This window comes from Scardinius erythrophthalmus, assembly GCF_964197995.2.
Source record: "Scardinius erythrophthalmus genome assembly, chromosome: 16".
Classification (NCBI taxonomy): Eukaryota; Metazoa; Chordata; class Actinopteri; order Cypriniformes; family Leuciscidae; genus Scardinius; species Scardinius erythrophthalmus.
In genome coordinates, this window is record NC_138236.1 from 16,857,235 (window position 1) to 17,000,511 (window position 143,277).

The 143,277-nt window shown below is 38.4% G+C and overlaps 8 protein-coding genes across 22 annotated transcripts in view; 4 read left to right on the forward strand and 4 right to left on the reverse strand.

The window, feature by feature from the left end:
• epb41l4b (erythrocyte membrane protein band 4.1 like 4B) overlaps positions 1-6,152 on the reverse strand; it is a 23,140-nt gene extending 16,988 nt beyond the window's left edge. Inside the window, exons 1-3 of the mRNA XM_081388224.1 lie at positions 5,503-6,152; positions 957-1,061; positions 635-677 (exon numbers count right to left, since the gene is read on the reverse strand). Of these exons, the coding sequence (XP_081244350.1) occupies positions 635-677; positions 957-1,061; positions 5,503-5,751 (397 nt within the window). The 5' untranslated portion in view covers positions 5,752-6,152. The remainder of the gene's footprint in view (positions 1-634; positions 678-956; positions 1,062-5,502) is intronic.
• Positions 6,153-6,443: 291 nt separating this feature from the next.
• On the reverse strand, positions 6,444-27,820 carry ptpn3 (protein tyrosine phosphatase non-receptor type 3). 2 transcript variants are annotated; one of them, XM_081388287.1, is made up of 28 exons: positions 27,575-27,820; positions 27,289-27,448; positions 26,990-27,176; positions 22,788-22,957; positions 21,795-21,902; positions 21,624-21,666; positions 20,597-20,675; positions 19,354-19,398; positions 18,255-18,307; positions 17,922-18,039; positions 17,730-17,817; positions 17,531-17,619; positions 17,150-17,213; positions 16,844-16,974; positions 16,597-16,722; positions 16,069-16,182; positions 15,873-15,963; positions 14,552-14,629; positions 14,377-14,433; positions 14,137-14,293; positions 13,858-14,021; positions 13,666-13,756; positions 12,432-12,496; positions 12,141-12,281; positions 11,588-11,716; positions 8,356-8,501; positions 8,142-8,277; positions 6,444-7,363 (listed from the first exon to the last, which is right to left on the reverse strand). In XM_081388287.1, exons 4-28 carry the CDS (start codon positions 22,929-22,931, stop codon positions 7,283-7,285), a joined length of 2,538 nt encoding a protein of 845 aa, XP_081244413.1. In that variant the 5' UTR covers positions 22,932-22,957; positions 26,990-27,176; positions 27,289-27,448; positions 27,575-27,820; the 3' UTR covers positions 6,444-7,282. The 2 variants fall into 2 exon arrangements, with proteins under 2 accessions (XP_081244413.1, XP_081244414.1); XM_081388288.1 differs by lacking the exons at positions 26,990-27,176; positions 27,289-27,448; positions 27,575-27,820 and adding an exon at positions 26,216-26,698.
• A 3,662-nt stretch (positions 27,821-31,482) lies between these two features.
• Positions 31,483-36,398, forward strand: sgk2b (serum/glucocorticoid regulated kinase 2b). The gene is made up of 12 exons (XM_081387896.1): positions 31,483-31,662; positions 32,091-32,139; positions 32,486-32,540; positions 32,791-32,831; positions 32,914-32,971; positions 33,058-33,141; positions 33,221-33,352; positions 34,378-34,490; positions 34,614-34,833; positions 34,918-35,073; positions 35,190-35,279; positions 35,593-36,398. The coding sequence occupies exons 1-12, from the start codon at positions 31,596-31,598 to the stop codon at positions 35,740-35,742; spliced, it is 1,215 nt and encodes a 404-aa protein (XP_081244022.1). The 5' UTR covers positions 31,483-31,595; the 3' UTR covers positions 35,743-36,398.
• Positions 36,399-36,968: 570 nt separating this feature from the next.
• On the forward strand, positions 36,969-48,700 carry l3mbtl1b (L3MBTL histone methyl-lysine binding protein 1b). Of its 4 annotated transcripts, none has more exons than XM_081388838.1 (22): positions 37,120-37,169; positions 39,892-39,940; positions 40,065-40,178; positions 40,283-40,472; positions 40,578-40,788; positions 40,874-40,988; positions 41,086-41,137; positions 41,698-41,792; positions 41,987-42,091; positions 42,217-42,352; positions 42,760-42,851; positions 42,962-43,113; positions 43,193-43,269; positions 43,608-43,693; positions 44,077-44,187; positions 44,319-44,433; positions 44,524-44,605; positions 44,702-44,944; positions 45,026-45,087; positions 45,995-46,140; positions 46,244-46,306; positions 47,075-48,689. In XM_081388838.1, exons 2-22 carry the CDS (start codon positions 39,935-39,937, stop codon positions 47,201-47,203), a joined length of 2,382 nt encoding a protein of 793 aa, XP_081244964.1. In that variant the 5' UTR covers positions 37,120-37,169; positions 39,892-39,934; the 3' UTR covers positions 47,204-48,689. The 4 variants fall into 4 exon arrangements, with proteins under 4 accessions (XP_081244963.1, XP_081244965.1, XP_081244964.1 ...); XM_081388836.1 differs by having other exon boundaries at positions 37,122-37,169; positions 44,524-44,623; positions 47,075-48,700; XM_081388837.1 differs by lacking the exon at positions 39,892-39,940 and having other exon boundaries at positions 36,969-37,169; positions 44,524-44,623; positions 47,075-48,700.
• Positions 48,701-57,838: 9,138 nt separating this feature from the next.
• epb41b (erythrocyte membrane protein band 4.1b) lies at positions 57,839-72,163 on the reverse strand. 10 transcript variants are annotated; one of them, XM_081389644.1, is made up of 28 exons: positions 71,677-72,163; positions 70,702-70,833; positions 70,234-70,338; positions 70,080-70,122; positions 69,915-69,990; positions 69,568-69,786; positions 69,391-69,478; positions 68,836-68,988; positions 68,608-68,705; positions 68,223-68,374; positions 67,968-68,069; positions 67,568-67,651; positions 66,098-66,700; positions 65,836-65,961; positions 65,095-65,385; positions 64,807-65,007; positions 63,908-64,141; positions 63,549-63,809; positions 62,438-62,647; positions 62,096-62,359; positions 61,223-61,465; positions 60,895-61,131; positions 60,025-60,219; positions 59,749-59,921; positions 59,618-59,647; positions 59,449-59,526; positions 59,182-59,370; positions 57,839-58,719 (listed from the first exon to the last, which is right to left on the reverse strand). In XM_081389644.1, the coding sequence occupies exons 2-28, from the start codon at positions 70,756-70,758 to the stop codon at positions 58,663-58,665; spliced, it is 4,569 nt and encodes a 1,522-aa protein (XP_081245770.1). In that variant the 5' UTR covers positions 70,759-70,833; positions 71,677-72,163; the 3' UTR covers positions 57,839-58,662. The 10 variants fall into 10 exon arrangements, with proteins under 10 accessions (XP_081245770.1, XP_081245768.1, XP_081245771.1 ...); XM_081389642.1 differs by having other exon boundaries at positions 70,702-70,962; positions 71,677-72,144; XM_081389645.1 differs by having other exon boundaries at positions 68,608-68,702; positions 70,702-70,962; positions 71,677-72,073.
• Positions 72,164-72,545: 382 nt separating this feature from the next.
• On the reverse strand, positions 72,546-77,185 carry trim35-28 (tripartite motif containing 35-28). Its single transcript, XM_081389209.1, has 6 exons — positions 76,520-77,185; positions 76,266-76,361; positions 75,938-76,168; positions 75,166-75,188; positions 73,989-74,107; positions 72,546-73,901 (listed from the first exon to the last, which is right to left on the reverse strand). The coding sequence occupies exons 1-6, from the start codon at positions 76,943-76,945 to the stop codon at positions 73,366-73,368; spliced, it is 1,431 nt and encodes a 476-aa protein (XP_081245335.1). The 5' UTR covers positions 76,946-77,185; the 3' UTR covers positions 72,546-73,365.
• Positions 77,186-78,263: 1,078 nt separating this feature from the next.
• megf8 (multiple EGF-like-domains 8) lies at positions 78,264-107,774 on the forward strand. The gene is made up of 44 exons (XM_081389300.1): positions 78,264-78,400; positions 79,789-80,049; positions 80,716-80,879; positions 82,015-82,230; positions 82,412-82,592; positions 83,157-83,245; positions 83,345-83,558; positions 83,802-83,982; positions 86,016-86,161; positions 86,270-86,380; positions 87,392-87,543; positions 88,109-88,210; positions 88,350-88,497; positions 88,789-88,952; positions 89,178-89,381; positions 89,479-89,682; positions 90,901-91,143; positions 91,278-91,396; positions 91,553-91,684; positions 91,925-92,038; positions 92,143-92,226; positions 92,303-92,560; positions 93,371-93,555; positions 93,648-93,861; positions 95,184-95,424; positions 95,548-95,680; positions 96,193-96,437; positions 96,556-96,666; positions 96,758-96,876; positions 96,961-97,198; positions 97,287-97,458; positions 98,449-98,612; positions 98,749-98,884; positions 99,004-99,235; positions 99,334-99,460; positions 99,861-100,071; positions 100,773-100,987; positions 101,078-101,273; positions 101,805-101,973; positions 102,065-102,257; positions 102,757-102,927; positions 103,023-103,153; positions 104,060-104,192; positions 104,282-107,774. The coding sequence occupies exons 2-44, from the start codon at positions 79,878-79,880 to the stop codon at positions 105,764-105,766; spliced, it is 8,619 nt and encodes a 2,872-aa protein (XP_081245426.1). The 5' UTR covers positions 78,264-78,400; positions 79,789-79,877; the 3' UTR covers positions 105,767-107,774.
• Positions 107,775-108,115: 341 nt separating this feature from the next.
• On the forward strand, positions 108,116-112,987 carry LOC308704200 (uncharacterized protein). 2 transcript variants are annotated; one of them, XM_081388342.1, is made up of 3 exons: positions 108,116-108,444; positions 109,013-109,508; positions 110,237-112,987. In XM_081388342.1, the coding sequence occupies exons 2-3, from the start codon at positions 109,028-109,030 to the stop codon at positions 111,637-111,639; spliced, it is 1,884 nt and encodes a 627-aa protein (XP_081244468.1). In that variant the 5' UTR covers positions 108,116-108,444; positions 109,013-109,027; the 3' UTR covers positions 111,640-112,987. The 2 variants fall into 2 exon arrangements, with proteins under 2 accessions (XP_081244468.1, XP_081244467.1); XM_081388341.1 differs by lacking the exon at positions 108,116-108,444 and having other exon boundaries at positions 108,919-109,508; positions 110,237-112,973.
• The last annotated feature ends 30,290 nt before the right edge of the window (positions 112,988-143,277 follow it).

Consider the following 143,277-nt stretch of genomic DNA (forward strand, 5'->3'; position numbering starts at 1 on the left):
GATTTTATTAGTAAGAGTATGTGTACGCTGGAATGAAACAGACACAATGTCAATTTCAATAAAATTTGTACATAAACTTTAAAGGGAACAAAAAAAAGACAAGAAGCTCTCCCTGAAGGTTATGGAAGATTGTTGTCATAGAGACAGGCATAAGTCAGCTAATGTTGATTCAGTGTGACTCAACGGCTTTTAAAAGTGTTGTAAAGCATATACAATTCTGAAGGGTAGTACTATTGCGGTTATGCTATAATAAAGAGAAGACACTACAGGGACTCAATCAATGGCTTCTTTTCACCGTCAACATAGTCTTTTTTGAATTGCACACAGGTTGCATGGCCGGAAAGCTTTTAAATCTGTGTTGAAATCAGATTATACTGATACTGTTTCCATCTCCCACTTTCTCCATCCAACAACTTTCTCTTTGGTGATCTGCGTGGGGTGTGTCTTGCACAGCATACACTGGGATTGGCTCTAATCAGGCCCATTGTATACACTCATAGACATGTGTCACTACTAGTCACTACGGCAACAGTAGATTATGAACCCAAGGTCATCAGCCATCTGCGACCAGCCAACTAAACAACTCCACAAGAACTAATTGTGTGTGTGTGAGAGATGTCTTATGACTACTCACATCTAATCTGCTTCTTTATAGGTTTGGCTGCATCCAGCCAGTGCTGAAAACATAAGGAAATGTGAAAAACAGCATGGGAGGATTGGGGGTGACAGTGGGAGGGAGGGAGGGGGAGGGAGGAGGAGGGAGGGGGAACAAGACAAAGAGTTTGTTATTACTCTGAGTGCTGAGGAAAAGAAAATCCTGTTGTTCTGATTGATGTTGAATAGCTGTTTCACACTGACACACTCCATTTCTCATTTCTGGTCTAAGAGCTGCAGCTTATAGAAAAACAGGTCACTGCCACACGCACGCATGCGAACGCTTATTGAGTGCCACTCACCGCAACCTGCTCTGGGTCCATGAACTGCAGACCAAAGTAATCAGCCTCCACCAGATCCAAATGATACATAATCTGATCAAACAGATCCTGTCCCTTGGAATGTTTCTGAAACACACATTTAACACACAGATAAATCACTAAGTGCGGAAAGCTTGGGGCTTCACACTGATCTTGTGACAGTTTAAGGGGACACCTGTGGAGCATGTCGCCGGCAGGAAGTTGCTCCAGTGCGCCCGCAGGGCTCGATGGCCCTGAAATAGGCACAGCGACGTACATGCTGCATTGATTTTCATATACACTCATCACGGCTGAGCGATATAGCTTAAAATATCTTAGCATTCATCTCAATGTTAGTCTTGATTTTTGTTTTACCAGAAGAACCACAATTTTGTTTTTAATTAAACAAGTTACATACAATAAAAATCTAGTTAAGAATAAAAAGATAAAATAAATTCAATTTTCAATTTTTAATTTTAAATGAACACAAAGACGAATATATAGTAAATTTCATTTTAATTTTCCATAACAAAAACAGATATCTACACAACTGTTCAAAATCTTGGGGTCAGTAAGTGACCATAACCATCAATGTCTGTTTCTTTTTATTAAAGAATTCTGAATTTTTTTTAAATATAAAGCAGCAGTTTTCTACATTGATGATGGCAAGAAATGTTGTTCTTAAGCATCAAATCAGTATGTGTAGAATATTACTGTTTTTACTGTATTTTTTTATCAAATAAATGCAGCATTGGCGAGCATAAGACTTCTTAAAAAAAAAAAAAAAAAAAAAACATAAAAAAATCTTACCGACCCCACTTTTGAATGGAAGTGTCTTTACTATATCTTTACTAAAATGCTTTAATATATATAAAAAAATGTAACACGGGGACATCCATGAGAATTTCAGAGTGATGATGGAAAGTAAATAGATGAATAAAAGTCTGAATACTCATACTCACAAGACAAGAAAATATATATTTTTTAGCCAAATAAAAGTGCATCGAATTGTCGCAATATTCATATTTAAAGTCGCAGTGAACTGGAAGTTGCAACCGACTTTACTTCAGTGTTGTGACGTATTTCCAAGTGAAATTGAATATTGAATAGAGGCCGGGGTTTTACTTTAGCTCACCTCCTCTCCATCCCTCGCTCATAGCAGAAAGAACGCCATTCCAGAGCGGAAGAAAATTTTCAGATTTTGTTTACGTGGAGCTATTTTGATTCAATTAAGATTACCAAAACAGAATTTTTTTTTTCTTCTGTGTATTAACTTTCACAGATTAATTGTTCACCACAAGACTAGTAATAAGTAAATAAGTGAATAAGGTCAATTTTGATTTCATGCCGACTTTAATTTTAAATCGCCAGCAAAATCATGGCAAATATATTGTGAAAATTCCAAATCCAAACCTTTCTCCCAAACCTAGTCTCATTACAAAGTAATTTGACAGATGATGACAAACACTTTGAAAAGCCAAAGAGAGATAAAAAAAAAAATGGAAAAGGAAAACTCCACAAAGAAGAGATTATCTCCAAAATAGCTCATGATGGTCCGTTTATTTTCAAGGCCAGCATCCACTGAGATCAAAAACTTTCCAACGAATGCAGATAATTTGGAATTTAACTATTGATTTGTTCCATTTAACGGAGCATGATTGATTTCTTTTGTTGGTTCGGGGATGTTGTGAGGCGAAGGATTGAGCACATGATCAGAATAGGTCATGGAAATGGCAGGAGCTTCCCGTTAGCATGAGAATGAGAAGTATTCCCTGAGTGGAACTCATCTTGGAATCCTGAATCAGCATCTCTACAGGGTATAAGAAATTAGTCAATAATGACATTACTTGGAAATGGAACATTGTTTTGGATTTTGCCAAAGACAAATTTTAGAGAAGCTAATATAAGATGTGGCCCCCAATTTTCTAAGCCATTTTTGCAATTACCATTTAAATGTTTGTGGTCAGTCAGATAATTTTTTTTTAAAGAAATTAATACTTGTTCTGCAAAGATGCACTAAATTGATCAAAAGTGACAGTAAAACGTTTATAATAATGTGACAAAAGATTTATATTTTCAATAATAAATGCTGTTCTTCTGAACTTAATCAAACAATCCTGAAAAAAGTATCATGGTTTTCACAAAAATACTGAGCAACAGCACAACTCTTTTCACTCGTAATACATATTTCTGGAGCACCAAATCAGAATATTAGAACAATTTTTGAAGGATCATCTGACAAACTGGACTGTGTGGCATTGCCACTTCTTTTAGTTTGATATTTTCTTATGTAATGCAGTGACATTGCTAAAAGTGTGACTTGAGTGTCCAAATACGTTTTGGAGCCACTGTATAAGCTTGATATGCTGAATAAACTCACTGAATAGTATACCACAATGACCTGAAGGATTAGAGACATTGACATTATTGTTTTTCAATTGAAAGTGCTGGTCTATTGTGATAACATTTAGTCTTGATAAAGGCTCGAAACCTTGATATTTAGACAAGCTCCACAAGGCACACAGACAAAATCTAAGACAGAGGAAAATACACACACATACTGTATGTAAGGTGCACACAAACCAAGGCCAGAGCAAAAATAGCTAGAAGTGTCAGAGGAGAGTGGCTGGATTTGGGACACACCCTGAGGGGGGCAGGGGTGGCTATTATTCTCTTTGATACTTGCTGCTGTTCAAGTTGACCTACAACCCTTAACATACATAAATCGACATGCATTTTAGAGCTGTTCTCTGTTCTCAATACACACAAAGTAGTACAAACTAGTCCTGCATCAAATTAAAATTATTCACTTTTCAAACTAAACAGATTATCAGGTTTGATGTTTGGGTTTCAGATGACACTTCAGATGGTCAAATCAAAAGGAATTTATGATTTGTTAAAGCTAAAGCTGACACACAAAAGGTATTTTATAAATTCTTTGACATGTTCAGACTTGTATGGCTTAACATTGCCTGACTATGACAGCCATGTTCATAAACCAGCGATCAGCAACACTGTCATTGAAATATAAAACGATAATATGATGTGAACTGTGAACTTCAGTACTGAGAATTGAGAAGAAGGAAATATTTTCAATTAAATCCAATTATATAATAGTTCTAGTCCTCTAATTTGTTTGGCCCCGTGATGTTCCAAGAGTGCTGTTATTCTTTATGACACACTTATGTATCATTTTCATTTGTCTATGTTCACGTGTTCTAGACTAGAGCATTTGAGTGGAGTGGAAGCAGATTTTGCCTGAAGAACGGGTTTTTGACAGTAGACGTACGCTTGCAACGCACTGGTAAGGTGCTCTATTGTGTTAGTCTGGTGGTAATAAATCTCAAGGGGAATATGGGGAATATTTCTCTTTAAACCAGATGTGTTATGGTCACATGACAATGACAACATGATGGATGTTAGTAGGTTCTGATTACATTCAACACACATTTACCATTAATGTCCGGCTTAGTTAGCTTACATAATGGCATAGCATACAGATGCCCTACATAACAATCTTTAATGTAGTTCCATAAGTGTTAAAAGTCCATATATTTTAAAAGAACGATTTAATAGTGTTCAATTATTCTATACATATTTGTATTATTGTTTATAAACAGTTAATTAGTGAAAAAATTACATTATACACATTGTTTTATTATGCACTATATAGAAAGCAAGTATATTACAAATCGATGTCGTTTGTATTAGTATAACTAGCCTACTTGACGGAGATCCTCACGACACCGCTTCCTGTATTGCTTGGTGGCAGGTAAAGCCTAATGTTTTGGTTTCTTTTTGGAGTATTTTCACTGGCTGAGAAGAAATATACAAACAAACTGACACTTTCTCAGAGATACGCAAGTTAATGGATATTACTTGTTTTTTGAGCCGTACTGTAGTACTGTCGTGCTGATAACGATCGTTAAAAAAAACTACTGTACAAACTCAAATTCACAACAAAATTACACTCAAAGTAGGAGGTACAGTGTTAAAAAATGAATATTCAATGGTGAATTGACAAGACACAGTTACAAACAGATAAACTGTCAGTCAATAATAGACCCATTTCACGGCGCGACTTGCAAAAGAGGGACCAAAGGTTAAGCGCCTAGCACTAACTGGTTCGTCGACCTCAGTGAACAAATGGGGAAATAATTTCTGGAAAACACTTTGACAGAGGAGGAGAGAAAGAAAATCAGCTGGGGAATTCCGTGTGTGGTTTTTTTCTCTCTCTTGTTTCATTTTCAGTGAAAGCTCCCAGTGCTCGAGGGAATCTGCAGGTTTGTGTGTGACAGGTTGAGCGGTCGCTATAGGTGGGAAGTAAACAGGAGGACGGGATCACGAGCACCATCTGTTTGCCTTTCAACTACCGGGACAGGACCCAACACCGGGGAAATCCGTCCGTCCGGCCACACACACACACACACACACACACACACACACACACACACACAACAGAACTTTGCCATTAAATACTACATTCAAAACAATCAAGGTGACTTTTCTCTCACGAAAAGCTAACGAAGTCCTCCACTCACTCACTCACCGGTAACTCCACACTGACATCCGATCCGTCCAGCAGCAGGACTCTGCATGTGATGGCGTCTTTGCTGTTGCCCGCAGCGGGGATGTGGACTACGGCTCCCCCGGTCACTACGGTCGGCGCGTGAATCACCTGCTGCTGGTGAGCCTGCAGCACTGCGTTTCCGCCTCTGCCGGTCCCGTCCAGCTCATCTGATGTCCGAAAGCGTCGCTTTGACCGACGGCTAAACGTCCTGCGCAGAAAGCCCATCATCTTACCCCCGCGATACAGCGCTTTAATCAACCAGGAAAAACGGCACCGATACCGGACTTATCAAGAGGAAGGCATCCAGCTGTTTCACAGGCTTTCCGCGACGAAGAAAGGCGGCGTCTACCGGACTGAGGCGTGCAATACAGAAGGGACAAGTCGGGATACGGCGACCTGTCACGAGCTCCGTTCCTCGTGGCGTACGGGCGAGAAAACACGAGCGCACCTGCCAAAAGCCACGGGAAGATACTCCGGTCCTTTCGTTCGTTTGATCTTTCTTTCAATAAAAAGTAATTGCGCTTAAATTAAACTTATCCTCACCGGAATCCAGGTTCTGCTGAACGATTTCGCGTTAGTTCCTTTCTGTTATTGATCGAAACTGATGTACCTCTCAGGTAAGTCAACCAGAGGAACTGGCCAGGCAACCTGTTCTGCGCAAGCGTTAAATCTCAGGGCAACACTCAAACTTTTTTTCCTCTTCGGTTCGGTGTGCGCGAGGCAGCGCTACCTGCTGGTAAGCCAACCCAGTGATCAGGGTGAGGTTACCTTCACGCGAGCCACCGTCACTGAATTCCCCAGCAACTACAAATCAAGCAGCCTTCTGCTATCAGGAAACATTATGCGCCAATCGTCAGCATTTCACGCACGCTCATTCGAGCTCCCCACAAGCCATCATGAATAAGAGAAGAAGCACAACGTGATGAGAATGAGACATTTTATTTATTTATTAACAGAGGCGAATTTAATCATTCTAGTAGTGGATTTGTTGATGTACTAGTCGATCTCACAAAGTAGTGTCCAGGTTACATTTTACCACCAAAATCAACAGGAAAACAGAAATTAAATGGCCCTTCCAGCTTGAATTATTTTCATATTGTGGTATACACAATTTCTTATTTTCAGGGCAATTAAGCTCCCCCATTTCTCATAAAATACAAAGTCTCATTCGTATTACTGTAACATAAAAAAAAAATGTATATACATTTTAAAGTATTCATTCATCATGGTAGCATTTTTTTGTACAACGTCTAATTAAAATGGATTGATTTTAATTAAATACTCGCAAAAAACACTGTACTAGTTAGAAAAAATACAATATCAGATGAATTAATGTAGAAATTAGAAGAGGGTGGGGGGGACCTTGCTTAATTGCTCTACAAATAAAGAGAAAACGAAGAGTTCTTAAAGTAGATGTATTTATTTTACACAATTTCTGCAAAAAAAAAAATTCCTCTGGTTTGGGGTCAAATGTGACCTGAACATTTCTTGACAGATTTCGTGAGATTCACCCAAATAGAGCAATTGGTGTGTAGAGAAAGAGAGAGCATGTGTACTGCGGGGTCCTATAAGCTTATACATGTCAAAGTGCTTTATGTTCTTCCTTGATCCGCACAGCTGTCAGGAGAGCCACAGCAAGAGAAGAGATTGTCCATCCATCTTTATCCAGACACACCCTCTACTCCCTGCCCCGTTTTCATCCGTCTTTATTGACAGACTTCCTTCACTTCTGTTTTCCTCTACTGTCCCTCTCTTCTCATCAACTATTAGGTGTTGAGCTCTGTTTGAATCTCTCTCTGTACACCCTCAGAATGGCCTCACACACAAAGGTGAACTGGCACTGGAAAACAAACATGCACACACAGCATAAGTAATGACAGCACATCCAATAAAATCAGTTCAAGATATTCAAACTTCTGATCCAGTAGACGGATCCAAAAGTCCTTTTAGCCATTCAGGGTATGATGTTACCACTAAACCACCATGAGTGATCACTATTTCCCATAGTTTTCAATGACCTTTCTCTTTATATGTCATTGGCTGCATCCAAATATCATGTAGTCTCTAAGTAGGCACTTCTTAGTATAAGAATAAGAACTTTGCGACTGTTAAAGTATGTTGTACATAGTATGAACGTATTTTGAGTGAAAGTAATCCGAACGTACTACATCTGTCATCTTGTCATTGTCATGTGACTTAGTCTTAGAGTGTCAATTGTGTCGCTTCACTGGCATGCACAACTCATCTCCTTTCACATCTCCTCCACAAAAATTCACCTATCATATGGTAGGGAAGTATGGATATTCAGATACAGCCATTGCAATTCTTAATTATTGACAATATAAATTCATTTATAATATATATGACAATATATAATTCTTTGTGAATTAATAATTCATGCATTACATGGCATCAGAAAGAATTGTGATCTGTTTGTTTGAACGGACCAACTGGACTGGACAGACTGACATTGGCTTAACCAATTATATGAGTTTGAGGTGAAACTATCAGTTTGTTAACAGAGAGAACATTTGAAACTTTTGAAAAACTGTTTGTTGGTGTGAAATGAGTGACATTTCAACTTTAACTTTTTGGAATGTCTGCGTGTGCGTTTGTACCGATGTCTGAACCAGCATGGCCCTCTGTTCTCTCATGAATGTAATGATCTCTAGGGGATACACTGGCTTTTCCTTCTCCATCAGTGTCATGGCGGTCTCCATGGTGATCAAAACTCCCGTCCGCCCGATTCCAGCACTGCAGAAAAACATTCTCTTGGTAAGATGAGCACCTGATGATAACATCTGTGTGTCTGTGTGCTGGAAGTCCCCTCACCTGCAGTGGACCATAAGAGGCACCGACTCCCCTCTCATACTTCTCATTGACTGGACAAAATCCAGGAAGTCTGAGGAATCTTCTGGTACCCCATGATCTGGCCAGGCAACATACTGCAAATGAGTGATCGAGCGCTGCTGTCCCGACTGTTAAAAGAGAGAGATAGAGAGAGAGAGAGAGAGAGAGAGAGAGAGGGCGAGGCTGAGTGCAAGAGAATGCTTGAACGAGTTTGCAAAAAAGCAGACAAGTCTAAACATGCCTGTGTTTTGCCTTTTGCAGAAGGATATTTATATGAAATATTCCTAGAATGAGAGCATTAAGGCTTTTTGCAATAAATATAAATCAATCTAATTAAGAAAGTTTAGTGAATTACCATAAAATAATATTAATGCAAATGGTGATTGCCTATTTACTTTACATTTTCATAAGCGATTAAAATACGCTTATGAAAATAAATACTGTCATAAGTGCAAAAACTTCGTACACATGCTTTTCTGTTGGCATGTACGATGATTTTCACATCATTCTGCCTTTATAAATCCCATTTTGTTCCTCACTTTTGATGTAGGATGAAATCCATTGAATTTAGGGTCAAATCAGATTGATGATACATTTTATAAATGAGGCCCCAGTATCCTGTCAATCTTTAAAACACCATTTCTGCTCAGAGTTACCTAAATACACTGACATTTTAATTTCCCTTTCAGCTCTATCATGATCTTACAAGTGGGTGAAAGAGAATAAGTGATCTTTAAGTTCTTGAATATGAGTCACAGTCTGAAGGCCAAAGTGGAAAAAAATAATTCAGTTGTGGTGACAAATCGGGCAGAAAGGAATAATTGGTTTGCAATCCGTGTGGTACGAACAATCACTCACTGGCATTTTTCCTGTACCCCCCAATCATCTCTTTCCTCTCTCCTTTTCTTTATTTTTTTCATCTCAGAAACACACACATACCCTATATGGACGAAAAATGTGTGATGTAACCTCCGTCTGCTGTCCGTGCTGAGATTAACTCCCACCAACAGAGACAACAGATGGGTCTCCGTTCTCCAGCAATGATAGATTGTTTGTGAAAGTGTGAGCATGTATGTGAATGTACATGTACGCGCACGGTCCCATGCTCTGGAACAGAGCGGTACGTGACCTGCTTGCCATCGCAATTAAACGCTCTCACATGTTGACACTCTCTCTCACACATCAAGTTTTCACATAAAGAAGCTTAAAGTCAAATATCTGTTTTAAATGAAACATTAAACAAACTTTAGCGTGATAGGACTGACAGAATTTTGCCAAAAATAAGACTAGGATTAAAAACAGAATTTTGTCCTCTGCATTTAAAGGTATAGCGGAGGATCTTTCCGAATTTTAGATAAGAACCGCCCTCTCCACTTTTTGAAAAAATGCACATGCGCAACACTCTACTTGCTCCCGATAGGGAACGCCTATTAAACGTGTGCGAGGTTCTCCTCGTGCACGCTCTGTTTACAAGTTGCTGTCGGCATCGCTCATACAAGATTACTTTCCAAAAGAAGATTTGCACTTTTTCTCCAAATAGCATGCCAAACTTTACCTGTCAAGTAGAAACTTCGCGACTGAGGCATCAGTGGGAAGCCCAACCTGTGTTTTCAGCGCACGCCATCGTGTGAAACAATCTCCCAAAAACACTCTGATCTTGTTTCTCTCTTCTGAGGCCTTTCTCTTCTTCTCATACAGTTCGTACAAACTTTTTCTCTTGCGACCCTCAGACATTTTCAAAGGACCCGGTGAAACGGCGAGCTTCAATGAATGGCTGAGCTCTAGCTCACCACACATAAACACCTGAAAGTGCGCATGCGCAGAAAGCGAAAACTAAGGGACGAGCACGTACGACGGCCTTACGTAAACATATCACCAGAATGATTGACACTTAGGTGGACCAATAGTTTACACTACCCACCCGGAAAAAGAAAATCCTCCGCTATACCTTTAACACATCCAAGTTAGTGTGCACACATTAGGAGCATTTAGTCTTGAAAACACACACACACACACACACACACACACACACAGCAAACCATGGACAAACACAGCTGGAGCAGTGGGCAGACATGTTTTTGCTGTGGCGCCAGGGGAGCAAAAGGGGGGTTCAAAACCTCAGTTATTTTGCAGTATTGAGAATCGAACCTGAAGTCTGACTCTCAAACCATTAGGCTATGACTGCCCCATTGCACAAAACAACTGTGTAATATGTGTAATAACGGTGTAATACCATGAAATTCCTTGACAAGTGAGGTTTTCTCTGTTGAAGCAGGAATTTTGGAAGGGGCATATCACCACTTTGAACTGTGAATGAATGTCATACTACTTTTGCCATTTCTTTCTATAAAGATAAAGATACGGCAGAAACAGTAAGAGTATTATAGTATACTATTCCAAATTCAAACATCCCAAACATTCTAGCCTTACTATTTCTGACATATACAGGATAGAATGGTATATCCTTTCACTATTTACTCATATACATGTATAAATGTATATATTCTTACTCATATACTCCTACTTCTGTCATATATATAATAAGAATAGTATTGGTATGCTAATATGTTATTCTGAACTCATCCATGTTTTATGACTAACATACTAGTACACTATTATTTTTTCTCTTATAAAGATATAGTATAAGAAAAAGAGCATGCTAGTGTGTTATTTGGAATATTGTCATGGTTTTTGTCTATTGTTCAAGCATGCTACTCTTACTATTTCTGCCATATATTCTATAAGAATATTAAAAGCAGCAAGCTAGTAATATTCAGAATTTTGCCATGATTTGTGGCTAGCTCATACAATGTTTCCCTTATAAAGATATAGTATAAGAATAATAGTATGCGAGTATAAGTAGTTGTAGAAGTGTGTTACTTTGAATTCAGTCTATGATTTACTACCTGCTAGTTGTGGCAGGTGGTATTAGGGGGAGGGACATTCTCAATTTACAGAGCATTTGATTGGATAAATATAATTAGTGTAGGATGTTGTTTTCTGAAGGATAAAGATTAAGTTTAAAAGCGTACATATGCTAAAACTGCTTTTTCTCAACTTTTAAAAGGACACTGGCATATAGATGGCCTAAAATAAGCAACAAACTCTCATTTTGAATGCAAGTGGTCAGTGAGCATTGTATGCTATATGATTTTTCTTACTGCTCCTCACAGGGGTGGTGTCCGTTTAAAACTATGTACGATGTTATTGTTACCTGAGTATTTGTGAGTGTTATTTCTCGAGTAACGTATGCCAGGTTACACTCCTCTGAGTGACAGCACACCTGAAGATACTCATAATCCCTTGCTTCAGGGGGATGCGGCCAGTATTGGTGGCACTTGGTCTGTGGAAATGGAAGAGAGATTATTGAGCACAACACAGCATAAAATAAAAAAAAACAAAAAAAAACATACAATTGTGCTCCCTCTCTCCCTCCCTCACACACAGAGTTTATTAAATCATCCCTTTGGAAAAGAATGCAGAGTGCTTGGTTACCAAGCAACAGTCAAGCCGAGCCGAAGAATACGGAACTCACAATAAGCTGTCCTTGGGGAACTGGAGGTGTGTGATGGGTATCGTCTGATTAGGTGTTATGTGTGTGTGCGCCTGTTATGAAAGTGTCTTTTTGTCGTAAAAGTGAGTGTGTGTGTGTGAGAAATGTTAATGTTTATTAATATTGCACTACATTGTAACTCACATTGTGTGTAGTATTAACCATTTTCGTTTCATGTGTATGAGAACACGTGTGTGCAAATGCGTTGAAGTACCCGTCCTCTCTCAGTCAGTGTGGTTAGCATGATGATGACACTGACGTCCTGCTCCCACACACTCCTCCAGAAGTGTGTACAGGTGTGCGGCAGTGGACCCTGAGCTGCTATGTACCTCAAAATACAACCTGCTGGCTCAGTCTGATACACACACACACACACACACACAACCAAGTCTTCAATATGTCATCGAGAGCCAGAACTTTTCTATTCACAAGTAAATTAAAAAAAACATTGAAAAATTAAATATTAAATAGAAATAAAATGAGGTAGACCGATAGTGATCCATACTTTCACATGACTGGCATTGATGTAATCATCCCCCTCCTCCTGCAGCACCACCCTGGTGATGTCATCTGAAAGAAAAGAATGAATGAGCAGAGAATGAGGAAGAGGGCTTTGCGGATTATGTGAAAACACCTCCTCCGACTAGTTTTAAAGAGCATTATGCCTCATTCGAAAATCGAAAGCTTATACACAAATGAATAAAATGATATGTTTGACCTTAGCCCTAATCTAATCCAGTGTGGTAGCTTTGTTCAATCTCATCATGGTCATCCAGTAACCACTCTCTTGTTGTAAAATACAACTTTGCTGAAAATTCTTTGAATTTTCAAATGTTCTTTTGAAAGCTCTTTTTGAACTTTCAAATGTTAACTTTAGATTGTTCTTTTTAACGTTCAAACCCCCAAAAAACTTGTTAATTATCAATTATAAATGGAAAGTTACAGTCCTGGATGCTGTTCAATACCGTGTTCAAGCCATGCTAAAATACAACATAGTGTAACAGTTATGGCACAAAGCATATGTTCACCTAGCTTACACTACATTTATGCACTTGCTTTTATCTAAAGTGACTTACATTGCGTTTGTAAGTCAGGTTGCATGACTTACTTAGCTTGAAGTTTTAATGCATTTAAAATAACTAGGGATGGGTATTGAAACAGATTTCACAAATCAATTTTCGTTTCAATATAGATACATTTGGATAATTTTTTCTTAAGGAAAAACTCTCAACCAATGCTGTAAACCATACAGGTTTACATAAACAATTAATTCACTATTTATTTTTAGATGAAATAATAAAAAAAAAAATAGTTTTTTAAAATCGAGATTTTTTTCTAAAATTAGCACAAACATTTAAATTGCACATAAAACAGTTTTTAAATAAACTTTCTTTATATTTTAGTTTCTACTCCAGTTTTTTGTTGAAATATAAACAATGGCTAAAATTATGGCTGCTACAGAGATCTGCCATGCCAAATTAAAGAGCATCAAAATGACATTTAATTTTCAGCAAGATCGATCTTGTGATTTAAGAATCGATATTGGTTCATCAAAATGAAGATCGATTATAATCTAGAAATCAATATTGTTAACTCAGCCATAAAAGTACTCATTTTGTAGAAGAAATAACACTCATTACTTAGCTATATTGTGAACATAGTAGGAGTTACAGACCGCTATTATTAATTTTAGCATGTGGTAAATGTTCTTGTTTGGCAAAAAAAGCAATACAACTTACATGGTAATACATCTTTGTACCGATTCTTGTCCATATTCTCAGACTGCTTTGCACAAGACATTAACATTCCCTCTTTCTTCCTGTACAACTTCTGAGAGTAGCAAAACACACATACATGCACGGATGACAATTATCAGCAATGCACACACACGCCAACTTGAGACATGCTGTAAAATGTTTCCATGCCCCAACCTCAAAGTGCAGAAGCAGCGTGCCAGTGACCAACCCCTTCTCCAGACGAGTCATGGACTCCTCTAGTGTCTCTCCAGACGGCTTGGTGGACAGTGGGGATATTTCACCCGGAAGAGTGAGACCCTCACCTAACTGTAGGGTGGGTTCGGCTCGCAAAGAGATACCTGTAAACAAACGCTGTTTGCCGTTTCTGATTGGACGTCAAAGATAAAAGTTAAAACAATGAATCCCCCTCAAAACGCATTTGTTCTGCCCAGATATAAAGACACACGTGCACACCTTTGCGGCGCACCAGCAATGCAAGTTCCTTGCTGTGCGACTCTCGGCTCGCTTTGATGAACATGACCACCTGCTGATGTGTGTGTTCTGAAATGTCCCGCCCATTTATCAACAACACCTGATCTCCCTCCATCAGTGGAGGCACACAGCGACCAGCCTGCAACATAGCCAATATTTGTACAAATGTAAAAACCAATAACCCATTCATATTCACAAGCAGCCGGGATTTTTAAGGCTTACCGGAGATGCGGGGTTAACATGAGAGATGACCAGAGGCATCTTCTGATCCACGCCTCCCTAAATATTAGCCAAACAATATTCTGATGCATGATCTCCCAGACAAAACTCTATTGTAAAACAATTTGAGCAACGATGATAAATATGCAAACTATATCATGTACCACTACCAACTCACTTTGACATTGAAGCCAAACTTCCCATCTTGGTCTGGACCGATTCTCATTAGCAGCAGATCTCCATCAGCGGTCACACTCTGTACACATAAGACAGGAAAAGGTTCCGAAAATGCTAGCTACAAAATAATGAAATACTAGCATATATTCAGACATTGTTCACAACATTCTAACAGCAAATAATACAAACAACAATCAAGGGTTTTAAACGTGACCTCACAATACTCTTCTTCTTTTGTTGGTAGACCACCTCATTCTAAGCAGTTTTGCACACAAACTGATAGCCTGACAAAGTTGTCCAAAAGTCTGAGACAACTATTGAAAAAGCTTCTATTTAATACAAAATTATAATATCGGCATGTCATTTTGAGTGAAAAGAAATTAACAGAATGTCTTAGTATTTTGTCTGTCCTCAATTTTCTATAATGACAAGCAGCAGTAGTTGAGCTGCTTGATCTTACAAGTTGATGATCATATTCTCCAGCATGATTTGAGAATGATCCAAGAGCATTTTTTGCTTCAAAAGAAGAACAAACAGTGTGTCATAGAAACAGCACAGAATTGTAAACATTTCATTTTGTGTCATAACTGATTTTTTAAGTTTCTGAAATCCTACAACTTGTTTCCCTAGTCGGGAAAAAAAAAATTCATTGTCTTCTCAGACTTTCATTCACAAAAATTCATAAGACTTTCAGTGACTCATCAACATGACTGTAGTATCAGTGTAGTGTGGGTGCTGTGGTTTAGGTCCTGAGCCTTTTTTGTTGCATTCAGCAACGTTTTGATTGCTAGTCTGAAATCCAATCAAGCGGTGCTCCTGACCACATCACAGATTATTATAGATTTATATTAGATTTATTTAGATAAATCTGTTCCAGGTTGAATCTCATGACACCTGTCAAGAACATGTCTGATATTGTTCAGTTTACATGTAAAAAATTAAGCCAATTTTTAGGACCAAAAATTCTCTCTCAAAATTACAAATGCATTCATTTTTGCAATATACACATGCAAAATCCTCAATATGACTTAAAATGGTCACATTTTGCTGCCTTGTCCTGAAGAAATGTCTACTGGAATAAATTACAGCACTTTTCTGCATTTCTCATAATCTGCAGACCTTAAATAGTTTTTAACTGCCCTATCCATCAATCACAACAATCCACACTCCACAGTCATATGTGCCACAGGGACCTTCTTCATTTCAACCACTCATTTTAATGCAATGATCCTTTGGAAAGATATGCTTTGAAGTTAGACCCTGTTGTGAACCACATTTCCCTTGATCTTGCATCATTGGTTATTATGTACAATAACACTCACCTTATCCCAAACGTGCAACTCATCTTCTTCGGTGATGACGTCATCACTATGAGACCAACTCCCACTCGTCCTCCCCTCCTCCTGAGTTTTCCTTCAGTGTAATCGGTTTTATTAATTTACTATGAGCATAAGTACAATTGAATACATATGTATGGTTGCAAGACTGTGTGCATTTGCATATGTAGAGTAAATTTGCCTGTAAGTATAGAACACGTCTTCACTCTCAGTCACATAGGTAATTTCATTGGTCAGGTTGTCCACAGATGATGGACGTGGCTTACGGAAGTCATGGCGCAAACGAGGACTCCGCCTAGAATAAAATATATATTCAATAAAGACACTAAACCTCGTATTAACCTTATGAGACCTAGAACTTAATATTGCAAACTACAACATATGCAGCGTCTGATACAGATATATATACATATATATATATATATATATATATATATATATATATATATATATATATATATATATATATATATATAGAAATAGAAAGTTCATAGGCACAGTATTAATTTGAAATAGATCTTTTGGAACATTATAAATGTCTTTACTGTCTCTTCTGTTTAATGTAATGCATCTTGCTGAATAAAGGTATAAAAACATTTTTTTAAAGCATTAAAATTTTTTTTATCTTACTGACTAAAAAATACCTTAAATAGCTTTTATTAATTGCTATAAAGATAAAATATATTTTAGTGTATCTGAGCATTGTTACCAGTTAGGCGTGTTGGGTGGTGACCGTGAGGGTAGACTCTTGGTCTCTAGGTGTTCCATTGAGCTGGACCTCACTGCAGGGTTCAACATTTTCTCACCAATCAGTTTTCGGTACAGTGGGATAGAGCTTGAACAAAATAAATGCCATTAAACTCACACTCTCATTTGGTGGAGGCAGCAATGAACTCTAATTAACTCCAGCAATAAAGAACACTGTCATTATTTAGAATGGCTCCGTCGTGACTTACCTAAGTTTTGAAGTCGAGTGAGAGGGTTTCCTATTGTAGAACGTATGGTGGTCCACACAGGATTTCCACACGTTCTTACAGGCACGTGAAGTTGGCATTAAGAGAGAGACCACGTGGTTGCCTAGCTCACCCTGTATAAAATATAAACACATAAAATGAGGAAAAGCACAAAATAAAACACAACTAAGATGTTGGTTTTGAAGTATTAAACATCTTTGAGGCATTAAGTATCTGGCTTTAATATGGTAATTCCTGTATTTTGCTTTTGTTTCAAAGTATGAGAATGATTAAGCATGGATATCTTACATGTTTCCGGCGTAGGTGGACAAAGAACCTTTTTCTTTTGAATGAAATTTTGATGATGTTAATCCTGAAAAAAGGCAGTCGTTCAAAAAGCATGCTCCTCATTAAAAACAAAGTACACCAGAATCAAAATACGGGGTACAGTTTCCAAGACTCTTAATTACACAAATAACAGTAATTCTACTTTTTCTGCAGTGTTTGAGCCTCATCCATTGTAATGATAATCACAGTACAGATTCAAACAGAGCTGTAGCTCTGTCAAACAATTTATAATAGCTATAAACATCCATTTAAGATGCTTCAAAAGGGCTTCTATAAAGAACATAAATCAAGCATATAAGTAATTAAAACATTCGAGAAAGGATCTGATTGGTCAAGACTCACCATGGGAAAAAACTGGAGCAAATTAAGTGACAAAACAAGGCCACGCCCCCTGATGTAATCCCCACCCAAAGGGCAGGGTTGCTAACATCCTATAGACAGGGATTTAAGAAATTTTATTCAATAGCTTATCAACACTGCCCATTATTTCTTGCCATTTTGGAAGTATGAAAAACGCAGGATTTTTAACCCAAAATTGTACCTGAGTGTGATGTAGCTCCACTCCATACAGGTCTAATGTTCTCGCTGTATTCAAATAGCACAGCTCAGCTTCACTCTGAGACAGACCTCTGAAACACATTTAGACATTTATTAACTGTGTGTGTGTGTGTGTGTGTGTGTGTGTGTGTGTGTGTGTGTGTGTATGTGTGTGTGTGTGTGTGTGTTGACATACTTGTGCTGTGGATGCAGCGACTCCACTTTCAGAAGGAACTCCTGGTCTTGGTCAGGGAGAAAATGAGTCGGACTGAGGTATCCGGCAGGAGTTTCAGAAACATAGTCTCCAAGCTCAGCTGTCAATCAGACAGGAGTATTAAAATGCTATGTTTGAAACAGTTTATATGATATATTATATTATATATTATATGTGCTTTGCTCAGTAATCTTCATTTTTGACAGTGCCATTAAACCCAGCTTTTTCCTGTTGAAGACACTATACAATATCAATGATGTTTCTATGGCAGAGCTGCCAATCACAAAGTCAGGTGGTGTCATTTTCTCAACTTACACTGAACAGAGTAAGAAGCCAGTACCACAGCTGAGCTTAAAGGACACTTTAATCTGCAATAAAAAAAACACCATGATATTTTGGGATACAAAATATATTGTTGTGGCATTAGTGATTTTTTTATTAGTATTTGTCAACATTATATATTTATATTGTCAGTCAATATTTGGTATTTAAATGTCCATAGATGTGTATTATAATTCTTATTTATACACAATACTGTGTGAGTTTTACTCTGTAACCAGAATCACCTGTTTTTCAAGGATGATGCAACCAGCATCCTGCATCTATTATAATGATGTGGGTTGCTGGTATTTTTGATCATTCAATTCATTTGATCATTCAATTCATTAAAAAAATAAAAAAATAAATATTAGATATATAATTCCTCTGAAAAAAATATTTGGTATTCTTATAATTTAAACAAAATACTTTTTCCAAAGCAGATTTCGAAATAAATGAATAGTTATCCATCTTTTATAATGTAAACTGTTATGATACCTAAATTCAGTTGTAGCATATCATATACATTTATAACATCTGCCATTTATGCCATTTATCAGCCAGAACATGAAAACCTTTATAAACTCATCTGCAATTAGAATTTGATATTACTTTCTCATTTCAATAACTCATTCAGTAATAATGAATGGCACAAAGTGAGTAATTTACAGTAGTATGAAAGTACAAGAACTACAATACACTACAATTTTAAAAGAAATTAGTACTTTTTTAGCAAATAACAGTAAGCCATTTATAATATTACAAAATATTACCATTTAAAATAAATTATGTTTTCTATTCATCAAAGAATCCTGAAAAAAACTAAGGTATTTTTAACATTGTTAATAAGAAAAAATGTTTTTGAGCACCAAATCAGCATATTAGAATGATTTCTAAAAAATCATGTGACACTGAAGACTAAAGTAATGATGCTGAAAATTCAGCTTTGCCATCACAGGAATCGATTAAATTTTAAAATGTACTAAAATAGAAAGCAGTTATTTTAAGTTGTAATAACATCTAATGCTTTGATAAGCATTAGAGAATTTGAATCTAAAACTATACAGTATAGATGCAAAAGCAAATCAACATTTACCTGCCCTCACAAATGTCCTTCTTAATCTGCAAGAAATAAAAATGCCTGGAAAACAAAATAAGGGTCAGACAACCTCTCATTCTATACACATAAGTAATATACACTCACCTAAAGGATTATTAGGAACACCATACTAATACTGTGTTTGACCCCCTTTCACCTTCAGAACTGCCTTAATTCTACGTGGCATTGATTCAACAAGGTGCTGAAAGCATTCTTTAGAAATGTTGGCCCATATTGATAGGATAGCATCTTGCAGTTGATGGAGATTTGTGGGATGCACATCCAGGGCACGAAGCTCCCGTTCCACCACATCCCAAAGATGCTCTATTGGGTTGAGATCTGGTGACTGTGGGGGCCATTTTAGTACAGTGAACTCATTGTCATGTTCAAGAAACCAATTTGAAATGATTCGAGCTTTGTGACATGGTGCATTATCCTGCTGGAAGTAGCCATCAGAGGATGGGTACATGGTGGTCATAAAGGGATGGACATGGTCAGAAACAATGCTCAGGTAGGCCGTGGCATTTAAACGATGCCCAATTGGCACTAAGGGGGCTAAAGTGTGCCAAGAAAACATCCCCACACCATTACACCACCACCAGCAGCCTGCACAGTGGTAACAAGGCATGATGGATCCATGTTCTCATTCTGTTTACGCCAAATTCTGACTCTACCATCTGAATGTCTCAACAGAAATCGAGACTCATCAGACCAGGCAACATTTTTCCAGTCTTCAACTGTCCAATTTTGGTGAGTTCGTGCAAATTGTAGCCTCTTTTTCCTATTTGTAGTGGAGATGAGTGGTACCTGGTGGGGTCTTCTGCTGTTGTAGCCCATCCGCCTCAAGGTTGTGTGTGTTGTGGCTTCACAAATGCTTTGCTGCATACCTTGGTTGTAACGTTTTCACACCATTCTTTGTAAACCCTAGAAATGGTTGTGCGTGAAAATCCCAGTAACTGAGCAGATTGTGAAATACTCAGACCGGCCCGTCTGGCACCAACTACCATGCCATGCTCAAAATTGCTTAAATCACCTTTCTTTCCCATTCTGACATTCAGTTTGGAGTTCAGGAGATTGTCTTGACCAGGACCACACCCCTAAATGCATTGAAGCAACTGCCATTTGATTGGTTGATTAGATAATTGCATTAATGAGAAATTGAACAGGTGTTCCTAATAATCCTTTAGGTGAGTGTATATATACATTTCTGTCTCATTTGCACATAAGCAGGGAGATGTACCTGGTCTGCTCATGCTGGAGGGAGTTTGGATCAGAGATGAAGAACCTCACTCTAAATATTAAAAAGTATGGAGCAGAACCTGAGGGAATAACAGTGGAAGAGTAAAAGCAGAGGACATGGTAGGAGGAAAAGGACCCAAAAAAAAAAAAAAGTGCAGACAACAGATATTCACTGATCAAAGTTCAATGCAAGCTCAGTGTCATACTACTTCTAAAAATGTTTAGGCAATTCCCCAGAAATCTAAGCAAATCCATTAAATCATTTGGAGTGTAAAAAGCAGGTGGGCACTGAAGCGTGAGCAGCAAACACAGTCTCTGTCTTAATGCATGCACGTCACGTCTGATGACTCAAGCAAGTTGATTAATTAAATCAGCCACCTCCAATTCTCATGAGGAAAACAAACAGGTGTCTCCTGATGCTCTTTTAGAGGAAACAAAATTCTTTGTGCTCATATGATTTAACTCATGTTACACACTTATCAAACATGTGCACTTTTATTATGGTTATGTCTGTGACTGATATCTAAGCCTGCAAGAAATCTGCTCCCTCAGAACTTTCCACAGAATTCTACATATCCACCAACCCTTTGTCTGTATCATAACTGCATTTCTTTGCAAGAGTTTAAAAGAATGTGGATTAAATGGTAAAATCCACAAAATATAAAAATATGGTCGAGAGTGAAGCTGATAAAAACTTTTATATTATGGCTGATATCTTACCAATATTACATACTATATTATTTGGTCAAAATAAGTGAAAAAGAAAGCTAAATCATCTTAAATGCTACAAGTGAATTTAGGCGTCCCAGCATTATATTATATGAAAAACAGTCATTTTAAGAATGGCTAAATTTTTTTTTATTATTAACTTTAAATCAACATTAAATGATGGCAAAAAGGAATGTAAATCTAAAAATAGGGGAAATGTGCATGCAAAATTAAATATTCTGATTGTCCAACACAATTGTCACTTAAACAAATCCATTGACTCCAGGTTGCCAACTGTATCTGTGTCTAGTTTCTCTCACCTTTCAGCTGTTTCTTAAAGGGTTTGTTGGGGTCCAGCCACCTCTGAAATATAAACATATAATCAGCTATCACTAAAATGTTTCTTAAGACAGGGCATTACATTTCTCTATTTCTGGGTCACAGCAAGAAACACTTCTTGCTCACTTGCAAACAATCACACATTCACTTACCGGAGAGCTGGATGTGTCCTCACTGATCTGCAGGCTAAAGTATTGTTTCTCCACTATGTTTAGGTGTTCACAAACCAAGTTGAACAGCAGATGACCAGCATCATGTTTCTGTGAAGCAATAACACATGCTGTCCCATTACCAATTGTACCAGTTTACCAAACCAATATTTATAAAGTGATCATATTCTACATGGTTTAACATAGGCTACAATGACAAATATCAAATTACTGTATGTGTGTAGTGGTCAACCAATATAGTTTTTTTGCAATACCTAATGCTGATATTAATATCTAGAAAGCAGGGTGGCCCAAATAATTCTGATACATACACTACTGCAAAAGTTTGGGCCCAATAAGACTTTTTTTTTAAAAGACGATCCTTCAGAAATCATTCTAATATGCTGAGTTGCTGCTCACGAAACACTTATTATTATTATTATTATTATTATTATCGATGTTAAAAACATTTGTGCTGCTTCATATTTTTTAGATATAAATGTTTTATGATGCAAGTCACTTTATTATCAGACAATATCAAAAATATCTCAAAATGGCCAAATATCATTCAAATATAACTGCCCTAATCACAAACCAATTAACATGAATCAACATCTAAAAATCCTTTTTAATTTTAACTCATTACTCCACAGTTGTCAAGCAGAGTCCTCAGTCCCTCTGCCCTTATTTCTAACATCCAGTCTAAGATCCTATATCCTGTTGACTCCTATATGACTGACCTATATGACCTGAAAAACATGCATGTGTGCACATAAGTGTGGGTGGGTGTCCTTCAGAATATGAAGCCAAGGTTGCAGCAGTGCAATATGGAACATGAGAAGAGAAGCACCAGTGTAATATCCATCTCCACCCTCTAACTGCCAATAAAGGCAAGCTCATACACACATGCACATTACCCCTCTCTCTCTCGGGCTTTGACAGACATATTCGCCCATCCAATGATCCCAACACATCGGTATACACTCTTATACTCACACTGAGAGTAAAATTTTGCGTTGTGCCATCAGGGAAGAGCACTACACACAGTAGGCCAGAGCGTGGCATGTGTGTATGTTTGGACAGATCAGCACGTCCAAGAGCAGTGATCTTGTTTCCAAGCATGCACCATGGGGATGTCATCTCCTAACACTCTCACATATACACACCTGCCAAAACAAGGAGTCAGACAGGTTAAATGCAAGAACTTATTCCAAATGTGAAGGTGATGATGACTCCCTGTAATAAAATAATGTGACGCATGATAGAATTTCTGTACATACCGTTTCAGTGTTAAGAAACAGATATACAGTGCATATTATCATACCGTGTGCAACGGACATGTTTAAAAACATGTTGGTCCGATGACGAGACCTCAGCAAATCTCTAATAACTGTAATTATACATCCTGTCAGCAAATGACACACATGCTGCAATAAAATGTAAAAAAACAACAACAAAAAAACACACACTTTAGGAAAAGAAATATAACACAGATTTAGTGATTTTAGAAACAGTCGGTCTGTCATGCTAAAGTGTGAGAGGCACCTTAGCCATTGATAACATCAGAATGGAACTGCATGATTTGATGTCATCAACTTTCAGAATTAAAACTGACCCTTTTTAAGCATTTGGGTTTCATTAACTCTCACTTCACCCAAAAATGAAAATTCTGTCAATTATTACTCACCCTCATGTTGTCCAAAACAGTCTTTCGTTAATCTTTGGAACACAAATGAAGATCTTTCTGATGAAATCTGAGAGCTTTTGGTCCCTCCATTGACAGCTAAGCAACTACAACTTTGATGCTTCAACAAGTTCATAAAGAGATGGTAAAACTAATCCATATGAATTGAGTGGTTTGGTTAAAATTTTCTGAAGAGACGCGATCGCTTTATATGATGATCAGATTGAATTTAGGCTTTCGTTCACATATAAACATTCATCAGCTCACACATCAGTTGTGGTAGAAACAATGAGGTTCATTCTCGAGTGTTACGCAGCACGTTTGAGCTTCCACAAGAGGTTTGTTCAAGCAGGTTCGGTTGAGCTTGTGTCTATATGTGAAAAAAATCCTACATTCAGTCTGTTCAAACGACCGTGTCTATTCAGAAAATTTGGACTAAACCTCTCAATTCATATGGATTAGTTTTACGATCTCTTTATGAACTTTTTGAAACGTCAAAGTGGTAGTTGTGTAGCTGTCAATGAAGGGACAGAAATCGCTCAGATTTCATTAAAAAGATCTTCATTTGTGTTCTGAAGATGAACGAAAGTCTTACGGGTTTGGAATGACATGAGGGTGATTAATGAATGACAGAATTTTAATTTTTGGGTGAACTAACCCTTTAATCATCCTTTTCTCTTCCTCACACTCACACTCACACACACACACACACACACACACACACTGAGTCAGACTCTCTAGGTCTAAACATGTTCTTGCATTGTTTTTCACACTCTTGTTTTCTCCCAGCAATGTCCAGGAATGTGGACTATTTTACTGCCTGAAGAGGTGAGAAAGAAGAAGAAAGTTCCTCACTGCTGAGGGTGAGAGTGAGACAGAGAAATAATTTCTCTGTCCACAAATACAATAGTAAAAGAGTCAATTACATTGAAAATCTCATTCCCTATATTGTCCTACATTGTAAGAAAGTGATCAAATGCAGATGTTACGGGGAGGACAGTCATGCATCTGTCAAGGCCAAATTTATATTGAAAGCAGCTTTAATCTTCAAACACACCAGTTGATTTATTGTTAGTAGAAATTACTTAAAGGGTTAGTTCACCCAAAAAAGAAAATTCTGTCAGTAATTACTCACCCTCATGTTGTTCCAACCCCGTAAGACCTTCGTTCATCTTCGGAACACAAATTAAGTTTATAAAGCGACGAAAATACTTTTTGTGCGCAAAAACAAAAATAACGACTTTATTCCACTTTTCATTTCCTTCTCTCTGGGCCTCGAGTCTTTTCACGTAGTGTTTAAGCGTAGCGCGTCTGTGCACGTCACCACGTATCACACACGTGACCAGCATCGGCCAATAGTGAGCCTACTTGGTGACGTGCAACACAGACGCGCTACGCTTAAACACTACGTGAAAAGACTCTAGGCCCAGACAGAAGGAAATGAAAAGTGGAATAAAGTCGTTATTTTTGTTTGTTTTTGCACACAAAAAGTATTCTCGTCGCTTTATAAACTTAGGATTGAGCCACTGGAGTCACTTGGACTATATTAACAATGTCTTTAATACATTTTCTGGGCCAGCAAGTTATAGTGCCTTAGAAGCCTATGGAGGAGTGAGACAGCACACCGATTTAATCAAAAATATCTTAATGTGTGTTCCGAAGATGAACGAAGGTCTTACGGGGTTGGAACAACATGAGGGTGAGTAATTACTAATAATTACATTTTTGGGTGAACTAACCCTTTAACGCTCATTAATGTCTTGCTAAATGTGTATTGTATTGGATATATTGCAATTATTTTTTATGTTATTGTTTTGTATGTGTGTATACATATGCTACTTCATAATACTTTGATGATACATCAATGTCCTCATTTGTAAAAACAATACATAAAGTAAATAAAGTTTTGGGTTAGCTCAGTATTTTATGGAAGCTTGTTTCTGCCACTGAATAAAAAAGTAAAAAAGGTAATTGCGATTTTTTTTCCAACTCTGACTTTTTTCTCAGAATTGTGAGATATAAACTTACAATTGCGAGTTATACAATCAGAATTGCAAGATATAAACTTGCAATTGTGAGTTTTAAAGTCAGTTGTAATCTCGCAATAGTGAGAAAAAGTCTGAATTATGAGATAGAAAGATGCAATTACCTTTTACATTTTTTTTATTTTTATTCTGTGGTGGAAACAAGTTTCCATCGTATTTATAATTAGCTGCATGTAAAAACAATACAAGTTTGTCCCCATTTAAGGCATTTTACATAGCCAAGTTCAGGCTGCTCTGTGCCTGGCCAAATTTAAGTGTACAGACATAATGCTGCATAAAACCCAGACTATGCTCTGACCCACCTCAGCCCAGCATCAGTGTGTACCGTTGTAAATGTGTTTATGCTACCCCTGAGCATCAATGAAACAGTCTGTGTAAAGACAATTATATGCCACTTCAGAAGCGCTTCTTTGCCACCTTTAAAGTGTAAGTTTGGCATTAAACAAGTAAACATGAGTGTGTGTTGATGCTTTGGCAATACTGTATGCAAAACATTCACATCAATAAAGTACTTTGTAGCCTAATTTGAGAAGGAAATGGTGGGTGAGAGAGAAGCTAGAGAATTTGATACAAACATATTACAATGTCCTATGGAAATACTATGTTATTTGATACTATTATGACAATTCATGTTAACAGCCTGAAGTTACTTCAAATGAATGAACATAAAAATCACTTTTATATTCAGACCTTACCTTACAGATTCTGGTCCTGTACGCTCTACGGATCTCTTCAGCAATTGCAGAAGTTATATCTCTGAGACTAGGGAAATTACAGTGACCTAACACTAAACAGGCTTAGATAGACGTTCACCTGGTTTTGCCAACCTTTCTAACATATCAAACACACTTCAGAGGGCTAAAATATATGTTTTACTTTCACTCACACGTTTGGAAACGGTCTGGGCTGGCGATCATTAAAGGTTAATGTTTAGCAGTAGCTCAATTGCAAAGCGCTACACGCTCGAGCTCATTTGATAGACGATATTTACGAGGAACGAAGTGTATTTACTTAACACAATACTTAATAAAACAAAGGCCTTTCCGACCATAAATACCGTTATGATATGTATTTGAAACACGAAAGCAAGACTGGACATTTCAACACGAGAAAGTTTCTGTATGAGACACGGGCTTTTCTGGGTGTGACGTCTCGCATTTCTGACTCAAGTTCACACTGATCTGCGAGGGCTCGGGCATTTCTGAACCGAACTGTCACGAAACCGAAGGAGAGAACAGACAGTCCTGCACCAACATGTTGGCTCGAAAGAATAGCCTACATATATCAGATTAAACGAAACAACAATTATGGGGGCTTTATCGCGATGTTTTTAAAACCCATCCAAGAGTGAACAGATTTGTTGTTGTTTTTTTAAAGCCAAAAAAATCGTAATTTGGCATTTTCCTATTTCAGCCCACAAGAGTCCAAATAGAGCAGTGCTATAGCACAGAAAAGCGTCAGAAAGTTACCTGTTTGAGGTGTCTCCGATGTCTCAGCGATGCTAGTGGTGCTTAGTCCCCGTGAAGAGAGAAAAGTTTCCATGTTAAGGCGGTCATAGTTGCAGGTGTCGGTAAACTTCCGGAATATGTTATTTTTTCTCCGGGTTCCTTCGGGAGGGCAATCACGTCGTCACTGTGCTGACCACGAGCGCAATATCTATCTTAAACATGTAGCAAATGTATTGTTATTATGTTTCCCTTCTCATTGATAGTGTGATTAAAACACACCTTTCACAAATTTCCTAATGTACATGTGATTGTCAACCCACACATGGAGACTTCCGAGTTCACACGAGCCTTGCTTTCTAGGCGTGATTCGTGTTGTGCGTGAACTCTCAGGAATGTCACGGGTGCGCGCAATCTCAGGTGCGTGTGCACTAGCCTACGTTAGGGCGCTGCCTGCCTGCCTCCCGAGTCAATAAAGCACACCTGAGCCCAGAAAAAACAAAACAAAAAAAAAACTTCTCATGCTTTCTGATGATAAAAATAAGTCGACCGCCCAGCTAAACATTCACAAACAATTTATTAATTGCTCTTTTCTTCTTACTTTCTTACCTAAGAAAACAGTTACTTCTTACGGATGTTATCTTTTTTCTTAAGATTGTTCTTAAGACAAACCTTAGAAGAAATCAAATTCTGATTCTTCTTAAAATCATGGTAAATAACTTATTAAAGTTGGGATAATCTCCAGCTTGTCTTAAATCCCCAAAGATAAGCACTACAACCTTTTAGCAGGGTTCCTCAAATCTGGCCCTAGAGGGCCACTGCCCTGTTTAGCTCCGACCCAAATCACCTGAACAAGCTAATCAAGGTCTTCAGAGTTACAAGTATAGGCCTATGTGATTTTCATTAGGGTCTGAGCTAAACACTGCAGGACAGGGCCCATCCAGGGCCAGATTTGAGAAACCCTGATATAGACTATATTGCATCACTAGGGATGTGCTTGAGTACTCTGAAGTGACTATGTCATTATTATGCAAGGCATGACTTTTTGCTAAATTTGATATTCAGTAACAACTGTACAAAAACGGATAAAGAAATTAGCGCAAACATGCAACAGACCACTCTGTTTTGAGATGGACTTTACAAATATCTATTTTTTACAAAAAAGTCTTTACAAAAGTCTTATGAATGTCCTAACTTCTTTCAGAAGAAGAATTTGGTGAATCCGGACCCAGCTTGGTTATGCTGGGAGACCAGCTAGACCAGTTTAAGGTCAAACCTCAGGGTTATAATGGTGGTATCCAAATGACTTATGGGAATTCATGGAGCTTTTACTCATGATGAGTGAGTTATGTACAAGATAAACCATATACGGTAGAAACTTATGGCTACATATAGAAATTTTAAGGAAATTGAACCATCTTGTTTGCACTATAAAGCCATGTTTTTTGTTTTTTGTTTTGCAATTAGTTTCTCTTGTGCCCAAGAGATTTTAAGTAATTAAAGATTAACATTTAGCCACAATGTTTCTGGTCTTGCAACAACACAAGCAGCTTAGATAAAAAAAAAAAACTAAAAATCTATGATGCGATTGGGGGTCTTGTGCAAATGTATTAGACTAGCACAAGTTTTTGACATTTGACAACATATGTTTTAATTGGTTTCCATGTTTAAACCCACTTAAAATGAGGCACCTCATGTGATTTGTCTTGTTGTGATCAGGCAGCATTTAGTTAAATTGGGATGCACAACAGCTACAATGTGATATCTTATTGTTCTGAGAAATGTGGGTACATGGCCACCAGGGGCCTCATGTATCAATCTTGCGTACGCACAAAAACTTTGCGTACGCCAGCTTTCACGCTCACGGTCGTATGTACTAACAGTGAAATTAACGCGAGAATGTGCGTTCCTCCACGCCAATTTCATGTCTGGCGTACGTACATTTCTCATTGTTTTTGTCCGTTGGCGACTCTTACAGGCAATGAAGTGAAGTTGCAAACATTACACAACGAATTGTTCTACAAGTCTAAGCATTGCTATAAATTTGCAATTTATAAAATAATTGACATATATTGTCACATAAGCCTTATGGAAATATTTTCTATCAATTATGCAATTAAGTAAGAACATATAAAAGCATGCAAACTGATACAACCCTTAGTCTATGTCAATGACAGCTTTGGTTTAATGTCCACCTTTATATCAGACCATTTCTTTTTAAGGTCATTTAGGGTGGACGGTGTACAGTTGAGACATGTGTACAGTTGACAATAAGCACAAGTTATGATTTTTTGCTGTGCACGTGCATATTAGTGTCCTCTTTGATCGTGGGAAATTTGAACAACGGACGCATCTCCGATCCAAAGATATCGGGAAAAGTTTTTTTTTTTTCCTAAGATATGACGTTCACTTCACCATGCACTCTCCACAATGAATAGCTTATTATCCTTATGTGACTGTTAAACGTAACTGGTATCACCACAAACGTTATTCTGTGCCCTAAAAGCTGCCATATTTCATGGTATTGTATCATGCAAGGTAATTGCAAAATTTAGAGAAATGTGCGAGGTGGCCAGCGGGGGATAGTTGAGACCCATATCTAGTATAGAGTTCCGATAGAGTTCTATTAGGAAACACACTGTTTAGTTGTTCAGTGTTATGATAACAGGTTAAACGTCGTAATTAGCCAGCATAGGACGCAAATGAAAATAGAATTTGATATTTGTGATATTTAAACTGTGTATTATTAATAAATATTGTTACATATCTTGTTCCTGCTTTATACATTTTAACCAGTGCTAATTTAAAAAAAAATGAATGAATATAAATGGAGGAATAAACAAAAATGTTGCCCAATTGTTATTTTCTTTATTTGTCTTTATTTTTTATATTTACAATTAATGGTTAGTTACCTTTACATCATTAAAAATGGATGTCTCAACTGTACCACAGTTGAGACACCACAGTTCGTTTCTACCTCCGATAGCACCTCCAATTCACTTTCTGTAAAGTTTCGTTTCTTGCCGCCATTTTCTTACTGCTTTCTTTTGCCAAAGTGGACTCATTACCATATTTAAATTAATTTAATTAAGGGAGGAGACAGGGTGGGGCATTGTGCTCGTGCATGTGCGCTCAATTTTACGTTAACTGGGATGTACGAAGAGAATATGCGTGGGATCCTTCGTACGCAGAGATTCATACATCTGGGTTTTTTTGTGCGTACGCACATTTACAGCTTTGTCCGTACGCAATGTTTTAGTATGAATTCAACGCAAGTCTTTGTACATGAGGCCCCAGATCACTCACACTTTTTGTTTCTACAGTAGATTGTTAATTGTGTCACCCAATGAGAATCCTTGAGGTAATTTGACAAAGATGCGTGGATCTGTGCATGGGTGGAGAGTATTTGTGTGTCTTGGTGTCATCTCTCTGATTCAGAAACTAATCAGGGCTGACTGTCCCTTAACCTTCTGCTTGCCAAAAATAGATTGCTCTATACTCCACACCCCCACCCCTCTATGACATCAGAGAGATCAGTGGATTTCTTGGAAGGTATAGCCTTAATAAATAATTGGGAATTGTATGACAACAGTCTTGTCACTCATCTTTTCTCCGATTTTCACTCTTTCTTTGTCAAGCATTAATCTAATATATGAATCTATCACTTAATCTAGTATTGCATGTATAAACCGTTCTTCAACGTAGTACCTCTGCAAGTACAAACACATGTGTTTTTCTTCAACTGTTGTTGATCTGCACATACTGTATATTAAGAGACACTTTACCTGTTCAGAATGTTCCCTTGACTAATTTTTCCAGCATCAATGTCTAATGAATGTGCTTTTATGTCTCTCATGTGTGTTTGCGTATGTGTATTTGGCTGTGGTGACAAGCAGGCATCTCTTATGTAACCTGTAAAGTTGGCTGATTGAGAGTTTTAACATGCCAACATGCAATTAGAGAACTCTTAAATTATTAAGAGCCAGACAGGTTGATGAGGGTCGGGATCCCCCTTATTGGAGGGTAATAGTCAGTCAGAGCTATCCAAGAAGAGTTGAAACCCACTCCAACCACAAGCCCACTTATGAAATTCTCTATTAAATACACACATTTAAATACATAAACCAAAGTATGTTAGTAGAATGTGAAAGAGGAATTTGGAAGACTTTAAAAAAATATTCTGTCCAGCCAGTAGGCCTAAATTTCAGTGCAAATCGGTTCTTCTCTTCTCAAAGCTTTTGTATTTTACCTCCTCAGTCTAACGTTTCGTTCGCGTTTATTTAGCGCCCTCTAACAACCTTGTATCTTTTGTGGCAATTTTATATTTCTTTTGAGTTCAACTGAATTAAGGGGATCATCATCAGACGCAGTATGTTGAAAAGGGAAAACGAGAGCTCAGCTAAGCGCTATACTATCCAAGCAAGCGTGTCTGTCTTATCTGACAAAAACGGGCGCAGTGGCGTCACAGCTTTTGGAAGGAACCACGTGTCCTGCAAAAAATAGCCGGTCACGGACGGTTCCCCTTATGACATGAAGCAGCGCTCAACCAGAACTGACCGGTAAAACAGCAGACTACCTACGGACTCACAACTCACAGCTGCAAGCCAGGGCTTTCTTTCTCGTCGAAAACATGGTGAAAAAGGATAAAAGTCCCGTCACTTATGCAAAAATGAAGGGAATAGTTTCATATTTTACAGGTAAGCTCAAAAACTTTTTCCTCAAACTTTAATAAGAAGAGACATTTTTGGGATTAGATAGGCTACGTAAGATACAACGCAGAACTTATTTGTCACATCAAATTAAATATTTCAAAAGATTTCCTACTCTATCTATCTATCTATCTATCTATCTATCTATCTATCTATCTATCTATCTATCTATCTATCTATCTATCTATCTATCTATCTATCTATCTATCTATCTATCTATCTATCTATCTGTCTATCTGTCTGTCTGTCTGTCTGTCTGTCTATCTATCAAAATATAAATTCAATATTTGGAAGGTAATGGTAAATATGTTCAAATATACATATTTGCTTAGTCTTACAAAGGTTGTTCTATGTCCACCATATGCAGCAGATATTTCAGTACATAATAATAATCTTATAATATTTTATTTTCTCAGCTTTGATCAAGGACAAGAAGCTTGGATCCAGCCACCCAATCTATCGACAGTGAGTCTAGTCATCATTTTCCATTGCGTGAGCTAAAAGTGAAGCAGCACATGGCTCTGAGTGCATTCCAGTGCAGAGTTCAGAAGATTGTCTTATTATTTCTGCAAAGATCAGCTGAAAAATCAGGAATGACTGAAGTTGCACTGCATGTTTCAGACTGACCACCAGTGCAACGTTAAGACCATGACCTACTTATAGCAACATTCCAACGTGAAACCAGTAGACAAGTACTGTTGCATAGGTGTTGGCTGACTTTGGGGCAATTTTTTAAGAAAATAGCTAGAACTAAAGATTTTCATTTGTTAAAAACAGCTGCATTTCTCTGATATGGTTTCTCTCATTCCAGGATGGATTTCTTGCGACCTGAGGGTAGTCTTTCTGAGGATAACGGAGCAGCAGCTGTAAGTGAACTTTAACAAGCTCATGTCCACTTGTATGTCTTGGGCCTACATACAGATTAGCAATATCTTACTTAAAGTATTAATAAAGGTCCTTTCAGAAACATAACGTCAAGTCAGCTGCACTGATTTGAGTTGCTGTACTGGTTGACCTGTGTAATCTATAGATGTAACAGGAAGTGAAGTGATCTGTGGTATGGTTTCATATGTCACTGGAGTAAGCTGCTGACTCTCTCCCCGATCTCTTTCCTAGGTTTGTTACAGTAATCCATTAACAGAACAGCCACAATCTCGGTAAATATAGTGCTCAACTATCAGTCTATATGGACACAAACACATACATTACACATAAATATTTATTTCTATATGATTTTAGGGTATCTGCTGCTGATTTTGACTACTTGAAGGTTATCGGGACGGGAAGCTTTGGCAAGGTATAATGTTTATAGAGACCCACACTGCTTTGTATTTTCAATAATGTATAATATTGTTTAAACCTGGTTTGAATGTCTTTATTCAGGTGTTCTTGGCCACACACAGGGAAAATGGCAGATACTACGCAGTCAAAGTCCTACAGAAACACATTATTTTAACAAGGAAAGAGGCGAGTATGATTAGGAGTATACTATAATTATTTGGTTCATAACGTGTCTGTATGTATTAATTGTGTTGTTTTTTTACAGGAAATAAATGTCATGTGTGAGCACAGGGTGTTGTTAAAGACTCTTAATCATCCATTCCTGGTGAAGCTCCACTTCAGCTTTCAGACTAAGGACAGACTCTATCTAGTGCTGGACTATGCATGTGGAGGAGAGGTATGTTTACTTAGCTATCTAACCCTAAATCACACCCTAACCCTAACAGAAAACGTTGGCTTTTATACAATTAAAAAAAAAAAATCTTTATGTACTATATTTCTATACCATTTATACAAATGAGGACTCCATAAGTATTTTTTGTCAGATTTAGCTCACTTCTAAGGACATATTCGTCCCTGAAATATAGACGGTATATAGACACAACCAAGTACACACAGCTTTGAATCTAGACCAAAGGTTGAAGTCAGAGGCCAATAACAGGATTATTGTCAGATTATCAGATATTTTTATAAAATAGTTATAGTAGTTTATAATATATTTATAATAAAGTTATAATCGTGCTACGGCTGGTTTTCGCATAGTTCTTATCTCTCTGTCTGAATATACAATGTGCAATTGAATATCAAATCGAAAAGTTACTAAGAAAAAACACAACTCTGAGGCCAATTGTAGTGGACGAAGCCTACAGTCACGCTATTTAGATCTGTTAGTTCGTCTTCGCAAAACCAGACTGTAGCAATTTCAGGAAAAACTGCATATACAAGACATTTTAAAAAGATGAATTATTGTTTTAGTCTGAAATTGAACTTTTTTAAGTATTGGTTCTTAACCAGGGGGTCGGAGCCCAATAGGGGTCTCAGCAAACTTCCAAGGGATAATTAATATATTATTCCAATATATTATTATAAATATTATTAAGATGAATATTATTCATATATTTAAACATCAAACTTCATTGAAATTAATATAGTTTGATATATAATAAATTATATATTGGCACTCCCAGTATCCCAGTGTTAATAATACATTATAGTTAATATTATTATTTTATAGTTCTGTTCATACTTCGAATATTCTGTTGGACAGCGTGGGGCCTTCAAGTCAAAAAGGTTGAGAATCACTGTTTTAAGTGACAGAATAATTTATCAAATATTCATATAAATTATATGATACAACAGTCCAAATAATACTATGTTGTATGTATTATTGTGTTAATGAATGTCTATTTTTCATTTTTGCAGCTCTTTTACCATTTGCAGAGAGAGGGGGTGTTTGGAGAACCCAGAGCCAGATTTTATGCTGCGGAGATTGCCTGTGCTTTAGGATACTTACACTCCCTGAAGATTGTCTATAGGTAACAACACTCCTCTGAGCCTGTGTAATGCTGATAAGCTCATTCGTTTGTGCTTAGTAAGAACAAAATGATCACCAACTTTCAGCAGATTTACAGTAATCCATCTTTCTCACATGCTCACAGGGACCTGAAACCAGAAAACATTCTGCTGGATTCTGCGGGTCATGTGGTTCTGACCGACTTTGGCCTGTGCAAGGAGGGCGTGAGTGGACATGGCACCACCAGAACCTTCTGTGGAACCCCAGAATACCTAGCACCTGAGGTCCTCCTGCAGAAGGAGTATGACAGGACTGTGGACTGGTGGGGTCTGGGCGCTGTTCTCCATGAAATGCTCTACGGCCTGGTAAACAAACCCACCAATGAATGCTCAATAGATAAATAATACAGGTAGACAGGTGTGTTTTACACAAACTCTTTCTCATTCCAGCCACCTTTCTACAGTGCAGATCGTCTTGATATGCTCAGAAATATTATTTATCAGCCTCTGGTTCTAAAACCGGGAGTGTCTAGTGCAGGCCGAGATCTGCTGAAGAGACTGCTAAACAGGGACAGGGCGAAGAGACTAGGAGCCAAACGTGACCTGGTAATCCAACAAACACACAGACACATTCACGAACAATCACACAATCTGAAATTGGTTTATCTTGCTAAACGAAAGAGTGTCTAAATGTCATTTTGCCCCATTTTTTTGGCTTTTAGACCGAGCTGCAGTCTCATCCATTCTTCTCATCTATTCATTGGGATGACCTTGTTACAAAGAAAATTTCTCCGCCTTTCGTTCCCTTACTGGTGAGTTTTTTTATTGACACATTTGTCTTTAATGGGATTGTTTACCTAAAAAAAATGTTTTACTATTTAAACCAGTATGACTTTTTTTTTCTTCTGTGGAACATACAAGATGATATTTTGAAGATTTTCTTTTTTTGTCCACACAATGAAAGTCAATGGGATCCAAATTTCATTGTTCAGAAAAAAACAACATTCTTCTGAATATATTTTGTTTCACAGAAGAAAAAAATGTGAGTGTGAGTAAATGATGTGCTTACAGGACATGAGCTTATTTCATATAGGCTATATTAATTTGTATTTGTTTACATTTCAGTCTGGCCCTGGTGACCTCACGAACATTGACCCTCGGTTTACAGAACTTCCTGTTCCACACTCGCTAGGAGCATGTGAGGAGTCTGGAGCAACCTTTCCTGGCTTCACCTACACCAATGAAAACATTTTCTCCCTGACTTGTGGACACTAAGACAAATTTTTTGTCAGACCAATACATTTTGTCGGAACATGTTTCTAATGATTTTAAACACAGTTCATTTTTTATGTTAGCTGGACCAATGCTTTTGCAACATGACTACAGAGTTTCTATCAAAAGTGACTGTGTTTTCCTAACATTCATATCTTATTTAAATTTTTTTTAGCCCTATTTGATAAAAACCATTTGTAAAGAAATACAATGTTTAATGGTGTTCTGACTGTACTATATTGTAATGAGATGAAGTGAGACAAGTGAGACTGAGACAGGTTGCATCAGATGTTTGATTATAAAAGAGATATAAAGTTGTGAGACCGAAAGAATATTAAATCTGAATGTTAATGTGTACAGTATTAAGATTGCATTGGTAAGTGTTTGTAATGAAATTGTCTGATCAGTAAAGAATGTCTAATTTTTGGAATGGAAACAATTCAATTATTTTAAGCTAATGCGCGGTTATTGAATATGTTTTATTGTGAAAGTAGTTAACGTGCTTTTAAAAAATAAGGTATCACAATTCACAGTTGCGCTATAGCCTACTGTAATCGAGACATGGATCACAAAGAAGAACACAGTTGTCATCCACAGATCATTTACATGTATAATTTGCCACTACTTTACTTTTATAAATGGGAATGATCTGCTTCCTGTATTTGCCTCAGACCTACTTTACAAACAACGTGCCAACCTCGAGTCTAGGAAGAACCCTCCACTTTTAAGCTCACGGCGCCATCTTGTGGCGTCTTCGCTAAATTCGCTGTCTTCCTTTTCGCCACTTTTGCAACAATGCGGCTGTCAAAACACTGTATTTAAATATTACGAACTTCAGTTTGAAGCTCGACGCAGTGTTGTTTTAATTACTAAGTTCTGCCTTTCTCTATTTATTGCATATGGCGAAGTATGCCCTTCAAAAGAGATTTGCGGAGTAAAACCTGAACACGTGATGGTTACAGGAAATCAAATCAGAGGATCACCGCTACATTGACTGTAAACTGAACAGATACAAAAATCACACTCTGAAAACAGCTCGTTTCAGTGAGCACGCACTTGGACTCCATTAAAATGGAATCATTTGTGACCCCGTTTGAACACTACAAAGCGCTCTGTTTTTGTTTAAAATGCGTAAAAACGTAAAGGGGATCAAAACCATTATCTATATCTGTAATAATAAGGCCTTCGATTGTTTTAGCGCAACAAGCACCGATTGAAACGGGTATCGCAGACAAGTCAATGCTGGGGTCATGTAAGGACGCTATAAGGCTCAGTTCCTCTGATTCTCCGTTACGTTAAGATAATCACTCACAAATATACGCTGTGGTGAAGTTTATCGGGGCTGCAGAAGTTGGACAGACACATATTAACCGGCGCATGCGCAATAACGCCACCATCCAGGTCTAAATAAGAGTTAAGAGAGAAACGAGGTGAGTTGCACGTTTATCAATAAATATGACGTTAATGTCGTCACCCACGCAGTAAACAACGATACTAACACAGAGTGCGTTTCTTGTTTAACAGTTTTCAACCATTGCGACTATTTTCAACGAGGTTCAAAAACCGTAAAGATAATTAGAAGTCAAGTTTGTGCAGAAGAAACTAAAAGCATGCAATTTGTTATTTCCCCGGGTCTGCATGCACCCGAGTTATTATGTTTATATACTGATAAATGACAACTCATTCAAAGTACCTCGGGAAATGTTTTTCTTTTGGATATGAACGTGAAACTGTTGATTTGGTTTATTGTAGGCTGCCCTGCTAATGTTACAGCTAGCCGGGGCTATCAGTCGGGCTAACGACATTCCGTGACAAGGGGAAAGTAAGGAATTTGTTGACGGAGGGGAAAACATTGCGTTTTAATAAAACAAGTTGTACACTTGGCCATCCCGTGTTGTTTGAAGGTCCGAGCGACGTGAATCAGACCAGAAAACTGTTATAATTTACATACTTTAGACGTGTCGGCGGCCCTTTGCTATCCTCCGCCATTTTGTGTGTCAGTCGAATGCTAATAATGGGCGCTCGCGCATTGCACTTTATTTATGCTCAGAATAAATTCAGTCATCACTTGAAATATCCAAACAAACGTTTTGTATTAAACCAGACGAGCTTTTGGGTGATCTTCGCGGGGCACCGTTACTGTACAGTCTGAGATTTTGATAATATTTTGATTTAAGACTCACGACAGGTCAAGAACGTTAAAACACTATTGCCTACTGTATACGAACGATAACGTGCTTGAATAAAGACTTTCTTCTTCAAAAACTAATCCATTGTGAGTATGTACGTTTTAACTTGTCATCGCGATTATCCGCCTTCTTTAAAAACACAGATTTAGCGAGATTATTTTAAAACAAGGAAAAGCTGAACTTGTTCGTCTAACTTTACTTTTAATCGCTTTCCTCCATTATTAACCACCAAAGTAGTTTAAGTGTGTCAGTGAGAGTTTATATACATAGCTAGTCCATAAAAAATAACATCATAACAATGTAGAAATACATATTTTTGTCCTCGTTTAAGTGCTTGGTGCAATCCGTACTGCGAGCAACAGTCGCCCTCTAGCGGAACTGGCTGGAACTACAAGCGACGCGCGGCTATTTCGTAATCCCAAGTTGCGGTCGTTTCATCAGCCGCAGTCAAAACACGGTTTTCGAAACGAGAACGTCGTATTTGAATATTGAAAATGACAGTTTTGTTTCGTTTACTAAAACAATATGCGCTAATATTTATATGACACTCACAGCAGATGCTTGGTTCTCAAAGTGCAGTTATGTGAATGCATTAAAACAGTGGTTCTCAACCAGGGGGGCTCAGCAGTCTTCCTCAACAATTAAAAGCCCTCAAGACTTAAATAATTTAAAGCAGAAAATAACGAGCATATAAAAATCAAGATATTACTTACTTTAATTCACCCCCTCTGAAACAGTTTTTTTGAAGAACCAAGATTCCCATAGTCCTGGAAATCCTGGATGGGGAAGCCTATTTGTAAAAGTCTGATTTATAGACCTGGAAAAGTCAGGAAAAAATATCAGGAAAAAATTTAAGAAAAAAGTAGAACATATTTTTATATCTATATCTATAATCCATATCCATCACGTATGACTGAAAAAGTTAATTGGTTAAACCCTAAAGAACATTCAGATCTTAAAAATCTTGAATCCTGAAATCTTATTATTTTAACTTTAATTTAATTTTTTTTTTTAATTTAAAGAAACTAAGTGTGTAGTTAGATTAAAATAAGTTTAAAACAAAAACAAAACTAGGTTTAGGGGGCCTTCAGATACCGTTGTGGACAATGGGGGGGCCTTGGAGTCAAAAAGGTTGAGAACCACTACATTAAAGGATTGTTTGCCCTTTAGAGGTGTTTTGGACAGTTTGGTTAAAGGGTTGGTTCACCCAAAAATGAAAAATTTCCCATAATTTACTCACCCTCGAGCCATCCTAGGTGTTTATGACTTTCTTCTTTCAGCCAAACACAATCTGAGTTATATTAAATAATATCATTGCTCTTCCAAGCTTTATAATGGGAATGAATGGTACCTTGTTTTTTGAAGCCCAAAAAAGCACATCCATCCATCCATCATAAAAGTAATCCATATGGCTCGCCTTCTGAAACAAAGTTATGTGTTTTTGTATGAAAATTATCCATAATTATAACTTTATAAACTATAATGACTGGCCATAACGGTAACGGCTGCACACATGTCTAGTTCTTGCAGAAGAGTGACCTCTGACCCGACATAAGATGTATTGATGAACGTGGAAGCGCAGAGGATAGAGCAAAACAAAACACCGTTAAGTTTAAAATGAATTTTTAAAGAGAAATGTCAGAGGAGCTTGAGTTTGTTGCCCAGCCTTATAAAACTTGGAAGAGCAATGATATTATTTAATATAACTCCAATTGTGTTTGGCTGAAAGAAGAAAGTCATAAACACCTAGAATGCCCTGACGGTGAGTAAATTATGGGATTATTATCATTTTTGGGTGAACCCTTTAGCTTTAAAGGGTTAGTTCACCCAAAAATTAAGATTCTGTCAGTAATTAGGCTACTCACCCCCATGTTGTTCCAACCCTGTACGACTTTCGTTCATCTTCGGAACACAAATTAAGATATTTTTGATGAAATCTGAGAGCTGTCTATTTCCTTCATAGGCTGCTAGGTAATTGAACGAAAGTCTTACGGGGTTGGAACAACATGAGGGTGAGTAATTAATGACATAATTTTCATTTTTGGGTAAACTAACCCTTTAAGATGCTTACTTCTGTCATCTGTCCATGCTGTAACAATATGTTCTTCTCTTTTGTCTTCCATTTTGTTGGAAAAGATGGCAGAGACATCTACGAGTAGTGGTCCTGCTGCCACTGGAGCCGATTTTGACATGATGAGCGCTCTTGACTGGAAGGACGGCATAGCCACATTGCCTGGAAGTGACATTCGGGTACAAATATTAAGTGTATCTGATGCATAAAGTGTGATGCAAGGGACATATTGGACTATTCTGAATGTGTTGATGAAAAATCTCAAAATCTGGTAATTTTTTAGTTTCGGATGACTGAATTTGGCACCCTGGAGATTGTCACAGAGGCGGAGCCCAAAGTTAAGGAGGCGGAGCTTACAGGTCCACAACCTCAAACTACAAGCACCAACAACAGTAATTCCCCTGAGCAAAACAAAACTTCAAATCAGACTGCAAAGCCCCAGTTGAATACAGACCATCAGACAAATACTGTGGGTGAGTACATGCAACACATATTTCTACCAAATAGAGGAATGATTTGCTCTTTAATTTATTTTTGAGGACTCAATTTCTCTCGCTTCTTTTTTTTTTTTTTTTCAGTTTCCACTGACCCCCACAGGCAGGCCGGGGGCATCAACACTAGGAGCCCCAGCACTGTGGAAAGCCCCAGCGTGAGTACAGTGCCCAATGTGATTGTTCCCATCACTGAGGCCACTGCAAACTGCAGGTCCTGTGGTCACTCTGGTTCACAGGAGTCTTTCCTACAGGGCAAATTTTGCAGTGCTCCTTGTGTGCAGCCTACCAGTGGCAGGTACTTTTCAGGTGTTTTTGGCACTTACACAGATCTGCCAGTTGCACTGTTTATGATGAATTTATAAGTTCTTTTGTGCGTGCAGGTCAACCCCAGCTGAGGCATTCGAAGGAGAGCGTTTAGGTAAACGTGTGAGAAAGAAGAAGAAGATGTTTATGGAATCTGGAGATGAAGAGGAGGACAACATAGAGGAGGAAGAGGTAACACACACACATCTCACAGAAAAGAGCATATATTCAATATCAACAGGGATGAACTACTGCATTGATCAGTGTTTATTTTTTTCTCTTTTTTCAGGAGAAGGTTAAATCCTCGAAGGGAAGACGAGCGGCTAAAGTTGCTAGACTAGGTTGGTAATTTTCATTTAGCAAACACACACACACACACACACGGAAATATAAACTCTGGCCAGACAGTATCTCATGCCTTATGTCTAGGGATTCACAATATATTGGTGCCATATTAGTTATCATCTGATATTAGTGATTATTTTTTTATTTTTTTAGGAAATTGGATATATATCATCTGATATTTAATTGTGCATGCTCAATTCCCAATTTTTTTTAATTAAGGTTCAAATTTTTAATTTAAATGACCTTTGCTGTCTTACAATCACATAATTAACTCAAGTTATTAAAAAAATTATGTAATAACACTTGTTAAATGTAATCTTAGGCAGATCTCAAAATGAATATAGTCATATTAATATTTGTATTCATACTATACATTATAGTGTTGTGATGCTTAAATTCACTGGTTACATTTCAAATCACTGACTGATTTGAGTCTTAGTCTTATTTTATAGATTGTGTCATGTATCATTTCAGTCAGTTTTAGACTCATCCTTTCCATGTATTATAAAAACGCTTTTCTAAGCCATCTAAAGTGTCTGTGATGGTGTTTCCATAGTGACAGCACCTCCTGTTAAGAAGAAAACCTGGAGTTGGTCAGCTTATCTGGAGGAAGAGAGAGCCATTGCCGCTCCTTTGAAACTTTTTAAGGAGGTGAGAAACACAGCATATATAACTTGTATTTCTGTTCACGGTTATAGAAATAACACGGTATGGTTGGGATCCTGATTAGGATGGTAAGTTTAATGTCAATTCAGTTTTGTCATTAGAAAAAAGTGTTACTTGAAAGAAAACAGAGATTTTTTTAAAGCATGACATGAAATTGTTTTTGTGTGTTTGCAATACAGCACCAGTCTGTTCCGCAGAGTAGGAATGGATTTAAAGTTGGCATGAAGTTAGAGGGACTGGACCCCTGTCACCCTGCTCTCTTCTGTGTTTTGACTGTTGCAGAGGTAACCAGGGTCAAATGTTTCTGTGATGTTACTTCATGTGTGATTATTAGGAGCACAGAACTAAATATAGTTTTTAGGTTGCGCTTATAGTTAGATGTATTTTCTCGGTATTTTCTCTGTTCCAGGTGCAAGGTTACAGGATTCGGCTTCACTTTGATGGTTACCCTGAGTGCTATGACTTCTGGGTAAATGCTGACTCATGGGATGTGAAGCCGCCAGGCTGGTGTGAGAAAACCGGCCTCAAGCTATTGCTTCCAAAAGGTGCTTAATGTACTAATAAAGATGTACTGTAAAAAAAAAAAAAAAACTTTTGTTTTCTGTAACATGGTAGATCTGTTTTATAGATGTTTCTTTATGTGTTAAAACTACCTAAACTCAATATTCACTCTGAACTGTGTGATGACAAACTGGTCTACTAGCTGTTATTCAGATATTCAACATAGATGTAATAGTATTGTAATTACAAGTACTGTCATTTATTTATAAATAGTAATACGTATAATTAAATGTAATATAAGATATAATTTAATAATTTATTTAATAAAGCATGGTTATGTTAGCATAGTTTTCATGTTGTTTAAAAAAGTGTTTTTGTGGACACTCTTAGTTGCTGCATATGCTGCTAGTAAAATGTATTGCATATGCTGTTCTTTACTATGATTTAACAGGTTGCAGAGATGGAGATTTTAACTGGAACACATATGTAAAGAACTGTAGGGGTCAACTGGCCCCCAAGCATCTCTTCAAGAGTCTTAATACAGTATGTCATTTCATATGCACACACTTCAAGAGAATAAGAGATATCTCAATAGTTTCTGTTCCAGGAGATCATGCTTTCTTCTTTAACCGTGTGTTATCTGCCCTATTTAGTCAGTCACACCGTCAGGATTCCGTGCTGGGATGAAGCTGGAAGCCGTGGACAGGAAGAACCCGTCACTCATCTGCGTAGCAACCATTGCTGCTGCTGTCGACAACCGGCTCCTCATTCACTTTGACAACTGGGACGATACGTATGATTATTGGTAAGATCGTGAGCAGAGTACTGGCCATATGAGTGTCCCCATGTGCATGTGGTTGTAAATGCATTCTGTTTGTTCTCAGGTGTGACGCCAGCAGTCCGTACATTCATCCAGTCGGGTACTGTGAGGAGGTGGAGTTAACACTCACCACACCTGCAGGTCAGACTCCCTTTAATAATTTTCTCTGTTAACTTTTATAAGTAGCTTTTATGTATCGTTGTACTAAAGTCATCTGGAAAATATTTACAATTTGCGATGAATCTAACATCTTCTATTCAATTACATTTATAAGTATAGCACTTTTTATTAAAAAACAACAACAAAGAAAACACTAACAAGCTAGACATTTTGTATTTTTTTCCCCCTCTCAAATTTACCACGGACCCCAGTTTGAAAGCCCCAGAATTAGTTTTCTTTTTCTTTTCTTTTTTAACAAGCTCTAATGTGCATGAAAAGTTGTATTAAAGTTATTGGAAGTCTATTTATGTCTTTCTTAGAGTATAAGCACCCAAAGAGTTTTTCTTGGGAAAAGTACCTTGAAGAAACTGGAACCCAAGCTGCACCAGCTAGAGCCTTTAAACAGGTACGGTTTAAATCATTGCAATGAACCATGAGAGGTGTAGGTAAATCATTTACTATAATTTATAATTGGTAAAATGTAATTTGAAAGGTCCTAGTAGTTGGTGTGGTGTTTTTTTTTTACAAAGAATAAAACACATTTGATCTGGTTCAAAGTAGTGGGCAGTTTGATAAAAAAAAAATATATATAAAAGACATATGTTCTGTTTTATACATATTTTGTTTAAACAATTTAATTTAATCTTCTACACAATTCAAATTAATAGCTCTCTTAATAATAAATATAAACAAATAAATGTAGAAAAATAGCAAACAAGCTAAAGGTGACAGTGGTGAGAAACACTCCCTAAAAGGATATTAATAACATATTGATCCTTGGCCATCCAGAGACCACCACATGGCTTCCAAGTTGGGATGAAGCTAGAGGCAGTGGACAAACGTAATGCCGTACTCATTCGTGTCTCCACCATCTCTGATACAGAAGACCACAGAGTCAAGGTTTACACACAAATATATCAGTTTTACCTAATTAGCTTACTCTAATTAGAAGCTGACATGGACATACAATATTTAATATGCCTGTACAGCTAGTATATCTTCACTAAATCTTTGTGTTTACATATATATAGATCCATTTTGATGGCTGGAGTGACGAGTATGATTATTGGCTAGATGCCGATAGCCCTGAACTGCACCCAGTAGGCTGGTGTCAGAAAACAGGTCATCCTCTACAACACCCCAACGGTAACATACTGTCCTACACACAAATATAAAGTATTTCAGCACATGGCCACACCAGACTCATAATCTAACTCGTAATGGTAATATTATCAGGTCCCAGAGATTCTCCAGTCCCCCCAGGACAAGGCTGCCCAACCCAAGGATGCAACGGAGTCGGACACATTCGAGGACCTCGGTATGGGACACATTACACGTAAGTTATACATATGTTGTTACAAACACAACTCATAATGCGCATTCAAATGCAAATGAGTCTCTCTCCCGTTGTTAGGGCGGTGAGTTGTCCATACTCAGATCTGAATTTGAATAAAGACGGGTTGGTTCCAGACAGACTGAGCGGGGAGAGGCCAGTCACGCTCAGTGGACCCCCGCGCCACCGCCGTGCTGAAACACTCACTCAGACGCAGCTTCCCACACCCACGCCCACACCCATACTCAGCGCCAGCACCCCGGACCCCCCTGACACCACCACAGACACCTGTCCACAAGCTCGGGCAGTGCGTGAGCACATTGTGTGAGTGTCAGCAGTGATGTACAGTTGAACTTTTCTCTTTCACACACACGCTCACTTTTGATCTCTTTCTCATTCCTTCAGGTCTGGCAGCGCTCCTAAATGTGTCAAGCCACCCCAGGTGAAGCAGGAAGGTGATGGGAAAGGTATAGATCCTTCAGATATTGTGATTTTTTTTTTTTTTTTTTGTGGCTAATTTGCTTTTTTTGTGGATAATCCATAACCTCTGAGAATTTTGTACATGGGTCAATGAAGCGATGCTTGTTTTTTTTTGCTTGGATGTTTAATAATAATAAAAAAAATTCATAGATATAATGACTTGAATACACTTCATCTATGAAGTGCATATTTTTAATTTCTGAATTAAAATGAGTTTGATATTTTTGGGAGAAATAAAGTAAAACATAACATAATGAAGGAAAAAAAAGCTTTATTATTTTTTTTTTAATTCAAGACACATTTAATAAGTAGTTTGACAGTCAATAATTGTTATTTCTTAGAACAAAAAAAAATATCTTAACAAAACTGCTTTACTCACTTTTGTCCACCAAATCAAAGCCATGACAACTAACATGACCAGAAAATGATATCAGAAATGCATGCTGTCATGACTGTCATGGTCAATAAGGTAATTTGACCTTTTTATAACAAGACAAGCTTAGTTCATTTTATGTAAAATTACATGTTTTGTGAAATAATTATGATTTAAAAATTCTGTATATTTTTATAAAAAACAAACAAAAAAACGTTTTGCCTCGAAATTACACTTGAATTTTTTTGTGAAAATAATGATTAAGATGTATAGACTCGCATGTATTCAGGGTGTAAGAAATTTTTTATACATTTACTGATGGTTATACTACATTTAAACTTTTCAAAAAATTTCAACCATATAAGAAGCTACCTGAATACAAAAAGCACATTTTTAAGAACTTGGCAGCTGTATTTTTAACTAGTAATCTTTTCTTTATCTTGGACACTCTTATTTGCCAATGACTGACATATGAGAACGTTTGCAAGGCATGTCATGAATAAATTCTATTTGTGTTGTAGATTCTCTTCAGCAGTTCCTGCATGAGTCTGTGTTTTGTGGATGGGAGCCACCGAGGTTTCAGCTGTGTTGGGAAAAGCATGGCAAACTGCTGCCTGAAGCTTTGGGCCTCACCGCCAAGAGAGTGGCAAAGTGGAACACTGAAGAGGTGGCATTTGATAATTCTAGAAAAAAGTTAATTTATGCTTTAAAAGAGGTCTTCTAAACGTATTTATTTTATTGCATCTTATTTGACAATGTTGTTCTTTCAGGTTTCAAGTTTTGTACGAGGCCTGCCTGGCTGCAGAGAGCATGCTGCCACCTTCAGGAAGGAGGTAAATAACTAAAACATCAACTTTACTTGTGAATATTAATGTAATTAATATTCACTGAATTTTCTGCAACCATTACTCCAGCAGGGTTCGTATGGTCATGAAAAACCTGGAAACGTATTTAAAAATATTAATTTCGTGGCCTGGAAACCCAAAAAGTTTTGGAAAATCATGAAACTTTTTTCCCCCACAAATGTATAATAGAATATATGCTTAATCAGTGCCTGAATTTCGAGAGGAGTAAATTAATACACACAGAATATCAGATCAAATCAGTCATTTGAAAAGAGCGTGAGTTATTCAGTGGTTCCAAGTCTTCTCGCTCTCGCTCTTATAAATGGCTTTACAGCAACACATTGCGTCTGAAAAAACTTTCATTTTTATGTTTATTCTGTTGTATTTATTTGTGCTACTGCACAATGTATTTTTTCTTATTTTACTGTTGGTTTGTAAAGTAAATTCAAAGTTTGAAATCAAGATTTCTTGTGCTGTGTGTAAGCTGTATTGCAGAACAAAATGACCTCATTGTAAAAGTACAAATACATAGAGTGAGCAAACAATTAGTTGAGATAATTGTAATAAAAAAAAATGTCTAAAAAATCCCCCCCATAAGAGTCATCCAAGTGGGAATTCACCCCTATTTTCCAAAATGAAATTCAGGGCCTGGTTTAATTGATAATGTTGGTTGAACAAATTACAAAAATTGGCATTCGAGTATTTTTGTTCTCAGACTAAGTGAATATGTTTCTTTCCCCATTCTTTTTCCTACAGCAAATTGATGGCGAGGCCTTCCTGCTCCTCACTCAGTCAGACATTGTAAAGATTCTGAGCATCAAGCTCGGCCCCGCTCTCAAGATTTATAACTCTATCCTCATGCTGAAGAGCGCAGATGAAGAGTAGACACCTCATAGCAACTCCTGCTCCATCAAACAACATGTTTGAAAGTTGCTCTTGTCTCCACCGATGTGTCCAGCGGACTGACAAATGCTCAATCATTGGTCTCATTTTTGATTGACGGACATTGATAATCAGCCGATCCAACAAACTGTATGTGATCAGAAAAATCACATCTCTTAAGGCTGATAAATATTGGATGTCTCCCCTTCCAACCCTGCACTCGCTCTAAATTAGGTCTGATATTCTCTTTTGAAGTAGATCATTTGATTCATATTAGACTCTTGGAGGGGTGAGTACACTATACTGAGGCACCTTAAAATGGACTGTTTCGTTGTTGATATTTATGCTTTTACAGTTGCTAAAATGACGGCTAATTGCATTTGGTACCAGAGCACGATTGAAAGGCATGATGGTGGAGCTTTTACTTGAAATGTATTTTTTTTTTAAATGCAAAAAGACCTTTGTTTGTAATTGAACACACATCCAAAATAATCCAAATGATCCTGTTTGAGACCACTAGAGGGCAGCAGGATTCTTGTGTGTGTGTGTGTGTGTGTGTGTGTGTGTGTGTGTGTGCGCGCGCGCGCGTGTGTGTGCGCGTGTGTGTGTGTGTGTGAGAGAGACTTTTGCAAGCGTGTTTGTGAGAGAAAAATGTATAAAATGTGTGCTTGCATCTAATGTCAGGGAATTCTTGCTCTGGGCAAATCTGGAATTGAATGTCTCAAGTTTGTATTTACTTCAGATGAAATGTGTGATCTTGTAAAATGCATTTGTAAATTGAAGAAATTGTACATTTGTTGAAGTGAATTGGACAGTGTGACTGACTCACTAGACACTGAAAATAGAATTAGAAATGAGCGGGTGTGTTTGAGTGTGTATTTTAAGCTTCTGAGACCCTGACATTTTGCCTTGTACAAGCATTCCTTAGTACTAAGACATTTTGTTCTGTCATTCACAGAGCAAAAGCTTTTTGTACATCCGTGACCTTCTGTATAATACAGCTGTAATTCTCAGCTCTGCTGCAACTGATTTTACTCAGCCATTTTGGAATCACTACACTTTCATGCATTGGTTTGGCTTTTGCAGTGCTTCTCAAAGTTGTCATTATACACACATGCATATGCAGGTTCTTATAGCATTAGGTCAGGATAATAGATCCAGTTAGGGTCGAAACTGGAGAAGCTGAAGACTCGGAAAATGGTTGTACAAAAGCTAAAATACTAAATAAAATAGATATTAGTCTGTAGATTATTGACTAGATTACAAATAGGCATTTGGATTGTGATGGAAAATCAAGATTTAAGGAAATCCTAATCACAGTGGTTTGCGTCAAGGATGAGTTTATCAGATTTTGATTGTTTTCTTTGGTGTGTGTGTGTGTATGTTTGCAGATTAAATGTCTCTCTAAGCAGACTATGTGTGACAGATTGTGTTTCTGAGTTTCAGTCCCGAATGGATGAATGAATAGAGCGAAGGACAATAAATAAGAATTTCAAACAGAACTCTTTTGTTTATTTTTTGTTTTCATTCATAACGATCTTAAAGGGGTGGTATAATGCCCTTTTAACAAAATGTAAAATAAGTCTATGATGTATGAGTGTGTATGTGAAGTTTTAGCTCAAAATACCCCACAGATATTTTTATATAGCATGTTAAAATTGTCACTTTTTGAGGGTGAGCAAAAACGCACCGTTTTTGTGTCTGTCCCTTTAAATGCAAATGAGCTGCTGCTCCCAGCACAGGGGGCGGAGCTTCAACAACTTGTGTCCTTTTACCCTTTTATGTTCAAACCGGAGTCAGACAATGATGGAGAGACTCAAGAAGAAGTGACAACATGTAGAATGCAACAGGACATCTATGAATGGTTAGTTGAAGAATTTATGCAGCTGATGTGTAGTTATCTTCTAGTCATTGATTAGCATATTCTGCTGTCATAATAATCTATAAATCGCGTTCACAGGGGCGGGTTTATGTAAATTTTAGGGTTGGTGATGTCACTAACCCGAGAGGAATGTTGTATAGACCCTACCAGCTGTTTGTTGTAGTCCTTAAAAAACTTTTTCTTTAAAAGCAAATATCTTCTTTTGCTTTGAACTTTGAGCATTTTTGCTCAAACAGCAACATTACACACTAACTAAAGTTAGAAAAGTGAAATCATAATCAACCACCCCTTTAATGGTTGCATAAAACTGAAATTTAAGTTCATGCTTATAAACAGAGGCTCAAGCATGGAGTTACTTTTGTGTCTTTTTTATGCAATTATGCATATTGGGTTTGAGAGCAGAAATAATGAAGATTGTAATAAAAATAAAGTAAAAAGATTGCAAATAAAAAGCTGTTTTAAATTACAAAAATAGAAACTACACTATGAATAAACTTCCTTTTTCTTTATGCAGTTCCCACACTTTTCATTACGCACCCATATATTTTCTGCTCTGTTCTGCTGTTTTTGTTTGCAGGTCTAAAACTTTAGTTTATTTAGCATAGTATCAATTATTTTTGTAATAAAAAAGCTTGTTTTTTTAATAATACAATATCATTATATACAATTACAATATTATTACATTTGTTCTCAGACAGTATGTTTGATTGCATAATGAAAACGCCAAAGTAACTCCATAAACTGGCCACTTCATAACCTAAAGAATCTTGCATTCTGAACTTCCATGATGGCCCACAGTTAACTGGTCAGAGAACTATGAATACATATTTAAATAACTAAATATAATGCAAAATAACAGTCTGAGTTAGTGAGAAAAAAAAACTTGAATTTGGGCCTAAAGACTCCCTATAGACTCTAAGAATAGGTTATTCTGCCCACCGTGGGAACCAAAGGGCTTGCCCACATGTTCCCATAACCCTCTAACCACAGTATCTCTCTCGCTCGCTCACTCCCACGTCACTGGCCGGTTTAAAGTAAATGCGCCTCCCCTCACGCTCATGATACGCGCGTTTGCTAAGGCAGGAGACTGATGGATTTGCACGTCTTCATCGACATGGTTAGACTCGTTGCAAGGCGCGCGCTCTCAAGTCATTGAAGCAATTAAAACGGACCATAGCCAATCATGTGTTTCCAGTGGAGAAGCAACTGAGGTGAGTTTAAGTGGTACTAACTTCAGGTGCTGATGTCCCGACTTGATATAGCTCAACGTTCACGATGAGTATGAAACAGTGTGTTCTGAAACAGACATGCTACACGTACTGCGTTGTACTGCTTGGATACATCATTTTGAAGACACACCCATAAAGTTTGTTACCTTAAAGGTGAAGTGTTTTACAGGAAAACTATAAATAAGCCATTTTCATGTTGATTTCCCTGCAAAAGTGTAAATGTTGTGGTGCTATTGTAAGATTATACTGGTTGAGAATCTAATCAGCCCAATTCTAGCAACATTGGCCCAACCAATGGCATGTGTTTGGGGTGGGACTATCTGTATGTCTGACCAATGGAAGACAAACTCCACCTTTATTTATTTTTTTACAAAACGAAGGCCACTTTAAAGTCTTTAAATGATTTATCCATGCACATATTTATTCACGTGCCCTCATAATCTTTAATTAAAATGACTTTCCCTCCCTCTTGCAAAGACATCTCTTCTCTTCTCTGATGAAGTTTACTGGCGTGAGGGCGGGTCTGTTGCACTTTATTCCAATTTAAATGGTTAAAATCAAGTCCTGCTTTACATTTTTTTTCTTGTTCATTCAGATTTACATTCGTCATAGGTAAGAAAAGACTATATCAAATGTTGCAGTACACAGAGAAGGAGACCAGAGGCCTTTTTGTGAATGGATGTCAGTTGAGGAGAGTCTTCACTATGCTGAATGAACTGCTTTTATGGAAAAACAGCTTATCATTTAATTAATCGACTCCCTATAAACTTATCATGTTTGCCATTATTAGTTTTAGATTAACATATTTTTAGAGTTTATTCTGAAAAAAAGCGCCGCTTCAAGTCAAACACACTAATGACTGTAGATATGCAAGGCTGTAATGTGATTGGTTGTCAAGGCACATGTGACCAAGTTAAAGCTGGTATCTCCCAATAGAGTGGTGCAGGTATGACGTCACTTTGTAGGCCAACCGGCAGTTAGCATCACACTGGTTCCCTTGACAAAAACCCAATTGGATTTTCCAATAGTCTTTTGGATTATCGCTAAAAACAAGCTCTGTGATCGACAAAAGTTTATGATACTTGCATATTTTGTCCATCAAGATAATTATCACAGATGAACACAACTTTTATGAATTTTGAAGCCTAAATGCAGTCGCCAGAAGTAAAAAGCTAAAGGTAGACTATAAACGAACTACACCACGGTCCTACAAATTCAACGTCACCATCACTAAGCTTCCGACTACTCTCTCAGTTTTTATCTTAAAACATTTCCCCAGAACATTTGAGTTAGAATAGTTTGCAAGAGCACAATTATAACCATAACGATTCTGTAATAGCTTATCTGTACGGCGTGATGACGTTTAATCTCCCAGACAGCCTCTGTAGTTCCAGTTAGCCACTTGTTAGCAACCGCCTTTTTCAAGACACGTAACAGCTTAAAAAAATCTCGAGTGATGTATTTTATGTCGTAGAGTAAAACGTGAAAGTGTCTTGAGCTTGTGTTCCCCACAGACCTTATTTCAGCCATTTAACCAAAACCCCATTCAAAAAACCCATTGACTGGAAGTGCTAAAATGCTAACTCGCTTGCGTGTTTTGCCCTACAAAGTGATCATACCTGCACCACTCTATAATAAGACCTGTCACACAAAAAACACATACACACACATTTGCTGTATGTTTTTAATTTATGACTTGAAACAGACTGTGAAAGTCTCTTAAAGTAATGTTAATTACTGACCTTATCTTACTGTCTGAGGGAACCTATATGACGAGTTAGGCCTCTGGTTGACCTACAAATGAACCTTATATCAATGAGCTTAGTGGAAAAGAAAAATGTAAAATATTGTATCTTAAATTTTTTTTATAAATGCTATTGTCAAAATTTATATTGTTAAACTGCATGACTAGATGTTCTGGTGGTAGTAAAAACAACCTTCTTCTTAAGAAATTGTTCCCATCGGTTCCACATCCTGATAGCTAAAATGTGCTACCCATGATTTTAACACTTATATTTCAGTAGTAGGCCTACATCTAAAAATGTTTGCCTGTTGACAATATGTGTTACCCATGTGTCTATTTATAGGCTATACACAGAATGGTGGAGCAGCATAGAAAATGCTTAAACTAGATTATCAGTAGTTCCTGAGCGGACAGCTCTAATTTTTAGAGCAGTAGCTTTCAAGTTGGGAACATTTAATAAAATGGTATTGTAGCCTATTACTCGTTGATTTCAGTTATTGCGCCTACAGAACAGTTCAAATATAAAAAGAAAACAGCTAAAACAAGTAAAGATGTAACTACACAGATTGCCTTACTGAGCAGAGATGAAATGTCAAACATTTGCAGTAAACCTGTGAGAACTTAAAAAAAGGATTATAAAAGGATTGTCAAGGATTAGTTGTCTTCCCCACAAATAAATGCTTCTGAGAAACTGCTAGGATTACTATAATAATGCATGCATTCAATATGCAAAGACTCTCAATGTTGTCATTTAAAAATTTTTTTTTAATATATATGATTTGCTGGAGATTTGCTTGAGTATTTGGAGTCCATTAGCGTATTTTGCCTTTATTCCCAGGAGAATGTCTGAGGTAAATCCCACAGAAAAAGTCGCTGTAACAGTCCCAGAGTCAAAGACTCCACCGCCATGGACGGATCCAGGGCCTGCGATTGGTCGACTGCGCCTGCGATCTGCACCAGGGGCTTGTTTGTTGTTTGCTGGTGTTTTGCTGATGGTAGGAATCGGTGTCGCTGTGGTGGGGTATTGGAACAGTCAACCCCGCCGACAACAAACACCACATCATGTTTCAACTGGACGCACTTCTTCAGAGAAACTGAAACTGATTGGTCCTGTCATCATGGGGGTGGGGCTTTTCATATTTATTTGTGCCAATACAGTTCTCTATGAAAATCGTGACCGAGAAAAACTTTATGAACAAGACAGAGATAAAGACGACCAGGGGATCCTGCCACTAGTACAAACTCATAGGAATAATCATTCAAAAGGATTCTCACAAATGGAAATGAACACCAACATGCGTACATTGGACTTGTCTGAAATCAACATTCATTGCTTTGAAGAAGGGGTGGGAATTCCCACTCTAAAGTGCTCTTCCCCATCCTCTGGCTCATGTAGCTCCAGTCAGGTTAACTTGGAGATTGGATCACCCCTCGGAGATCACAGAAACATGGAAACTTTGGCCTTGCCAGTCATTAAACTCAATGACTGCCTGATCGGCCCCTCAGACCCAGAGCCTCCACCTCTCCCTGAACGGACATACCGGAAAAATATAACAGAGGAAAATATAACAAATGTGGAGCTAACACAAGTTAATCCTGCAGATTCATCTCTTATTACACTGAGCAAAGAAGAGCTAAAGGATCGGTAGTCTTTTACATCTGTTGTCCTCACTAAAGGTCTACATGTGAATATCTATTCAAGTCAAACTAATAAAGATATAAGGGCTGAGAATAGATAGATTTCCAAATTTGATTCCGATTCACAAATTCTCCTATTTTTTAATTCAATTCTAATTCTTTTGGGTATATTTCCATTGTAATAGGCCTATGCATTTTTGTTACATTTCTTTCTGTGCTACTTCTGTCATTATTACTGGGCAAATGTATTCAACCTGGTACCGTTTTTTGAACACGCTGCTGGTTTTTGATTTACTAAAACCGGCTCACAAGAGTCATTTGTTCGTATATCATCACCTCCGTCTGTTTATAGAGGCAGTCGCTTCATGCCGTCATGTCGCAGTAGCCTACACAGTCTTTCTATTACATCAGTATACAGAATTTACATTTGTATATATATATATATATATAATTTTTTTTTTTTTTTACTATGGCTCTAAAATTCTTGAGTGAAAGATCAATCAAGATTTTAAGAATCATTAAAAAAGATCACAATGCTAAAATGCTAATCTCAAAGAGAGATTTTATTTTTTAAGTTTTGAAAAAACGCTTATGCAGTGCTGTTGCTATCACGTGCATTTATTTTTATTTTTTATTTGATTGATAGATTGTAATCTGACTTGTGAGAGGGACATAAGGCTTTGTTTGTAGATTTTTGTTCACATGGATTTTAAGTAGGCCTAATCAATTATATATGATCCTATTTTTTGTGTTCCCACCCACACAAGCTCAAAAGAATAGAGACTGCACTATGTGACATTGTGTTTGTTGTGCTGGTCTTTATAGTTCACGTAAATGTCAGATCAAATATGAAAGGCGGCCACCTGTGAGATGCATAAATAGATATGTGTGCACACAGACAGATTATCCTAGTCCTGCCCTTACAAAGAACAAGTTTATTCAAGTGTACTATTTGTATTCTTCTTTTAAACTAAAAATAATCAAGTATAAGTTCAGACAAATTTTTATGTACAACTCAGAAATATATTTAAAATTACACTTAAGTATACTTACACTGACCGAAAAGTATATTTGGCATATACATGTACTCAATCTTTTGATTGAGATACTTAAAAGTATAATTAAAGGTGCTCTAAGTCATGTCACGCAGTCTCTCTAGACACCACAGGCTCCACAAACAGCAACAAAAACAAACTGGGCTCACCCGCACCACGAAACATAACAAACTGTTCCAGCCAATAACTGATAAGAATGATTTGGGGGTGGGGGTGGGTTTTTTGGGGGGTTAGTGCGCGGATGAGGAGGAGGGAGGGTCTAGCCTCCGTTTTGTTTGACAATACTTCGAACTTCAACAAGAAGTGACATCACCCAACATCACTTAGAGCACCTTTAAAGGAGAACTCCGGTCAATTTTAACATTGAGCTCATTTTTTTGTACATTTGGAGTGCTGTCAATACAGAGAACAACGACAAAAATCGGTGTTGCCTACACTGAGTTATTCTATTTTTAAAATTTGCACCCTGTTGACTTCAATGGGGCAAGTACTAAACCTGCTTTTAGCTTCTTAACATCCTTAACATTTTTGTCGTTGTTCTCTGTATTGACAGCACTTCAAATGTACAAAAAAATGAGCTCAATGTTAAAATTGACCGGAGTTCTCCTTTAAGTATTCGAAGTAGCCCTATACTTGGCTTGTAGTGTGTTCGATTAAACAGCCTACTTTTTTCATATAGTTTTGCATACTATCTTATAAATTTACATGTCTCGGCATCCAGTACAATAGATTAGTTTGAAAATATTGATTTATAAAGAAAACGGATGTGTTCCTAATTCTGAGTATGTGAATTTTTGTGTAGTCCACTGGTAGTGTACATAAGAATTTACTTCAAATCTACTTAAAGGTGCAATAAGTGATTCTCTACAGAATTGTTTTTTGTTATACTGGTTGAAATTCTCCTCATATCCTGATAGCAATCATTTTAAACGGTCTAAATGTATTTTTATAAATATATATTGTCTGTGGAAGGCGTAGGACCATAAAATGAAAATCCAAGCATCATATTCGGTCCGAATGAAACAAAACAATATCATACCTGCCTGTCAACGTTTGTTTTTACATACCGTTATGCACCCTGTTCGCGCAGACATCATACGTCATCAGCACGTTTCATGCTATGCAGAGTACAGACAGACGTCGGTCACGGAGCACCGCAAACAAACAGCAGCCACCATTTACAGTTCCTTCAACACTATCTTACGACCAATTCGCATGAATTCGTACGAATGATAAAAAGTTGGTTAATTGGTATGAATTCGTACGACCTCACTCGTACGAATTTGTACGATTTGTCTAAACCCACGTGATGGGTAGGTTTAGGGGCGGGTCAGGGGTAGGTCATTCGTATGAATTCATACGAATTCGGCAATTCGTAAAATATGTACGATTTTGCAAAAATCGAGTGAGGTCGTATAAATTCGTACGAATTAGCCACTTTGTTAAATTGTTAGAGATCAGGTTGGTTCCTCCAAAACACAGAGCTTATGCTGCGTTCATGCCATAACTACCGTAATTAAGAGATGGCAACCCGTGGCGTTCCAACCAGAACTGTTCTCAGACTTGGAATTATGCGTTTCCATGTCAACAGTATCAACACCGCAATGAATCTGCAGTCAGGTACAAGTTGTTTGCATTCATTGTTATTGTAATGTTATGTGCTTTGAGACATGAGGTAGTTTAACGCCGTCTTTTGTGACGCTTTGCCGAGAGCAGCTGTTTGTGTGTGCCTTCATGTGTTTTGGAGGAGGCGTGACTTTGAATGGTGATATGAAGGGAGGGTGGGATTGTATGCTTTCAATGCTAGCAGGCTAACGTTAGCCTTTCCCAGATCACCAACTGCACCTTTAACTTTCGCCACCATTGATGGAAAACTGTTTTACGGTAGGGGGGCGCTATTACGCATCTTTTGAAAAAGTACAGAAAGTTTAAAACAGCCGATTCCAAAGAAGCAGCAGAATCAAGCCAAGCTATATAAGCATTGCTTATGTGCATGTAATCCAATGCGATCATCAGACATTATTAAACAGCATATAAATCAAAACTGCCAAATAATACCGAATGAAATGTTGACCTAGGAAGAAGTATAGGACTGACTGTTCAAAATGTTGCTTTTTTATGTAACTTAACCACATTCAAATGTTGATAAAAAAAAGAATGCATGAAGCTAGAACATTTTTTTAAGCAGATGCTCTGATCTTTCTTTTGATGTATTATATGTTCAGATATTTGTACAAAAAAATATTCTGGGAGCCATGAAAATTATAAAAAAAAATGCTGCAGCTGACTAGCAACTTTTTAAAAAACCCTGGTGGGGAAAGAGTTAAAATACAGTTAAAGGTATATTTCAAGTATAAAAATGAATACCTAAATAGGAATAAAGTTGTACACTTAAAGTGCAAAAATAATATATAAATAGTAAACTATAAGTATGATGTTAAATTTCACTTAAAGAAAACTTACAACTATACTTTCAGTATAAAACTACTAATCTAGTAGTTTACTGAGAGTATACTTCAAAGGGTACTTTCATAAACTAAAACATGTGCTACAAGTATGTAAATAGTAAACTCAGTATACTTACTGTATAAGTTCACTTGTATAGTTGCAGTACAAATGAAAAACGTAGTTGTGTACTCAAAGTATACTACTGTTACACTTAAAGTATACTTAAATACACTCATGTATACACTCATTGGGGGGAGGTTCCTGTATTGCAAATTTGTGTATCTGGAGGCAGAGCTATCAATCCTTTTGGTTAGGGGGGTGATTGTTTTGGTGATTTCAAATCACCAATGCTTCTCAGAAATTGCTTACTGCACCTTTAATTGTTCTGCATACGACATGCCTAAATTGTTAGAGACGGCCTGAAAAACAAGCTTCTAGAAGTCACAGCACACAGTGGGTATCAGTCACATGCAGTCATACAGCAGTGAGTAATGCTCTGTTTTGATTAGTGTGGGTTAATCCCAAACTGTACGACTGCTGCAAAACCAGTACAGCTGTCTGGTACAGCATCAGAGCTTAGAAACATGGATTAACAGTCTTTTCAATATCTCAGTAGTCAGTAAGTATACAATGAGGGATGATGCTTTGGTTGGTTATCATGATTTAATGAGTCCCTGTTCTGTGGATGATGTAATTGCAGTATTTTGAAGGCAAAAAAATAATAATTACATTCTGATTAAATAATTTTTTTGCAAGGAATTTATAAATCACAAACATCAAACGGAACAGAAACAATGTTTTTAGAGGTATTCACGTTATCCGCCAAATAATCACAAATTTCATTAGAGCTCAGAGTGTAGACTAAAATGTGCTAGAAAAGTTTTTTTTAATTAGTAATTTAGTCTTGTTTTACAGTAAAATATCTAAACATCCTTAAAACAAGATAAATTAACTTTGTTGAATTCTTTTCAGAGAATTGAATTTGTTTATTTTTTATATTTCTCTATTATTTTCTTAGATTTATGCCTAAAAAATATATAAAAAATTGCTGAACATGTTTAGAAATCGACAGTGTACCACATACTGAACATACTCAGAATAAACACATCTCAAATTTGGCAGTGCATATGACAGCTTTTATTCCTTTTGATTATAATTGAATAGGTATAAGCAGTTAAAATAAACTAAATTGAAGCTTGAGATTTGTATTGATTTTCAGCTTAAAGGTCTATAAAAATGTAATTATGTCAAATGATATACTATTGCGGACATAAATAGCAGTGTACAAGAAAACAACTATCAACAATGTTAAATTACACTGATCAAATAGATGAAAACTGCAAAAGAGGATTATATTCTATAAAACATGCAAAGCGTTTGTTTTTTTCCACATATTCACATCCTTGAATGTTTCAGCTGTGATTATATGCAAGTGCGTAGAAATGAAATGTTCAGGCAGTTTGAATTCAAACATATATTGTTTCTTGTTGGCGAAGCAAGACTGTGTTTTCATCATCTTCAATCTGCAAAAGAAGATTTTACAGTTAAAATTGGTTCACAGTCTTATCTAAAAAGCATTTAAAAGCGTTCCTTATGGAAAGTCTTTAAAGACAGGAGTGTGTTTTAATATGAAAGGTGGAACAATAAAGCTGTTTGAGGTTGGATCCGTCCCTAAATCCCTGTGTTTCTCTCACATCTAGATACTGTAGATCAGTGGTTTGCAACCTTTTTGACTCCAAGCCCCCTTTGATCAAGACAATATACAGGCCCTCCTGTCTAAGCTGATATGTACCACTGGTACTTCTGTTGTAATAATAATAATAATATGTATAGAATTTTTAGAATTAGAATTCAATTTAAATAAATTATACTTAATGGGGCCCCGGTCCTCTGGTTGTGAACCACTGCTATTTTTAACAATTACTTGTTAAGCACATTATAATTATATGCAGTTGTGTGTGTATACATGTATGTATGTAACTCACTAAGCCCATTCTGACGAGTATCTCGCCGTTGAAATGGGGGAGCTGAGCTTTGCCAGAAGGTGAGTATGACGAGAGACGTCTGTCCCATTCAGTGGGTTCGAAATCTTCCTTGACCGCCATAAAGACACGCTTAAGTTCAGTAATGCTGGCGTGGTGCTTTAAAATAATCTCCTGGGACACATCCAAGTCCTAAAGAGAGCATATATTATGATTAATTTAGTATAGGATAACCATTTAAGAAGACAAGCCAATATAAATTTCACACACTTCACAAACCTCCAGCATCAGAATGCTGTGACGAACGTAAATGCTCTCTCCTTCAATTTTCTTTGTCCATATCTGTGACTAAGAAAAAAAAAAAAACACGATTATGGATTAATATGCTCTGGATAAGAAGGAACATGACAAAAATGATAGAAATAGATGAGTGTCTCACCGTCCTCATGAGCATGGACTCAGTCTCAGCCTGTTAGTGATAAGAGAGAGAAAGATGATTTTTAGAGGATTGAAACTTTCACATGTTCTTTTGTGTGTATGTGAAGTTTACAGTATGAGTGTGTTTGTAACCTCAGACTCCAGTGTGATGTTCAGGATGTCTTTTGTCTTCTCCTGACGGGTTTTTGTAATGGACACAGGTTGTGCGGTCGGAGTGGAAGTCAGTGGTTGGTCAGCTGGGATCTGTGGGCGGGGTTTGGGCGGAGCCACTGGGGAAATAACAGGTGTGTGTGGAAGAGTGGGAACTAGAGAAAGAGAGATGTTCAGGAATACATGGTAACAGGTTTGTCAGACATTATAAAATATTAATTTCTTATTATCATTTTTGATTCTGTTTGTGATAAATACCATAATGTTTAGGGGAAATGCCCATATGGGTAAACCAATCGTCCTCCAATTCTGTCTGCAGCTGTACTGGTCTTTTCTCTGGTACCGATGGCCTTATTGGTCTTTCCTCAACTCTTATCTGTTTCCTCCTCTCTTCTTCGCTTCTCCTCTTCTCTTCCTCAGCCCTCCTGTCCACTTTAAGGTAATCTGCGACAACTTTAAAGAAAGTAGAGAATAAGAATTTTTTTGACAAAGACTGCCAACTGTGCAAAAGTGAAATCTGTCCCAAATATAGTATATTATGTATATTATTTTGTATGTAAATGGGACATATTTTTTAAAAGATTATATATTCAAAATTTAGTATTCAGTAAGATATAAGCAAAGACACATTCAATTGATCAAAAGTGATTTTTATATTGTTGCAAAAGATTAAAATAGAATATGAATATGTTCTTTTGAACTTTCTATTCATCAAAGAATCCTGAAAAATGCATCACTATTCCTATAAAATATTACGCAACACCACTGTTTTCAACATTAATAATAATAATGCATAATGCATCTTCAGAACCAAATCAGTATATTAGACTGATTTCTGAAGGACCATGTGACACTGAAGACTTTAGTAATGATGCTGAAAATTTATCTTTGCCATCACAGAAATAAATAACATTTTAAAATATATTTAAATAAAACCTGTATTTCTAAATTATAATAATATCTCAAAATATTACTGTTTTACTGTATCTTTAATCAAATAATTGCAACTTTGGTAAGCATAATAGACTTTCAAAAACAGTAAAAATCTTACCAACACCAAACTTTTGAACAGTAGTGTGTGTGTGTGTATATACACACACATATATATATATATAAGTGTTAATGTACCTGTTTCTTCTGGTGAAACATCAAAAAGAATGAACCAGTCGTCTTCTGCTTCAATCTGAGGCTGTACTTCTGTTGCCAGAGTAATAGATGTTTGAGCTCTTCGGGATTCCAGTTCCTGTTTTCGCTTCTCTTGTTCTCTAAGTCTCCTCTTCTCCTCCTCTCTCACTCTCATCTCCTGCTGTCTCTCTCTGTCCTCCTGTTCTTTAATCCTACGCTCTTCAGTGGCCACTGAAACAACTGATCAAACATATTCTGATTACAATATGCCTCTCACCTGAAGCAATACCAGGACAGAACAGAGAATAAGACATGCAGTCAGTGTTCCCACCTGAAGGGACGCTCCTCTTCTCAGAAGGTGTTGTGTACAGCACTCCAAACCAATCATCATCAACTTCCTGAACCCCGGTGGGAATCATCTGCGGAACAACGTCAGCTCTCTTTCTGTGCTCATCAATGACCACTCCCTTTTCTTCAGTGATCAGTCTTTTCTCTCTCTTCTGCTCCTCCACCACCCTCTGAACTCTCTGGTCTTTGGTGATTTCACAGACCTCAAAATCTGTGCTTTTAACATCTAAAAAAAAAAGCACAGTAAACAATGGAGTTTGTGTGCACTTTTGTAGCGGGTTTGCTTCATGAGAAGCTTGTTAAATTATTTGTACCACAGATTCATAAAGCATGTAATGATACTTGATATTAGTCTTGAGTAAAAACCTTATTTAGTAACCCTTTACAATAATTTAACACTGGTTAATGCATTAACTAACATTAAATAACAATGACCAATACATTTGTACAGTATTCATTAATCTTTGTTAATGCTAGTTAACAAAAATACAACTGTCCATTGTTAGTTTATGTTAAAAATGAACATTAACTAAGGTTAATAAAGGCTTTAGAAGCATTTTAAGTTCATGTTATCTGATGTAGTTAATATTAACATATGGAACCTTGTTGTAAAGTGTTACCCATTATTTTAATTATACAGTTTACAGTAAAGTTGTATATATTAACATTACTATAGTATGTATCATGTTTTTTTAAAGCATTTAATAATATTTGTTAAATGTTATTGTATACAATGTTTCATGTTAAAATGTAATGGTATGTGGTTTTCCATTACCTTTCATTGAGTTTATTATCTTTTTTTTTTATTATTGCTATACATCTATGATAGTGTTTAAAGGCATGTGTGGTGCTGTACCTGATGGAAAACTCGTCTGCTCATAAGGCTCTTTGTCAAAAAGCTGAAACCAGTCGTCATCAACTTCCCTGGGCACCACTAGAAACTGGGGGGTTTGTACGATGCTCGTCCTCTTCTTCTCTGATACTGTTATTTGTTCTTTAGTGCTCACGGTCATCACCTCAATCACTTTCTCCTCAGTCCTCACTCTGCTCTGAATCTTCTCCTCTCTGGTCTCCTCATAAAGCTCAACAGTTGTGCCTCGCGGCTGTGGAGACGAGGGCACTGAAACAAACAATGTATGATGAATGTTTCGATGTGTTTTTCATGTGTGCATTTGTGGTTGTGTGTGAGTGTGGGTACCTGATTCTATAGGAGAAACATCAAAAATGATGAACCAGTCGTCCTCTATGTCTCTTTCAGGCTCTGCAAGTGGCTCTGGCCTTCCATAATTCACTGTCACCTGCTCCTGTTGTTTTATCTGCACCTCTTCTTTTCTCCTCTCAACAGCTCTCTTCTCTTCAGCCTCCAAAGGAGACACAGACACAACACGAGTCTCTGGAGTGACAGACACTAAAAATGAAAAAAGACCTGTTATCAATGAAATTTACCACAATGATCTTGAAGTGTAGTAAACAGAAGTAATCGCAAAAATCCATTAGCTTTCTCACAATATAAAACACTTAAAATGCAAATTCTATCATTATCTACTCACCCCCCATCATGGTACTCAAAGATTATTTTTCTTAAACCACTGGCAAAATGTTTTTTTTTTTTTGTTCTTGTTTGAAGCCCAAATCTCACGAAAGGTTGATAGATTTATGCTTACAATGACAAAAAATTGGTTTGAGAAAAATTATTGTCATTAAAAATACTGATTAATAATTTAAATATTTTTATTTATTTATTATTTTGTAGCATAATTGAATTGTATCAGTGTTAAGTATTATTTATATATTTAATAATATTTAGAATTAGCTAGTGTTTTTATATTTTCAGTTTTAATTTTAAAGTTATAGTCATTTTGTTATGTGCTTTTGTAAATTTTGTTGTTGTTTAATATTTCTATATAGATTTAATTTTCAGTAATTGTAATACTTCTTGAACCTATTTCATTTAGTTGCCAGTGCAACATTTCTAATACATTTCTAATGATTTTTAATCATCTTAGTTTTAGTTAACATTATCAAAACAAATTTAATAAATGCCACAGTTACTTTTCATGTTTGTTTTACAGAAATGTGCAGCTTGGACATTCTACTTAACGTCTTATTTGTTACATGGAAGAAAAAAAAACATACCGGTTTATAAAATAGTGGTTTTCAAAAAAAAATCATACAGTGACAAGAGGGTGAATAACCAATGACAGAATTTTTGGGTGAACTGTCTTACAACTGAATCTTTATCACACAAATATCAGAATTGTGAAATGTCAATTTGATTGTGATTATAATTGCAGAAAGAAGTACTTCACCTGATGGAAAACTCGTCTGCTCATAAGGCACTTTGTCAAAAAGCTGAAAGTCGTCATCAACTTCCCTGGGCACCACTGGAAACTGGGGGGTTTGTACGATGCTCGTCCTCTTCTTCTCTGGTACTGTTATTTGTTCTTTAGTGCTCACGGTCATCACCTCAATCACTTTCTCCTCAGTCCTCACTCTGCTCTGAATCTTCTCCTCTCTGGTCTCCTCATAAAGCTCAACAGATGGACCTGGCAGCTGTGGATACAAGGGCTCTGCAACAAACACAACCCATGATGTATGTTTAGATATGTGTGCTTATGTGTGTGTGTGTATGTGTGATTGTTGTTGTACAACATGTAAATGTTTATACCTGATTCTTCAGGAGAAACATTGAAAATGACGAACCAGTCGTCCTCCACGTCTCTTTGAGGTTGTGCTGCTCTCTGCTCAAGAATAACTGGCTGTGGTCTCCTATCTTTCAGTGTTACCTGCTCCTGTTTGATCTGCACCTCCTCTGTACTTAATCTGCTCTGGATCACCTCCTCTCTGATCTCCTCATTCAGGTCTGCAGATGGGCTTTGTAGATGTGGAAAAGTCAAGGGCTCTAAAAAACAAAATGCATAATGTATGGTTTGATTTGTGTGATTTTGTGTTTGCATTATATGGGCAATGATGCTTGAAATGCCATCAATATAAATGTGTTTTTAATTCATATATATATATATATATATATATATATATATATATACACATACATACATATATACTGTATATGTATAAACATTTTAATGCCAATATGTATATGATTGTCTGGAACAATATACTGGACATTTAGTAATGCTGTATATCAAAAATACAATCTGTTAATTGTTTTAAATAATATATTTAACTATTCATTCTATTCAAATAAATAAGTATTCATATAAGGGAATAATTAGACATAATTAGAAAGTATTAATTGAGCAAATATTAGTTTTAAAAATTATGTTGGACGAATAAGTCTAATAAATGGATGTTATGAATTTCTTTCAGTTCAGTAACTTCAGTTCAACCTCCTGTGATATATGACCAGTTGAATTCAAGTTTCAACTAATGAAATGTGTCAAATAATAAATAATGAATTTGGCCCAAACCTGATGTGGTATAGATGTGCTCCTGAATCAACACCTATCCTAACCATAAACTACACTTGTCATTGTTGATAGGAATATTGTTATATGATGTTTTAGGATGATGACACTGAGGAAATTCACAATAAGCAACATGTACCTGATTCTTTAGGAGAAACATCATAAATGATGAACCAGTCGTCCTCCACGTCTCTTTGAGGTTGTGCCGCTCTCTGCTCCAGAATAAGTGTCTGTGGTCTCCCATAATCCTCTGCCACCTGCTCCTGTTGTTTTATCTGCTCTTTTTTCACTCCGCTCCGGATCACGTCTCTGGTCTCTTCATACAGCTCAACAGAGCGCACTGAAACAAACACAATCCATCACACACATATTGATTTCTTGTTTGTTTTATATGAGTGCATGATAGTGATTGTGTGAGAGCATGTACCTGATCTTTTAGGAGAACCATCCAAAACGACAACCCAGTTGTCGTCTTCATCTGTTTGAGGCTCTGCTGCTCTCTGCTCAAGAACAACTGTCTGTGGTCTCCCATAATCCACTGTTACCGGCTCCTGTTGTTCTTTCTGTACCTCCTCTGTTTCCACTCTGCTCGGAATCACCTCCTCTGTAGTCTGTGTTTTAGGCTTCTCCGGTGGCACCAGCTCTTGCTGTATTTTCCTTTCTACCTCTCTCTTCTCTTCTTCAGCCTGATATTCTTCATGAACGGAGCTGCTCACATCTGGTAGCAGAAATCCATTTGAGTGGTTTGTTGAGATTTGTTGAGAAGCATTATTATTAATATAAAAAAATCCATTATTTTCTTCCACTACGAGCTCATTGTCTTTAATTCTGATTGGTTGTCAATGATTTTATCGTTCATCAACTGTAAAAAGTTGTTCTGAAAAAGATTCCAATGATATTGTTCCTGTGTGTCATTATTGTTAGTGCTGTGGTGTGGACTTCACTATTCTCATTTAAATTAGAACGATTATTAAAACTTTGTTGCTATAGTTATTGTTCTTGGTGTGAACGGGCCTTAAAGTCAGCATGAAATCATAATTGACAATTCTTGTTTTTTAGGGAATATTGCAGTATTTATTATACATTATTTAGATGGTGCAAACGACCAATCAGAATAGAGTATTTCAGAAAGCCGTGTAATTAAACCAGAAAAGTATTTTATAGATACCTGAAAGAAGCTGCGATATCTCCATGGTTTGTGGGAGCACATCCAGTAGAATGTACCAATCATCTTCTTTCTTCATTAGTTTGGGGGGGATATATACTATCTGTTGCAACTCTTCCTGAACTCTTCCTAAAAAAATATGATGTTTCCTCCTTAGGCACTTCAGTTAGCTTTTCAATTTAACTTAGAAATATATTTAATGAAAAAGCAATGGACAAAATTTCATAACATATGACATGAGAGATGACAAAATCACATGACATACCTATGGGAGTAGGCGTAAGCATCAATTGCCTGCGATCTAGTAAAATGTACCAATCATCTGTCTCCACGTGTTGAAGCTCCTCCTTTTCAACTTGCTGCAACCTTTGTTCCAAACTTTCCACTTCCTGTAATCCAATCCTCATTTCTTCCACCTCAGCTAGCTTTCGTTCGATAGCCTCAACCTCCTCCAGTCTCTGCTCCATGATTTCCAGTCTCTCAAAAGTGTCCCCAGAACCAAATTTCCTCTCTTCAGTGACCATAACACGTCTTTCTACCATCTCCATCCTCTCTATCTTTTTCTCTACATCTACTTGTGATTCCACCAAAGAGTTGACCTCCTGTGTCCATTGTTTAGTGATTACTACCCGCTGTATTCTTTCTCCATTGACTTCTAGTACTTCTTCTCTTAGTGTCTCCTTTAGAGGTTTCATTACTTCCTGGTGTTCTTTCTCGATAACATCAGACCCCTCCTGGACCACCTGAACTTTATATGATTGTTTTATCACAAGCTCATCTGTGAGCCTCTCGTCTGACCCCTCCACAACTTCCACGTCCTCTCTCAGTTCTTCCGTCTGAAGAGGCTGCTGAACGCCTGATAGTGAAACTGGAACAAAATAAACCAAAATGATAACCAATCACAGCTCTTTCAATGTCAAGATTTAATAGAAACTATACTATTTATTTACGCAGAGCAGTCCAGAGGGACTTGTACGTTATTCTTCTTGAATATTATGGAAAATGTCAGCCCAGGCTGCCCTTTTATTCTTATGTCAACAAACTTGGTTTATTACCAGAGCTTGACTTTTTGGCATGTGGATGGAAGTGAAAAAGCATAAGTTAGGTGCAAGCTCCAAAAATATGATAAAGCCTATACTAAAATCACAATTAATAATTATCAATATTTTTAAATATTTTAATTGATAAAGGGTTAGTTCACTCAAAAATGAAATTTCAGTCATTAATTACACACCCTCATGTCGTTCCAAACCTGTAAGACATTTGTTCATCTTTGGAACACACATGAAGATATTTTTAATGAAATCTGTCCCTCCATTGACAGCAACGCAACTACCACTTTCAAGCCCCAGAAAGGTTGTAAAGACATCATTAAAGTCATTTGTGTGACTCCAGTGGTTTAACTTCAATTATATAAAGTGACGCGAGTGCTTTGTTAGCACCAAAAAAACTAAAAACATAATTTACCACTTTATGGTAAAGATCTTCACTTTATGATCTTCATTTGTGTTCCAAAGATAAACAAAAATGGTTTGGAACAACATGAGGGTGAGTATTTTTGGGTGAATAATTTGGGTTATAATAATTCATCATTTAATATTTAATAATTATTTATTTTCCCCAAATGATATCACTATATATTCTCGAGTACTGTATGTGCATGCTCAGTTAGGCATTGCAGGCTTTTCTATAGATGTACACAGTGGTGTATTTGAGAGCATTAGAAAAGACTTACATGAGCTGCTGTCAAGGAGGACACACCAATCATCTGCATGATGCTTCCACTCCTGTAGCTTTTGGCTTTCCAGCATCCCATCATCTGTACAGGATGTTTGCAGTTCATCAGGAAATATTTTTAATGGTATAACGAACAAAGATTCAAAAAGGAACCAAAAACCATGCAGTGAAATGTATTTGTTTAAACAAGAATTATTAATTAAAATAGGCTAATATGTGTTTGACACAAATATATATATTTTTTGTGGTCAAATGGCAAGAGCAAGACTGCCTATTTATTTACTATTCTTTGATCATAAAGGTGATAAGATCTGAGAGACTGAGAGTAGATAAATATTTATAGTGCAGTCTGTTATTGCAGTCAGATTACATTATTTCAATATGCCATAGGACTTTACCTGATGTAGAAATGTGCCATTTGTCTGGACCATAGACCAGGAACCAGTCGTCAAACTCAGCTCGAACTGGTTGCGTTAGAATATCAAGAATTTCTTCATTTGCTGAAAACAAACAAACATTTAAAGTCAATCATTTGTATCCATAAATAAATAAATAAATAATCTAAAAATTATAGAAAAGGAAACTAAATGAACTACATATCAAATCAAATAAACTACAACTAAAACGAACTAAATAAATAAATAAAAGGTTGCCTTTTCTCTTGATGATATAACGTGTGAATCGTGGAGGAGCTCGCGTGATGTTGCCACTGGCCTCCAGACACTCAGACTGAGTGCGTCCATGGTGGCGGAACCTTGAACCCAAGGTCAAGAGCCGTTTTGTTTTTGTGTCTTGAAGTCTGTTTCTGAAAAACACATTAAGAGGTATAGACGTATTTCTTGAAATATCCCAAAGAGGTTGGAAAAAGCATGTTTTACTTCGAATAATTGTTTCAAAGATTGTATACATTTGACTGGAGCGCCCCCTTGTGTTTCTTGTGGTCACATGGACACACCAAAAAAAATGGCAGAACCTTGTTATGTATACTGACTGTAAGCCTTGGTTAGGTAATAAACATACATACATTGGCTGGCTTACCTAAAGAAGCTATGATGTTCTACAGAGCATTTCCACAGTTGTTTGCAGGCTCGGTAGTTGGCCAGACTAAAGCTGACGTCTCCCTCAGAATCATCCTGCTAAATCAGGTCAAATGGAAAAAGTTAACCACATTAGCGTGTGTCACTACTCCAAAAGAGCAAGAGCAATGCATAATCCGAAAATAAAATAAATGGGTTTATGAAGAATAAAGCTAGTGTGCATGAATACCTCAGAAGGACGCATCTTGAGAAGGAAGGTGCTGCGTTTGTGGGAGATTTTAAGAACTCTGGGCCAAAGGAAAACATTTGTTTTTATCTCATCCTCATAAACCATCAGTCCCTCAGAGCACACGCCGAGCATCACATCTGCACCGCTGACATCCTATCAACAAATCAAACATTATACTAAAGATGTGCACTGTTCATGCCCTGTTAAGGGGTAGTTCATCCAAAAATGAAAATTCTGCTATCACTCAATGTTGTTTCAAGCCGTATGACTTTCTGTGGAACACAAAAGAAGATTTCGAAGAATGTTTTTGTTCATAAAATGAAAGTCAATGGGGTCGAAAAACAACACTTGACCCCATTGACTTTCATTTTCTGGACATTCTGGACATTTGTGTTCCGCAAAAGACAATACATTTTTTTTTACATGTTTGGAAAAAAAGGGTAAATAATACTCTGCTTTAATACATTGTTTAATACATCTAGAACTGCTGCTTTAATACATTCCAAATACTTTCAAACTGTTTAAGCACAAGTTGAGTTGACAAATTAAAATTACTTTGGCAGGATGCAGGTCCACTCCATACATGGGAAGCCCCATGGCGTTCTCAAGGAAAAGCATATCTGCCTGGGCAGGACTCATGAATCTGTGTAGTACACAAAGAAATTGTACAAATGTGTTTTTGTGTGTGAGTTAGTGTACATATATGTGTGTATGATTGTTGGTACAGGATACCTGTATGTAGAATGCAGCTCCATCACTCTCTCCTCCAGCTCTTCACTCTGATTGGGTGCAAGAACGATTTCACTGACATAGTTGTTCTTGTGGAGATTTGGGTCGTAATCTCCAAGTGTTGACTGAACTGTGTATGAACCCAACAGAGCCAAGATGTCTGATGGACAGGGCAGTCGCCCAATCAGAATATCTTTCCTCAGCTGAAGACACAGGAGATATCTGAAAGAATTACAAGGGTAGTAATTGTTCAGTCAACACAGAAAGAAAAACATGCACAAATGTATGAACACAACTATAAGGAGTTCAATCTGTATGTTTTATATGTGTGCATTTGTCTCTTGTTGTACCTAGTGATGTCCTCAGCCAGAACTGAGGGATCGGGTGGGTAAAACTTGATGCTGAAAAGGAATTCAATTACTGGACCTGAAACCAAACAAACAGGGAACAAATGTAGAGCTGAAAACGCAAGCATGTGTGAATCTGCACCGTCCACTAATGTGAAAATCTCATACTTTTTATCTGTTTTCGGATCTCTTTAGCACAGTCCAGCCAAACCTGAATCAATAAACACAGAATAATGCTTAAAACAAATGAGTTTTTATTTGTCAAATGATTGAATATAAGAGAATCTCTATATGCCAGTGTGATATAAAATGAAATAAATACCCTGGTACTAGGAGAATCCCACATAACCAGACCATAATAATCCCTCTCCAGCAGGTCAAGGTGTTCACAAACTTTACTGAAGAGATCATGTCCCACTGCATTTCTCTGAGCAAGAAGAAATTGAGTTTTAATAATAACATCTATATCTTTTTAATCTGTCTTTTAAAAAAAAAAATTACAGTAAAAATATCTAAAAATCTTTAAAGCAAGATGAATTAGATAATAATACATTTTTCAGGTAATATGACTGAATTATTTTTGAATTTCTTAGTTATTTTTTTTATATTATTTCTATAGTTTGCTTCTTCTTGTAAGCATAAACCTAATTTATAACAAAACAAATATAAACTTAATTAAATATTATTATAATTCAATATATTGTCAAGAAAAAAAAAATCTTGTTTGAAGATTCCTGATCCAGATTTTTTGCAATGTGAAAAAAAGGACAGAGAGTCTTTGTTCAGTTACCTCCAGTTCCCACACAAAGTGGGTGTCATCCAGGAAATTCACTCGACACTGCAACATGTCTCTCAAAGTACTCTCTTCTCTTCTGTTTATTCCTCTGGTGGTGGAGTTCAGGCGGTCTCGTCAGGCTATGAGCTGCAAAAGTTGCAAGGCTTTACAGTTTTCTTTCGAACTGCACTTCAGTTCACATTCATGTTCCCGTGGTTCTAAAGCAGCACACGTCTGTATGAGGCATCATAAGAGGCCCTGCCCTCCCGCACTGTCCTGTTGTGTGATATTGATATGAGTGTTTTAGAAAGATATGACCCCCCCCTTCACCCACTCACACACAAACGCATAAATACATCAACATGCCTGTGATAAGTGAGGGGGTCAGTCATAAACATATTTATTTATCCATCATGACTTGAGAAAGAGGAGACAAGAAGGAATTATTACAGTATAAATTGATTATTTATTTAATATTATGTTACCCGGTCTTTTCTGACTAAGATAAGCTGATAAGAATGGGTGGGGTAGCCAAAGATCTTCATGCAACTCTTCCCTCACCTAACATTATATGGGCAAAATACTTATACTATAAGGTTTCCATACTGTTTATATGTCAAATGGTATTCAGGGTTTAAACTTTTCAACCACATGGTTTAAATATAATGTTGTGGTTCATGAAAAAAAGTATGCAGGCCTATTACATTAATATTTTATATGAACGTCTTGTGAGAGTGAAAATATCCTTAGTAAATGGATAGTGAATATATATATATATATATATATATATATATATATATATATATATATATATATAGTGAATATATTCTTTTATATTCACTGTGTTACTTAGACACTATTAACAACAATAGTATTTTTTTTTTCAGCTATAGCTGATTTTTCTGTTAACTAACTTAAGTCCTAAAATGTCTTATTGCTTAATATAAATGAAATGAGTCTGTAGGAAAATAACATGAATGATCAGCCTACCTGTGTTTGTGAGGTCTTCATTCGTCTTCTCATGTAGCAGCTCCCAGCAGTCTATGATGAGGGTGGAGGATCAACACTATTTCCATGACGTTAGTACTGAGATAATGAACCGTGCAGATGAAACCAGACCTAGCATATCTTGAACAAAACTGAAAACATTTCAAACACTATTTTTTAAATAACGAGTATCCCGCCATAACATAGCCGACAACAGCTTTATTTTTAAAGTTGCAAACTCCAAAGTGAAGAGCTAAACCACATTTACTGATCTGATGGACACTTGGGTGTAAATATTAAACTAAGCCTTCCATCTTTTCACTCTCCCAGCCTCTTCTCCAGTGTAGAATGGTGGAGTCTTTCTAAGCAAGCCTTTCTATTTAACACTATATTTCAGTGTAAGTGGAAATGCAGTATGATATTATTATATAAATGTGTGTCTTGGGCAGTTGAATCCTAGCAGTCCTGTGTCTGTTATCTGTCTCAGTGCAGAGGAAAGCATGAGACTTAGATAACACTGTAACTGTCAAACTTCTACACATGTACAGTCTAGACATTTAAGACCAGTGGACAGTTGCATAAACTGCTAGTCTTACAAGTTATTTTTTTTTTTTTTAAAGCCACTTACATAAAATGTAGATTGGACTAATTTGAACCAGTAAAGCAAAACTGATTATGCCTAAGTCAAGCTAGTTCTTAATTAGTTCTTAATGACATGATAATTTGGACATCAATTTTAGCTCATCTAAATGAGTCTAGTGCAATCTGAGATTTTTCTGTTATTAACCAATGTGGGTGTTCCTTTTTCTTGACGGGAGGACGCAAAACTGAAATAACGTTTGAGACATAAGAAACACATTCAGTCTGATAAGTGAGATCATTTATTGTTGTTTAATCAATTTTCTTTAACTGCTGATAGCACACATTGTACAGCATATCTGTAAATAAACATACCTGACACAATTGAGTGGCAAATAAAAACGGAAAGAGTTATTGTTAACAATATTTAAAAAAAAAAACCTTGAGAAAATTCTTGTTATTGAGTCACATGACCATAAATGCAACACCATTTGTTATAAGTTCAAATAACAGTGTAGCTGATTTAATGTTAACTTTTGTCATTCTACAGTAGAAGGGTTAATTGTGAGATTTAAAGTTGAAAAAAAAAAAAAACACTTTCTCTACTTAATGATCAATAGTGTTTCTGCAGCAATAAAGGTGCCATTCATATTTTTGGTGACATAGTAAATACCACAAATATTACATGAAAAATTAAGATGCAAGCTTAATTTCTGCATAATATAAAAGCATATTCTCCATTAAATTTCCATTTAAAGGAGTTTTCCAGGATTAGTACAAGTTACGCTCAACAGCATTTGTGGCATAATGTTGATTACCACAGAAAATAGTTTTGGGAAAAAAGCACATATTGTTTATGTCTTGTGGCTATACTAATAAAACAGTATTTTAAAGTTAATACATTTGTTGTAAGATTCTTACTGCAATTCAGATTTTAAAGAAAATGGAGAATCATGGTGCAATGCATTTCTGTGGTAATCATTAAAACATAATGCCACAATGCTGTTGCTTGGCTTAACTTGTACTGGATCCAAAAGCTCAATATAATTCAAACTGTATATCAACTTTAGAAGAGGTTTTAGACTCTCCAACCTTAGATGTTAGCATGTTAACTTATTGTTTGTTTATGCTCACTTTAGCAGGCAAGATAGAGATGGGTGTGCTCTGGAGCCCTGGGCCAAAGATGGGAAACAGCTTTTCATTGAACTTATCATTATACGTGCATAGGTGCTTGTTGTTGCCTGTATCCCAGAACGACACTTCTCCCTTCTCCATATTGACCTTTACCCTGATGGTTTCGGGCCTTCTCTCTAGATTCAGCACAGTGCGTGGAGTGGTCAGAGCATTGTAGACCCCTTTACTCAGGCCGATGGTCCACACTCCTGCTTTTGTTGTCACTGTGAACTTCCTCTTCCGAACTACTGACTCCTTGCATACTCCTAAGATCCATTTGGGGTGGTCAGTCACTCGGACCTCCCAACGGTGGCGCCCTGAGGAGAAACCTTCTGAACCAAGAACAAAAACACAGGGATCGAACCTCTCAGGGTTGTCTGGGAAAGACTGCCTCTCCTGACTCTCTTGCACACTGGAAAAATCAGGAGATATAGAGAGCCAAGGCGAGACTGTGTTGGGATCCAGGATTACAGGCACTGCAGACACAAAAATTTGAAGGTGACCCACAAAGTTCTCTGAGTTAGTATTACACATATTGTATACAAGATGAAATGTGCACTCACAACATGTGATATGAGATTGCATATTTTCCCAGATTTTGTAACCCAAAGCGCCTACATGCTTGGCCATGTTAATGAGAGCTCCTTCAACCTTCCTTGGTTCATCACCAGTCCACTGGGTTCTGTGACAGACATCAAGTGACGTTTACCCTCTTACACACAGCAGAATTAAAGTCACAATGAAATGGACTGAAACAGATTGTTGAAAAATGAAAAAATGTAGGACAGTGACTTGGTTATATGAGTTGTTGATTGGATTTTGAGATGTGCTTCTGCATACGTCTGCCGTTTTCACTGGAAGATCCAGTTACGACATTTTTATTACATTTTGAGGTAAAAAAAAAAAGAAAGAAAGAAACATTATGTTCACAATTGTTTGTAAAAATCCAGTTATTTTAAAAGGAATCCGAGCGATCAAGAATTTTGCGAGGGTGAAAGAATTCCCCATGAAAATTTCGCTACAGGTTCAGCTGGTCATGCGAATGAACCAACAGAAAACTGCTTGGCTTTAAAATGACTTCTTTGTGAGCTGTGCTTATACATCACAACACTCATAGACAGTGGGAATTTTGCTAATGTGACCACACCTTAAAGATACAGTACACCCAAAAAGAAATTAAGTCATTATTTACTAGTGTTTTTGTTGTTTTGTTTTTATTAATATTGATTTCTCAAAGTGTTGCGCTTGTGTGCTACACAGTGAACGTGCAGTCATACACAGCAGACCAGTGGACAAGGTAAGGATTTAATTAAATGATAAATTACATTTTTGTTTGCTTTTCACCAAATCCTTGTATGCCCTCAGAGCACTTAGAATATATGGCACAAGTCACCAGGGATCATTCCTGTGACCAGGTTTGAAGCCAATCGCTATTCACTGCCATTATATGGATGAGCATGAGCAGGACATTTTGTGATCCGAAAAGCAAAGAAGGACATACGGCATTAGAACACTAATGCCAAAGTAAATAATGACTTGATTTTCATTTTTTGGGAGAACTAACCCTTTAAGATCTATAACATGCATTTAGAAACTAGACAGAGGGAAGTTTCATTTCATGTCAACTTTAAAGCATATTAGATGGAAAAAGGGCAAAAGGGCATCAGTGTGAGCAAATACAGCAATTCATAGCATAGCAGGACTAAGAAATATATGAAAAAAAAATTGAGAGGCACATACCGTCTTTTTAGCTTCTGGAAATTCTAAGAAAGAAAATGTGAAAAGTTCACTTAAAAGAGCTGAATGAAGGATTCATGTATAATTTAGTTATTAGTTATGTTACAGTATGAGAAAACCCTTTATAAATGTAAGGAGTCAATGAACTAATGCTCAATTTCCATATCTTGTTTAGTTACCGGGTTTAATAAAAGATTTTGCTGTATGTTTTAAGGCCTTGCATGGCTTAGCCCTACAGTACATAGGTGATCTCCTCCTCCTCCTTCCGCTTCCATAATATTTACAGGTTGAAGGTCATTTTTCCCCGTTGACTGATTTTTTCGAGATTTAGGCCATTGTCTTGCAGAGTTTAGCTTCAACACCAATTAAACAGGCCTGATCCTGCTAATCAATGTCTTACTTCCAGGCAGATGTGTTGAGGCAAGTTGGAGCTAAACTCTGCCGGACAGAATGGGGCAGGTTTGGATATCCCAGTTTTATTAATCTGTTCTTTTTTATTGTTACATTTTGTATTTATTATAGTTTTGTTGATTGTACAGCACTTAAGGTACAACATTTGTTGCTTTATAATGTGCTTTATAAATAAACTTGAACTTGAAAAGTGCACTTCATACATACAATAACTGGAATGTACATCTGCTGAGCATGTTTAAGTAAGTCTAATCAAAATGTATGGATGCATATGTGTGTCCTGTTTACAAATGGTAAACTGAGAGTAAGTTTTAATCATTATCTGGTATACAAAAAGCTATTACCCCGTCCAATAAAATCTTACCTGAAGGAAAGTCAAGTCCTCGGCTCCCATTTCCCTCTTTACCGACTGAATCAATTCTGCGAGAGCTGAAATATCACGAGTGATGCTTTCAATCCTCTCATTCATCATCAGCTTCTTCTCATTTTCTTCTCTATGCAAAGCATTTATTCTAAGTGTCTCCTCCTCATTTAAGACCTGATGGAGTCTCTCAAACTCCTGCTTGATTTGCGTTTCTGCCTCTTTGGTCTGGCCCTGTAACAAAACAGAGAAGTGAAATGAGCATATGGTTTAAATGATCAAGACTTTGTTGAAGTTTTTGGCCTTTAAAACGTTTTCAGAATCTGTTTACCTCAATAAAGGAGATTGTGTCTCTATATCTTTTTTTCGTCCTTTTGAAGGAGTCCTGCTTACTTTCCAGTATTTTTATTTTCATGTTAAGCTCATCCTTTAAAAAAAATTGCAAGTTAGAAATGTGCATTTACAGTATGCATTTCCACACACACACACAAAAAAGTCAGTATTCATTGTAGCTGTAACATGAAGGATGTTTCTTTTGGTTCACTACTTATCATGGTGAGGGGAAATGTAATGAGCTCAGCTCACCTTGCAGAAAGGCACTCCCTGATCTATCGGCACCAGCTCGTGTCCTGGGTGAATAGTCACGCAATCCACACACACAGGTTCCTCGTCTTTAATGCAGAAGAGCTGGAAGGGGCGCTGGTGCAAACCACAGATGGCCTCATCGATAGGACCTCCTGTTCTCCAGTTCCTCTCCTTTTTATAGGATACGCAGGTGTTGTTCAGTGCGCGGTTGGGGATCGGTGTCTCTCCGTCGCAGCATTTTCGGCACATCGGGCACTGCTTTTTCGTCTGGTTCTTCCAGCTGCTCTCCAGACATTGCTGACAGAAACTATGGCTACACGAGAGCAACACGGGTTCCCTAAAAATGTCTTTACACACAGGACACGTTAAGTCTGATTCGAGAAGAGATTGTCTGTCTGTGATGTCCTCGTCACTGCATTCTGCCATGTTAGACTCGAGCTGTACTTTCACTTTCGCAAAACGGCAATATTTTCTTATGGGAGTTTAAAAGATGCTTAAAAATCGCTGAGCTGTTTAAAACAGCAAACCTTTAGCGCTTAAAATGTGTTGTTTAAAAAGAAAAGAAAAGTAGTAAGCAATTTTTTAAGGACGAGGCGTTCTACCTGTTTTCGTCGTATTTCTGTCACTGCAACTTCCGCGTGTGTGAAAGAGAGAGAGAGAGTGGGCGGGGATAGAAAATCAGGAAAATATAATAAAAGTGCAAACAGTCAAACAAGTTTGTCTACATTTTCATACAGAATTGGTTTGAAATCTCTCAACAACACCACTAGTTAATTTTGATATATATAATTACAGATATATAAATTTCTGTCAGGAATTTCCGGGGCATGATCGGTTGAAGTTTTCTAGCAAAGTATTTTTTGTCGTTTGTGATATTTATTAATTAATAATTGATAATACGTGATAAATAATAAATGGTGTAATGTTTTGTCAATATACATTGTTGAATATAAAGAAAAGTATTTGAACAACATTTATGAACAAAAATTAAATAAATATTATAAAAAATATATGATTAAATGTAAGCATAAATATTTTTTTTCAGTAATTTTTTAAAACATATTAAACAATAAAAGGTGAGTAAAAATAAATGTAAATGTATTTATTTATTTATGTAACATGAAACTGACATATAGCCTATAACCTACGGCGTGAAATAACAAAACGAAAATGTAATAATTTCGCTATAAAGTAAATTGTTTATTTTAGTCTGTTAAATCACTCCATACGTTGTCTTAATATCTATATCAAGCTTAGGACAAATATGACGCCAGGGGATCGTCATATTTGTCCTAAGCATTAAAAGTAAAAAAAAAAAAAAAAAAAAAAACTGACATGTAAGATTGCAGTGCAATACTATCAAAAGACCAGCAGAGAACCCGTTCAGCATGCTCACGGTTATAAGGCTTTGTGTTGTTGACAACCATCTGAAAGCGCGCACACACACAATCCCCAGTTAACAAGCACTAAGCACACAGCTGCACGATTCAAGACGCGTCCTGGGCATCAGGAAAAACTTAAGCACACGGTTGATGTTGGAGCAGTTATTTCGTGGATTTTTAGCCAGAAGTTAAACCAAAGAGGAAGCGCACATTCTTCTTAATAACATCTGGATATGTTTGGTAAATAAAGCCATCCTGTGAGCCGAGCTCAAGGCCTTTGATTCCAGCAGCTTTCACACATCATCATCATCCGCGGTGGTCTCGCGCTTTAAACCGCCGCTGGGCTCAGCAACAACACCATCACCACTAGCCGCAGCGATACTGCTGGGGCGTCGCGTCGCGTCGCTCAGCGCGTCTATTTATTTATCTACCTGACACAGGATGTAAGTTACGAATACACCAATGCTTTAGAAACATGGAGACCAAGACTCGGGAACTGGTGAGTAAATGAGCGGAGGACGGTTTGCTTTTTCCCGAGAGCTAGCGGGATAGACATGGCTAACGTTAGTCGGTTAAGTTAGCTTGTTCAGCTAAAGCGCTGGATCAGTTGTCGGCTTTAACAGTCTCTTTGATTGATACGAGTCAGTAAATGCTTAACTGACAATGGACAGATGTACATTGCTATATACATTTTTGTTTCACAGGGGACATTCGGTTAAATGTCATGACAGAACAGCTAACGTTAAGTAACGTTAAACCGTTAGCCCAGCATTGCTGTTACAATGATGCCTGTGTCAGCTAAACCAATACATACTAACGTTAGTTTAAAAGCACAAATTAGAAAAAAAGATTGGAAAATTAATCAAATTCCAAATGCACTCCTCCTTAGATTTTATGTTGGGTCATTTTCTGTGTGTATGTCACATAGTTACGTGTTGAAAGTGCCTTTTTTACTCATAAGGTTTGTGCTACTTTTGCAGCAAATATGGGTGATTCTGGTCTATTGCATAGTTTTTCCAAAGACAGCTTAGGGTTTTTGCAAGCATCCCTTTTGCATCAGATGTTGTCTTTTTGATTAGATAAGAATGCTTTGATTATCCAGGACAACGAATTTACAGTTTCTACTGTGTCAGTGACAAGACAAAAACATAAAACGACCATATTTAATAATATATATAATGCAAATAAGTATTAAGGATAGTATCTAATATAAGGATGAATCTTCTAAAGCCTAATATTTTTCTATTATGTTTAAAAAAAAAGGAAAATTTGACAAAAAAGTTTACTTTCATTGTATCATGTTTGATACACCAGGCTTTTTTGGCTAATATGTTATTGTTAGAATATTACAATCATTCCATTAATTAATGAATTAATTGTAGGGCCAAAACATGGTTAATGCAAAGCAATAAAATGATTGAGAGATGTACATATAAACAAATATATTCTTATGTTTACTTAAAAAAAAAAAATCAAAAGATTTCACAGAAAAAAGTGTACACATGTAGCTGTTTTACTTGATTTGTGCAGTGTCTGGTCTGTTCTGTGTTGTCATTTATATGGTGTTAAATGTTGCTTGGTCAACAATTGTTGTTTTTAATGGTGCTATATAAATAAAGTTGACGTTGACATGTACTAGAACTTGAAGGTGGACTTTTCTAGAATTATAATTAAAGGCCTTTTACTTGCTAAAAAAGTATGAAATATCAGTCAGAGGGCATGTAGATGATTTTCAGCAGAGGTTTTTCTGCAAGTGTTGATTGAGTTGATAATTTAGAGGTCTAATATACAGTAGGCTAATTGGGGATGCCATATTATAGAGTTAATTTTACTGTTGTGTTATTTGTGGATAATTCATATATATAATTTGATGTTTTTTCTCTATAGGTCTCCATACTGTGAGCAAGCCCAACTTCCCACCCTCCAGCAGTTTCTCAATCTTTTTCTCATTTTGCCCTTTGCGGCTGGAGGAGAGGATGATTTCCCACACCCCGACTCTCCTGCTGCTTGTCTTGGTGGTTCTGATCCCTGTTATCTGGGCAGGAGACTGTAAGGGCCAAAGACAGGTTCTCCGGGGTGTCCCAGGATATGTCACAGATGGGCCGGGAAACTACTCTGTGAATGGGAACTGCGAGTGGCTCATCAAGGGTTGGTGTCAAAAACTACAAAAACAAAGGGCTGATGAATGAAAGAAGCTTTATTAGCATATAGTAGAAATGAAAGTTTTCAGTTTTTTTCATTCACCCAATCTTTTTTCTAAATACATCTTATTGATCTTATTGTGAATGATTTGTTCATGCATCAATATTTCTTTTTTTACATTTTTCATAATTTGGTCAATCCTGATATTCTGTTCTCTTCAAACTATAGACCTCTCTGTGTTCACGTATGACAGACTTCTCCAAATAATTAGTCAGTCTAAAGTCTAAAGTCTGACCCTTTCTGCAAGCTTGCATTCAGATCTGCATCCAATCAACAACCGATAGATAAAACCAAGTCTTTTTTTTGATTATCTGTTTCGCTTTGATGCACATCACAATATGGAAGAAAAGATGTCACTACTTTTGTTTTATTGCATCTTGAATTCTTTCGTCACATGATTAAGTTGGTATTTCAGTATTTGCTGCTTTAATAAAATGAGAGCTGAAGGAAATCTTCTGCAGACTCATCATGTTACTAAGGATGGCTTATTTAATAATTATTACAACTACCAATATCAGTAGCTAAGTGACCGTAACCCTTCACTCTCTAAATTGTTATAGTTGTATGTTTGTTCTATTTGTAATTGGAACTCTTCCCGAACTACTTCTTCAGCTCCCAGCAGAAACCATCGCATTGTGCTTAACTTCACGTTTATGGAGACGGAGTGCACCTATGACTATCTGTTTGTCTACGATGGAGATTCCTACCAGAGCCCCCTGCTGGCAAGTTTAAGTGGCACCACCCTACCACAACCAATTGAAGCCAAGTCTGGTAAGGTAAGCCCAAAAGTATCAGTTTACATCCTCTGTTCAACTCTAGTCTGAGTCTGTGTGCTTTCCTTTTCAAGGAGTCAAAATGCACTCCCCTTTTTTTTTGTTTGCTTAAAGGACAAGTTCGGTATTTTACACTTAAAGCCCTGTTTACAGATAGTTTCTGATGAAATAGAACGGTTGAGATAAAAATGTGGACACATGCTGCTGTCCCGAGAATTTTAGGTTTATTTCGCTTCTCCCCCCCACCTACACAATGGCAGCCTATGGGCACTGGAACAATCCTTCCTAAAACGCATTAAACTTTCGATTACAAAGACGTGAAACTCACCGAGTGGTCATAGGTGTTCACTGATATGCTCACACAAAAATCGCTGCAAAAGATGCTTTCCAACAGGTTTTATCGTAGTTTTTGTCCAACTCCATTGACTTGAATTGGATGGGCTGTGTGCGGTACGGTATTACTCCGCCGCTTCTTCTTCTGCTTCTTCTGTGTATTCAATGAAATGCCAGTGGTTTGCTTGTAATTGGCAAAGGTGCATTATCGCCACCAACTGGGCTGGAGTGTTTATTAATCAAGCTCTCAACGGAAGAATGTACGGGTGTGAGACGTTTGGAAAAATAGGTCCACAGTTTTACAACAAATGGTAAAACACCTGTTGGAAAGCATCTTTTTCAGCGATTTTTTTTGTGAGCATATCATTGAACACCCCTGACCACTCGGTGAGTTTCACGTCTTTGTAAACGAAAGTTTAATGCGTTTTATGAAGGATTGTTCCAGTGCCCATAGGCTGCCATTGTGTAGGTGGGGGGGAAAGCGAAATAAACCTAAAATTCTCGGGACAGCAGCATGTGTCCACATTTTAATCTTAACCGTTCTATTTCATCAGAAACGATCTGTAAACAGGGCTTTAAGTGTAAAATACCGAACTTGTCCTTTAATGCTTTTTATTCTGCTTTGAGAAGTTCCATCTTAGGTATTTCCATTTATGTCAGCGTGTGTCCGTTTTATAAGACAATGAGTCATAAGAAACTATGCCAGAGCTTGACTGCTAGACTGGTTTCTTGCTCACTTTCTGCCTCTCTTTGTGCATACATAGTCATTATAATTTGTTCATCTTTTTGTTGTGTTCTTTACAAGATGCTGCTCCACCTCTTCAGTGATGCCAACTACAACCTGCTGGGCTTCAATGCCACCTACACGTTTTCAGTTTGCCCTGGGGACTGCGGTGGTCATGGGCGCTGTGATGTAGCTACTGCCCGCTGTCAGTGCCATCAGGGGTGGGGAGGAGTGGACTGCAGTACCCCTCTCTGCTCCCAGGTCTGCACACAACATGACCATGGTCGCTGTGATAAGGTAAGGAAAATGGAACCTCTTAAAAAAAGTATTTTAAGTATTGTTCTCCAGGTAACCCATCCTTAATAACATGAGTCTGCAGAAGATATCCTTCAGCTCTCATGTTATTAAAGCAGCAAACACTGAAATATCAACTGAATTATTTGACTAAAGAGTTATTGAATCCCTCTCTTGATTACAGAGGGGTGAGCATTGTATCTGCAACCCTGGCTTTGTGGGACAGAACTGTCAGCTGGGTCTCCGTGACAACAGTGGGGCAGGACAGTGGTGGGAGGTGAGCTCAGGTGACATTCAAGCAGCCCCTCGCACCGCTTCTGCTGGAGTTTACCTGGCTTCCGCTGGAGCCATGTACATGTTCGGAGGTAAGACGGAGTGAGAAAGTTATTCAGCCTTTCCCATCGCTGACTGATCATTAATCACTTCTCATAATCTGGGATGTGGGTTTCACACATTTAAAAAATGTTTTTGAATAATTTGATTCAGGGGTTTGTCAAACTTTTTGCCCAGGTTTCTTGCAAAGGACCCCCCTCCTACAAAATAAAGGCAGCCATGTCTCTTCAAGTATAAAAACTTTATATGTATGAGAAACATATTAGGCTTCATATATTAAATTATTATTTAACTGTATTTTACATTATCAGTCTACTAAAGCAATATTTACTTTGTTCATTTTTTTACATAGACATTAAAATGTTATATAGAAACTATATACAGACTATCTTCCAGTAGAATAAATTGATCACAATTGTAGAAAATGAAAACGGAACAACAATATTATAAAATAATTTATTTATTTCATATCTTATTGTTATTGTTATTGTTGGACGTTAACTTGAACATGAACTTTGATTTTATTTTACTCTCAATTTGAAAACCCTTGCTTTAAAGTACAGCTGTGATTTATTTAAATTCTTTCTTTATTTCAGGGTTTGATCTAAATAGAGCACTGGGGGACCTTCTTGTTTACAACTTTTTGACCAATAATTGGGAACAGATGTCACATTCATACAGTCCAGTAAGAAACTTCTTCTCTTAAGAATTTTCTTATCTTATGTATTTCTAATAATATATTTTCATTTTAATGATCCCATAAATAATATCACCTCTGTATCAGGCTCCTCGACATTCCCACATAGCAGTAGAATGGCAAGGCAACATGGTCATCTATGGTGGTGAGCTTTCCAACCACTCATTGGCTAGTGATGTATGGGTGTACCGTGCACAGCAAGATGAATGGCAGCAGCTAGGCCAATCAAACTCTTCAGGGGCACCCAGGCTGGCAAATCATGCTGCAGCGATAGTAGACAACTATCTCTATATTTTTGGGGGTGAGTAAACCATATTCCTATTCTTAAATGGAGGATTCTAAAAAAGACCAACATGAGCATTAATGTGATTTTGTTGAAAATACATGCTTCATCTCTTTTTTCCTTTCCTGCCATCTGTCCCCACAAATGTCTGTCTGTGTATCCTCATTTCTTCTTTTTTATATATATTTATATTTTTTGTTACTTGGACTTAGGAGAAATTGTACCTATTCTTAAGAATAATTGATCGACCTGTGTTTTCAGGGAGGACAGAGGAGGACATGTTCTCCTCATCACTGTACCGGTTTCGGTTGTGGGATGGAGTGTGGGAAGCAGTTCAGCCTATGGGCGGAAAACCACCTGCTACCGCAGGACACAGCATGGTTTATCATGCCCATTCCAAAACTCTGCTGGTGTACGGGGGGCACAGACCTACCACTGCTAGGTATGACAACACCAGCTTACCACTGTATCGCACACTTTTGTGTTTGTAATATAAGCTGATTATATAACACACACACACACTAATTATTCTTAAGTAATATATATATATATATATATATATATATATATATATATACACATACATACATACATACACTCACCTAAATGATTATTAGGAACACCTGTTCAATTTCTCATTAATGCAATTATCTAATCAACCAATCACATGGCAGTTGCTTCAATGCATTTAGGGGTGTGGTCCTGGTCCAGACAATCTCCTGAACTCCAAACTGAATGTCAGAATGGGAAAGAAAGGTGATTTAAGCAATTTTGAGCATGGCATGGTAGTTGGTGCCAGACGGGCCGGTCTGAGTATTTCACAATCTGCTCAGTTACTGGGATTTTCACGCACAACCATTTCTAGGGTTTACAAAGAATGGTGTGAAAAGGGAAAAACATCCAGTATGCGGCAGTCCTGTGGGCGAAAATGCCTTGTTGATGCTAGAGGTCAGAGGAGAATGGGCCGACTGATTCAAGCTGATAGAAGAGCAACTTTGACTGAAATAACCACTCGTTACAACCGAGGTATGCAGCAAAGCATTTGTGAAGCCACAACACGCACAACCTTGAGGCGGATGGGCTACAACAGCAGAAGACCCCACCGGGTACCACTCATCTCCATTACAAATAGGAAAAAGAGGCTACAATTTGCACGAGCTCACCAAAATTGGACAGGTGAAGACTGGAAAAATGTTGCCTGGTCTGATGAGTCTCGATTTCTGTTGAGACATTCAGATGGTAGAGTCAGAATTTGGCGTAAACAGAATGAGAACATGGATCCATCATGCCTTGTTACCACTGCAGGCTGGTGGTGGTGGTGTAATGGTGTGGGGGATGTTTTCTTGGCACACTTTAGGCCCCTTAGTGCCAATTGGGCATCGTTTAAATGCCACGGCCTACCTGAGCATTGTTTCTGACCATGTCCATCCCTTTATGACCACCATGTACCCATCCTCTGATGGCTACTTCCAGCAGGATAATGCACCATGTCACAAAGCTCGAATCATTTCAAATTGGTTTCTTGAACATGACAATGAGTTCACTGTACTAAAATGGCCCCCACAGTCACCAGATCTCAACCCAATAGAGCATCTTTGGGATGTGGTGGAACGGGAGCTTTGTGCCCTGGATGTGCATCCCACAAATCTCCATCAACTGCAAGATGCTATCCTATCAATATGGGCCAACATTTCTAAAGAATGCTTTCAGCACCTTGTTGAATCAATGCCACGTAGAATTAAGGCAGTTCTGAAGGCGAAAGGGGGTCAAACACAGTATTAGTATGGTGTTCCTAATAATCCTTTAGGTGAGTGTACATATACATATTTATACAGTAGTCAACATTTGAATACGTGATATGTATAAAAAAAAATATGTATAAAAAATAAATATATCAGATCTTGGCTGCGTGATTGTTTATATCATAAGCTATTCACACAGATCTATATATAAAGTTGGACATATAATATATACAAATTTATCCACATACAGTATTCACGTTCACGTAGGGTGATATATACTATATAGAAAATCTAAATTGCTTGATTGCTTATTATATCATCACAAAATGTAAATATTTTCTCCCAACTCTGCTAAATTATTGCTATTAGGTATGAAGATATTAAGGCATCATAAACATTAATATCACGATTTTCTGTAAACTGCTTTAAAGCAATGTTTATTGTAAAAAGTGAAAATTTGACTGACAGCTGGACAATGCTGTTCAAATCACATTAAAAGGCCCTAAAGCATACACAAAAGTTTGGCTGGAAATGTGTGTAGTTCATAAAAGTCTGTAAAAACAGGAGTTCTCTATTAAATGTTATTTTATATCGCTATTCAGAAAACAAAATGGGGGAATATCGCATGAGTAAATGGAAAAATTGTAAACTAGTACTTGAAATCTGACAATGTGCATTGTTTCGTTGCTTTTGTTTCATGCTTAAAGTTACAGTCTACTCCTGTCTCAACCAGGTTCAGTGTGCGTGTGAACTCAACTGATGCTTTCCATGTTGAGAAACGATTTTGGACTTCCTTCCGTTCACGTTTTCCTGCCAGTGGCCCAAGGGAGAGAGCATTCCACACCGCCACCGTCATCGGCAACTACATGGTAGTGTACGGTAAGTAGAGATGAGTTGTAGAGCTACACCCAGCCTTATTGTTTCTGTGGTTTCAATGAGTGGGAATCAAATTAATTAAGGGAGATCTGTTTCTGTTTTTTATCTCAGGAGGGAATGTGCATATTCACTACATGGAAGAGAAGTGCTACGATGAGGAGATCTTTTTTTATCATCTTGGTTGCCATCAGTGGGTGTCTGTTGGCGAAAGCCTCAGTCAGCGTAAGTGTATTTTTATTGGTCAGGGAGAGAGTCTGTTTAATACTTTGTTTAGAGAGGAGATGAAGTATGATGATGCATGTGATTGATGATCCATGCATCCCTGAGGACTCTTTGCAAAAAATAACAGGAGAGCCTGTACGGACTCGTGTGCAAGATGCTTTAGTCTGACTGGGGGCTTGTTATGACCTACTCTTGAGAGGTCATTTGTTGTGTAAATGCCCTTGTGTCTGATGCAGATTTACTGGCCTTCAGCTTTTAAACAAAATGGATTCATAAGAAATAAAACTGCCCTCAGATAAAACAGTGTTTTCTGTTTATTTATTTTTTATTGTAACTTAACCAGAGAAAGCTTACATAGGTTTGGTACCCTTCCTAGTGCCTGTCAGGATTTTTGCAATTGTAATTTTGTTTGTGAGACATTTTTTCTGAAAGCTGGTATTATTCCATAATGATGCTTCAGTTCAGCCCTCTAGGATATTGGGATTCTTGTAACTCTGTAATTGTACTACATCATTTTATTGTTTCCTTACTTTAGTTATTTTCAATAGGCAATTTATAGAAGAATGTACATCTATTAAAAGGAATGCTCCCAGTTAAAGGGATAGTTCACCCAAAAATGAAAATTCTGTGATCATTTACTCACCCTCAAGTTGTTCCAGTTGTTGTACTGTTTTTCCTTCTTCTGCTGAACACAAAAGAAGATATTTTTAAGAATGTGGTATACTAGGGAAGTCAATGGCTGCTGTCAACTGTTTGGTTACCCACATTCTTCAAAATATATTCTTCTGTGTTCAGCAGAAGAAAGCAAATCGTACAGGTTTGGAACAACTTGAGGGTGAGTAAATGATAACAGAATATACATTTTTAGGTGAACTATTACTACAACAATTAGCAGTTGATTATCACAAAAAATAGCTTTGTCAAAATGCTCTTCTTTAAAAAAAGTTTTTTTGAGAACTTATATTATTTTTTCTGTGACATGCTAACACTGTTTCCTCTTTGCTCCTATAGGAGGTGCATCGGTGAGAGGCCGATATTCCCATGTTGCTGCTGTCATGGAGGGACGCGTGCTGCTAGTTGCTGGCGGTTACAGTGGGGTTGCTCGTGGTGACCTCTTGGCATATAAAGTACCGCTGTTTGTAAGCAGTGACCCAGGAGACAGGGTAAAGACATTAGATTACACTTTTCCTAGGATTTGTTTTTCTGTAAGTGTTTGTGTACACACATTACCATTCAAAAGTTTGAGGTTGGTAAGATTTTTAAAATGTTTTTAAAAGAATGTCTTAGATTTATTTATTTAGATAAAAAAAATACAGTAAAACAGTTATATTTTGAACTATTATTAGAATTGAAAATGTTTTTTTTTTTTTTTTTTGTTATTTTAAAATGTAATTTTTTCTTGTGATGGCAAAGCTGAATTTTCAGCTGCCATTACTCCAATCTTTAGTGTCACATGATCCTTCAGAATTTTTTGTATATGCTGATTTGGTACTCAAGTAACATTTATTACTATTACTCAATGTTAAAAATATTTGTGCTGCTTAATAAATGTTATTTTTTTTCTTTGATCAATAGAAAGTTCCAAAGAATAGGATTACATTTATTTGTAGCTAAAATCTTTTGTAACATTATAAATGTCTTTACTGTCACTTTTGATCAATTTAATGTGTCCTTTTTGAATAAATGTGTGAATTTGAGTACATGTGTGTTTGTGTTTTTGTTTAACAGGACACAGTATGCGCCGAAGCTCCAGATGAAAGCTTGTGCCTAAAGAATCCAGAGTGCAGTTGGTGTGAGGGTCGTTGTCGGGAATACCAGCCCACCAACCCGGTAATACTTCTCTAGTTTTTTTCATTTGCACTCAGCTCATCTCATGAGCTTTTGATCACTCATGCCTTTCTAATGCCAACAATCATTTTCACTTATGTGTCTCACTGCTTCATCTGATTTATATGTGCGTTTTACACAGTGTGGCAGCACCGGATGTCTGGGCCTGGCTCGTTTCTTGTCGGACTGCCAGTCATGTCTGGTGTTCAGTGGGGTGCCAAACTCTCTACCACAAGTCTCTGGGGAATTTGGCTGGTGTGTGCAAAATGAGTCCTGCTTGCCTGTTTCAGGTAAAGAGAGAGGAGAGAGCGACCATAGCATGACTTAAAACATTGTAGATATGCGACCACACACTGCTCAGTAAATCTTTATTTCTGGACACTTTTTACAGTCTGTGAAATAATGTGTTACTGAGTGCCATGTGTTTGTAGATCAGTTTTAGTTGTGCTGTGTTAATATACTGTGCCTTTCACTGGTTTTAAGCTCATGTACACAATATACGTTAATGTCAAGTGACCTGTGTGTGTATGTAATCCTTTGGCATATCATGTGTATATTTTGTACACTTTGACCCCTGGCAGAGCGCAGTGCATGCCGCGTGGACCAGATCTCTGGGGCGTACGGCTGGTGGGGGGAGCGCACGCGTTTCCTCACCTCCCTCCCCTTCTGTCGCACCGAGAACTATGTCCCGGGACTGCATCTGCTCACCTTCCAGCATCCACGCAATCAATCACAGCCTGACAAGGTATGACAGGTTCAATCCTGAGCTCTCATGACCCTAGCTCTGCACCCATATATGGTTCTCACCTCTGTTTTTTCTGTTTATGCACTCTTCTTGTGCTATCACTTTTTTATTATTTTATCTCTATATTTTCTTCGTCCAAGTTTTTTCTTAAATTGATGTTATTCTTCCTCTGAGCACCCTCCACCTCTGCTCTTCTCTCTCACACTCATGTGTGCTTCTTTGTAGGTATCTATCCTGCGCAGTACCTCCATCATCCTCAATCCCTCTACAGAGATGGATGTAACACTGCAGTTTCGGGGATTTATTCATCCCTTATGGAGCGCCCCTCCTCCTGCAGCTCCACCTCAGGAAACTGTTGCCATGTGGGCTCGAATTCAGAAGCTCCACTTCACTGCTCAAATGGCTGCCGGACCCAACTCTCTTCAACTGGTATGGAATATCACAAAATCAGGTTTCCTCTTTTAGACAAGAAAGTCGTGTCATGGGTTACAGTCTCTTGAGGCTTTTAAACCTCTCTTTCGTGCAGACGGATGTGCTGGGACGGTGGTCCGCTCAGGAGGAGAAGGAGATCCGTATGCTATCCCGGCCGGATGGTTCCCGTCTGTTCCAGAATCTTACACGAGGAAACTGGTACCTGATCCAGGCGGAGGGCTACCTAAATAACTCTGCGTCGGGACAGACTAGTGAGATGGCTCTTACCTGGAACCGCACAGCTTTACCTGGAGGCAGTGTAAGTGCATATTACCTAACAGAGCAGCTTAAAATAAGTCTCATATTATATCAGACTTGCAAAATATGCTAGATTTAACTTTTTAACATTTTAATTTTTAGCGCTGCAACTATTGCAATACCAGTTACATTTCATTATTCTTGATAAATGGAGTGTTTGCAGAAACACTTTTCACAGTTTGAAAAACGCAGAACTGTAGTAATCTTTATTTTTATTCAATGTTTTATTCATGTTTATTCAAAAATTGTTTATTTATATATAATTGTTCATATAAAAATATTGTTTCTTATACATGTTGCATATAGGATTTCAGATTTCAATCCCGATAAGTTTATTATGATTTGATCTCTTTTTGAGTTTATTATCCCCTTTGATTTGATAAATATTATTATATAATGAATGTTGTTTATTGACTAAAAATGCGTTAGAACACGTTCATCTCGAAGACAAGTTTGTTTAGAATCAGCTACATATAGCAGGTCGGCTGACTCGATTTCCTTCTCATACATTCCCGTAGCGTCACAGTGGATTTCCCTGTTGAAGCCTAGCATCCATTGACTTCAATGGGGCTCCTTTGAAGAGTTTTTTTCAGTGCTTCGTAACTAGATGGTCATTGGATAAATGCTGCGATTATGTCCCGCCCACGGACGCTCACAGCGTCTCTGGGGATGAATGGAGGAGTGGGCTGGCCTGGACTCCGGGCTTCTGCGTGATGATTGGAGGGTCTGTCGAAAGACTGCATCTCCTTTTGATTGACAGCGATTTTGTACTATAAAAAGTAGCTGACGCTGAAGCTATTCAAGCTCAGTCCCATCACGGATTTTGCAAGTGCAATCGAAAGACAAACTGCTGCAACCTGTTTCTTGGTATTTGCTTGACGAAATTGCTAGCCAATTTTCATCATATATTTCACACAATTATACACCACATAACCTAATTCACACATTTCCTCCGTCGAGTTTAATATCTTTTTTTTAGATTGTTTGTTCATTCATTCATACAGTAGGCTAGGCTAGCGTCGTAGGGGTGAATTTACGTATAAATAAATGGACAATTTTTATGATGTAGGCCGAAAATGAGCTTCCCCTCTTTGAAAGACCAGCAGCCACCACTGATACTATAGTAAACTTTTAAAATATGCTTTAATATTTATGTAGTATCATATAATGCGGTTCATTGCACTTTTACATCCTGTCCTTAATTTCCAACATTTTCCAGGAGATCTCTTTCCTGTTCCTCGAACCCTTCCGTTCCAATTCGTGTTCAGAGTACCGCTCATGCTTGGCCTGCCTGTCTGATCAGTCTTGTGGCTGGTGTCCCACCATGAACCTGTGTTTTCTGCGCTCTGACATCAGTCAGCAGCCTTGCATTGACCCCCAGGGAGAGGAGCGCCACCTACTGCTCAACCCTCAGCATTGCACACTATGTGAGGAGTATAGAGACTGTGCCTCCTGCACTCAGGTACTGCATCTACATCAACGTGTCTGAGAGACTGCAATGAGTGTTTTGATCCAGAGCAGCATGCAGTCTGTTTACCAACTTTAGTTTTCTGTTAGACTGCAGCAGAGTTCAGTCTCATGTCTGAATGTTTGTAGGACCCCTACTGTGAGTGGCAGATCAACTCCAGCAAGAAGGGAGATTATCTGTGCAGTCGCCGTGGGAGATTAGAGGGGTCTATCCGGGAACCAGGAGGGTGTCCTAAAGTTTGCAACCAGTAAGTTTGAAGTGATAAACTTGTCTATGAATTATTAGTTTGGTGAATTTAATATCTGATGAGACTGAAGGACCTCAAAAAGATATCGACCTAGGTTCTCTTTTCATATTCCATCCTCCCTCTCTCTCTATCTCTCTGTCTCTCTCTCTTTTACAGGAGGTTGACGTGTGGAGAATGTTTGTCTAACTCCAGTCAGTGTGCATGGTGTGAATCTGCTCAGACCTGTTTCTACTTTGCTGCGTACCTCACAAAGTTCCCCTATGGAGAGTGCAGGGACTGGTATGACAGGTAGGATTTTGCAGCTTCTGCTAGGACTTTAAACTGCTGGGACTTACATATTTTTGTTGTTAATATTAATGATGATGATAATAATAATAACAATAATAAGAAAAATAATATAAATTACAGTACTGTAGTAGTAATAGTTCTCTCATAATTTCTCCCTCTTCACTTGTGCTTGCTGTACTGAACTACACAGCTTGTCGTTGCTTTTGCTGAAAATCTTCCTCTCTGATCTTCTCTCTCCAGTGTTCACTCTGTCCCTCAGTGTAAGCAGTGCTCTGCTCTCGCCACCTGTTCAGAGTGTCTGCAGACCTTTCAGTGCGGCTGGTGTGGAGACTACAACAACCCAACCATCGGCAGGTAGGATAGAAGCATATATCAGTGAATTAACCTCATAGAAAACTTCTCTTCATCTCTCTTTTATCCTCTTTACATTACTTCCTGCCCTTCTGGTTTTTCCTCAGGTGTTTGAGAGGTGACTGGGGTGGGATGGATGATCCCTCTGCTGTTAACTGCAGTATGGCTGTAGCTGAGGTGAAAGCCAGCAGGTGAGATTAAAACACTTTATATCTTAGTGGATGAGCAAATGTCTTGTGATAATTATTTTATTTTATCTTCCATCAGCCCTGAGCCTCAAACTTTATCACCCCCTCGGCTGATGGAGCTTGAGATGGAGATGGAATTGGAGCTAGAGCTGCTAGAAGGTATGGAAGGAGATGGAGATGCTGTTTGGTCCTATCCATCCTGTCCAGATGTGGAGGAGTGTCGCTTGGGCTTGCATACCTGCCATCCCTCCGCTACCTGTGTCAACACTCCAACCTCCTATGAGTGTCACTGTGAAAGGGGCTTCACAGGAGATGGAGTGCACCACTGCAACCAGACGTGAGACTTTCTGTTACACTAGGCGCGTTTCCATTACAGATTTGCGCAAAACTTTTGCGATTTTTTTTTTTTATTATTTATTTTTTATTTTTTATTTTTTTTAAAAATACTATTCAAAAACTAATCAAAAACTATTGCGAAATGATGGCGTTTCCATTAACTGATGTTATGCGACTACAGCGTAATTTTTTCCCTCTCGCGATAAGTCATTCCAAAAATCATGGCAACGGACGTTGGTAGGTTTATATATATCATCGCACTAGACATTATTATTATTAATGGAAGGAAACATAGGCTTGTTATCCAAGCATTAATGGCAAGGAAAGACCCTTACTTACAGCACACATCCAGGTGTTTCTTACTCATTTCTGCTCCGAGGTCTTGATTGTGGCACCTCTATGAGGTTTAGAATCCAGTATTCCTGTAATTCTTTTGTCTTTTATGAATTTAATAAAGAGCTCTGTCTCGTATTCTGTCCAAACACACCGTGCCATCTAAGTCAGGTGACCTGTAAATGTGCAAAATCTGTTTCCATTGCAGTTTTGCGAAATATTCCTTTTTCGAATTGACTGAAAAACCACCTCATGCGAGTGTAAAAACGTTTTTGCGATAAATGGGAGTTTTTGCTAAATTTACGTGTTTCCATTGAGCGTATTTTTAATTCGCAATTTCAATTTGCGCAATTTGAAGGGTAATGGAAACGCGGCTACTGTTTTCAGGGGTGGATGTTTTTTCTTTTCTAGAGCCATTAGTTATTACAGCTCATAGTTCTGCCTTGTAATTTGTAATAATGTTCATGCTCTCTCTCAGATGTTATAACGAGTGCCGTCAGGGCCGGTGCAGTGGGAGTCCACGGTTTGAGTGCGAGTGCTCTTTGGGTTGGACCTCGGACCCGGCCACTCTGGTGCTGAGTGGAGTGGAGTGTGATGTGGATTGTGGATGTAACTTCCACAGCACGTGTATTACGGCTCCAGGGATCTGTGACCAATGCCAAGGTAAAGAACCCTTCTGAGTTTAAAACATCCATTTCTCCATCTTTTAGCAAGTTCTAAGCCCTTACCTACTATATTTTTCTATTCCTCCTCAGATTGGACAACAGGGCCACACTGCGATCACTGCAAGCCTGGTAGTTTTGGTTCTGCTTTGGCAGGGGGTGAAGGCTGCATTGCCTGTCAGTGTAACGGCCACGGTGACGCTCTACAAGGGTTCTGCCATAACCAGACCGGCCAGTGCTACTGTACCCACCACACCCAAGGCCCACACTGTGAGTCTTGCCTGCCTGGATATTATGGAGACCCCAGGTGAGTATCACACTTAGGACGAGCTCTGATTGGGTGAGAAAGGTGTCTTCAAATGTGAGGGTGAAAATGTGACGTTAATCATGGGTTTTCAGCAGGGGGTCTGCAGATTTTTGTTTGACCTCAAAGTTAATGTCATAGTCCAACCAAAAATGAAAATCTTGTCATCAATTACTTGCCTTCGTGTTGTTCCAAAGGCACAAGTTTTAATGAAACTTGAGAAATTTCTCCGTTCCCTTCATTGAAAGTATTTTCCACCAAAACTTTGACACTTTAAAAAGTACCTAAAAGGTGTGTAAAAGTAATGCATATGAATCAAGCAGTTTAATTCAAGTCTTCTTAAGAAACAATAACTTTCTATGGTGAACAGATTTAATTTAGGATTATATATATATAATTAGTTATAGTTTTTCTATAGTTTTTCTGTATAAAATTTCTATATAGTTTTTCTTAGTTACAAACCCGAACTCGAACCTAACCCGAGGCTATTCATTAAACATTAACCCGGACCTGACCCGAAACCCGTAGCAGACCTCTAATTTACATTGGAAAATTGTGGGGCACTGCAGAGCTGGAAAGGACTCAGGCAACACTTTAGTATCATAATAGACGCCTGCTGAAGCCATTCGTTACATTTTAATATATCCTGCTCACTTTACAACTTAACATAAGCTATGTTTCCATCCACTTGTCAATCGAATTATCTGAAGTTCGGTAAAAAAGCTCATGCGAATAAAGCTGGTGAATGTGTGTTTCCATCCAAAGGCTTTAAAGCGAATAAAAACCTGTGCGTAATGACGTCACATGCTGTTTTGCGATCAAATTGGTATATCGAATTGATTTGAGACATTTTAAGGTGTTTCCATTTCATTTTCGCACTGAATCACACAACATTCAAGCATACATTTGCGAACAAAGTTTTGCTAGACAAAATGGATCGCGCCATCTATCGTTTCCATCAGCGTTTATCGCATAAGCCGTATATTGATCAAGATAAAATTCGATGAGACCGACCGTATTTCATTTGAGTCGATATTCATGAAATTCAATCGAATTTTACTGTTTCCATAAGGCATTTTTCATTCAATATCACTCAATTAGGATAAAAACGTGTGGATGGAAACATAGCTACAGTCTAGAAAATCTGAAAGAAAATTGGTTTCAGAATTCTGAACACATTTACAATTTATTGATTCAGTTTATATAGAAGTCTATGTTTTGGATGAATATGTTGGTGGGGCACTGCCCCACCTGTCCTTACAGATGAGCCGCAGCTGTTCCGTTTTATACAATATGTAACATCGAAATTCACATTTTCCTCACAGGAACAACGGTACCTGTTTCAGGCAGTGTCAGGGTCGCTCTGTTCTGCTTTCCTCCTCCTCTTCTGTACCCCTGTCCCTCTCCTCCTCTCTGGGGTGGCATGGAGCAGTCGGTGGCCATGGTGGGCTGTCTCATTGCCTGTGGGTCCTCTCTGTGTCCCAGGATTTGGCTCCATGCATGCCAGGGCAATCATGCCCACCTGTGGCCCTGACCTGGCACCCAGATTCACACACCCAGTGCACAGTGAGTAGATTATTCCACATCAATAGTCTGCATTCATTACTGTCAAAACAGTATTTGTGGCATGTAAATATAGTTACCAGCTAATACTGTGGCCGGAAATGTTTGCATTTATTTATCCGACAGAACTCCTATGTTTATGTATTTGATGGGTTGCCACGATTCCTCAGCAACGGTGTTGTGCACTCCGACCGCAACCTCATTGGAGCATTCTGCGGCACAACAAGAATGGAGCCAATTACTGTTGAGGCTACATCAGGTGAATGACAAAAATAAGGACTGAATAATTGTGTTAGAATTGTGTAGAATTCACGTCATAGTGAATACACTAATGAAACATAATAATATAATAATTTTACACTAATATTTTTTTTCCTGTGATGGCAAAGCTGAATTTTTTAGCAGCCATTACTCAAGTCTTCAGTGTCACATTATGCTTCAGAAATCATTCTAATGCTGATTTGGCGCTCAAGAAACATTTCTTATTATTATCAATGCTGAAAACAGTTGTGCTTTTTATTTTTGTGTACATTTGTGATGCATTATTTTTAGGATTCTTTGATGGTTAAGAAGATTCTGTTTCAAAAGAACAGCTTTTATTTGAAGCCAACATTTTGTAACATTATAAATGTTTTTACTGTTGTGGCCTTGCTGAATAAAATGATCTATTTCTTAAAAAAAAAAAAAGAATTCTTACTGACCCCAAACCTTTGAACAGTCATGTAGTTTTATATATTGTCATGATAACTTACTTAATTTCTTCTCCTCTAGGGGTGGTATCTGTGTATTTTGAGGCAAATGTCACCTCAGGACGTGCTCAGGGTTTTAATGCCTCGTTCTGGGTGAAGCGATGTGGAAATGGAAGTTCTGGAGAGGGTACAGCTGAATGCCAAGCAGGAGCTCAGTGTGTAAACGGCCTTTGTGAGTGTCCCCATGGTTTTGGGGGTCCACAATGTGACCGTCCTGTCTGCCCAGGGAATTGTGGGGCAGAGGAAAGCAGAGGCACCTGCAACATGGTGTGTAACACTCCTACTGTGGCCAATTGTGATGCTCAATAACATAAGATGTGTACTAAAGTGAATTTAAGACAGGTCCCACAGCTCTCAACTTACATGTTTGCATATACTTTTACAGACCCTTGGCCTGTGTGTGTGTACAGAAGGCTGGACTGGATCAGACTGTTCTTCTATCTCAGACCCAGACAGTCTGGTTTGGGAAACGTTGCTCGATACTCAGCTCTCTGCGGTTAGATTAACTCTTTCCTTCAAGACTATAGAAAAGAGATTCTGTTCTTTCAATCTCTCTGAATGTTGGTCTGTTTATTTTCCTCCCAAAGAATAAGGCACACAGGTTCCTCCAGAGGATGGGTCACTCCTTGGTGTCTGGGTCACAGGGCACTCTTTGGATGTATGGAGGCCTCTCACTCTCCGAGGGTGTTCTAGGAAATGTTTACAGGTATAATCTTGTGCATTTTACTTGATAACTGATGATAATTTGTATAAAAAATTTGACAATAAATGTTTATATATATTGGTCCAGGTACTCTGTGGCTGATCGTCGCTGGACTCAGATGTTGACCAGTTCAGTGGAGGAAAGTTCAGAGCCCCTGCCCCGCTACCATCACGCCTCTGCTCTGGTGTATAATCATGACCTATTTTCTGGCTCCCAGACAGCCACTCACAGTTTGATGTTGGTGGTTGGTGGGGTCACAAAGAAGGGTGTGGCCAATGACACATGGTGTCTGAACCTCAGCAGTCTGGTGTGGAAGCAGTATAAGGTATTGCATGTTGAATATGTTTACAGTGCTCCGAGGCTTCTCTTCAGTTGTGTTAAAAGTGCAAACTGACTCTGACTTTTGTGTTTAGAGCTCAATGCTGCCCCCTGTGGCTGGACACACTCTAACCGTGCGAAGAGGCTCATCTGTGCTGCTGATTGGTGGATACTCGCCAGAGAATGGCTTTAACCATCATTTGCTGGAGTTCAGCCCTCAGTCTGGGAACTGGACTATAGCTCCACATACTGGCACACCCCCTACAGGTAGAGATAGAGCACTGTACTTTTTCTGTACCTAGTACTGGCATAATTGAGAAATTTTAACTGTTTGTCATAAATAATTACTCTTAACAATTGAGTTGCCTGTTTAGTTTACTGAGATGTAAGCTTAATACCCATACACATTAAGAGGAAAACATTTATTCACATAATTTAAAATAAAATATTCATTTAGGCTTTATAAACAACTATGCTCAACAATTTGGGGTCAGTGAGATTTTATTTGAAAGATATTAATTCTATTCAGCAAGGAAACATTAAATTGATCAAAAGTGACAGTAAAGACATTTATAATGTGTCAGGATTTCTATCTTAAATACATTTTTTCCAACTTTCTATTCATCAAATAATCCTGAAAAAAATGTATCACAATGTCTACAAAATATTAAGCAGCATGACTGTTTTCAACATTAATAATAATGAGAAATGTTTCTTAAGCACCAGATCAGCATATTATACTGATTTCTGAAGGATCTTGTAACACTGAAAACTGTAAACTGAGTAATAATGCTGAAATTTCAGCTTTGCCATCACAGGAATAAATTATATTTTAAAATATATTAAGATAAAAAACAGTTATTTTGAATTGTAGTCATTTTTCACTGTATTACTGTTTTTGCTGTATTTTTGATCAAATAAATGCAGCCTTTTGTGAGACACATGAAACAAATCTTACCGACCCTTACTTACCGTAACTAGTAAGATTTTAAAATCTTTACAAATGTCTCTAATGGGTCCACTTAAGAGATTTCCTTTCACCTGAATATAATAATAATTATAATAATAATAGTAATATTAATAATTGTTGTTGTTATGAATATTAGAATACTAATAAATGGTATATTTCTATCCTAAAATCTTCAGTTTATTCGCCCATAGCGGGCAAAAAGTATTTGCCATTATTACACCAGTATTAAAATGAAGTGAAACCGCTTTATATTGATTCAATCATTTTTCCGTCCTTCACCTTTTCAGGTCTTTATGGCCACTCAGCTGTGTATCATGAACAGACTGATGCTGTGTACGTGTTTGGTGGTTACCGTTTTCACGTTGAAGCTGTAGAACCTTCTGGAGAACTCTACAGCCTTTATTACCCCAATCTTACTTGGTCCTTACTGGTCCCCTCTCAGGGAAACAAGGTAACTGTAAAATAAAGCCAAATTGAGGTCAGAATGATGTATGTAAAAGCAGTTGGTAGATTACACTTAGATTAGCAGTTGGTAGATTACAATTAGAAATGTTAGATGACACTAATCTTTTTTTTTTTTTTTCCAGCCTCTCTCTCGTTTCTTCCATGCTGCGGTCTTAATGAAGGACACCATGGTAATTGTAGGAGGCAGGACAGGGGAAGAGGATTACAGTAACACGGTTTCTCTCTATCAGATCAACTGTAACACATGGATACAGCCAGGTAACAGTTACAAGTATCTGGATCCAGTATATTAATTATACACTCGTTAGCACTAGTTCAAATGGTGTGGGAAGGTTTCACTTTGTTTTTTAAGGCCTTTTCTTGTCCCATTTCTCTAGTGTCCTCGGTGGGAGAACCTGTAAACCGTTCAGTTTCCTTGGCAATGACTGGGTGGGGTGGTCGCCTGTTCCTGTCTGGAGGTTTTAATGGAGTGACTCTAGGGAGGCTTTTGACTCTTTCCCTGCCCACTGACCCTTGCATCCTTTTGCCTACTCCTGAGGCCTGTAACAGCAGTACTGGCAGTTGTGTGTGGTGCCGAGGCACCTGTGCTTCATCGGACACTGCAGAAAGGTATTAAAGGAACTAGTAGTATCTTAATTTACAGTAGGCCATTGTGGGTACCAGAACTTTTTTCTAAATGATGATGTCTCTCATTCTCTTTTTAACAGATTGGGTTGTACCATTGGTCAGTCTACCTGTTTTCCTACTCCTCGTTCTCCTGATCAGTGTCGCAGACTTAAGACTTGCAGTGAGTGTCTGGCCCGCCACCCTAAAACATTTTCCAGCCCGATGCAGGTAAGATCATCACATCACAAGCCAAAGTATTTCAAGGCAAGCTATTTAGTAAATACACTACATAGCCAAATAGTACCTAATTAACAGGTTTGGCAAGGCCTTTTAATTTCAGTAAAAACAAATCATATAGTGGACACTGCCATTCAAAGGTTTTGGGTGGGTTTTTGTCTTTTATGCTCAAATTTATTCCTGTCTTTTGCAAGGCACTGTATTTGTGCATAATAGGATGTTTGTTTATAAAGCCTAAAGGAAACATATATTACTTACTGACCTAACACTTTTGAATTGTAGTGTACATATGGTCACAATTCCAAAGATCAAGAAGAAAAGTTCAAAACATTTAGAGTTAAAGCCAGTCTTAGAATTGGAAAAATGGCATGAAATTCTCTCCATCTTTTAGCCTGCTCTGCAGTGTAAGTGGTGCACAAACTGTCCTGAGGGAGCATGTATCAGCAGCTTAGTAAGTTGCACATCTGAGCATGACTGCAGGATAAACCAGAGAGAGATCTTCCTGTCCAGTAACTGCACTGAGACCAGCTGTGAAGCGTCGGACTGCCCCAAATGCACAGCTTCTGGGAAATGCATGTGGACACGCCAGTTCAAACGCACAGGTGAGAGTGACCACACAATGAGAAGAAGTGATTCTACGGAGCCCCTAAGGGGACATGCTGATGGAAAAAATATGAGATGGGAGGAACAATTATTATATAACTTTATTATTATGTTATGTAACCCAATATATATTACTAAAATAAAAGTTTTGCATTCCCCCAACAAACGAGCCAATGCAAAGTTTATCTTGGCAACTCCAGATCTAAACGTCTCTTTATACAAATATCAGCAAAACCGCTTGTAGTTAAAGTTCACCCAAAAATGAAAATTCTGTCAGTAATTACTCACCCTCATGTTGTTCCAACCCCCTTAAGACTTTCGTTCATCTTCGGAACACAAATTAAGATTTTTTTTTATGAAATCTGAGAGCTGGTTCACTCCCTCATAGGCTGCTAGGTAATTTCATCTGCCGGCACAGAAAACTTAGTAAAGACATTGTTAAAATAGTCCAAGTGACTACAGTGGCTCAACCTTAAGTTTATCAAGCGACGAGAATACTTTTTACGAGAGCGCCACGACACATGCGCGAGAACTGAGATGATGACACTCATCGAGATCCATCTGCGTCATCTTCTCAGTTCTCGCACATGCACCGTGGCGCTCTCGTGTACTCGCATCAGAGGCCCACACGGAAGAAATTTTTTTTTTTTTTTGGTGAACTATCCATTTAATATTTTTTACTTTTGGTTTAACCGTCCAGGTGAGACCAGACGTATCCTGAGCGTAAATCCAACGTACGACTGGACGTGTTTCAGCTACGCCTTGCTTAATGTGTCTCCCATGCAAGTGGAGTCCTCTCCACCAATGCCTTGTCCTGAACCCTGCCATGAAATCAAAACCTGCAACCATTGTTTAAGCTCCCGTGGCTCTGATGGAGGCTGGCAGCGCTGTGTATGGAGCATGGCACTGCAGCAGGTAAGGTTTTCGCAAAGTTATTTCTAACTTGATGATTTTCTAAAAGGAATCCGACCCGCAAACTCGTCATCTGTCATCTTTTTTCTCCAGTGCATGAGTCCCTCCTTTGTTCCGTTGCGCTGTGAGGCTGGTCAGTGCGGCCGTTTGCTCACGGATGAAGATTCCTGCTCTCCCCAGTGCTTCCAGCTTACGCAGTGCTCCCAATGCATTTCCAGGCCACAGTGTGGCTGGTGTGCTGCCCGTGGTGGTAACGGGGCAGGACGCTGTCTTCAGGGAGGGCTGAATGGTACATGTCTTTATGTCTTTCTGCAGATTCAGCTTTTGAATCATGTAAAAATGGATGACACTGAATTTATTCATAAGGTATAAACCTTTTAGAGGCCTGCTGTATTCAGTTTATCAAAATATCCCTGCCGGGGTATAGAAAGGAAGAGACCTGGTTTTGCTGTCATTGTACATAAGTATTGGAGCACTCATTGTCGTGATTGACCTGTAAGACTCAAGTATTCCAGAGAAATCTGTAGAGTTCAATAGTTGCCCACTTTTTCAGCAGCCTTGGTATTTTCCCCATTGGGATTTTTAACAAAGTTTTTTTTTTTTTTTTAAAGAGTTAGAAGCTACATACCAAAGCAACCAGCTAAGAGCTGAACCACAACATTTGGGGCAACTGTGACTTTTACTTCCAGAAACTGACTTTTGCACTATATTTAGACCCAACATCCCTCTAGACAACTTCTGAATTGTTACACCCCACCTATTTCACTCGTTTATCTATTTTTCTATGGTATTAAAACTTAATTGTCTTCCTATTTTGCAGGCGTGAGTGAGCCTCTGTGCCCACAGTGGAACAGTAGCTGGTCCTTCCTGCACTGCCCAGAGGAGGACGAGTGTGCCAATGGACATCACCACTGTAATATCACTCAAGACTGCCATGATCAGCCTGAAGGCTACCACTGCACATGCAGACAGGGCTACGTACTAAGCAGGTATTTTTAACAGCTTTCATTCTCAAACAGTATCATTGACCTTCCAGTTGTTGAGTAGTTAATGTATGTTTCCTCTCTCTCTTTTTCTCAGTGTGTCGGGTCAGTGTGAGCCAGTGTGCGCTCAAGGCTGTGTTAATGGGACCTGTGTGTTTCCAGGAGTCTGTCAGTGTCACTTTGGGTTTGTCGGGGAAAACTGCTCCTCTCAGTGCCGCTGTAACAAACACAGTAACTGTAAAAGCATCTCTCAGCTGGACACCTGTCTAGAGTGCAAGAATAACACAAAGGTAATAAGAAGGTTCAAGTGGGTTTTTGTTGTTGGTTTTTTTTTTGTTGTTGCCATGAATAGATCCTTTTAAGAATTATTGCCTTTCGTTTGACATAATCATACAAAAGTTTGGGGTTGGTAATTATTTATTTTTATGTTGAAAGAACGCTTATAGTCATCAATGCTGCATTTATTTGATCAAAAATACAGTAAAGCAGAAATATTATTACAATTTAAAATATTTTCTAATTGAATATATTTTAAAATGTATAATTTATTCCCATGATGGCAAAACTAAGTTTTTAGCAGTCATTACTCCAGTGTCACATGATCCTTCAGAAATCATTCTAATACACTGATTTACAGTTAAAAGTAGTTGTGCTGCTTAATATTTTTGCGGTTTTTTGAAGGGTTCTTTGATTTAATAGAAATCATTTGTAACAATTTAAATGTCTTTACTGTTACTTTTTATCAATTTAATTTGCCATTGCTGAATAAAAGTCATTTTTTCTTATTAGGGTCAGCACTGTGAAAAGTGTAAGCCCTTGTTTGTGGGCTCAGCAGTGGGAGGTGGGATGTGTCGCCCATGTCGCGAGTTCTGCAGAGGGAACAGTGATGTATGTCTGTCCAAAGACGAGCATCGGAGGGCAGTGGAAAATCCCAAAGACTATCCACTGGACCGTGACAGCGTAAGCAGTGTTTAGGAGATCTGTTCTCTCTGTATGCAGTTGATGAAGTTTTGTTGCAGGGCCTGAGTCCTTCTTTGTATACTTATGCTTCTTAGATTGAACAATGGGCAACAGAGGGCCCTACTGAGGACAATGCTGTGTGTGTGAGCTGTCAGAACAACAGTGTCGGGGATAAGTGTGAGAGCTGCCTCAGTGGCTACTTCCTGCTGCAAGGGAGGTGTGAGAAGTGAGTGGATCAGAAAATTAGCATTGTCTGTTATTGTTCTCTTATATTTCATTAGATATTTGTCATGCTTGTATTCTTGTGAGAAAGTAGAATGCACTATATATAATGTGCAATGTATGCAGATTTTTGTTGTTGTATGCATAGAAAACCTGAAAGGATGTTTAGACTTTTTAAATGTGCAGTAAAACTACAGTAAACTGTGTTGCAATGCTCTCGACTTGGAAACATTGTCTTTTATGATTTTTAAGCATATCCCTTGACTCATTAGCCCCTTTCACACAGCAATCCCAGTAAATTACAGAACAATTTCCCCATTAAATACACAAATATGCTGTTCACACAAGCAATGGCATTCAGTCTTTTTACTGGTAAGATACCATTCACACATCAGTACTAAAATACCGGTAAACTCTTGATGTCAGTCATTGGAAATTACCTTTAAATACTGAGGTGTTTTCTTCATCCACCAGAGCTTTATGATTGGCCTAAAGCAACCTTTTTACGTCAGCGCATTCTGACCTCATGTGCTCATACTGGTAATCTTCATTCTTTGTTCACACACAGCATCATACCAGCAATATTAAAGTGATGTTACAACTTCTCATACCGGGAAATTGCCAGAACTGATTTACCGGTATTTTTGAAAAGGTCCTGTTCACACAATCTCTTAATGGTAATTTACTGGTAATTTACAAGTAAAACCTCTGTGTGAAAGGTGCTATTATTTAATTTGACTGCCAAAAGTTAGCGCATGTTTACAGAGAATTAAAAAAAAAGTTGGCAGTTGTCTACCATGTTAGAGATAAGAGAATGACTCAATCTTAAGCTTTTTAAAAGTCACTTTGTAAAAAATACAAAGTTTCTGATCCAGTTAGACTTCCATTTTTTTCTATTGCTTGCTTGTAGATGTCAGTGTAACGCCCATGCAGACACCTGTAATGAACATGATGGCACTGGCTGTCCTTGTCAGAACAACACAGAAACTTCATCCTGTCTGAGCAGCCCACAGAATGACCGCAAAGAGTGTTACAGACAACAGGTAATGACCAATTCATTACAACAAATGACATTTTATTCTCTATTTCACAAATAAGACCTTGCATGCATTAATCCTATTTGTGCTTATAGTGCGCCAAGTGCAAAGATTCGTTCAATGGCAATCCAGTAAATGGGCGGCAGTGCTACCGGCAGTTCAACGTGGACAGCGAGTGCTGCTTCGATCCCACGTCACAGGTCAACTGCTTCCATGAGCCCAACATCCGCAATCTGCTCATGGGCCGCACGGTGTTCTTTTCTGCCCAGCCCAAGTTCACTAACGTGGATATCCGTGTCACCATTGACGTTACATTTGGAGAGGTCGAGGTCTACGTATCAAACTCGCATGACACCTTCATTGTGGAGGTAGACCGCCAGACCGGCGTGCATACCATCAAGATTGAGGACGAGGCTACCTCTGCGACCGCTTCACGGGGAGAAAAGGAGGTTCCTCTCGCCCCACCGTCGCCCATGAAGGTGTTTGCGAACTCCTCGTCGGCATTACTCGGCACTCTGCAGTCTACAAAGTCACAAGGTACAGATCGTGAGGTGCGGGAAGAACGAACCGAAGGTCTCATAACCTACATCACCGTGTGGAAGCCACAGACGGTATTAATCGTACGCAGTGTACGGGACCGCGTTGTCATCACCTTCCCGCACGAAGTGCACTCGCTCAAGTCCAGCCGTTTCTATATCGCCCTACGCGGCGTGGGCACGGAGACCCATAACGGAGAGTCTCAAGGCCTCCTCTTTCTACGACAGGACCAGGCCCACATTGACCTCTTTGTCTTTTTCTCTGTCTTCTTCTCCTGCTTCTTCCTCTTCCTGTCCGTCTGCGTGCTACTCTGGAAAGTCAAGCAGTTCTTAGACTTCCGCCGAGAGCAGCGACGCCACATTCAAGAGATGACCAAGATGGCCTCTCGCCCGTTCGCCAAACTCACCGTCTTTCTGGAGCCCGAGGAGCCGCAGCTGGTTTACTTGCCCTCTGCCGGAGGGGGCAGCGCCGTATCCCTGGCCCAGGTCCGGACAGGCAAGCTTGGTGGCATGGTGATGGGCCAGAGGGGACGACCTGGGGCTTTGTCCTACAAACACGACCCCAGCACAGGCACTACCATTCACCTCCACCACCACCACCATCTCGCTTTGAGTGGAGGCACCAACGGACAGCACCTTCCCCTGCACTACCTGAACGCTCACCACTATGCGCCCAGCTCTACGGCCAACCCGACCTCGCATCACCACCACCATCATCCGTCCTCGCATGGCAGCTACCAGCATTTCTGCCGCTCCGACCCCTTCCTTTCTCAACTCATGGGTTTTTCGTACTCGTCCTTCAAAGTCGGACCAATCACTCTAGAGCCCACAGACGACGGGATGGCAGGGGTGGCCACTGTGCTCATACAGCTGCCAGGAGGCATCCTTGCACCCAACCGGGCCTGCTTGGGTTCGGCACTCGTCACTTTGCGACAGAATTTGCAGGAGTACTGTGGACATGGTGGAGCAGGAACGCACCCTGGTGCTGGGGGCGGCCGAAAAGGCTTGCTGGGCCACCAGCATCTAACCACCATGGCCATGTGAGGAGAACTTAATGAGATAGGAAATGAATGGGAGAAAGATATTGAAAAGGAAAAAAAAAACAATCAAGGGAGTTTTCATGAGCAAGAAAAGGAAGGACAAAGGAAGTTGCAGATTTTTTAAAGGGAATTCCGTTTACCCCAAAATTGAAAATTCTGTCAGCATTTGCTCACCCTTATGTTGTTACAGGAATGACTTTTTTGTCCATGCAATGAAAGTCAAAAACAAAAAGACAGCAAAAGAAAATGAAATTGTACCCCATTGACTTTCATTGTATGGACAAAAAACACTCCAAAATATCTTCTGTTGTGTTCCACTGAAGAAAACATACAAGTTTTGAATGACATGAAGGTGAGTAAATTACCATTTTCAAGGTAAACTATCCCTTTCGTTTTGGTTTGCTTTGTTGGGGCTACAAAAGGGATGTATTTATTACAGGAGAGAAAAAAGGTAAATCATTGGAAATGTGATTTGTACATATACTGTAATTAATTAAGTGTTGTTTACTTGTTTATCACTCCTAACAAGCTCCTATATTGACTTGAGGCAGCAACCTTTATGCAACGCCCAACTTTTATCTCCATGCTTTACTGCGTCCTATATATACACTACTGAAATTAGCTCTACAAGACGATGACAACGGCATGACATATCAACCGGTGAAAAAGTTGTCTTTGCAGCTGAACCAATGTGCTTTATATTTTCATGTGACAATCTGAACTGCCATCCAAACCAAGAGACGGTGCAACATGTCCGCTTGAATGTGCAAAACTTTGATTGTCTGCAAAAAACGTGGACAAATGTTGTAAAAAATGTAGTTGTAATGCTTTTGTTACTGGTATTTTGTCATGGCTGTGATTGATTGATGCTTCCTGTAATATAGCAGATTTGAATCTAGTCAATAGGTCAATAGTTTCATGGTGAGCCATTGGCTTTTTTATATACATATTGATTCAGACTGAAGATGCATTTCAGACTGTCAATCAACAGCTTACATGTCCTTTTTGTTTGCATTGATGAAATGCCTTTACTCACTTTGCCTTGACAAGACGTTTTGTATTAAATTTAGGACTGAATTTCTAATTGAGTTTAGGCCATTAATCTTCAGTGCTGCAATTGTGAGTTTTATGAAGGAATAAACTGATTAACCAAGGGCCCATGCAGAAAAGTAAAAAAAAAAAAAAAAAAAATGAAGGATACTATTTTTTTTCTGTTCCCTCCTTACACTACTTCGGTTTCAACAACTGTTGAATATTTTATATTACTTTAATCTTTGTAGGACAGTGGGATGATCAATTCAATTTTATTGCCCAATCTGGGTTGCTGCAGCATTCTGATGGGTCATGTTTTAGCCTGATGTATGAGATCTGTTGAACAAAAAGTGCAATGGAAATTTTAAACCTAAAATATAGTATGCTCCTGGTGAGAAACTACAAGGTAATAAAATAAAGAGAAGAAAATACTACAGTTATCCCTTAACATGTATGATGGTTCTTGGTGTTTGTATTGCCATTTATATGGAGTCACCATTGTTTTGCTTATTTGTTGTTTTGTGTTTTGAGGATGGACTGATATTTTCCACTATGTTCTGACTGGTATTTATGTAAGTTGATGTAGAAAGTTACATTTTCTCTTTTTTCCTTTTTTTTTTCTTGTCTGTCTGTCTTTTTTTTTCTTTCTTTTTTTCTTTTGAGAATTGAAGCGTCCTGGTGAATTATAAGATACTATGAAAAGTGTTCATTTGACATAATGGTTATTTAATGTAAATAATATAAACATAACAGGAGAAGCCATATCAGATTTATCTCAGATGCTGCAGCACAAGGGATAAAGCAATCTTCAGCTGACAATGGGTTATATTGTTATTTGGTCATTAAATCAGGTTTGAATAGGGTAAAGAAAGTTTTGTGTTCTATTCAGTCATTTCCAAATGCTTTTGCAGCTTTTTCTGTGGTTGATGCACATGCCTTTGATGCTTAACAGCAGTTTGTCCATAATAAAATATCATCCATTAATTAACAGGGTTTGTTGTGTTGGTTTTATTCCAGACTTAAAACTTTCTTCTTATAAAAATTTGATGTGCTATAAAATTTTTTTTTTAGGTATGATTAAAATCGGGTCTCTTACACAGTGATCTTTCCTGATTAGGTTATATTAGGATTAGATGCATAGAAAACGGTGTAAAAATTGACCTCAAATCATTTTTTATCATCATTTTTTATTTGATTAAGTTTAAAATGTATTTTATTTCGGAATAAGTCTTTTAAATGTCTTTTTTTATTTTATTTAAAGAGAGAATACATACAAAACAAGCGTTCACGAACTTTTATTTTGAAAACCGCTACTGCGTTTACCTTATTTTGAAATGTATCATCGTTGCTGGCTTTACATTGATGTTATCTATAACCAGTATCGTTTTAACGTATTTCAGACATGGACTCAATCGCAAACTGCGTCATGTCCCTGAGATCTAAACTCCCAATCTCTTAGTATAATTAGACGTGTTGTTGGTGTCATTTTAGGGTGGATGGATGTACAAGACGCCTGTTTAAGGTGTAGGATGCTGTACACTAAAGGCTGTCAGTGTCCAAATCCTTTAGACAACCAACACAATCTTCATTACAATCGGATTTTCATTGCCGCCTAAATGCAACCGATTAACTAAAGGTTTAGTATTTGCGGTAAGATGATTTTGTGCTTTACTTGAGTCAATACGACCCTCATGTTTACATCTGCATGTCTGCAACCAGCTAATACTGTCACTGTCACATTAGCTATAGGAACCTCCATGATTAAATATGCCTGCTAATAAACATAAACTAGCCTGAGGTGGTTTCCTGGTTTTAGTAGGTGTCCCAGCCTGGTCAGGCAGTCTTCATGGCTGGTTTTAGAGGAGTCTCGCACACTTTTCAGCTGGTCTGACTGAGAGACCAGTAAACACATGCTTGGCCATATGGGACACCAGACAGACCAGTTTGTACAGACTATTACGTTAGACCACCTTTAACCAGCCACCATGTTCCAAAACATAGATTTTTCAGCTAAATTTTGTTCAAATCCAGATGCTTTACTTCCTACTGGAATTTGAGATTGGAGAACCAAAACATCAACCTATCAGTTTGGGTGATAATTTTAAAGAAGAAATTGTACTTATAATAGTAATAATATCATAGTATTTATGCTATTCCAGGTATTTCTTGTAAGTAAAGCTATAGACTATATTATTGTCCTTCCCAAATATTTCTTTAGGTTGTGCACAAGAAGATGAAAGCTAACATGTTAAAGAAAAGAATGTTATCCAGACAAAAGAAAATAGCCAAACAGCTGCAAAATGTTGATAAAGAGCCATTGCCACCAAATAGTGATGGCATCAGTATCGACACGGATAAAACCAAAACATCTAATGACACTCAGGACTGTGTTATGGACGCCTGTCCTGAGGTCACACAGATGAGACCAGAACAAGAAGAGCTGGAGGCTTTGGGAGTCCTCACGGTGTCATCTGAACAACAGAAGCTGCAGCCTCATCCTCCTGCTTTCAGAGCGTTCGTTCCAAAGACAGAACCAGACTATGTCCCCTTAAACCCACCCAGTTTTCAGGTCAAAACTGAGCCCGGCATTTACGAAGTGCTGCAGAGAGAGTCTGCCTTGATTGTGAAGGAGGAAAATGAGAGTTGGAAGGAAGTGAAGCTTGAGACACCAGATGAAATCTCTGTGGGTGCTTCTGGCCTGGAGAAAAACACAAGTAATTGATTTATTTAATAAGCCCTGGTCTTATAGTTTACCAAAATTTACAAAATGTGGAGACATGCGTTTTTTTTTTTTTTTTTTTTGTCCTTTCATTTTAGTTTAGTTTGGGTGATAGTATAGTTTAATGCTTATCTATTTTTTTATTTAGTATTTTAATTTTAATAGTAATTATTTTAGTATTTTTATACTGCCAAATTTAGTGTGTGGTAAATTGTATAATTTACAAAGTGTTATCTGGTGGCATATTCGTGTTTGATGAAGGCTGGTTATACAATTTGCCCATAAATAAGTAATAAACTAATAATGTAAATATTTAATTTGATATAATGAAATTAAATAACAATTGATTATTACTGACAGTGAACCCTTCCTGTTAGTGACATATGGTGGGTTATACAATTTGCCCCGTATCAAAAATGGATACCGACTGTATAAACTTTTTATAATGAAGTTAAACAATAATTGGATAGTGATGAATAAAAATAAATGTAACATTTATTTAAAAAATATAGACAAAAAAATGTAGTGCTATTTTAGATAGTTTTAGATTTAGTTTCAGGTCTTCCAGTCATATATGCGTTGATTTCAGTCTAAGTTTTTGTTGTTGTTTTCATTAATATTAATAACACTGCATGTTAATTGATTTGAGATCATAACCTAAACCTAAGAAGACTTGACATTTGACTTTCGAGTTCTTTTTTCTGTCTCTTTTTCCCTTCACAGCTTCTTCCTCTCTGATTTTTCCTTGCCCCCATTGCACTGTGACTTTCACTGAGTTTACCTACCTGGACAAACACCTCAAATGGTGCCATCAAGGTGAATATCTGGCTTGGGTAAAAAAACACAAAGTCTACAACTGCTCTAAAATATCCTCTGGGATGCTCAGCTGCTCGTCATGTCACTATCGGTTCTTCTCTCAGAGGCAGCTGGAGACCCACATGCGCAAGGCCCACCTTCCCACGCCCAAACCCACCCGAAAGCGTTACACGTGCCCGCAGTGTGATCGGAGCTTCGATTACATCGGTAACCTGCAAAACCACTGCCGCCGATGCCATGGCTTAGCCACGGTGTGTAAAGATGGACATATTAGCTGTGCCGCATGCGGTAAAAGCTTCGCCGGAGTCTGGGGTCTCGGACCACATCACTGCCACGAAGAGGACGAGAAGAAACCCACAGTGGGTGTCGACGAACCCGTTTGCACGGACCGTGGCTACTTGTGCCGAGATTGTGGAAAGAACTGCTCCACGCTTCAATGTCTGACGATACACAAACGTACTCACACGGGCGAGAAGCCGTGCGTCTGCGAAGACTGCGGCCGTAGGTTCATTGATATGGGGAGCCTGCGGAAGCACAAAGTCATCCACACAGGAATCCGGCCGTTCAAGTGCCCCGAATGCGAGAAAGAGTTCGCCAGGATGGGCCACCTTAGATGCCATCTGCGAACCCACACGGGGGAAAGGCCGTACCAGTGCCCCCAATGCGGGATGAGTTTCAGCCACCGATCGACGCTTCGGATCCACCAAGACGTTCACTCCAAAGAAAAAACATTTCCGTGCCCCGACTGCGGCAAAACGTTCTCTGCTCTGAGGTACGTGAAGGTCCACCAAAGAGCGCACAACTCCGAGCGAATGCTGCAGTGCAGAGAGTGCACAAAGACATTTACACGGGAGGACGTGCTCAAGAAACACCTGCGCATTCACACGGGCGAGCGGCCGTACTACTGTAACGTCTGCAGCAAGCGTTTCGTCCGTATCCAACACCTGAAGAACCACATGCGCACGCACACTGGCGAGAAACCGTACCGCTGCGAGCAGTGCGGCTCCAGCTACGCCCAATCCGGCGATTTGACCAAACACATGAGGAGACACACGGGGGAAAAACCCTACGCCTGTTCTGACTGCGACCGCCGCTTCAACAACTCAGGCGACCTCAGCAAGCACAGGCGCAGCCACACGGGCCACAGACCCTACAAGTGTACGGAGTGCGGGAAAAGTTTTCTTCTGCCCCAGCACCTGAAGTTACACAAGCAAACGCACACGGGCGAGAGGCCTTACAGCTGCCCGCGGTGTCTCCGCACCTTCACTCGCTCACACCATCTTTCTCAACACATGGAAAAGCATATATGAGGAGAAGGAGTCTGCACCATTTCTGTTTCATTTGGGGAAATGGGTTGGGTGTTTATTGATGAATTGGAAATTAGTTTACTTCTTAAAAGTATCTGAATCCATGTGCATAATCCTTTCTGGACTGCCCTTAAAGGGATGGTTCACCCGAAAATGAAAATTCTCACCCTCAAGTTGTTCCAAACCTGTATGAATTTCTATTTCTGCTGAACACAAAAGTAGATAGGTAACCAAACAGTTGATGGGCTCCATTGATTATGGAAGTCAATGGGACCCATCAACTGTTTGGTTACTGACATTCTTCAAAATATCTTATTTTGTGTTTAGCAGAAATAGAAATTCATACAGGTTTGGAATGACATGAGGGTTAGTAAAGGATGACAGAATTTTCATTTTTGGGTGAACTATTCCTTTAAAGGTTTAGCATATAGTTATTTTGCATGCTCAACTCCATTGGGTACATTAAATGAATAGAATTAATGCCTTACATTTATTTTTGTTAGTTTGGGAATTAAATCTGGAAAAAAAGAACCAGAAAAACAGTGCTTTGGCTTCAATGTATCTATTTAAAGGTGTTGGCAGCACTGTAGATTAAATTGTAAAATTATTTAAAGTTCATATTTAACCATTTGAAGACACTGTTGGTTCATAATAATGAACAAGGATATATATATATATATATGGCATAATAATAATGGAAGCATTTAAAGGCTGCATCATGTATAAATTGAGGTCAAAATGACTCTTTTTGCTCAACACTCGAGTCATCTGAAAATATGATTAAAAGATGAATGAGGCACATGTTGTTGCCAACTAAGTGTAAAAGCAGTTGTGTTAATATAAAAGTGACATTATGCACGTTTGCCTCGTATGTTCAGATGCCTTGTGTAAAGCAAAAAAGCAATTTTGTCTTTACCATCCTAATGCTTTATGGAGGGCACTGTATATCTACCTTTGTGTGTTGAATTTTCATCAAGTAAATACTGTAATGAGTTGGTTATTTTACAGTTTATTGTTGTAGTTGATCCTAAAATCCTTCCATTTATTGTTACTGTTCAATGCCAAAGTATTTCAAATGTAAGATAATGTAATAATTATGATTGTGGCTAGTTAAGATGAGTTTATGGCCTGAAGCACTGATAACTTGGTCATACTGATGTAATATAAAAATCAGTATGAAGCTCAAATCATGATTTTTCTGCTAATTTCGAAATATATGACTTGTGACTGTTTGCTAAAATTTACTCAGTGGTTTCGTCATTGTATTGGCTTGAACTGTGCATCTGAAACTGTATTCGTCTTATCTTAAATAAAGAGTAAAATACAATATACTAACCATGGCCATTTTGTCTAAAACATTGTCTTTTTGTCTTTCCTTCTCAGCTTGTGCAGAAACTACCAAAGCATTGTCGCAGTCTGTGCAAACGCTTAAAGCCAATAGATGGATCACTTGGTCAAAGGGCCCGAACAGGTCTGCTTCAGTCAATGTTGGGGGAATAGCCCTATTATTTTTATGTCTGCGATTACGAGGACAACAGCGTGACTGGTGCACCAACACAGATAACAAAGATGTATTTAGGGCTAAATAATATTGAGTCTACCTTTGTTTAAAGCTGGAATCAATACTTCTTAAAGCATGTCCATTTTTCATTTAGCAAGCCTCTTGTCTGAGAGGAGGGTCAGGGAGATGTATGGGAAGGGAGCGTGTTTTAATTCTCTCTGTTGCTGTAGTATAATAATAGTTGTCAGAACAAGCACGGCTCCTAAAGATTGGGTGATAGGGAGGTGAGCCACGCACAAAATTAATAGATTTTGAAAATTGAGACAGATTATGTGACAGGTTTTGTCCCCGCTCACATGATTTTCTTGTCTTACAGGGTACGGAGAGAAATGACCATTGGAGACTGTAACTTGGGTAACATTTTTGAGTTTTTGAATACACTCTCCAAAAATACTGCTTTTGAATGGTACTGGCTTTGTAAGTCCCTCAATAGAAACTGCATTTTTATAAATTGCAACTAACATTTCAATTTGGTAGCAGTTCCTCCTTTGGGGCACCAGGGGGAAACAGATATCTGTCAATGTGTGCTTTTGGGAATTAGGATGTGCTTTGGTGCCATCTGTCTCCTGTGTTTCTCACTCTTCACACAGCGAGACAGCCTCATGGGTAATTTCACACAAACAAGTGAAAAAGCATAACGGCTTCTAATGCGTAACATGTAATTCTGTTTGCGCTACTCCCTTGTCTCCGTGTCAAATTGTGATTATAAAATCAAACTTTCTCTACACAGAATTTGTGTTCCGCTGTGCTGCTTTAAAATTTTTTTTGTATTTTTTTTTGTATGTAAACAAGCGCTAGACGGACCTCTTTGGTTGGTGCGACTCGTGGATTTTTCGAGACAGTGGTAGCTTTAGGTCGGAGTAATGGGCGCGCCAAAAGGTAGGGGCGTTCGGATTACTCCAACCTGCAGATACCCACATTTCGAGGTCTCACAAATGAGGGCCATGGAGCCGACTTTTCTTTTTCGCGTTTTTAAACGCAAGACCGCTGTTTATGTGACCGGGCTCTTAAAGTCACCATGAAATCAAAATAGATTCTTTTTATAGAATATTGCCGTATTTTTTTTATAAATGATTTATTTGCACATCATTATTTTAAAAAAATGTATAATCTCGTAATCTTTAATCAAAATAACTCCCCCCTCCCTCTTGCAGTGACATCTCTTCTCTGATGACTTGTTTACTGGCGTGGGGGCGGGACAACCTGTCACTCAAATGAGATCACAGCAGTAGCAAACCACAATGATCCAATGATCCAGTTCATTCCTGATAGACGAAATCATGTCCCACCCTACGTTTTTCATATCACAGTATGAAAGAAAATACTATTTCAAACTTCCGTTTCATGCCACCTTTAAGGCTGGAAACGGAAACTAGGCTACATGACTTTTAAAATCTGAAGAGATTTTAAGATCTGAAGCAAAAAGTCTGCGCCCATGAAACACTATGCGATTTTCCGACTGCCCAAAATCTGCAGACTTTCGGCAACTACACAAATCAGGGTGAAAATCTGTGCAAAAGTCATTTAGTGTAGTCCAGCCTTTAGTTCGCTATATTCTATGCTAACAAATGTGTTGACTTATGTCCTGAGATCATAGTTTGATCTTTAACCTCTTTTATGTATGACCTATGTTCTTCTGTAAAATGCTCCATCAACGGTCAGTGCTGAAACTCTAATACCCTTATTTACAGGCTTTTTTCTGACTGACCATCTCTAGAATAATCTGAAATTGAATTACTTCAATGTTGAATTAAATAAGAGCCCTCTTGCACATTTTTTTCCTATCTCCAATTTTTTTTTATATGTAATTCCAACAATCCAATTTTCTCCATATTTTCTCTCAATACTCTTGTCAATTTGCTGAAGGAACACATTGTTGGCTTTGGTGTGCCGGTGTCACAGTGTCGTCTCGCTGCAGTGGTTTTGGTGCTTGTTGGCCTCAGAGGTCAGTGTGTGGGAAGAGCCGCCGGCTTTCGGGGTCTTCAGGGGGCTTTAGGGCGGCTGCGTCCGTGTCCCATTGGGCTCAGCCAAGCCCAAATCCACTTCTCTCATTCATGAAAGGGTTACAACAGAGGTCAAATCACCACTTTCCACTCCCTGCGAACAACACAAGCCGTGCGTGAGGGATGGTTTATGTAGGCGTAGATGAAACTGTGTATTTTAGGGTTTTTTTCTTCTTCTTTTGGTCATGGTACTTTCTTGGCACGTATTAAGTGCACAAAATGTGCCTGAAAGCTCAGGCGCACAAAAGATGGAGAAATGATGCTGTGAGTTTTGCTTAGGGGAGGCTGGTTAGCGCAGAAAACGAGTTAGGTCAGTGCTGTCAAACTCAGAATGAGGAGCTTCTCATTTTCGATTAGAGTCAATGCACACATCTTTTAATCTGATGTGTGGTTTCTAGCACTAGCTCTCCTTATATCCCCAAATCTACAATCCACAACTGCTCCTTTCTTCACCTCCTTACTTCTTCTCCCCAGTCCACCCTCTTATCTTAACCTTTGGCTTTGGGTGTCTGTTTAGCACAGGGATAGAGATGTGGAGGGTGAGGGAGACTGACAGTGTGCGCTCCCCTACTCAGTAAATATGAACTGCACCCAACAGACAGCCTCATTTATCACAAGGGAAAGAGCGCGGGAGGGAAGGAGAGAGAGCGGGAAAAGGGATAACCGGCTGGGACGATGTGGCCTGAGCGAGGAGGAAGAGAGTGAGGGGATGAGAGTAAGGAGTGGAAGACAAGTATAACACAACAACTCGAGCGAGTGCGGAAGGAAAAAGAAGACAAGCAGACGTGATGTTTAGAGGAGTCAAATAGTGGGATCAAAAGAATGAAAAGATGCAGGCCTTTTGAAATACTGTGAGTGAAGAAGAGAGAGCAGAGACTTGACAGTGTGACCAGATGAAGTGCTTAAAATCCAAAAGTGTTTGTGATAATTCTGTGTAGGTCTGAGCAGATCATAGGAGAATAGGGAGAAAGTGGGACAGAAAGGTGTGCTTGGGGTCGGTGTAATGAATAAATCTCATTTTGATCTGCAGTGAATGAACTTATTAACGGATCACAACCTGTAATCTGGCTGTGAGTGTGGATCTTGACAACTCTGCTCCAGTTGATAAGGCTTTAATCCTCAGTGCTGAACACAGGTACTGACCACAGAGACCAAAGGTGACTGAGCTTAAGATGCTGACTTCAGAGTCATTATCGCCTGTGTTCAGTCAGACACTACCACTCGCTATCTTAATTAAACCACTAAAGGTAAAAGTACACAGTAGTTTATGATCATTCCTGTGTGTGTTGCTGTATGAACTGGGTACTGAAGTTCACACATTTTTTTATGTAACGGGCCATCCATCCATCCATACATACACATGCAACATACGGTGACATGTTTTCATGCTAGATTGTCTTAAAAACACTTGATAAAATACTGCACAAGCATGTTTATTTACTGTACTTAATATTTTATTGTGGTTTATCACCAGCTACTTTGATTTCAGCCTAAACAACATACATGTACATATTTTTGTTATGAAGCAACAAACTTTAGTATTTACATTTCTGTATTTAAATTTTATGTTATTACATTTTAAATAAACTTCCATATTTAAATTTAATTTATTATTGGATCAGAGCCTTATCAATATTTAAGATTATTCTGCAATATTCTAAACTAACTTGTGTGCATATGACAGTAATCACAGCCTAGTTATCCTTTTCAATAGCACCCTTTAAAAGGGTCGGAATACTTGTAATTAAAGGCTCCTGTAATGAACTAAGCCTGAGTACACTAATATCCCATAATTGGCACTAATAGCTGCTAACTCAAAGCCAATTGTCTGCCAATAAGAACCGTGTACATTGCCCTCTAGTCTTCGTTATGGTCAGTATCTGACCTCTGCGTTCCCAAAGACTAAAGGACAGATTGTATTCATATTTGCGTTTAGCTTTTGCCCCTTCACACTCGAGGCTTATTGAAAACATCGAGCGTGTATGCAATTCTGCAACAAATACAGAAATGATAGTTTTTTACTAACATACAGACTGCTAATAATTTAGATCAAGGAAGTTAAGAAACTACAATTTGGTAGTAAATGTGGAAAATAAATGTTAAAAATGAAAATATAAGAGATGACTCTGTCCATCAATTTGAATGATTTTAATGGCTTCACAAAATAAACATCACGCAATTATTTAAAGTACATGATTATGGTACTATATTCATGTTGCTATAGGCCAGTAGTTTATGCAACCGGGGTTTCTGCTCTATCTCTATCCACCAAGGAGTACTAGGCTGAAAGAGGTTGAAGACTCTTGACTTAGATGGGATAAGAAATAGGAATGATAGGACTGTAGGCTGTTCGTAGTTCGACTGCAGAGTTTCTGTTGACTTATGCCACTGCTTGCTACACATTGTTATGAGCTGAAAGGCTTCAAGCAGGTCTATAAATTAAATCAAGGCCACGATAAGGAAATTGACAGAGAGAGAAGGGCCCCAATGAAAGCAATTGGATGCTCGTAAAACGATCCCTGGTGGGCCCTCTATATCTCTTTCCTCGCTCTGTGTTCTCCACTTTTCCTCTCGTCATTCCTTCTTTCCCCCCTTTTTTATCTCCAACACCTCAGTTAGCTCTTAGCATGTTAAAATTCCTAGTGCTGTTCTTTTTTTGCTGTGTTAATTTCCCTCCTGTTTAAATTCCTACATCTCTTTCCGTCTCTCCTACTTTCTGTGTTGACCACATTTCAGCTTTTCTCTTTTTCATGTTTTGTATCTTTCTCACTATTTCTCTCACACTCTTTTTCTGTCTGAACCCCCACTCCATGGAGAGACAGGAGAGAGGAAAGATGATGTGTGACAGTTGCTATATTTCGATCTTCTGTCAGTGAGATTAATATTGACACAGTGTGTATCTTACCAGAGGCCTGTTGACTGTGTACGTTGTGTATTTATTCATTATTCTGGGTTGGGGCATTTTTCTCAAGAATCAGACAATAACTGATGTGTGGACTTAGATAGAGAGAGTATATCGGTGGCCTGAAACGAGTCGATATGGTCACATCTGGGTTTGTCTTAACCATCGTCTTTGTCTCCATGGGGTGGCTGCAAAGTCAAACCTTGTTGTAGTTTCATGGGGTTTGAAACACCTCATGTTTCACTGACAAGCCCTTAGATACGGTCAACGTTTGTCAGGGAAGATGTACCAGATAATTCAACATTTTGGCTACTTTGTGTGTTTAAACGATCCAGCTGTGAAGGGATTTGGTGTTTCTAGTTATAGGATCAACTGATCAATTGTTTCAGCATAATTATGTTGAATGTACTTTGGCTTTTGACGAAAACTTGCCCAAATGTCCCATACATTTTTAGTTGAATGAAAATAGTGTTTCTGACATTTGTAATATTATTAATCCTATATATGAATCCCTGTATTCAATGTAATTTTACCAATTGGTCTGTAAGAGTCTAAAGAAATTGTAGAGAGGGTTTCTGACGATAAACAAATAGAAACAAATAAGGAAAAGAAAGAGTACAGAAGTGCAAGAGCCCAAGGGGGGAAACAGTTGTCGCTGGAGACTTTTATTGACTTTCCTCCCCTCTTCACTCGCACGTGACTGGAGCACGCGCGGGGGCCAACAAATAAATTCACAGAGAGGGGCTGAGGAAGAGAGAGAAATGGGAAAATAAATTACTCTGGAAAGATATGACGATGGGCTACATGCGGCTTTAAATCTAAAAGGGAATTCGCGACACACTCGACCAATTTGTCACCGCGCTTTTTTCCCTTCTCTCCATTTCTTTTGGCGACTTTTTTCTTTATTATTTTTTCCATGTCTTCAAAACACGTAGCCTACAATAGCCTACCCGTTTTTCTCTCTCTTTGATCTGTTATCCAAGAATAATTATTGTTCCAATTAAATTTAGGTTACTCTAATTTTGACATCGCCCCGCCCCCTTTCAAAGCCATATATTCTGTTTAAAATGACGGTTTTTATAGAACTAGCGCGCAATGTGCTAACAAAATGGCGATAATGAATCCCTTTCAATTATATTCTGTTTAAAATAACCCGTTTTAATATGGTTTATAGAACTAGCGTGTAACGTGCTAACGAAATCACGTTGCAACCATTGCAACCCGCTCATTTGCATGATGAAATATGCTTTATCATTATTTTATCTAAATATGCATTTGCATAACAAACTTTTCTATAAGCATTCCTTTAAAAAAATCGACCCCGTATAATTTGCACAAGTTGTGGAGTATTGCATGTTCCAATTTAAAACATCTTTTTCATTTTGTCCTGCTTGAAATACCAGTTTACAGTTTCTGGAAAGATCCATAGCCTGTATCTATCACCCCATTCCAAATGTCTTTCCCTCGATCTCGGATTATGTGTAATACACTGTCATGCCCCACCCCCTATAATATCTATAACAGCCAAAGGAGAGAGGGAAATGAGATGCAACAAGGGAAAAAGAATGAGATGGACTAAAGTGAAGGATTGCTGGAAAAGGGGGAGAGAAAGAATGGAAAAGAGAAAAGAAAGAAAACGCGGTCTTAAAGTATACCCCCCTCTTTTATTTAATTTAGACGCCAGGCGAAAATCGATCCTGCCATTCGATACGCAATCCGAATCAAGGCGAATTAAGCGGGCGGAAATTAACTCTGAAAATATTTTTGATGGAGTGGCTTGTAGTCTCTCGGCCAAATGGACTGCAAAGTGGAACAAATGACAGGGGCCTAGTGGTGGAGACAGCGGCGCTCCATCTTCCATTAGGGCGTAATGGGATAGGTCCAGCCCCCTAGCTCGACTCGGCTGCATTAATCAAAACAGCCTCTATATGAAGATTTATGGTTCTCCCAGCGTCGCCGCTTCACTTCAGCGCCGCTGAAGCCGTAGCCAGTTCTTGTGTGTTTCTCTCTCCCTCCCTCGCTCCCTCTCTCTCTCCCTGTCGCTCTGTTTTACGCTCTGTGTAGGTGTTAGAGAGACATTCTCCCTCCTTATCTCCTCCTTTTTTGTTAGACCTACTAGTGTAGTTAAACAGAAATGCGTTTCTCGCCTCGGTAATCGTATCGTGTCATCATCTGCGCGAGTATGCGCGGTGTAGGCTATTCCTCATCCTTTTACATTGACGTGGGTCAAAATCCTACTTTTCTACAACATTTAGCGCTACTTATATTTTTGTCCTTTTTGCGATGATTTCTTCAATTAGGCGGAATAGCATAAAAAATACAGACACAAGCATCCTAATATTCAATAAAAATGTATGAACAAGACCTATGCTTTCAATGGAGTCATAAAATGTTCTTCAGTAGTTCTCTGAAGTTGGGTTCATCAAAGAACCTTTCTGTTTTGGGTTGAGTTGGTTCTTCATGGTTAAGTTCTTATACATTTATAGGTTACAAATCCGCCTGTTTGTTTTGGGGTTATTTAAAGTAGGCTACTGGCACATAAAGAACTGGAGAGAAAAGTTTTTTCCAGGCATTGGACTGTTTAAAACACTTTTTTTTTTATCTAACTGGAACCTTTATTTTCAAGAGAGCACTTGAAAGAGAGAGGTAGAAAAAGAGGAGAGGTGAAGTAGCGCACAGACTTTTGACCAACAGGGAAAGGCTTGGATCCGGTAATTTTTTAAATCACATAGTTTGTTTCACTTTTGTCTCCCCTGCCTTTTACTCCTAGAAAGTCCCATCTCAATGTTTTATTTCCATCGTTGTGGTCCAATCTCTTTCCCTTATCTAGTTCTGTTGTTCTCCAACATCTCTTTCTAATTCCACCCCCTTCCAGCCCAAACTCTCATTCTCCAGAGCCAAATGCATGTGGAGACATCTCTATATCCCCCATCTATCTCTCCTTTCCTCCTGCCCTACCTACTTTTCCATTTCTTTGCTTTGCTTTCTTTTCCTGTGCACAGAGGGGAAGCCGGCTGCCAGTTTTAGTCTGCCGAAGGGTTTATTCAAATTAGAAACGCTTCAATCTCCTTATCCCCTCTTCTCTCTCTCATGCAAGCACTCACTCTCTCACCTGCTTTCCGTGGCTCCCGTCATCCCTCAGAAGTCCCCAGAGCCCAGCTAGTTTAGGGGGACGATGTTTGTGGAGAACTGGGAGATGAGGGGAAGGAGAGGTTAGGAGGAAATCAGGGAGGGAGCAGCACAGAGGGCGTTCAGATTTGTCTGGTGGGACCTGTTAGCCCTTTGGTTTCTTGTCTCTCTCATGTTTGCCACTGATTTAGAAGCTGTTATGAGTGTTTACATATTTCCCTTCAGCATATATCCCCTTTTGTCTGATTTTGTCAACTTGTGTGGTTTTTAAGTTTAGTTTTCTGTGCTTTTCATTGTCTTGCTTCTGTTTCCGATATGTGACCCTGGACCACAAAACCAGTCTTATGTGTAATTTTTTTTAAATTGAGATTTATACATCATCTGAAAGCTGAATATATAATCTTTCCATTGATGTATGGTTTTTTAGGATAGGATAATATTTGGCCGAGATACAACTATTTGAAAATCTGGAATCTGAGAGTACAGAAAAATCGAAATATTGAGAAAATCGCCTTTAAAATGGTCTATTTCTATTGGTGATTGTGCTGCATCCATTCACAAAAATAAATGTTTTAAGGTGGGAAATTTACAAAATATCTTCATGGAACATGATCTTTACTTAATATCCTAATGATTTTTGGCATAAAAGAAAAATCTATCATTTTGACCCATACAATGTTTTGTTGGCCATTGCCACAAATATACCCGTGCAACATAAGACATAAGGTTTTGTGATCCAGGGTCACATATCTCTCACTGTTGTATCCATCTTTATTCTCTTTTTGTTGCTCTTTTACTGGCTGTCAGCCAAGAAGACGGGACTCAGAGGTCAGTCGACCCTGATAATCATCACTGTAAATTGTTATACATTTTTTTGTCTCTATATCCCACTTGGTTTTCTTCTCTTCACTCTTTTCATCCTCCATACTTTTCTTATAAGCATAGAAATGTTTCAGTGGTCTGGAGTCATATTGTGGGGATCATACTTTTAAAACACGTTTTAGTGTTTGTAAAGGAACACTAAACTCATACATGTTTGGAAATAGTAAAATATGACAAATCCAACAGCATTTTTCTGTTGAAGTTGCATAACCAAGCTGCAACTAAAATCTGTTTTGATCCTTTAACATACTGACAACCACCATAATAACACAGGCAGTAAAGAATCAAAATCAAAGTTCATCATTAGTAGCTTTTTCACAAACTGAGCTAAACAACATAAGATGTAACATGAAAACCTAATGTAACTTTTAACAAAAATTAATAAGAAACACAATTGTTTAAATGAAATACCATCAAATAAATGTCACCCAGGGAATTCTGGGAATGTCGATTTACATTTTGTCACTGTAAATTGTGTCTTCTGGTGTCATCCGCTTCCAGGTATTTTGAGCTGTATAGAAAATAACTTGTTGTGCTGCTTAATATTGCAAACTGGTATTTCTTAATGATGTACTTTCATAATTATAAACACTGGTTTGTAGCACAAATAGTTTAGTGTTTACTGCACTTTGTCATTCTTCTTGTTATCTTAACATAACGGCTAATGAATCGTAAGTCTTGCACATTCACAGAAAATAGCTTACTTCCGCGTTGTAAAATAAGATGGATAAGATGACGTGCTCATTTTACTTCCAAAAACTGTATTTAACTTGCCTGGTTAAAACCAGACCATTCTCAGTAGTAACTGAGTTATGGTCTGGCAAAGCTTCATTAATAACTCATTTCCAAAGGGGCGTCACCAACGGACGTCGCTCAAATGCCTCTGGGCGCAATTGGATAGACCTAAAACCAATCAGAGCGATCGTCATCGTGTAAAGCCATAATGCTGCGTCCCAATTCACCTAAGTTACACTACGCCATAAAAGTATGTACTCTTTTTGTGAAGAAAATGTATTTACTTTTGAATGTGTAGCAAAAAAGTAGGCAAGCTTTGGGACATACTACTTCATCTTTATCGGACGGATCTGTCGTCCCACTAAACATTGGACGTCGGATAGACGTGCAGATCATGTCTATATTGGGTCCGTCGGTCCATGACCAATTCTGGACATCTATTCGACGTCCAAACTAGGTCCACTATTTGGACGTCCAACCATGACCCAACTTGGACGTCATATAGACGTTCAACATTGGACCTTTGAACTGGGTAATTTTTTTCGACGTCCAAACTAGGTCCACTATTTGGACGTCCAACCATGACCCAACTTGGACGTCATATAGACGTTCAACATTGGACCTTTGAACTGGGTAATTTTTTTCGACGTCCAAACTAGGTCCACTATTTGGACGTCCAACCATGACCCAACTTGGACGTCATATAGACGTTCAACATTGGACCTTTGAACTGGGTAATTTTTTTTGACGTCCAAACTAGGTCCACTATTTGGACGTCCAACCATGACCCAACTTGGACGTCATATTGACGTTCAACATTGGACCTTTGAACTGGGTAATTTTTTTCGACGTCCAAACTAGGTCCACTATTTGGACGTCCAACCATGACCCAACTTGGACGTCATATTGACGTTCAACATTGGACCTTTGAACTGGGTGATTTTTTTCGACGTCCAAACTAGGTCCACTATTTGGACGTCCAACCATGACCCAACTTGGACGTCATTTTTACGTTCAACATTGGACCTGAACTGGGTAATTTTTTGGACGTCTATGACAGGTGCAGGAAATTTACATGATTATTATAATTTTTTTAATTTACAAATGAAGAGCTCTTTTCCAAAACGCGAGTTTGTCGTGTCATTTTGCTGTGTAATGAACCTATTCACTGCTCCATCCACGTTTCCAAATCGCTATATTTAAAATGTAATAAATTTTTAAAATATTTAAAATATTATATTTAAAATATTTTAAATGTACTGCAAGATGCTCGTGATCCAAGCGCCGAACCTATTTTTAGCCTAAACGCGATAATCATAAATTATATCACTCTCTCTGTAGCTCAAACAGTAGAGCGTTGGCACGTGGAGCAGATGATCACGAGTTCGAGTCCCAGGTAAAGCAAGGTGTGTGTGTGTGTGTGTGTGTGTGTGTGTGTGTGTGTGTGTGTGTGTGTGTGTGTGTGTGTGTGTGTGTGTGTGTGTGTGTGTGTGTGTGTGTGTGTGTGTGTGTGTGTGTAAGAAACCGCTGTTTTGTTTGAGAGCACTGAGCGCGATTTATTGTAAACAAACTTTTGTGGATGGACGTCGAAAAATGACGTGCGGAAGACGTCGAAAAATGACGTGCGGAAGACGTCGAAAAAAGACGTCGCCTGGCGTTACAAAACAACCCCTTCAATGGACCAAATTTGGACGTCCAAAAATTACATGAAAATGACGTCACTACGACGTCACATTGCGCAGTGGGGTGTGCATCCTGTCACGTAAACTGCCCTGTCAATCATCTTGTCACAGTTAAAATCCTCTATTAAATCTAATTTAATTTCCTACCGTTTCGGAGAGAAATGTAGTAGCACGTTCATCTGCCAGTGGGTCTTTCATGGAGACTGTCCTCATGTGTTTGCAATTTGAATATAATAATGCATTTAAAAGTTGCTGCGCTTCACCAACGGATGTCGCTCTATGGGCGCAATTGGATAGACATAAACCAATCAGAGCGATCGTCATTGTGTAAAGCCCGCCCCAACGTTTCTGATTGGTGCCGCGATTTCGACGGATTAGAAATGGGCTTGAATGAGCTCTTTGCCAGACTACTTGCAGAGCAAATCTAAATTTGCTGGAAGTTGTCTGGGTTTTCCCAGGCTAGTATTTAACAATAGTTTACTGTAAAATTACATGCAATGTCCTGATAGATCTATTAGTTTTTCACTGTATAAGAGAACTTCTAGGCCTACCATTAACCAATTAACAGTTTTTTCCATAGCATTTTTAAAATTTTACTGTTAAAATTAAAAATTTAAATGTTACTTATACAAATTACCTGAAGGGTCTGAAAAATAACACGTCCACAATAAAGCTTAAGGAAATCCAAGTATACACAAACAAAGCAAAATTAGACTAAATGGAATGGATTAACATTATTATTAATAAGGCTTATTCAACTCGAGGAACATGTTGGACATGCTGCTTTGATTCCATTATATGACCAGTGGGAAAGAATATTTTTGTACTGCTTAAAATAACTGAAAGATTAACCCCATTCAAGTCATTATACAAATGAGCCATGCAGGAGGCCTCAGCTGGGCCCCTATAGGCCTGTCATATGCAAAGCAGGAGATCGGTTCTGTTTGTCATATTGAGACATGATATCACATTAATACACACAGAGTAAGAGCTTCTAATCATCCAACTGTGTTCGCATACATAATTTAACTTTAAATGATGGATTCTGAAGCTGATTTTTAAATTACATTCATGTTTGAAAATGTTCATATATGACAATGCAAACACACACACACAAAAAAAAAACAGTTGTAGTTATTGACATTAAGACCTTGATGCTTCATTTAATAGGTCATTATTTTCCAGCATAACATATGGTATTGGTCATTTATATCCCCTTAACCCCATAAGGATTAGCCTTTGCCAGTCTTTACATAAGAGTTATTGATAAAACGAGCCACAAATTCCACCCAGGCACAGAACTTCAAAACTCAGAGCTGGCATTGATTTGCCTAGGCATCCTAATCACTCAGAATGGACTTCTATAGTCATTAGAGCACTTGTGGAGATTTGTAAATGTGATGTACATTGTAATTAAGAAGCATGAGACGATCACCTTAATCACAATTCAGGTTCAATGACAGTGTGGCCATTTAGTCATAGAGTTTCCCCACACATTGGCTGCATGGGTGTACTGTAGGCCACAGTGTATCAGAAAAAAACAGCAACAAAAAAAAAAAAAACCTTGCAAAAGCATGTACATCAAATACTATGGTAATACATTAGTTTCTTCTTGTTATAAAATAGCCTAATGTTTTATGTGTGTTTTATTTGCTGAGAGTTTATTCCTCCACTCTGGTAACTCGACAAACTCTTTTCTGCCTTAGTTCTAATATTTTTCTCCATGTGAAATCAACGCCTTGTGCAAGAAATAATTAAATAATTTTCTTAAAGAATTATACGTTGTCTTGAGCTACTTGCTTTTGATTGATGTCTGTTTATGATTCGTTCCGCTTAGAAATTCCTACAACATTGCTTTCCTGATAATATATCAATTTATCAGGAGAGGTTTTATGTTAATTTCCGCCCTCCCCCATACAAATACCCATCATAGTCCAATACCATCTCGAGCTAATTAAGCAAGTGTTAATTAAAAATGCTGGAGAGTATGAACGCGAAGAATTGTTATGGAAACGTTGAAGTTAATCAAGCTTTCAAATTATTGATAACATCCTGAGAACGGTGATCGATCGGGAAGACATTAAGAGGCGAAATAAAGCAGATATTTGTGTGTGTGTGTGTGTGTGTGTGTGTGTGTGTGTGAGAGAGAGAGAGAGAGAGAGAGAGAGAGAGAGAGAGAGAGAGAGAGAGAGAGAGAGAGAGAGAGAGAGAGAGTTTGTGTGAATGTCGCTGTATTTTATGCCTTGTGTGTTTTTGTCAGATCTAATTTTCTTACTCTGCCATCCATTTTTGTAACCTATTAACGGAAAGTTTCTCATTGAGTGCTTGAAATCACTTACATATTTTGTCCCTGACCAGCGCCGACTAAAACTGAACATGACTCTCTCTCTCTCGAGATGGAAGCCGCTGCCTGCAACAGAAAGATCACACGCACTAACAGCTATGCAAAGGCCACTCGGTTAAGTCTCTGGAAATTAATATTTCCTCGACCCCTGTAAATGTTCTCATTCAATCCTGCGTGCGTTAGTTGTGCTTACGTTTTCATCCGTGTGTGTGTGCTTGTATGTCCTGTAGGCTACTTACAGGCCCGCTTCATCATTCAGCCAGCGATAGGAGCAATTCACCCATAAAGTGGCGCTTTCGGCCATAAATAATATTCAAGTCGGTCTATTGTTAAGTGAAAAGTTGACTGGTGTTTGATATTTTTTTCTTTTTTCCTCCTTCTTCTTTTCCACGGCGACCTCGGGTTAGGACTCATACATCACGGGATGACAGCTATAGAAAGGCCCTAAATTAGCAACTAAATCGAATATTGATCAGCTATGTGCGGCCCTTCGCGTCGCGGTTCCTTGCCGTTTCTCCAGTGGAGAGAGTGAAGAGAGGTAGCGGTGGAGGTGTACGGGAGGAGGGGGTAAGTCTCTCTGTGTTGTTTCGTTCTTGTTTTTGTGTATCGGCAGTGTGAGAATTAAACAATGATTTCAGGGGGATCAGAAAATGAGGAGTAGCCTAGGCCTACAATCGGCTCTCCCAACGGTTTTTATAAAATGTTTTTGGTATGTAGCTAAGCAATCAGTTAATGATAATGTAAAATTGTATGATGCAAAAAATAATGCGATAATGATCCAAAAAGTGCTTAAGTTCCGCAGGCCTATGGTTGCAATTACCTCTTCAGACAAAAGTGACTTGATCACTATAGGTTTTTTTTTTCCCACCAGGTGAAAAGAGGGCTTTGGGTTAACTTTTCATTTAACTTTGAAGTATTTGAAACCCCAGCTGAAGCGTCTAAAAAGCTACTTATAAAAGACTGTAGGCCTACACTTTTAAGCCGCCTTGGGGATCAAGTCATTATTCGCACCCTATGTAGGCTACCTGTACTCACTAAATCAGGATCGTTTCAGTTCCCTTGTGCTAACTATACATCATCGTTACTCATATACCATAATTTTATTCAATGTATGCAAAAATAATTATACAAGCCCAGTATCTCAATTAAGAGCAGCTTAATTTGCCTGCATTATTAATGACTGAGTGACAGCAAGCGTAGCCGGTTCTCAGCACTCCCCCGGTTCTCAGCACTCCCTTTGTTTTAGAATGCAAACTTTATATTATCCAATTATCTGTTCACCCATGCAGAAAAATCCACTCATCCATTTATCTGTCCGTCCACACATCGACATGGGTCTTCCTTCATCTCCATTTCATGTGAATGCTTTCCTAATATCTATGTTGAATATGAAGTTCTTGTTCAATGAATGCTGATTGGCAGTGTTTGTAAATGATCTTTGTATCCTATTGATGTTCTCGCGCTTGCTGTTAGGAGTGGGAGGTCCGTTAGTTAGCGCGTGCTGATGGACAGCGTTTGATGAAACGATCCAGAGACCTCTCGCGGGAAAGCTCTGTGTCCGGGGCATGGCCGTCCAAACCCAAGGCCGCAGTGTAGGTGGTCAAGGTCATGCAGGGTCACTCAGATGAGCTTTTTACCAAAGGGCCGGATCGTCAGGGTTGCCGAGTCCAGATCAAAGTATTGAGTGTTGGCATCATGGTAGAACAAGCAGAGCACAGAACCGCGAAGTGCTGGAGATTACAACAGTCTAATTGAAATGGATGCTCCTAAAGCTGAGTGCTAAATGAGGCCTCAAATACTTCTGTTGTTCACTCGAGAGATGTGTCCGGGCCATACACTGCCCGTGCATCATCTCCCACATCAAATATTGAACTTTGACATTACACATTTATTTAAAAATGTGTCAATTTAAATTTGTCAGTTTTTGAGTATACACGTAAATCAGATCGAATAACTTCAGAGACTGCAAATGGTTTTCAGTGGCCCTGGCTTAACCTGGAAATTTAAGCACCATGGACAGCGCACCCGTTTTGCCTAAACTAAAACATCTAATTTTTAGCTTTATTTTTTTGTCGTTTTAGTTAGTCTGTTTTAGTTAGTCATTTTTACGTAGTCACCAGAACAGCCTGTGTGCTCTTTGCAGAGCACGAACTTACATTCACTCACATTTGCAAATTTTTAAATATTTCTCAAATGACATGCATGCAACTTTGTTTTTTGCGTTTTGTTTCCAACAGAAAATACATTGCGTGCTACTAGATGCCCTCGCCGCTCATCAGCGACGTTCTTGGCAAACACTTTTAGAAACTTGCTTGAGGACAATTCCGGCAGCCATCTGTTTCTGGCAGAGCTATGCGCACGGGGCAGGAAGCTGAATTCACAAATTTTTAGAGGGAAAGGTGTTTGTCAGCCAGTAAGGTCGTTACCGTGGATGTGAACCACTTTATTTATTTTCATTCTCGCTCCCACTTTTCTTGAGAGGGAACAGAAGGTAAGAAAAGACATGTTATTTTCCTGTTCCTTTTTTTCTTTCCTGGCAAAGTGCCATGATCCTTCCTTTTGCAATTCCGAGTCTTAACACAACACTTTTTCTTTTTTGTCACTCTTTGAAACAAAATCCACCTTATTCACCTAACAGGCCTTTGCACTATTTACTCCGTAATTATCTGGACTGGACATTTGACACACCTTTCCTGATAGCTAGTGAAAATCATTTATGCTAAATCTTTCCATTCATTAATGCTAAATGACCACATGACAAAGTCAAACAAGATTTTATGTATTTGTCTAAAGAAAAGTGAATGCATTTTAATCATTCAGTGTAAGTTTGACACGAAGAAATAATTTAGATAGATAGATTTATCATTTGTCATGCAGACTATGACAAATATCTATCTATCTATCTATCTATCTATCTATCTATCTATCTATCTATCTATCTATCTATCTATCTATCTATCTATCTATCTATCTATCTATCTATCTATCTATCTATCTATCTATCTATCTATCTATCTATCTATCTGTTCTAACATACTCTTTAAAAGATTTGTATGCAATAGAATAACTCAGTATGTCAGTATGATAGATTAATGAGCATCTCACTTATTTGTGTTTTCAGGGCCTTGTGGTGCAGGTGGAGAAAAATTTGAGTAAAGTGTGAAGAGGGATCTGGAGGGAGACAAAGACGTTCACAAACAGCGGAATTTCAGCGGTGCTTGTCACAAAACAAGAAGTGAATCAGAGAGAAACACTTCAGAGTAAGTAAAGGAAACCAATACCCCATAGGGTGTAGTAATACAAACAGAGAGCCAGATTATAAGGAGGGGGATGAAGTGACTGAGAATGAGAGAGAGAGAGAGAGAGAGAGAGAGAGAGAGAGAGAGAGAGAGAGAGAGAGAGAGAGAGAGAGAGAGAGAGAAGGAAGAGATGAATGAAAGGTAATTGCATTAGAAAGAAAAGAAGGCCAGAAGGAAGGAAATGATTAGAGGAAAAGAGACTGATAGCCGATAGAGAGGGAGTGGGAGAGATGGACAGAGTGAGAAAGAAGGTGGGGTGGGTGTTCATTTACTCCTTTCATTCAATACACACCGACACTCCCTCAGTGTCAATACAAAGTGTGCGTGTCTCCTCTAAGCACACTATCTAGGTAACTTGTCTCTAAGAATTGTTGTACCGTATGTTTGAATACATTTGAAACTTAGGGTATATGTATACACATATATCATTTGCCAGTAAAAACTAATTCAGTGCATTTATATGTTATATCTCATTTAAATCGAATAAAACTCTAATTTGGTGCATATTTCTAAATAACACTATGTTTTAGAATCCCCCAAACCATGTTGTAAAAACATGTGATGAAAAACTCAGGAAAAGACCACTGGCCTCTGACCCTCGACAGCCATTTTCCTCTTCAGTATCGTAGTCTCGCCTCAATCTAGCATTCGCATTTTAGGCAATTGATTCATTTTGGCAACTGTTTAGTATGAAATAACAGTAATCACACAAAATGCTGTCTTTTCTCTCTGTGTCTCTCTGGCTCTTCTCGTTCTCCTTTTGTCATTGACCTTTGGACCCCGTCTCTGTGTGCATATTGACTGTTGGACTGCGAGTCACTTGAGCTAGCTGTCAATACTTACCTGGTTTAGACACCCTGAGAGCTGCGGTCATCAAGCAGACACTGAGAGTGGGGGAAAAAGACATGCTGGATGAGAATGAAGAATGAGAGAGGGATTTATGTGATTATTTTATTGTATTATTTGAATATTTTTTAATCAATGGCTATTAAATGTGATTTATACAAAAAAGTGGTGATAACCCATCAAGGTTTTATAATAATATGTGATTTGACAGACATATTTGCAGTGACCTTTGCAATGTGTGCCTATATACGTCACTTCTACGGCGCACAGCTCTATCTGCGCCTGTTTTACAGTCCACTCCACCTTCTCCACGCTCTACCTCTCATTCCTTCTCTCCCTCTTTCCTTTTTACTCTTTTCATTTCCTTTAATCTCTCACTCCCTCCTCTTTCTCCCACCCTGTCACTTTGATTTCCCTATCCACTGGCCTGTGCTCTCTGTGTTTGTGTCTGTGCGAGTCTGTAAGTGAGAGCAGGAGAGACAGACTGTTAAAATATGTTTGTATTCACAAACAGCTGTTGTTGTTGTTGTGGTCTATACATATGACATAAAAAATTATGCGCAATTGATATGCATAAATTGCAGACTGCATCTCAGTAAACCTGAATGTGACTGATTTGATGAATTTCTAATTATTTGCTACCACATAATGTCACCTTCATAAACCAGACTCCCCCTTCTCAGTCATGATTTTTTCTCTCTAGTTCTCTTCTATATTAATCTGAATTTATATATGCAAGAATAACTGAGGAAGAGCCGTGCATGTCTTGCTGAGTGTGTGTATTTATATTAGAGTAGACAGTGTCTGCATGGGCCACAGAAATCCTGGGAGTGAGAAGGTCAGAGCATCAGTCTGCGGGTGTTGGGGTGTATATGTATGTGCGTTTGGATGGGGGGGAGAGGCAAAGGGTCCCCCTCTTGTAGACAGTTTGACTGATGACATGCATTAAACAGTTAATCTGTCTGATTGAATGTTTGCTTCCTCCAAATTGAAACATTAAACAACAAGGCGAGAAGCGGGAGGGAGGGAGAGACCAAGGAGGAGAGCGGGATATGGCTTCATCTACTCCCCAAATCATGCAAAGAACAGACTGGAATATATAATATCGTCCTGTGAGTGAGGGAGAGGGAGAGCAAGAGGAAGAGGGAGATTGGAAGGGACAGTGTGTGTGTGTGTGTGTTTTGCAGGGAGGGACAGGGAATAAGTGAAGGGGAAAGTGGCTGGACAGAAACAAGCAATGAGAATGAAGGGATGGTGAAAGATGAGAAGGTTGGTAGTGAAGATGAAGGAAAAGTGGAAAGGGAGGGATTGATAGGAAGAGTGTGTTGTTGTTGTTGTAGTGTGTTGTTGAAGAAAGAAAGAAGATGAAAGTGAGACCTTTATAACTTTGTTGTTCCTGTAACCTGGAAGTCTCCCTTTCCTAGTTTTGTCATAACATTTAAATCTGTGAAATTAGGCCATTACTTTCCGATGGACCTCTTCAGATGTCAAGACTCAATTAAACAAACTTAAGAGGAGGCGTTGCATTATTATTGTTCCATGTTTGTTGCTACTCCAGTCCAAGGCTCGCCCGGCCATGAATGGTCCTTGAGGGAGTTGTGCTGAATTTGTTGAGTGGGTGCTTGAGCAGTGTGGATCCCCCTCACCATTTGCTCAATGGAGGAGGACAACACTGGCCCTGAGCCCACCTCAGACCTATAATAGCCTTGCCAGCCCAATATCATGCCCATCATGGATTATGAATCAGATCCCACTGCAGACTCAGAGCCCGCACCCACCACAAAGCCAGAGCCCGAGCTAATGCCGGAATCCATTTCCGTCCAGGAACCCAAACCAATCATGGAGTCTGACCAGATGCGTGAGCCGGCACCAACGTCCATGCCTGAGGGTATTTTAGTAGAGTTTAATGTCTATTCAGGCTCCTGTCTTCTTCATGGGCTATTGGTTCCGTCCAGCCCCAAGTCTCCTTCGTCGCCGCTGTTCCTGCCCAGCCCAAAGTCTCCTTCGTGGCTACTGGTTCTACCAAGCCTCAAGTCTCCTGCTTTGCTGCTGACTTTTCGGTCTCCAGCTCTGCCTTGGTGTGAGAATCCTCTAGCTTTACCTCAGGCCTCCAAGCCCTGGCCTCCACCTCAGCTTGTCGACCCATTGTCTCCATGCTCCTTTCACTCCATTGTGCTCCATCATCCCCCAGGCCCCTTTGGACTCCTCTGTCCCTTCGGCTCTCACTTGGCCAGTCATCACCCTGGTTGTTCCACGGACTTCCGGGCCTCCGGCTACACCTTGTCTCTCCACCCCTTCGACTCTGCTGGACTCCTCCTTCCCTCCAGATCCACCTTTGTCCTCACTCCCACCGCTCTGGTCTGCTGAGCCCTCGCCTCCACCTTGGTCTCACAGGCCTGCAGTTCTGCCTTGGCCCTCCAATCCGTTGGTGTCACTCTGGGTCTTCGTCTCCTTGACTTTGCCTGGGTCTCCACCTTTTCTGCCTCCATTTCAGTCGGTCGGGCTCCTGGCTCCACCCTGGGATATCCCTCCATCGGTTTTGTCTTGGCACTGCTCTGGGTCGCTCTCTGGCTCCTTCCTCTTCGTCTCCTCCCTGGCTTCTCTCTTCATACTCTCCTCAATGTTGATCCCCTCTGCCGGCCCCTTGAGTTTCCTGTGTATTACCCGCTCTTCACCCACCTCGAGAACCCCCTCCTGCCTACTGTCACAGTCATGTTCTGTTTAGTTTGGTTTTCCTGTGTTCCCTGTTCATATTGCCTGAGTTCTCATTTCTAGTTTGTTTTCATGGTTTGTGATTGAGTTGCGCACCTGGTTCTTGTTCTGTTAAATATCCCTGTGTACACCAATACCCTCAATTTAGGCGTAATATGTGTGTATACGCCGTGTTCAATAAAGTCTCCTAGTATATTTAATTCTTTGTCAAGCATCTTGGATTTTGGATTAGACTACACAGAAAATTTTGGTATGACCATCCTTTGCAGGTGGATTTCTCCAAGACATCAGCATTTTAAGTGAACCAGTGAATCAATGGCCCATAAAGAGAGCCATTTACTTAATTCCTGTATGAAACAGCTGTCTGAACAAATCAAATGTATAAATGACTACATATAATAAATATAAATGTTTTAAAACTATTTTGTGTGTGTCTGTGTGTAAAAACTGTTTTAATGTTTTTCAGGTTGGACTGATGAACTCATGTACAAGAGAATCTGGAATTCAGGTAGGAGATGTTTTGACTTAATCTTTGTGAGGAGTCTATATGTGACTTTTATATACAGTGTATAAATCCATTCTTCTGTAGGCAATCCATTTGGCCAAACAACGGCCTCTTTTTTCCTTTTCCGCCATCACTGATCTTTTTTTTTCTTATATTGTTGCTGGATAATTGCAGAATGCCACACAAGATGACGGATTGACGACCAGATGAGCCTATGGATGCTCTCACATCAACGAACACGAAAAAGCAGAGCGATCACAACATAAATAGACAGATTGCAGGATGGATGAATTGATAGATCTTTGAGAGAAGGTCAAACTTCTGTGCGCACACTCTCAAACCATCATGAAAAGAAGAGAAATTGATTGCCGCTCACAAAAGGGTTGAAATGACCAAGAAATTATTTTTCTGGGCAATGAACATTGTGAGTGAGTAAGAGAGAGGGAGAGAAAGGGGAAAAAAAATGCCTAGCCTCTTTGTATGAATTGTCTCAAAAGTAACTATAGTCATCTTCAAGTGTTGCTAGTGTTCTGGTCAAATGGCCACTCTACCAGATCAGACCAAACGAGAGCAGTTTTGAGTTTCGGTACATCTACCTCATCTGAAGTTTGGCCTCAAACGTAGCCTTTACGTTTCGCCAAAGGAGATGGTCATGATGTCATCATTTCACCTGTCAAGAGTCTGTCAAGGTTGCCTTGGAGACACCTGGCACCCGTGGAACCCTAGTGCCCCATGGCACAAGCTTTCGATTGTGGATATCACAGTTCCTCGATTGATGGACGCCTCCGATCCACACTATATTACCCTGCTGGGGTGAAAAAGAAGACATCTAACACTCACACCCCTTCCCACAGTGCAAATAAAAACATCTAGGGGGAAAAATGAATGCTTCTTTAATCATATGACGTCTGTGTGCACCAAGCCGTTCAAACAGCGCCCCACTAATGGACTGCTGATGAATAGACAAAGAGAACAACCATCCACAGTGAGCAGAACAAATAGGCCTCCAGCACAAATGGAGATGTAAGTGATCCCACTCACTCACGTTTGGATATGTAGATTGGGGTTCAGATGATCACACCCACAGACTGAGATGAATATATGGGCTCATGAGCGAATAAACACGTCGAGCCTTATTGTGAGCTCGCAGAGAGACCATTACCACAAATCTGCGTGCTAATCATAATTAATCACTTACTTATTAAGCATTAATTGCACTGCGCAAATGTATCAACGTCCAGAAATGCCCCGATATTGAAGTTGCTGGGCCTAGACAAGGCAATATTAATTTATTCGTACTTATTAATTTCCCTAATTAAAACAACAAGACCTAGATATAAGTGTATTCTTTGTGTAATAAATGAGGGTTTTTGAAAAGCAATACCAAGTCAAGCGTGTCGCTGTACAAACCGTAAATCATCTTCTCTGGGGTTGATTCATACTCTTCATCATTTCTGAGCCAAACGAACATATTAAGAAGATTGCACCCAAGTCTGTGTAATTACGCACATCCTTTTAAAAAAAATACATAGATTCATTTAGATAAACGGTTTTACTCCTAATAGAACTTGCTGATCTCTTTCCACTAAAGCTTAATCATCTATCTAATAGGATCAGGATGCGTTACTGCTTTGCAGGCCTCTCTGAAACAAACAATGCCACTTTCAGAGAGAGTTTGCCAATCACTGGTCCCAAGAGCAGAAATGGTTTAATTTAGGTCCAAACTGTTGGCATGTTTCAGATATTTTAGTATACTTCTCAATTGTGGGATAACTTAACGAGTACCCCTTGTTCTCCCCCTGTCTCGCTCTTCGCCATGCATTTTTATCGGTCTCCTCATTTCTTTTTCTCCATTTCCAAAATGGTCCACCTGAGCGGGCTAAGCGAGGGCGGGGTGCCGTAATAGCGCTAATGCCCAGTAATACGGGCCAGATATTATAATCTAAGCGCTGTCACAAAGCGTTAGCCGTCGTAGACTGACGTGTCAATGCTGCTGAACGCAGGTTATATGGTGGGGCAGGAAGCACGGCCCGGTAATCGTCTAACACAGACACGTTTATTTTGAGTCTCACTCTATTTCTCTCTCTTCCTCTTTCTCTCTCACACACTGTCTTTCTCTAGGTTTTTAGCGCAAGAAGGCTAACGACCCGTGCGCGCTCCTGCGGTCACGGTGCGGTGCGCGCTTCGTTGGTGATTTATGCGTGTGTGTAATTGAGTGTTAATAAAAGGTTGTCCGAAGCGCGTGTAATTGTGTGTTCAAGACTTTCTGTGTGCGAGCGTGGATGTAATTGGGTGTTATCGATGTTGCACGCGCGTTTGTGTGGGTAAGAGTCCAGGCTGGACACGAGCGTATACATGCATTTTCAGCAGGTTAGTTCTCGTCTCGTGCTCATGTTCCATATATCTTACGGCTCCCTTTAACAGACCGTAGACGGCGTACACTAGAGGGCATTCTATACGTAGGATCATGTGTAGCCTATGGCTCAGTCCAGGTCTCTTTGCTAACTTGGGCCAACTCATTTAGTCCTGAACACTGACAGGATTATTAAATTTTTTATTTTACTTTCAAGACTGAACATCAGCACTGCTGTTATTTTGGATGTAGGCATGAGGCCACAGCTGTGCTAATTTTCAATAGGCCTCAACTGCAGCATTATTGTGAGTGTGATATTGTTTTTGTACAACAGATATAAAAAAAATAAGTTACATTTAGTAACTTTTAATATCTGCATTTTTTTAAATGTTCAGTTAGTTTGTGCATTTCTTTGCAAACTAAAATAGTTCCAAATGAAGCCAAAGTGTAACCTGTAACAGCATGTATGAGTGGAGCAAAGTGACAAAGATTTCCACTCACCCGCTTCTTTAGTAATCAGTGTTCTCCAGTTCCACTCCGGGTTTTCCACTTCCTCACTTGAGAGAAAACTCTTGAGTGATCCTGGACAAACACCACTCGCATACTCTGTTCATGAACTTTACCAATCAAATTAAAAGAAAGCTGTACAATTTGAAGTTATTATAGTATTACATTATAGTTTTCAGTATAGAATTAGCTCACTAATCAAAAAGTTGTTTTTGCAGTATCTTCTTGGTATGCTTATCACAATAAAAATATTAAGCCTCTTGGTTTGATTTCATAAAAGCAGACTTGTTAAAGCTGTTGGTGCGTATCAAACTCAGGACGTGTATCCAACATCTAAGATCTAACATACAGGAACACATTTGTAAGGGTCCAGAAGGACGTGTCCATCACCACTGCAGAACTGTTAAAGGGGTAAAGTAGAAATTTACCCATGCACCCTCATGTCACACACATATACTTCTTGTAAAATATGTTCAAACAAAATCATATTTAGTCCCAGATTAAATTATTGCATTTTCTGAAGTCTGCGGTGTGGATTTAAACATAAAATGATAAAATTAGACCCAATGTAATAAACAAACATACAAGGGCCTGGAAATCGAACATAGTGAACGATGGGTGTTCAGAGTTCTGCGTGTGCAAACTGTTACAGAGTCTGTGAGAGAGACTAAAAAATACATTTGTATTGTGATTGTGGGGTGTTTGTGTGAATCAGAGGTATTTCAATGTGTGGCATTTCTGTGTCAAGAGTATGGTATTGGGCCCAAAGCATAAAGAGAAAGAGAACATCAAAATAAAATAAAAATGATTAAGGGCTTTCCAGTGTGATTTCAAAAGTATTTATCCCATTTTAAAGCGTTATGAAATATGTGATAAAGTTTGTGCACATCTAAAGTAGAACAGAATAGAATGTACTGGTGCAGGTTAGTTGTGAGTGTGTGTGTGTGTGTGTTAAAGAGTGTGCATGGTTTGGGGCCTGTTTAATTGATGTGGGCTGAGCATCGATCCCCCCCGCCTGGCCTAATGAAGGCCTGATTGGTTTGTGAGGGCTGGCTGGTTCTGCTCAGCTGCCCGGGCGGCCCGTACTAATCCACAGCACAGCGCATTAACACACACTCAATCCACCATCACTCTCTTCTGCCCCCTCCCCATCTTCCCTTCTTAAATTCTTTTCTCTCTGTCTTTTCAATCTCTCTCTCCCTCTATCCATTTTTAACTTAAAGCGAATTTTTCATTTTTTTTTGTTCTACACCTAAAAAAATAAATTGTAGTTTTGAGGAATTAATACATGTAAAATGATGTAAAGCTCTATATGATAAGTATCCAGTTTTATCACTGCCGTATAAAAAAAAAAATATATGGTCTACTGTATATGTCATGTACTGTATATATAATATATATGTATTTTACTAAATTAGTAGTTGCTCTGACCATCCCATATTCTTTAATGTTCTACTGCTTAATATTTTTGTGGAAACCGTGATGATTTTTTTCTGATTTCTTTTTTTTTCTGAACTTATTTTTAAGATTTTTTTAAAATAAATTTTTTTTTTTTTTTAAATGCTAAATATCTTGCATAATCTGCAAAGGCTATATAAACTTTCAAGCACAGCTTGGTATGTATATCTTATTTGTCCGATACTGTTTATTTATGGGAAGTTATATTCCCCCTCACTGTTGATATCATAATTTGTTATTACACATAATGCTTTTTGTCAGGTACACATCTGTTCTCATAAATCTCATAGTGGATTCACACTGTTAAAGAAAGTGACAGCCCGGTTACAGAATCTGGTGGCAGATCTTGGGGATTGGTAGCCGTGATATGCTTTCCACATCACAGTGACTCGCAAAATTTGTCAAAGCAATCTCCCTGGTGCTTCCCTCTCCAGAGGTGTCTTAGTTTTGCCACTTCACTGGTCAGTAAATTTTGATTCACCAGCTTTTGCGATGAGTTTTTGCTTTTATCCAGCCTTTCCATTTGTATCAGTTCTTTATATTTGACACTATCTTTCACCAGTTGTCACTTGTTGATAACAGATATTTGACCTTTCAAACTGTTATCAGCCCTTAAAAATCCCCTCAATTGAAAACCAGCAAATTAATTTACTTTAACGCAGAATATTTAGAGAAAGCTGAGGCTTTTAAAGCACATTATGACCCTGGTCGGTTTGACTGTAACATTCATTTTAACATTTGTCATCTATCAAAATACATTATTTGTCCGTTACACTACATTTAAAGCTTATTTGATTGTGTATTGAATTTTCAACTTTTATCAGCTTGATAGTTTTCCTCTTTAAGCAAGAAAAGCAATTAAGAAGAGATTTTTATTTATAATAGTGGACTGCTAAGAGGTAAAGAGCAGATCATTTAGTAATATAAATTCAATACCATGAGGGGGAAGCAAGTCAAATGCAAAAAAACAACAACTTGCAAATACATTACACACAAAACATGATACTGTAGAGTGCCAATGCTAATTATAGTACACACAGTGTACTGGAGTGTAGTGGAGATTTTCTTCTTCTAAAACAGTTTACATACATCTGATTACACATGTTGAATAATCATTGTGTTAAGTCATGTATTCATTCTAACAAATCTCGTTATAAGTGAAATGTTTATATTGTACACCAGTAATTGTGGCAGTGGTTCTGGTTGATTGAGTACAAGAGATTTAATTGTTGGACTAAATGAGTAAAGATGGAGATACATGCACTGTGTTGTTTAAGAATCTATAGTTGTTGGATACAGCAACCTGAAATGACAGTCATCTTTTGGATGTGAATCTGTGATCTGTTTATCTGTCTGTCTGTAGCTATGAGATTGGCATTATGTCTGCATGTTAGTGGTTGTGTATGTAGACTATGTGTGTTATTGTGACTGAATGACACTTTACTACAAAAACCACTGAGTCCACACAGCATATCAACTAAGCTGTGAAATGGCCACCTTGGTTATCTGTCACTCTCTGTCAGTCAACAGGCTGGCCGGAAATGCTCTAAATGCTGTACCTGGATCAGCTTGGCCACTAGGGTTATGATATTTATGAGTGAGAATTAGCCACGAGACCCGCTTCACGGTCAACACGTGTGGAAAACTCTATAGACGCTTGATGTGTGATGCAAATTTAGAAGGCTTGGGAAACTTTTATCTCACTGCTTGTGGTCTTAAAGTTGGCATGAAATCAATTAATTTCTGTACTTAATGCATGTTGCTGGTCTCATTCTGAACGATTCATCCATTTTTGGCTTTATACTCTTCAAAGCTCATGATCAAGTTTACATAATTTATGTATTGTTAAAATCTTCCGTTTCATTCTGACTCTAATGGATAGATCAATGAAATAGGTGTGAATCCGTTCTTCAGCACTAGTCTAACTGTTATGCTTTTAAAGGAAAAGAGCACAAGCCTTATACAATCACCACGCAATCGCTGCGTGCCATTTTCTTTCTGTCAGTGATGACATGAAAAGCTCTCGGTGGTTTTTAATGCTGTTACAACATTCAGTTTCCCCTCAGATGGCACAATAGCAGCTTTAGCCTTAAGCAACAGCTCAGTTTTAGTGGTTCAACTTTTAGTCTAGGTTTTTTTTTTGCTTCTCGTTGCTGTCAGTGACTGAGCATGTTTGAGTGGATGCTGTCTAAGCACATAATGTTTCATTGAACTTAAATAATGTACAGCAGATATGACTCTGCATCACCTCACCATGTGTTTATCATGCTAATATAATGTGGTACAATGCTCAAAAATAAGCTTTTATGTTCTGCTTAAACAACAAGGAAACATTCACTGATCAGATGTTCGGGTCATCACAGCTGTCAATCACTCAGCAGTCAGGTTTGTCATTTTAGTAAGTACTTGTCTCCATAAAACTCTTTGCACACACACAAACACACTGGCAGATACGCACTCACACACACGGTGCTAAGTGGTGTGTGTTTACAGCTTGTTCATTTCCACTCTGCAACTGTTGGCTAAGGGAGTAGGGGCAAGAGAGGGAGAGAAAAAGAGGGTGATCGGAAGAGAGAGGGAGGGCTGGCGGGCAGTGTTTTTGTCCTGAAGAGAAATAGCCCTCTAGCTTGTAATTGGAGGCAGAGAAAGAGAGAAAGAAGAGGGAGGGAACGACAGCAGAAATTGCTTGGCTGGGGCCGTGTGGGATGATAGTGTTTTTGACAGGTAAATAAGGCTGTGATTGTCGACAGTTACACTGCACCTTTCTGACCCCCACACACACTGGCCTCCTCCATCTATATTTCACTCTGACACTCGTGCTGACTGCCCCTCTCTCTTTCTCCTTCTCTCTGTCCTCCTTTATTCCTTTATGTCTTTTAATCCCTCAATCCTCTTTAGTTCTTTTTTGTATGTTTCTTTATACACAAACCCCAGCATACAGTACACAAATGCTCTCACCTTGTATTTGGAACTGACTCACCAAACCAATTCACATGTACACGGTCACATAAAGTGCAAAATATCTATTTTATGATAGGCTTTAGATCTAGAATTTGTATACATACCATCTCATGAAAACATTTAATGCAAGACTAACCAAAGCTTTATGATACATTAAAATTCTGCAATACTCTGTTAACTTTGTTACGTTTCTGCAGGTGTAATTCTATTCGATAGATAGATAGATAGATAGATAGATAGATAGATAGATAGATAGATAGATAGATAGATAGATAGATAGATAGATAGATAGATAGATAGATAGATAGATAGATAGCTATGGCTAGATAGACAGCTATGAGATAGATGGATGGATGGATGGATGGATGGATGGATGGATGGATGGATGGATAGATAGATAGATAGATAGATAGATAGATAGATAGATAGATAGATAGATAGATAGATAGATAGATAGATAGATAGATAGATAGATAGATAGATAGATAGATAGATAGATAGATAGATAGATAGATAGATATTGTTTTCTCTCCTTTGCCACCCCTGGTATCTCTTCTTCCCCTTTTCCCTTCTTCCATCCCTTCCCATCCTCTTTTATCAAGTCAACAACCGTCTCTCCCCCTCCCGCTCTGTTCTGCCCTTGCCTCCCTACCTCCCTCTACCTCTCTCACTTCAATCTCAAGTGTTTTCAATTTTATTCTAGAGTGGAATTAACTACCCCCGATGTCAAATTGCCGACGAAATCGATAATAATATCTTTACAAAAGAGGATATTCCAGTCTCTCGCGTCGGCTTTTGAAAAATGGAAAATTTAGCCGAGATTGATTCATTAGTTGACACGTTATAGGACGGTATAAGTATTGATCGCGGCCTGTCATGTCCCATCTCGGCTAATCGAAGCTGAGGCGCTCTGTCGATGGGCGCATTTTTCATAATTCCAACGCCGGGGAGAGAGACTAGCCGACGGAGGCGACTGCAAGGCTCTGAGAAAAGAAGAGAGTGTATGGGGCGAAGGGGGGCAAAAAGAAAGATAGACGGAGAAGAGATGGCTGTGGGGAAATAGGTAGGGGGCAAAAAGGGGAAGAACGAGAAATAGAGTGAAAAAGAGGTATGGGGTAAAAGGGAGAAGAAGAAAAAAACTACAGCCGCGTAAGGTTTTTTTTTTTCTTCAGCGTTTACGGAAACAGCCCCACAGCTGACAGGGTGATCTGGGGGGTGTTTAGGGGAAAAGGGTAGCTATGTTAATAGTGCAGGTATTGGGGCGTAAATAATTAATGCATTAACTAATTAAATACGATGAGAAAACGAGATGGGATGGAGAACACGACAGGACAGAGAGTGACGGCCACTCGGGCACCGATCGCGAAGAATGGGGTTTAATAGCTGGAGTTGAGGCTCGGAGGTGTGAAAATGGTAAGATCGGATGAGAAGGCTGAGCAAACGGCGGGGGGAAATAAATAGAAATCGAATGGGTTGAGTTCGGGAAAGAAGTTCTCAGGCGGAAAAAAATATATAGGGAGAGAGTGAACGGCGATGACGTTGATTGAGAAACTTTTGATAGTTGTTCAGCCTGAAAAGTTGTTTTAAGGGCACCAATCTCACCTCTTATGTGTTTGCTCACTCAGATTACCACAGATGGGCCATTTCAGATCCAATCACTGCAATGCATTTGCTTTAAAGTTTTGTTTCCCCAGTTAGTCTATAAAGTATAGGCTGCAATGTATTTTTCTAAGTTTTAAGACAATGTAATTAAGAAAACATC

What these genes read in the sequence shown, in the direction of transcription:
- ptpn3 (XM_081388287.1), bottom strand. Translation starts at nt 22,931, where the DNA reads ATGACATCCCCATGGTGCATGCTTGGAAACAAGATCACTGCTCTTGGA. An exon ending in CGCAAAATTTTACTCTCAGT is followed by an intron (nt 21,903 to 22,787) that starts GTGAGTATAAGA and finishes ATTGCTTCACAG; the next exon opens with AAACATGATGCTGGTCATCT. An exon ending in TGGAGCTACATCACACTCAG is followed by an intron (nt 17,620 to 17,729) that starts GTACAATTTTGG and finishes CCCTGTCTATAG; the next exon opens with GATGTTAGCAACCCTGCCCT.
- sgk2b (XM_081387896.1), top strand. Translation starts at nt 31,596, where the DNA reads ATGGTGAAAAAGGATAAAAGTCCCGTCACTTATGCAAAAATGAAGGGA. An exon ending in GGACGGGAAGCTTTGGCAAG is followed by an intron (nt 32,972 to 33,057) that starts GTATAATGTTTA and finishes GTCTTTATTCAG; the next exon opens with GTGTTCTTGGCCACACACAG. An exon ending in CGCCTTTCGTTCCCTTACTG is followed by an intron (nt 35,280 to 35,592) that starts GTGAGTTTTTTT and finishes TTTACATTTCAG; the next exon opens with TCTGGCCCTGGTGACCTCAC.
- l3mbtl1b (XM_081388836.1), top strand. An exon ending in GTGCAGCCTACCAGTGGCAG is followed by an intron (nt 40,789 to 40,873) that starts GTACTTTTCAGG and finishes TTGTGCGTGCAG; the next exon opens with GTCAACCCCAGCTGAGGCAT. An exon ending in GTGTTTTGACTGTTGCAGAG is followed by an intron (nt 42,092 to 42,216) that starts GTAACCAGGGTC and finishes TCTCTGTTCCAG; the next exon opens with GTGCAAGGTTACAGGATTCG.
- epb41b (XM_081389644.1), bottom strand. Translation starts at nt 70,758, where the DNA reads ATGTTGCAGTGTCGAGTGAATTTCCTGGATGACACCCACTTTGTGTGG. An exon ending in CTGGCTGAGGACATCACTAG is followed by an intron (nt 69,787 to 69,914) that starts GTACAACAAGAG and finishes TAATTCTTTCAG; the next exon opens with ATATCTCCTGTGTCTTCAGC. An exon ending in GAGCTGCATTCTACATACAG is followed by an intron (nt 69,479 to 69,567) that starts GTATCCTGTACC and finishes TGTACTACACAG; the next exon opens with ATTCATGAGTCCTGCCCAGG.
- trim35-28 (XM_081389209.1), bottom strand. Translation starts at nt 76,945, where the DNA reads ATGGCAGAATGCAGTGACGAGGACATCACAGACAGACAATCTCTTCTC. An exon ending in TTCCAGAAGCTAAAAAGACG is followed by an intron (nt 74,108 to 75,165) that starts GTATGTGCCTCT and finishes TGTCTGTCACAG; the next exon opens with AACCCAGTGGACTGGTGATG. An exon ending in GCAATCTCATATCACATGTT is followed by an intron (nt 73,902 to 73,988) that starts GTGAGTGCACAT and finishes TTGTGTCTGCAG; the next exon opens with TGCCTGTAATCCTGGATCCC.
- megf8 (XM_081389300.1), top strand. Translation starts at nt 79,878, where the DNA reads ATGATTTCCCACACCCCGACTCTCCTGCTGCTTGTCTTGGTGGTTCTG. An exon ending in GTCCTGCTTGCCTGTTTCAG is followed by an intron (nt 88,498 to 88,788) that starts GTAAAGAGAGAG and finishes GACCCCTGGCAG; the next exon opens with AGCGCAGTGCATGCCGCGTG. An exon ending in ACTGTGCCTCCTGCACTCAG is followed by an intron (nt 91,144 to 91,277) that starts GTACTGCATCTA and finishes GAATGTTTGTAG; the next exon opens with GACCCCTACTGTGAGTGGCA.
- LOC308704200 (XM_081388342.1), top strand. Translation starts at nt 109,028, where the DNA reads ATGAAAGCTAACATGTTAAAGAAAAGAATGTTATCCAGACAAAAGAAA. An exon ending in TGGCCTGGAGAAAAACACAA is followed by an intron (nt 109,509 to 110,236) that starts GTAATTGATTTA and finishes TTCCCTTCACAG; the next exon opens with CTTCTTCCTCTCTGATTTTT.